General features: G+C 52.0%; 1 protein-coding gene across 6 annotated transcripts; it reads left to right on the forward strand.

Annotated features, from left to right (window-relative positions):
• Positions 1 to 49,986: 49,986 nt before the first annotated feature.
• Positions 49,987 to 109,184, forward strand: MAPK10 (mitogen-activated protein kinase 10). Of its 6 annotated transcripts, XM_054392390.1 has the most exons (15): positions 49,987 to 50,052; positions 56,442 to 56,611; positions 66,469 to 66,598; positions 70,574 to 70,632; positions 73,414 to 73,552; positions 75,416 to 75,581; positions 81,551 to 81,622; positions 94,307 to 94,489; positions 98,454 to 98,578; positions 99,033 to 99,042; positions 100,384 to 100,424; positions 101,662 to 101,664; positions 102,688 to 102,751; positions 103,868 to 103,945; positions 109,042 to 109,184. In XM_054392390.1, the coding sequence occupies exons 1-15, from the start codon at positions 49,987 to 49,989 to the stop codon at positions 109,182 to 109,184; spliced, it is 1,449 nt and encodes a 482-aa protein (XP_054248365.1). The 6 variants fall into 6 exon arrangements, with proteins under 6 accessions (XP_054248365.1, XP_054248364.1, XP_054248366.1 ...); XM_054392389.1 differs by lacking the exons at positions 99,033 to 99,042; positions 100,384 to 100,424; positions 101,662 to 101,664 and having other exon boundaries at positions 49,987 to 50,056; positions 56,374 to 56,611; XM_054392391.1 differs by lacking the exons at positions 99,033 to 99,042; positions 100,384 to 100,424; positions 101,662 to 101,664.
• The last annotated feature ends 30,132 nt before the right edge of the window (positions 109,185 to 139,316 follow it).

Consider the following 139,316-nt stretch of genomic DNA (forward strand, 5'->3'; position numbering starts at 1 on the left):
GCTGAGCCATGGCCCTCAGCACCACAGCTCTGCCTCCCTGAAACACCTCCAGGGAGCCTCTTCCAATCCCCTCCCTGCCCCTGCTGCCCATGCTCCTGGGGCTCAGCCTAGCACAGGGTTGGTTTCTGGGCTGCTAACTCACATTGCTGGCTCCTGTTGAGCTTCTCATCCCCCAGCACCCTCAATCACCACAGAATTAACCAGGTTGGAAAAGACCTTTGAGATCATCAAGTCCAACCTAGCACCCAACACCACCTAATCAACTAAGCCATGGCACTGAGTGCCTCATCCAGGCTGGTTTTGAACACTTCCAGTGATGGTGACTCCACCACCTCCCTGGGCAGCACATCCCAAGGGCAATCTCTCTATCTGGGAAGAATTTCTTCCTCACATCCAGCCTAAACCTCCCTGGCAGAGCTTGAGACTGTGTCCTCTGCTTCTGTCACTGCTTGCCTGGGAGCAGAGCCCAAGCCCCACCTGGCTACAACCTCCCTGCAGGTAGTTGTAGAGAGCAATGAGGTCTGCCCTGAGCCTCCTCTTCTCCAGGCTGAACACCCCCAGCTCCCTCAGCCTCTCCTCACAGGGCTGTGCCCCAGACCCCTCCCCAGCCTTGTGCCCCAGACCCCTCCCCAGCCTTGTTGCCCTTCTCTGGACACCTTCCAGCATCTCAACCTCTCTCTTGAATTGAGGAGGCCAGAACTGGACACAGCACTCCAGGTGTGGCCTGAGCAGTGCTGAGCACAGGGCAGGATGAGTTCCCTGCTCCTGCTGGCCACACTGTTCCTGATGCAGGCCAGGATGCCATTGGCCTTCTTGTCCCCCTGGGCACACTGCTGGCTCCTGTTCAGCTGCTGCCAACCAGCCCCCCCAGGTCCCTCTCTGCCTGGCTGCTCTCCAGCTACTCATCCCCCAGTCTGTAGCCCTGCCTGGGGTTGCCTCTCCTGTTGTGTGCTGCAGCAGAGTAATTAAACTTCCTAACACTTCTTTGCTACCTTTTTCTTCCAGCATCTCCTAGAGCAAGTTTCCCAAATGGGAAAATTAATAACTTAAAGTTGAAAACTAATAAGTAAGTAGAAAATGAATAACTTAAGTTGTTCAATGAATCTGCAAAGCTTCTGTCTTAGGCTTTCTGAAGCATGAGGAGGAAAGGCTCTTGCTAAGAGTACCACTGAAAGCTCTTTAGGCACTGCTTGATCCAGCAGTTAAAAGTAATGGTGCAGAATTTCTTGGGAAGGATTCAACTTGCTGTAAAGAGCAAATATTTTGCAGGTATGGAATCCCTGGAGGGATGGAGGAGAGGCAGAGTAAGGAGACACAGAAGCAGCAGCTACACTGCTTTGCATGTTTTGACAGCCCAGTCTAAAGACTGAGCTGCCTCCAGCTGCTCTGCACTTAAACCCTTCCTGGTAGAGTGGCAACTCCTAATTAATTTCCTTTCTGCTTCTGAATTCCCTCTGGAGTCTGCCCATTGAAGAGGAGAGTGTCTGCAGATCCTCTGTGCCCCCAGCAAATCCACAAGGAAGTGAGGGGGAGGGAAAAGGGCTCTGGCAGCACAGAAATGAACAGGTTCCTGTGTTGTGGGCATGCAAAGTGAGAGAAAGCAGATGGGGGAGATGAGGAGATCAAGGAAGGGAACAGAGCTGAAACTGCCATGAATAGGTGGTGGTGATTTGTCCTCATTTACAGAGTCATTGACTCACAGAATGGGTTGGAAGAGACACCTCTAAGATCATCCAGTCCAACCTTCAACCCAGCACCACCCTGCCAGCTAAACCACCTCCCAAAGTCCGCAGGTTTCTGGAACACCTCCAGCCGTGGGGACTCCACCACCTCCCTGGGCAGCCTCTGCCAATCCCTGACCACTCTGACAGCAAAGAATTTTTTCCTCCTCTCCATCCCAACTCTCCCCTGGCACAATTTCAGGCCATTGCCTCTCCTTCTATCACCTGATCCTAGGCAGAAGAGCCCAACCCCCAGCTCACTCCAACCTCCTCTTAGGCAGTCATGGAACATTCTTTCTGACAGCTTCTCTCTCCACAAAGGTTGCTACCATTAGTGTTGCTGTTGTGGCTCTCTCTGGGCCAGCACCTGGAGCTAGGTCACCTCTTCCACAGACCAGTTCCCTTTTTACCCTCAGTCCTTTGTGTATCCATGTGGAGGTCCCTAGCAGAGGCCTTGCTGCATGTCCAGGAGCCCCAGCAGGTTCTCTGTGAATTACCAATCACTTGCTCTGGGAAGCTGCTAATGGCCCCCAGACTGTCATTTAGCATCCCTACAGCAGGAAATAAAATTACACACAGCAGATGTTCTCCTGATATAAATTGCCATAGCTCTAAGTGGTTCAGGAAGCAGTGAGAGAACCTTAGGAGCTGCTGCTTAGGAGCTGTCCTGATGTCTGTGTTTACAGAGAGCATTGGTGCTCTCCTTGTGCTGGAAGCCCAGAATCAATCAGGTTGGAAGAGACCTCTCCCAAGGTCATCAAGTCCAAGGAATGCTCCTCAGCAATTCAACAACTTTCTGCACCGTGCCAATGACATCAGAGAGTGCAAACAACTTCTGAGGCCAGAAAATAATGCATTTGATGCAAAGAAATTCCTCCCTTCCCCCCTCAAGGGATCCCACATGCCGTAAGACAAGCCGGCGGGGAAGACGACCGGCCTGGATGAGCAAGCAGCTCCTGAAGGATTTAAGGGAAAAAAGAGGGTTTATCGCCTTTGGAAAGGGGGGAGGCAACTAGTGATATGTTTAAGGATGTTGTTAGATCATGTAGAAGAAAAATTAGAGAGGCAAAAGCACAGTTAGAAATTAAACTGGCCGCTTCTGTGAAGGACAACAAAAAGCATTTTTATAAATATATTAATGCTAAAAAGAGGGGCAAGAGGAGCCTCCACTCTTTATTGGACGTGGAGGGTAACATTGTGACTAAGGATGAGGAGAAGGCTGAGATTCTAAATACCTTCTTTGCCTCCATTTTCAACAGTAAGGCAGGAGGACTTCAGGATAACTGGCCTCCTGAGCTGGTTGATGGGGTCAAGGAGCAGTGTTGTACTCCTGAAATCCATGTGGAATTAGTTCGAGACTTGTTGAGTCACTTGGATATTCACAAGTCCATGGGACCTGATGGGATTCATCCTAGGGTGCTGAAAGAGCTGGCAGATGAGCTGGCCAAGCCTCTCTCCATCATTTTCCACCAGTCCTGGCTCACTGGAGAGGTCCCAGAAGACTGGAAACTGGCCAATGTGACACCCATCCACAAGAAGGGACGCACAGAAGAACCTGGGAACTACAGGCCTGTCAGCCTGACCTCAGTGCCAGGGAAAATCATGGAGCAGATTGTCTTGGGGGCAATCACTGTGCACCTGAAGGATAGCCAAGGGATCAGGCCCAGCCAACATGGATTTAGGAGGGGCAGGTCCTGATCTCCTTCTATGATCAGGTGACCAGCCTGGTGGATGTGGGGCAGGCTGTGGATGTAGTCTACCTGGACTTCAGCAAGGCCTTTGACACTGTCCCCCACAGCAAACTCTTGGCCAAACTGGCAGCCTGTGGCTTGGACAGCAGCACTCTGTGCTGGGTTAGGAACTGGCTGGAGGGCCGAGCCCAGAGAGTGGTGGTGAATGGTGCCACATCCAGCTGGCAGCCTGTCACTAGTGGTGTCCCCCAGGGATCAGTGCTGGGCCCCATCCTGTTCAATATCTTTATTGATGATCTGGATGAGGGGACTGAGTCCATCATCAGTAAATTTGCAGATGACACCAAGCTGGGAGCAGGTGTTGATCTGTTAGAAGGTAGAAGGGCTCTGCAGAGGGACCTTGAGAGGCTGGACAGATGGGCAGAGTCCAACAGGATGGCATTCAACAAATCCAAGTGCCAGGTGCTGCACTTTGGCCACAACAACCCCATGCAGAGCTACAGGCTGGGGTCAGAGTGGCTGGAGAGCAGCCAGGTGGAAAGGGACCTGGGGGTACTGGTTGACAGCAGCTGAACATGAGCCAGCAGTGTGCCCAGGTGGCCAAGAGAGCCAATGGCATCCTGGCCTGCATCAGGCACAGTGTGGCCAGCAGGAGCAGGGAGGTCATTGTACCCCTGTACACAGCACTGGTTAGGCCACACCTTGAGTACTGTGTCCAGTTCTGGGCCCCTCAGTTTAGGAAAGATGTTGAATTGCTGGAGCATGTCCAGAGAAGGGCAACGAGGCTGGTGAGAGGCCTTGAGCACAAGCCCTATGAGGAGAGGCTGAGGGAGCTGGGACTGTTTAGCCTGGAGAAGAGGAGACTCAGGGCAGACCTCATTGCTGTCTACAACTACCTGAAGGGAGGTTGTGGCCAGGAGGGGTTTGGTCTCTTCTCCCAGGCAACCAGCACCAGAACAAGAGGACACAGTCTCAAGCTGCGCCAGGGGAGGTTTAGGCTGGAGGTGAGGAGAAAGTTCTTCACAGAGAGAGTGGTTGGCCATTGGAATGGGCTGCCCAGGGAGGTGGTGGAGTCACCATCCCTGGAGGTGTTCAAGAGGGGACTGGACGTGGCACTTGGTGCCATGGTTTAGATAGGCATGAGGTGTAGGGTGACAGGTTGGACTCGATGATCCTTGAGGTCTCTTCCAGCCTTCTTGATTCTATGATTCTATGATAAGGAGCTTTGAGTGCAGTGCAATTCCAATTCCATTGCTGAATCTCCTTCGATGCAAGGGTGGCAAATCCTTCCTCCCTCTCTGTCTGCTGCTCTCTTCATGTTGAAGAGGCTTGGAAAGATCCACACTCAGCAGGGTTTGCTTGTGATTTTTACAATGCTGTGAGGATTGGGAGGCTCTGCAGAGGGGCTTGGATAGATTGGATCCATGGCCAAGGTTACCAGGAGGAGCTTCAACCAGGCCAAGTGCCAGGCCCTGCCCTTGGGTCACTACAACCCCAAGCAGTGCTGCAGGCTTGGGGCAGTGTGGCTGAAAGCTGCTGGCAGAAAGGGACCTGGGGGTGCTGGTGGCCAAGCAGCTGGAGGGGAGCCAGCAGTGCTCAGGTGGCCAAGAAAGCCAAAGGCATCCTGGCTGGGATCAGCAATGCTGTGTCCAGCAGGAGCAGGGAGGGGACTGTCCCCTGGCACTCAGCTCTGGGGAGGTCACACCTGGAGTGCTGCCTTCAGCTTTGGGCACCTCAATGCCAGAGAGATGTGGAGGTGCTGGAGCCAGGGCAGAGGAGGGCAAGGAAGCTGGGAAGGGTCTGGAGAATAAATCTGATGAAGAGAGACTGAAGGAGCTGGGGATGGATAGTTTAAAACAGAGGAGGTTGAGGGAGACCTCATTGCTGTCTACAACTACTTGAAAGGACCTTGTGGAGAGGTTGGTGCTGGCCTCTGCTCACAGGTCATTAGTGATAGAACAAGAGGGAATGGCCTCAAGCTGTACCAGGATAGGCTTAGCCTGGACATTAGGAAAGGTTTTTTCCCAGGAAGAGTGGTCAGGCACTGGAATGTGCTGCCCAGGGAGGTGGTGGAGTCCCCAAGGCTGGAGGTGTTTGCAGGTGGTTTGGCTGTGGTGCTTGGGGCTATGGTTTAGGGGTGACCCTTGCAGAGCAGGGTCAGTGGTTGGACTTGGGGATCCTGAGGGGCTGTTCCAACCTGAGTGTTTCTGTGATTGGTGTAAAATACTACTGTGAGTACAGGTGCAATTTGGAGCTGCATTATGTTCAGGAGGTGCCTTGGCTTGAGACCACATCAGGTCATGTTGAGCACCAGTGTCTTCTGCACTGTTCAAAGGCCCTCTCTTTATTTCCCACCCTGGACAGTTAACAGTTGGACAAAAGGATGGGGTTTAGATGGATTTGTTTTTTAAGCTTAGAATGGTTTGGGTTGGAAAGGACCTTAAAGATCCTCCAGTCCCAATCCCCTGCCATGAGCAGAACAGGTTGCTCAAGGCCTCATCCAACCTGGCTTTCAACACAGCTTTACAACTTCTCTGGACAACCTGTGCCAGTTCCTCACCACCTTTGTGGGGAAGAATTTCTCCCCAGTGCCTCACCTAAATGCAGCTTCTTCCAGTTTGAAGCCATCACCCTTCCTACTGTCTCACTCTCAAGAATTTCTTCCTCATCTCCACTCTCACTCTCCCCTCTCCCAGCTCAAAGCCATTGTCCCTCATCCTGGCACTCCCAGCTCTTATCAAAAGTCCCTCCCCAGCTCTCCTGGAGCCCTCTTCAGGTACTGGAAGGCTGCTCTGAGGTCTGCCTGGAGCTTTCTCTTCTCCAGGCTGAACAGCTCCAACTCTCCCAGCCTGTCTCCAGAGGGAACGTTCTCCAGCCCTCTGATCATCTTTGTGGCTTTTTCTGGAGCAGGGCAGATTTAGGTTGGACATCAGGAGGAAGTTCTTCACAGTGAGGGTGGTGAGACACTGGAATGGGCTGACCAGAGAGGTGTCTGAGGCTCCATCCCTGGAGACATTCAAGATCAAACTAGATGGAGCCCTGAGCAACCTGATCTGGTTGGAGATGTCCTTTGAGGGTCCCTTCCATCCCAACACATTCGGTGATTCTGTGACTTAGCAGCTAGGCTGGATGAGAGAGGAGGCTGAAGGGAATCACAGAACTGTCAGGGCTGGAAGGGAGCTCAAGGCTCAGCCAGTCCCAACCCCCTGCCATGGGCAGGGACACCTCACACCACAGCAGGTTGCTCACAGCCACATCCAGCCTGGCTGCAAAAACCTCCAGGGATGAGGCTTCCACCACCTCCCTGGGCAACCTCTGCCAGGCTCTCACCACCCTCCTGCCCAACAACTTCTTCCTCACATCCAATCTCAATCTCCCCACTTCTACTTTTGCTCCATCCCCCCACTCCTATCTCTCCTTGACACCCTCCAAAGTCCCTCCCCAGCTTTCTTGGAGCCCCCTTCAGATGCTGCAAGGCCACCAGAAGGTCTCCTTGGAGCCTATTTTGCAGAGCAATCAGCTGCTCTCAGAATTCAACAAAACAAGGTGACTGCAATTAAAATCAGAGGGGGTCTGAGAGTGAACTACCAAGCAGGTCAGGTGGGATCAATTCTCTTAGGAACCAAGACTCTAAATGAAGCCTGGGCAGAAGATGTCTGAAACCACTAAGCTCCAGGGGTAAGATGTTAGAATTCATCTTTATTCAGGGAATAATCACACTGGGTTTCAAACCGAGCACCTTCAACCAACCAACCCCCATCAAAATCAGCTTCCATCACTGGGGGCTGAGCAGCCACTCTCTTAACCTACAGAATTCATCAAAGGTGCTCCTCAGGGAGTGACTGCACTTACTCTGGCTTCCCTTCTAAATGAAGGCTGTTGGCCCCTGCTCTTGTGGCCTTCCAGCATCTGAAGGGGGCTCCAAAAAAGCTGGGGAGGGACTTTGGAGGGTGTGAGGGAGGGATAGGAGTGGGGGGGATGGAGCAAAAGTAGAAGTGGGAAGCTTGAGATTGGATGTGAGGAAGAAGTTGTTGGGCAGGAGGGTGGTGAGAGCCTGGCAGAGGTTGCCCAGGGAGGTGGTGGAAGCCTCATCCCTGGAGGTTTTTGCAGCCAGGCTGGATGTGGCTGTGAGCAACCTGCTGTGGTGTGAGGTGTCCCTGCCCATGGCAGGGGGTTGGGACTGGCTGAGCCTTGAGCTCCCTTCCAGCCCTGACAATTCTATGGCACTCTCATTTATCCCATTCCTTTCATGATCATCTTGCCTGGCTGCTCTGCACCCAAGCTCCCACATGTGCTTTACAAACCTTCCCCCTCCTCTATTCTTTACTGTTTGCTTATCTTGAAGAGGAAGACTTCAGCCTTTCATGGTTAAAGAAACCTTTATGTATCTGCCTGCAGCTTGGCTGCTGCTTTTCTTTTCTTAATCTTCTTTCCTGTGTGTGAATGCAAATAGGAGAAGAAAAGGATGGGTTTGGGTTTTTTTTTTTTTTTTTTGTGTTGTTTTCTCTGTAATCCATCTTTCCTTGGTGTAATTCTGCTTCCCCTGCAGAAATCTCTCAGATTAAAGCAGTCATATCTTGATTCCCCCCTGGAAGCAAAGCTGAACCTGCATTCTACTCTCACCTCAAATGTCTACAGCCCTCTGCCAGGAAGCTGGGGCTGAGCTTCCCTGGCTGTTGTGCCAGTCCTGTATCACCATGCTGGGTCTGAAGCACACAGCTTTATTTAAGGCATGTATTTATTGATCTGTCAGAGGGTGCTGTCAGCCTCTTCTCTCATGTAAGTAATGACAGGTGGTGGGCTCCAGCTGCTCCAGGGCAGGGTTAGGTTGGATATCAGGAAGAATTCCTTCCCTGCAAAGAGTGGTCAGGGATTGGAAGAGGCTGCTCAGGGAGGTGGTGGAGTCACTGTCCCTGGGTGGTCTTCCAAAAAAACCAAGCAGGACACAGAATCAGAGAATTGTTTGAGTTGGAAAAGGCCTCCAAGGTCATCAACTCCAACCAGCAACCCAACCCCACCATGCCCCCAAGTGCCTCCAGGGATGGGGACTCCACCACCTCCCTGGGCAGCCTCTTCCAATCCCTCACCACTCTTGCAGCAAAGAAATTTTTCTTCAGCCTAACCCTCCCCTAGCACAATATCAGGCCATTGCCTCTCCTTCTGTCCCCTTCTTACAAGAGACTTTTGACAAGGTCTCATAGTGATGGAGTGAGAAGGAATGGGTTGAAGCTTGAGGAGGGAAGATTGAGATTGGAGATGAGGAAGAAATTCTTCAGAGTGAGGGTGGGGAGAGACTGGCACAGGTTGCCCAGGGAGGCTGTGGCTGCCCCCTCCCTGGAGGTGCTCAAGGCCAGGCTGGATGAGGCCCTGAGCAAGCTGTGCTGGTGGGAGGTGTCCCTGGCAGGGGGTTTGGGACTAAATGATCTTTAAGCTCCCTTCCAACCCAAGCCATTCCAGGAACCTGTTAAGGTATTATGCAGTCAGTCACTGAGGGGGAAAAGGCAACAACTCCAGCCTGCCTTGCAGGACAGTCTGTGGAACTCAGCAGGATCTCTTAGGACAGATTTTGCCACCCATCACCAGATGAAAATGCTGCAGAACCAGGCAAAGGAGAGCAGTGATCCTGAGAGCACCTCCCTGCCTTTTCTCATGCCCCCTCCCACGATGCAACAACCCTGGCCATGGAATTCTTCTCTCCCTCTTCTTTTGCTGTCCCCTTCCCACAGAGCACAACATCTCTGCTACCACCAGCACAGCAGGAAGCCTTCTTTCCTCCTAGAGCATGTAAGCCAAGGGCAGAAGCAGTCCTTCAAATGTTGTTTAAGCTCCTGCTAGGAGTGCTGCTAGCAGACATGAAGCAGGTCTCAGGGGCAGTGCAGTTATCTGGGTTTATGGGGCAGTGCCTTGGGGATGTGGAGGCCAGAAACACTCTGCTCTCTGAGACAGCATCCCTCAGCTGGGAGAAACCAGCACACAGCCACAGAATCAGCCAGGCTGGAAGAGATCTCCAGCATCATCAAGTCCAACTGATCACCCAACCCTAACTAACCAACCAGGCCATGGCTTAAGTGCCTCATCCAGGCTCTTCTTAAACACCTCCAGGGATGCTGACCCCAGCACCTCCCTGGGCAGCACATTCCAATCTCTCTTTCTGGGAAGAGCTTCTTGCTAAGATCAAGCCTAACCTTCCCCCTGCACAGCTTGAGACTGGAAGGCTGCAAGAAGGTCTCCTCAGAGTCTTCTCTCCAGCCTGCACAACCCCAACTCTCTCAGGCTGTTCTCAGAGCAGAGCAGCTCCAGCCCTCTGCTCATCCTCAGGACACCTTCCAGCATGTCCATAGCCCTCTTGTAATAGAGGCTCCAGCACTGGCCCCAGAGCTGCAGGTGGGGTCTGAGCAGAGTGGAGCAGAGGGAGAGAATCCCCTCCCTGGCCCTGCTGGCCACACTTCTCCTGCTGCAGCCCAGGCTCTGCTTGGCTCTCTGGGCTGCAAGTGCTCCCTGCTGGCTCCTGCTCAGCTTCTCATCCCCCAGCACCCTCAATCATCACAGAATTAGTCTGGTTGGAAAAAGACCTCAGAGATCATCCAGTCCAACCTAGCACCCAGCACCATCTAATCAACTAAGCCATGGCACTGAGTGCCTCATCCAGGATGGTTTTGAACACTTCCAGGGATGGTGACTCCACCACCTCCCTGGGCAGCACATCCCAAGGGCAATCTCACTGTCTGGGAAGAATTTCTTCCTCACCTCCAGCCTAAACCTCCTCTGGCACAGCTTGAGACTGTGTCCTCTGCTTCTGTCACTGCTTGCCTGGGAGCAGAGCCCAACCCCCACCTGGCTACAACCTCCCTGCAGGTAGTTGTAGAGAGCAATGAGGTCTGCCCTGAGCCTCCTCTTCTCCAGGCTGAACACCCCCAGCTCCCTCAGCCTCTCCTCACAGGGCTGTGCCCCAGACCCCTCCCCAGCCTTGTGCCCCAGACCCCTCCCCAGCCTTGTTGCCCTTCTCTGGACACATTGCAGTATCTCACTGTCCTTAAATTGAGGAGGCCAGAACTGGACACAGCACTCCAGGTGTGGCCTGAGCAGTGCTGAGCACAGGGCAGGATGAGTTCCCTGCTCCTGCTGGCCACACTGTTCCTGATGCAGGCCAGGATGCCATTGGCCTTCTTGTCCCCCTGGGCACACTGCTGGCTCCTGTTCAGCTGCTGCCAACCTGCACCCCCAGGTCCCTCTCTGCCTGGCTGCTCTCCACACTTTCTTTTCTTGGGGAGTCAGGAACTTGGAGGTAGGAGGTCATGCCTGCATGGTTAGCTCTCAGCTGAGCTGTGAGTGCCTTCAGAAAGCAGCCAATGCAGCTTTGCACTTGTTCCAGCTAGAGAGAAAGCAGGGCAGGCAGGAGGGGCTGGTGCAAGCATGCCAACAGGAGCATGCCTGAGGCTGGGCCTTGGAAGCTGAGAGGGACTTGTGGTGTGTTGGTACATCTACAGCTGTGAACCACCATCTGGAAATGCTGAAAGCCAGGTTGGGTGAGGCCTTGAGCAAGCTGTGCTGGTGGGAGGTGTCCCTGCCCATGGCAGGGGGGTTGGCACTGGATGAGCTTTGAGCTCCCTTCTAACCCAACCCATCCACCACCTCCCTGGGCAGCCTGTGCCAGTCTCTCCCCACCTCACTGGAAACAATTTCTTCCTCTTCTCCACTCTCACTCTCCCTTCTCCCAGCTCAAAGCCATTGTCCCTCATCCTGTCCCTCCCAGCCCTTGTCCAAAGTCCCTCCCCAGCTCTCTTGGAGCCCCTTCAGGTACTGGAAGGCTGCTCTGAAGTCTCCCTGGAGCCTTCTCTTCTCCAGGCTGAACAGCCACAACTCTCCCAGCCCACAGAGGAGGTTCTCCAGTTCACTCTAAGCCCTTGTCAAAAATGCCTCTGAGGCTCTCAGGCCATCTCCTGGAGGCTGTCAGTGCTGCAGTGCTGCAGGTCTGCCTTGGGATCCATCTGTGCTGAGCTTTGCCAGTGCTGAGCCTTCCCCCACCACAGGCTGACTGGTGAGGTGTTCTGGCACTTCTCAGGGTGGAAGTGGCTGGAAGTCCCTCTGGGAAAGGACTTCAAAGTAGTGATGAAGAATTTCCTCTCTTGTTGCTGCTCCTGCCTCTATTACAACTTTACCTGGGCAGGTCCTTGACATGGAGAGTGTAGAACCTTTGGAGCTCCCCAAGACTCCAGAAGTTTGCTGCTCTCCCATGCAAACAATGACTTTGAAATTCCAAGTCCTCAGCAGCTCTGCTTCCATTGGCTGTGCTCCCTGTTCCCCCTCCACCCCCAGAAGGTTTTGCACTCAGAAAATGGAACTGGCAGCCTGCCACCTAGCACATATTAAAATTGGCACTGTGAGAGCAGCACTTTGCAGAGCTTTCTCCTATCCTTCAGTGCCAGCTGGCAGTGGAGGGGTAGGGGAGAGGAACTGCAAAGGCTCTGGGTTAGTCTTTTCTATTTGTTCTTGCTTGCTGAGTAATAAATGACTCTATCTTCCCTGGCACCTTTCACCCTAAGATCTTGAACTGCTTCAACTCTGCCCCTGGCTGGGAAGGGTTTAATCCAATCAGCCCCTTGCAGGTAGCCAAGGGTCTATTGCAGTGTTTCCATGCATGGCTGAGCTGATACAGACACCCAGGTGGGAATGCCTGGGAATCTGTGGAAGGCAGCTTGCAGCTTCTACCCCCCTCCAACCCCCTCTTCTGTTGGTCATGATTGAAGTGAAGTGGAAAGATAAAGCCTCAGTTGCTTTAGAGCCCAGCTGAGGGGAATGGAGGAGGGTTTAAAACAGTTCCCACTGCTTACAACTGATGGCTCCATGTTCCAGCCACCTTCAGGAGCTGTCTGTCCATCCTCTTGCTGTCTTCATTCTTCAGTCTCTTGGAGCTGTAGGCTGTAAGCATGATTAGGATTCTCTTGCACTTAAAACAGCAGCCAGTGGTATTTTTTTCCTGTGGAAGCCCACAGGATCCCAGGTTCACAGCATGTTAGATGGAAGGATGAAGGGGCAGAGAGGACCCTCAGCCAGGTTGCTGATGGCACCAAACTGGGAGGAGTGGCTGAGACCCCATCAGGGCCATGGCAAGACTGGAGAGCTGGGCAGAGGGGAACCTCATCAAATTCAACAGGGGCAAGAGGAGAGTCCTGCACCTGAGGGACAGGACAGCTGAGGGCTGACCTGCTGGGAAGCAGCTCTGAGCAGGATGCAAGGGGAGGGCTGGTGACAAGTTCACAAAGAGTCAGCAATGTGCCCTTGTGGCCAAGAAGGTCAATGGGACCATGGGGTGCACTAAGAAGAGTGTGGCCAGCAGGTCAAAGGAGGTTCTCCTCTTCCTCTACTCTGCCCCAGTGAGGCTTCACCTGAGGTACTGTGTCCAGTTCTGGGCTCCCCAGTTCAAGAGGGACAGGCAATTGCTGGAGAGAGCTCAAAGGAGGCTACAAAGGTGCTGAGGGGCCTGGAGCAGCTCTGTGAGGAGGAAAGGCTGAGAGCCCTGGGGCTGTTTGGCCTGGAAAAGAGAAGATCTTCTCAATGATGATCAATAACTGAAGGGTGGAGGTCATGAGAAGGAGCCTGGGCTCTCTTCACTGGTGGTCAGTGACAGGAAATTTCACCTGAACTTAAGGAGAAACTTGTTTGGTGTGAGGGTGCTGGAGCCCTGGAGCAGGCTGCCCAGAGAGGTTGTGGAGTCTCCTTCTCTGGAGACTTTCCAAACCCTCCTGGATATGTTCCCGTGTGACATGATCTAGGCACACCTGTGTTAGCAAGGGGGTTCCCAGGCTCACAGGGACCTCTGGAGATCTTCCAGTCCAACCCCTGCCAGAGCAGGACCAGAGAATGCAGCACAGGGCACACAGGAACACATCCAGACAGGGCTGCAAAGGCTCCACAGAAGGTAAAACCTTAATAGGAGTTCCATGGACTGGCAAAATTTCTTTCCAAGGTAACATCTGAAGAGTTGTTTGCTTGGGTTTTTTTTTGTTTGTTTTTTTTTTTTATTTCCCCTTCCTGTCTTCTTCCTCAATCTTTTCATTGCCAATTGAAAACAAAGGTTTTGTTTTAGATGTTTGCTGGGCAGCCACAAACATTAAAGGAGTTGCTTGCATCTGGCAGCAATTTCCAGATGTTGCTGCAGGCAGTAGAAGGGAACTCAGTCAGTTTTCCTTTTATTTTCCGTGCCTTTTGTAGGATAAAAACCCTTGGACTTCACACATCATTGCCATGACAGCTCTGTGCTAATGGGGAGGATTTTCTCATCCAGCAATGCATCCATGCAGCTTGTGAGGTTGCCTTTGAGGTCTCTTAGTTTAAAAAGAAGGACAAAAGTACCTGGATCACAGCATCCAGTTCTGGAGCACCTAGCACAAGAAGGACCTGGAACTGCTGGAGAGGGTCCAGAGATCACAAAGATGATCAGAGGGCTGCAGAACCTCTGCAGTGGGGACAGATTGGGAGAGTTGGGGCTGTTCAGCCTGGAGAAGAGAAGGCTCCAGGGAGACCTCAGAGCATTCTTCCAATACCTGAAGGGGCTCCAGGAGAGCTGAGGAGGGACTTTGGGCAAGGGCTGGGAGTGCCAGGATGAGGGACAATGGCTTTGAGCTGGGAGAGGGGAGAGTGAGAGTGGAGATGAGGAAGAAATTGTTGAGAGTAAGGGTGGTGAGAGCCTGGCACAGGTTGCCCAGGGAGGTGGTGGAAGCCTCATCCCTGGAGGTTTTTGCAGCCAGGCTGGATGTGGCTGTGAGCAACCTGCTGTGGTGTGAGGTGTCCCTGCCCATGGGTTGGGGTTAGAACTGAATGATCTTGAAGGTCCCACCCAACCCATCCTGTGATGTTTCTCCCACAAGAAAAGGGCTGCAGAGATGCAAATTCAGAGCAGTTTAGAACTCACATTTGTAACAGGGCTTAGCAGCTGTGCTTGCAATTTAACTCAGGCAAAGGCAGCACAGGAGGTTTGTGATGACCTTCAAGAAAAGATCAAGTAAATGAATCCATTCCCACAGGATTTTGAGTCTTAGGATTGAAATACAAAGATCCAGTGCTGTTTTCCTCCCTAAAATGGCCTTTTGCTATGGTTTAGAGCCTCTCCTTCTCTCTTGAAGGCAAACCTTTGAATTTCCTGAAGGTCTTGACTCCCATTCCAGTTCTTTTTCCTTTTCCATCAGCTCTCTGTTTTTAAGTAGTTTATTAATCCTTCACTTTTGAGCTTTGTTTTGACTCAATAAGCAGGAGCAGGCACTTTCCCCCTTGTTGAGAACAGGGTGTGATGCTCCAGTCCCTCTTCAGTGAAGGGATTAGCCCAACGCTGAGAATAATCCTTTGCAAGTGGCCTCTGCAGAGTGCTCTCAGTCTAGAGGAATAGTTCCCTAAGCCTCTATCTCCAGGTGACAGCCTTGCCTCCCCCCCTGCCAGCACAGATAGTGCAGCATTAAATTGATGCCTGCAGGGTGCTTTGGCCACAACTTGCACAACTTCTTCTTCTTCTTCTTCAGCTTTCTGGCTTTGCCTAGATACAGATCTCCAGAGCTGCCTGCAGATTTGTCCTGATTGCACACAATCACTGCTGGTAGGGGTTGGAAGGGACCTCTGGAGAGCAAGTCCAACCCCACTCGAGGTTTGCCTGGAGAAGGTCACCCAGGAACACATCCAGGTGGGTTCTGAATGTCCCCAGAGATGGAGACTCCACCACCCCTCTGGGCAGCCTGCCCCAGGGCTCCCTCACCCTTACATTACAGAAGATCCTCCTCATGGAGAAGTCTTAGAGGAGTCTGTCTTAGAGGAGTCTTAGAGGAGTCTTAGGAGTCATTTAGGGGAGTCTTAGAGGAGTCTTAGGAGTCATTTAGGGGAGTCTTAGGGGAGTCTTAGGGGAGTCTTAGAGGAGTCATTTAGAGGAGTCTTAGAGGAGTCTTAGGAGTCATTTAGGGGAGTCTTAGGGGAGTCTTAGGGGAGTCTTAGAGGAATCTTAGGGGAGTCTTAGAGGAGTCTTAGGAGTCATTTAGGGGAGTCTTAGGGGAGTCTTAGAGGAATCTTAGGGGAGTCTTAGAGGAGTCTTAGGAGTCATTTAGGGGAGTCTTAGGGGAGTCTTAGAGGAGTCATTTAGAGGAGTCTTAGAGGAGTCTTAGGAGTCATTTAGGGGAGTCTTAGAGGAGTTTTAGAGGAGTCTTAGGAGTCTTTTAGAGGAATCTTAGAGGAGTCTTAGAGGAGTCTTAGGAGTCATTTAGGGGAGTCTTAGGGGAGTCTTAGGGGAGTCTTAGAGGAGTCATTTAGAGGAGTCTTAGAGGAGTCTTAGGAGTCATTTAGGGGAGTCTTAGGGGAGTCTTAGAGGAGTTTTAGAGGAGTCTTAGAGGAGTCTTAGGAGTCTTTTAGAGGAGTCTTAGAGGAGTCTTAGAGGAGTCATAGAGGAGTCATAGAATGGTCCAGGCTGGAAGGGACCTCCAAAGCTCATCCACTCTGACCTCCCTGCAGTCAGCAGAGACATCCCCAACTAGATCAGGTTGCCCAGGGCCTGATGTTGAGATGGAACTTCTGATGTTCCACTTTGTGCCCTGAGCCCTTGTCCTGTCCCTGGGCACCACTGAACAAAGCCTGGCCCCATCCTCCTGACCCCCAGCCTTGGAGTATTGATCAGCATTGATCAGATCCCCTCAGGCTGCTCTTCTCCAGGCTAAACAGCTCCAACTCTCTCAGCCTTTCCTCAGCAGGGAATGTCTAGATCAGCTACTGTTTTTTCCAGGAGAGATGCTCCGACTGATCCCAGTATCTCTCAAATCTATTTTCACAGGGAGGTAACCAGATTGGGCTCCTTATGCTTCTCTAGCATTGGAAGGATTTTCATGAGGGTTGGGTTGGGTTTTGTGGTGGTGATGGGGTTTTTTTTGTGTGTTGCCTTCCCCCCCCTCCCCCTTGCTGTTTCTATGACATCCTTTGCAACATGGCAGGATGAGCTGAAAGGGAAGCACATTTGCTGAGGCAGGGAGGAGGGGGAAGGGCTGCAAGCACAAGCAGTGTCTAGATAAGTGGAAGAAGAATGCCTGGAGAATGTCATCTCTGTAGTATCTGAGCTGCTAACTTCAATTCTGAAATCCAATTAAGGTGACTTGCAATTGCATTCTCTTCACCTGGTCTGCACCTTTGGGGGATTTACAGAGCGGGAGCTGTTGGCAGGTCAACAGCTGATGGTTCATTCAAAGCACAAGGGGCAAAGGGTGGAAGTTCATAGGATCATAGGTGGTTAGGGGTTGGAAGGGATCTTCAAAGATCAAGTCCAAGCCCCCTGCCAGAGCAGGACCAGAGAATGCAGCACAGAGCACACAGGAACACATCCAGACAGGGCTGCAAAGGCTCCAGAGAAGGAGACTCCACAACCTCTCTGGGCAGCCTGCTCCAGGGCTCTGGCACCCTCCCAGTGCAGAAGTTCCTCCTCCTGCTGAGCTGGAACCTCCTGTGCTGCAGTTTCCATCCCTTGCCCCTTGGCCTAGCCCAGGGCACAGTGAGCAGAGGCTGTCCCTGTCCCTTCCTTCCTGACCCCCAGCCCTCAGCTCTTGAGAGACATTGAGCAGATCCCCTCTCAGCCTTCTCCTCTCCACACTAACCACCCCCAGGGCTCTCAGGCTCTCTTCCCAGGGGAGATGCTCAAGTCCCCAACTCCTCCTCCTGCCTCTCCCTTGGCCTCTCTCCAGCAGGTCTCTGTCTCTCTGGAGCTGGGGAGCCCAGAGCTGGACACAGGATTGCAGCTGTGCTCTCAGCAGGGCAGAGCAGAGGGGGAGCAGAACCTCCCCAGCCCTGCTGCCCACACTCTTCCTGCTGCCCCCCAGGACCCCCTTGGCTCTCTTGGCCACCAGGGCACTTGGCTGGCCCATGCAGAACTTGCTGCCCACCAGCACTCCAAGGGCTTTCTCCATGGAGCTGCTCTCCAGCAGGGCAGCCTCTAACCTGTCCTGCTGCCTGCTGTGATCCCTCCCCAGCTGCAGGACCCTGACCCTGTCCTGATTGACCTTCCTGAGCTTTGCCTTCCCCCAGCTCTCAGCCTGTCCAGCTCTGGTTGGGTGGCAGCACAGCCTGAGGGGTGTCAGCCAATGCCACCCTCCCACCTCCCTGTTTTGCTGTGAGTGAATTTTCTACAAATCAAATCAGAATTCAGCTGTTCTACTCCTTTCTAGCTGGCAGGCAGTGCTTGAGTCCTCAGTCTAGAGTCCTCCTCCTCCTCTCTCTGTAGGCTGCAGTCTTTATGCCTCCCTGCTCCAAGTGAAGCCTTGCTGACCTATTTCTTGAGTCAGGGCTGAGATGAAATGAAACATTCAAAAATGCCTTTTCATTATGGACTTGTTCAGCCTGGAGGAGAGAAGGCTCCAGGGAGACCTTAGAGCAGCCTTCCAGCACCCGAAGGGAGCTGTAGGAGTGCTGGGGAGGGACTTTGGACAAAGGCATGGAGGGACAGGGTGAGGGGCAGTGATTTCCAACTTGGAAGAAGCTCCATTTGGATTAGACATGAGGAAGAAATCCTTTCCCACCAAGGTGGTGAGGCCCTGGGACAGGCTGTCCAGAGATGTTGTGGGGGCTGCAAGCCTGGAAGTGTGGAAAGCCAGGTTGGATAGGACTTTGAGAGCAACCTTGACTGGCTCCATCCGTTTGGGTCCCCAGGTGCTTCCTCCAGACACCCAGTGTCAAAGCTGTGCTTGTTCCACTTGGAGAGCAAAATGGCCACACAGAACCACACAATGGGTTGGGTTGGAAGGGGCCTGAAAGATTACCCAGCTCCAAGCCCCTGCCATGGGCAGGGACACCTCACACTAGAGCAGGTTGCTGAAGGCACTGTCAGCACTTCTGTTCAAACACATTTCCCAACCAGCTCAGTTCTCTGGCAGGCAGGGATGTGCTGAAGGGGTTCTGCTCCTTCATCACTCACAGAGACTTCTGCTCTTGTGCTCTGACTCTTTTCCAGCTTACTCTTTCTGCATTCATACATCACAGAATGGGTTGGGTTGGAAGGAACCTTCAAGATCATCCAGCTCCAACCCCCTGCCATGGGCAGGGACACCTCCCACCAGCACAGCTTGCTCAGGGCCTCATCCAGCCTGGCCTTGAGCATCTCCAGGCAGGAGGCATCCACAACCTTCCTGGGCAACCTGTGCCAGTCCCTCCTCACTCTCACTCTCAACAATTTCTTCCTCATCTCCACTCTCACTCTCCCCTCTCCCAGCTCAAAGCCATTGTCCCTCATCCTGTCCCTCCCAGCCCTTGTCCAAAGTCCCTCCCCAGCTCTCCTGGAGCCCCTTCAGGTACTAGAAGGTTGCTCTAAGGTCTCCCTGGAGCCTTCTCTCCTCCAGGCTGAAGAGCCCCAATTCCCTCAGCCTGTCTCCACAGCAGAGGTTCTCCAGACCATCTTTGTGGTCTCCTCTGGAGCCTCTCCAGCAGCTCCAGGTCCTTCTTGTGCTGGGGGCTCCAGAGCTGCCCCAGCACTGCAGGTTGGGTCTCAGCAGAGCAGAGCAGAGGGGCAGAATCCCCTCCCTGCCCCTGCTGCCCACCCTGCTGGGGCTCAGCCCAGCACAGGGTTGGCTCCTGGGCTGCCAGCTCATGTTGCTGGCTCCTGCTGAGCTGCTCCTCACCCAGCACCCCCAGGTCCCTCTCAGGATTGCACAGCTTCCACTTCCTATGCAAGGCTCCCTTGCTGGCATGGAATTGCCACCTCAGCAGTCCACACAGCAGCCCAGCCCCAACTCTCTCAGCCTGCCTCCATAGGGGAGGATCTCCAGCCCTCTGATCATCCTCATGGCTTGCTCTGGACCCTCTCCAGCGGTTCTACATCCTCAAAGCCATCACCCCTCATCCTCTCACTATCTATAGAGCAGATAACCTTTCCAGACAGGCTGGATACCATCTGTCACAGTCTGATTTCATTGCATGGTTGTAGCAAAGCAGTGTAGAAATGACCCCTGGAGTGAGCTGGAAGCATGCCACAATTCTCCAGGTCAAACTGGAGAGGTGCTGTGCATGGGTGGTTGTTTTCATGGGATGGCAACCAGGATCATCCTCTTCCTTGGGAAGGGGGTGGAGAGGAAGGGTTGATTTCTGTTTGTTTGCCTCCTGACAGGAGTTTAGCTTCAGCCTCTTGCTCTGCTGTGCTGGAATAATTGATAATTGAATCCTTGCTTGCATGCCTTGTGTGGCTCTGCAGGGAAAATTGAGCATGAAATCACTCTCTGTGGCAGAATTATTGACTGCAGGAAATGGCAATTTTTTAGCCTTAGATCAGGCTTGGGCAGGTTTGGTTTTTTTTCTTCCTTCCTCAGCTGGTGGTTTCAAATGAGGATGGAGGTTTGTTTTTTTTCATAGCAAGCATTCAGTTCATGGCACCTTTAGCATTTTCTCTGCTGTTTTATAGCCTCAGGAGAATCAAACACCTGCAATAAATTTATTCAGAATCACATTAGTGCCTTTCATAGGACTAGAGTATCCTTAAGGGTGGGAAAAGCCCTCTCAGGACATCAGGTTCCAACCTGCTACACAGCATGACTGTGACCACCAGACTGTGTCCCTGAGTGCCACATTTTGAACACCTCCAGGGACAGCCTGCAGCACCTCCCTGGGCAGCCTGGTCCAGTGAGGAAATCCTTCCTAATGTCCAACCAAGGGATCTACCTGAGGGAATCCAAGGGAGGGCTACAAGGATGCTGAAGGGAGAGGTTGAGAGCCCTGGGGCTGTTTAGTGTGGAGAGGACAGAGAGTCTGCTCAGCAAGGCTGCTGATGATACCAAACTGAGACACCTGAAGGCTGTGAGGCCATCCAGAGACTTGGACAGACTGAGAGCTGGGCAGAGAGGAACCTCCTGAGGGTCAGCAAGGAGGAGAGCAGAGTCCTGCAGCTGGGCAGGAAGAATAAACTGCAGCAGCACAGCTTGGGAGGGGATCTGCTGGAGAGCAGCCCCAAGGAGAAGGAGCTGGCAGTGCTGGTGGGCAGCAAGTTCTGCAGGGCACAGCAATGTGCCCTGGGGGGCAAGAAGGCCAAGGGGGTCCTGGGGGGCATTCAGCAGAGTGTGGGCAGCAGAGCCAGGGAGGTTCTCCTCCCCCTCTGCTCTGCCCTGCTGAGACCTCCCCTGGAATATTGCATCCAGTGCTGGGCTCCCCAGCTCAGGAGGGATCTACAGGGATCTGCTGGAGAGAGGCCAAGGGAGGGCTGCAAGGATGCTGAAGGGCCTGGAGCACTGCCTGGGGAGGAGAGGCTGAGAGCCCTGGGGGTGGTTAGTGTGGAGAGGAGAAGGCTGAGAGGGATCTGCTCAATGTCTCTCAAGAGCTGAGGGCTGGGGGGCAGGAAGGAAGGGACAGGGACAGCCTCTGCTCACTGTGCCCTGGGCTAGGCCAAGGGGCAAGGGATGGAAACTGCAGCACAGGAGGTTCCAGCTCAGCAGGAGGAGGAACTTCTGCACTGGGAGGGTGCCAGAGCCCTGGAGCAGGCTGCCCAGAGAGGTTGTGGAGTCTCCTGCTCTGGAGCCTTTGCAGCCCTGTCTGGATGTGTTCCTGTGTGCCCTGTGCTGCATTCTCTGGTCCTGCTCTGGCAGGGGCTTGGACTGGAAGATCTCCAGAGGTCCCTTCCAACCCCTCACATCCTGGGAGCCTGGGATCCTGTGACCTTCCTTTCCTGAAGAAAGGAAAACTCTCTCCACTGAGTGTGCCTTACAGCATAAGGCTTCATCTTCATAACCTTAGAAATAACAGCAAAGAAAAATGTTGTGAGCTAGAGGAACATCAACAGGGAGCTTAACTATTTCTGTTCTGTATACATCTGGAGGCTGAGGGGAGGCCTCCTTGCTCCTGTGATCCTCTCACCCTAGCCCTCCCCTGGCACAGCTTGAGGCTCTCTTTGGTCACCTGGGAGAAGTGGCCAACTCCAACCTCCCTTCAGGTAGCTGTAAAGACATAAAAAACCTTTCCTCTCAGCCTCCTCTTCTTCAGGCTAAACACTCCCAGCTCCCTCAGCCCTCTCCCCATGCTCTCCAAAGCCCTCAGCAGCTTCAGTGCCCTGTTGCACTGTGTGTTCATCTTGTTGGGCTTTGGCAGGAGGTGCAGCCCTTGCCTGCAGACAGCTCAGCCAGGGGGAGGTTTTGCAGGCTGGCTCTAGTGGTGTGTGCTGGGAATGTTTGCTTGTGGTGTGCCTTGGAAGAGGTACTAAACCATTGTGACAGTGAAGGTGCAGTTATTGAAGTTAAAGATGAACTGTGGTGAGAAAGAGGCACTGCTGAGACAGAGGAAGAGTGAAGAGGTGATTGGGTACAGCCAGCAGGGCTGCACCAAGGGCAGATCCTGCCTGACAAGCCTGGTGGCCTTCTAGGAACAGGTGACAACATTAATAGATGAGGGGACAGCAGCTGATGTCATTGACCTGGCCCTGAGCACGCCAGTAGAGATGAGACAGGTCCAGCCTTGATCTGCACAGTGGAAATGTTAAGGATAAAGCAGTGGCCAGAAGTGGGGCAGAGGATGCCAGAGGTGCCAAGCCCTGCTGGTTGTCCTTTCAGGCTCCATCCTTTATCTGTCCCTGTGAATCTGTCACTGACCTGGCCCTGAGCAAAGCCTCCCACACTGTCCCACACCACAGCCTGGGCTCCAAGCTGGTGACACGTGGGTTTGATGGGTGGACCACCAGAAGGATAAAGAACTGGCTGGAAGGCTGCACCCAAAGAGTGGCTGTCAATGGTCCATGTCCCAGGGGAGGCCAGGGACAAGTGGAGTCCCTCAGGGATCAGTGCTGGGACCAGGCTTGTTCAGCATCTTTGTTGGTGCCATGGGCAGTGGCATTGAGGCTCCCTCAGCAGGTTTGCTGCTGGCACCAAGCTGTGAGGTGCTGCTGACAGGCTGGAGGGAAGGGATCCATCCAGAGGGACCTGCACAGGCTGCAGAACTGGGCCCAGGACAACCTCAGGAGGTTCAACAAGACCAAGGGCAAGGTCCTGCAGCTGGGGCAGGGACTGGCTGGAGAGCAGCCCTGAGGGACTTTGGAGGGTGTGAGGGAGGGATAGGACTGGGGGGGAATGGAATAAAGCTGGAAGTGGGGAGATTCAGATTGGACATGAGGAAGAAGTTCTTCCCCATGAGAGTGGTGAGAGCCTGGAATGGGTTGTGCAGGGAGGTGGTTGAGGCTCCATCCCTGGAGGTGTTTAAGGCCAGGCTGGATGAGGCTCTGGCCAGCCTGATCTGGTGTGAGGTGTCCCTGCCCATGGCAGGGGGGTTGGAACTGGCTGAGCCTTGTGGTCCCTTCCAACCCTGACTGATTCTATGATTCTAAGAATCTCCTCTTTCTCCAACTTTGAAGTTATCCATGGAGTTCATTCCCTTTGCTGTAGGATTGAGCAGTCTCTGTTTTCCCTCTGACCCCTGCCCAGTGAGGTCTGTGTGCATCCTTCTGCTTGGTGTTTACAGCAGGACTTCCTTTTTCTGATTATGAGCAGTGTAAGGATTTGAACTCTTCTCATCTTCTCTGGGGAGTCCTCACCTGCAGGTCTCTGCCCAGCTCTGGAGCCCTCAGCACAGGAGGGACATAGACCTGATGGAGAGGGTCCAGAGGAGGGACAGGAAAATGCTCAGGGGGTTGGAGCAGCTCTGCTACAAGGACAGGCTGAGGGAGCTGGGGGTGTGCAGCCTGGAGAAGAGAAGGCTGCAGGCAGAGCTCAGAGCAGCCTTGCAGTAGCTGAAGGGGCTCCAAGGAGGCTGCAGAGGGACTGTTGCCAAAGGCCTGCAGGGACAGCCCCAGGGGCAATGGTTTGAAATGAGAGCAGAGCAGATTGAGCTTGGATGTGAGGAACAAGTTCTGCCCCAGGAGGCTGCTGCAACACTGCAAGAGGTTGCCCAGGGAGGTGGTTGGGGAAATATTCCAGGTGAGGCTGGAGAGGGCTCTGGGTGACCTGATCTAGAGGAGTGCAGGGGGTTGGCCTGGATGAGCTTTGGAGGTCCCTTCCCACCCAAAGCATTCTAGGGTTCTGTCATTTCTGTTTCCATCTGCATACAGTGCACTTTGCTCTTCTCTGAGTGCCTGGCTTGTAGCTGCTCAGTGCAGACCAGGCTGGGCTTAGCCTGCAGAAGAGCTTGATTCAGGTAATGAATAGAGCTCTTGGCTTGGAGACCCACTGCTTGCAGGAACTCCTCCTTCCCTCTAGCCCCTGTAAAGCAGGCCGTCAACTTCTGGAGCAAAATATTTCAGTCAAATGCCAGAGCAGTTGTCTGATCCTGGAGTTTGTGTGAGGTACAAGCAGCTGATCGATTGCTGTTCATCAGCCTCTGCCTTAGAGCAGCCTGCCAGGGTTGGAAGGGGGCTACAGGAAAGCTGGCAAGGGACTTTTTGCAGTGTTCCACTCCCTTCATCATCTTTGTGGCTCTGTGCTGGACTCTCTCAAGCAGTTCCCTGAGGTTCTTCTTGAACTGACGGGCCCAGAACTGGACACAATACTCCAGATGTGGCCTCACCAGGGCAGAGTAGAGGGGAAGGAAAACCTCTCTCAACCTGCTAACCACACTGGACCAGTCACAACTGAGAGGCTGTGGAGTTTCCTCTGGAGGGATTCCAAACCCTCCTGGACACTGAATCACAGAACAGATCCAGCTGGAAGAGACCTCCAAGCTCATCCAGTCCAACTCTTGATCCAGCACTGCAGGCTCAGCACTAAACCATGTCCCTAAGCACCAGCTCCACACACTGCTGGAACACCCCCAGGGATGTGACTCCAGCACTGCCCTGGGCAGCCTGTTCCAATGTTTGAGAATCCTCTCTGTGAAGAAATATTTCCTGAGATCCAGCCTGAACCTCCCCTGGTGCAGCTTGGAACCATTTCCTCTGCTCCTGTTGCTCAACATCAAGGAGCAGAGGCTGCCTCCTCCTTGCTCCAACCTCCCTCCAGGGAGCTGCAGAGAGCACTGAGGTCTCCCTCAGCCTCCTCTTCTCCAGCCTGAACACCCCCAGCTCCCTCAGCCCCTCCTCTAGCCCAGGGGCTCCAGGCCCTTCTCTGGACAGGCTCCAGCCCCTCAATGTCCCTCTGGTGTTGAGGTGGCCAGAGCTGAACACAGGACTCAAGGTATGGTCTCACCAGCTCTGAGGACACAGTCCTGTGGGTCCTGCCCTAGCTGAGCCTGCTGTGGCAGAGGGGTTGGACTGGATGACCTTGTGGTGGGTTGAAAATCCCCCCCCCCAGCATAGCCTAAAACTACCCCAGATCTCCTTCCAACCCTGAGCTTCTGTGATCCATTGAGTGCTGAGTCTACTTCTTGTGGAGAGTGATTCCTTGAGCTGCTTTCATTCTGGTTTTTCATTGAAGAGTTTCAGCAAGCGAGGAAGTGGAAATGTAGATGGAGGAGAACCCCAGCTTGACAGAGTTTGGGGGTTAGCAGTGATCTCTTTTGGTTTTGTATGACTACAATCTCTTCTGACTACAGTCTCAGGTGACAGAAGGAGCAGAATTGGCCTGAAATTGTGCCAGGGGGAGGCTGGAGAGGAGGAAAAATCTTTTTGCTGCAAGAGTGGTGAAGGATTGGAAGAGGCTGCCCAGGGAGGTGGTGGAGTCCCCATCCCTGGAGGTGTTCCAGAACCCATGGCACTTGGGGCCATGGTTTGATGGCCATAGTAGTCTTAGGTTGATGGTTGGACTCAATGGACCTTAGAGGTCTTTTTCAACTGAAACAATTCTATGCTTCAAGTTGGAAAAGATCTCAAAGATCATCAAGTCCAACCTTCTACAAAACATCTCTGTAACCACTGGGCCATGTCCTGGAGTGCCCATGTCACTGACAAAGATGTTAAACAGCACTGATCCCAGTCCCAACCTCTCCTCTACCTGTCTATGACTGCTGCAGTGCAGCTTTTTGCCAACTTAGCCAAAATCTTTGCTAAGTTTGTCAACCATCAGGCACCCCCAGAAGGAGGCCAATGTGTTGGCTTTATTCAAAGAGGTCATTTTCCTTTGGGCTTTTGTGGAGCCACAGGGACCTGCAGAAGGAGGCTGTAAGCCCCCAAATGAATCAGCTCTCAGGGTGCTCTCCTGGGGTGTTCTGTGGGATCTGGAAGGGATCTCAGCAGGTTTTAATGCTGCTCTCTGCTGCAGGCAGGAGCAGTTCTTCTGCAAACAGGACAGTTAGATGGGAGCACAAAGAATGTCTTGGAGACCTTCAGAGCCTGGATGTCAGTCTCCACTGACAAGAACAAATCCAGGCTGGGTGGAGAATGGGCAGAGAGCAGAGCTCAGGAGAAGGACTTGGGGTCGAGGTCATCCCAAGCCTAAATCCAGGCTGGTGGAGAATGGATAGAGAGCAGCCCTGAGGAGAAGGACTTCAGGTGCTGGGTGAGGAGCAGCTCAGCAGGAGCCAGCAACATGAGCTGGCAGCCCAGGAGCCAACCCTGTGCTGGGCTGAGCCCCAGCAGGGTGGGCAGCAGGGGCAGGGAGGGGATTCTGCCCCTCTGCTCTGCTCAGACCTCACCTGCAGTGCTGGGGCAGCTCTGGAGCCCCCAACACAAGAAGGACCTGGAGCTGCTGGAGAGGCTCCAGAGGAGACCAGAGATCACAAAGATGATCAGAGGGCTGCAGAACCTCTGCTGTGAAGACAGGCTGGGAGAGTTGGGGCTGTTCAACCTGGAGAAGAGAAGGCTCCAGGGAGACCTCAGAGCAGCCTTGCAGTACCTGAAGGGGCTCCAGGAGAGCTGGGGAGGGACTTTGGACAAGGGCTGGGAGTGGCAGGCTGAGGGACAATGGCTTTGAGCTGGAAGAAGCAGGATTCCAATGAGACTTTGAGGCAGAAATTCTTCCCTGTGTCTGTGTTACAGTTCCAGGGGGGGAGCATTTTACTCCCTTTCTGTCCAGCTGCCCTGAGCAGCAGCTCCTGACTCAAACCAAGGACAGGTTGGGATGTGTCAGAAAGGAGGTGTTACAGCACAGGCATTTCACGGTAATACTTCTGGCCAATGCCTATTCCAGCCTAAATCCCTCAGGAGAACAGGTCTTATGGGGAGTGGGTGAGGGAATTGGGGTCCTTTATCCTGGAGAAAAGGAGGCTGAGGGCAGACCTCATTGCTCTCTACCACTCCCTGAAAGGAGGTTGCAGTGAACTGGGGGTTGGTCTCTTCTCCCCAGTAACAAGTCTTAGGACAAAAGAAAACAGCCTCCTGTCAGGGGAGGTTTTAGACTGGATATTAGAAGAAACTTCTTCACTGGAAGGGTTCTCAAAGCCTGGCCCAGGCTGCCCAGGGAGGTGGTGGAAGCCTCATCCCTGGAGGTGTTTGAAAGAGGCAGAGATGTGGTGCTGAGGGCCGTGGTTTAGCACCAAACTCTCTAGAGTTAGATCATGGTTGGACTTTCTCAACCAAAACAGTTTTGTGTCTACATAATTCTGTGATTCCTGGAAGTCTGCTTCAGGGTAGAAGTCTTAACCAGAGAGTCTTCACTGTCTGATGTCAGAAGAGTGGAGGCAGCCTGCAGTTTGACAGAGGTAGGAGAAACAGCTACATAACTTGAGGACCTCAGAAGTCATCCCCTGCTGGGGAGCTTCTGTGAACTCAGGATGCAGCAGCACCTCTGGGAAACAGAACCTCTCCAATGGGGAAAGCTCTCAGCATGGGGGTTTGGGGAGTTCTAGCAGAGGGCACCACATGGTGCCAGTGGGGAGGTCTCTGAAGGTTCCTTGGGCTTCTAGGAGTCTCCATTCTCAGGGCTGCAATCCTGTTTCATACATAACTTGAGGACCTCAGAAGTCATCCCCTGCTGGGGAGCTTCTGTGAGCTCAGGCTGCAGCAGCACCTCTGGGAGACAGAACCTTTCCAACGGGGAAAGTTCTCAGCATGGGGGTTTGGGAGTTCTAGCAGAGGGCACCACATGGTGCCAGTGGGGAGGTCTCTGAAGGTTCCTTGTGGTGCTCCTAGGGGTCTCCATTCTCAGAGCTGCCCTCCTGGCTCATGCCAGCAAGACCTGCAGGGATCGCTGTGCTCTGTAGCTGTGAAGCACACACGTCGCGATTGTGTTTTTTTTTCCATCTTTTCATTCCCTAGCTTGAGCACAAAACTGAAACGAATGTCCAACATCAGGATGGTTGGTTTTTTTTTTTTTTTTTTTTCCGGGGAGGAGGTGGTGGTGGTGCTGGTGCTGTGCATTTCTGCCTTTGTGCCAGCAGCGAAAGGCAAACAAAAGAGCAGCTCCACACCGCTGCCTCCTCTCTGTACCAACCAGCTCCTAGCGCTGCAGATGCGCTCCGCAAGACGCTTCAGCTTCCCCTTCGCAGGCTGCTCGCTCTCCCTCCCTCCCTCCCTCCCTCTCCCTGATCCACCAGGAGACACCACCGCGGCTGTGGCTGCAGATTAGACTTTTTTCCCTCCTCTCCCTCCCCCCTTGCCAGCCCTCTGTGGGCTTTGACGTCATGTGTGCTCCTTTCAGTTGCCATAGCAGCTCCATTCCCCAAAGCTCTCTTGCCTGCTCTCCTCTGGTAGGTTCCACAATGGTACAGCCAGCATCACGCTGCACAATGGTTTCCAGGCACTGAAAGAGAGTGATTCAGCAAGCCACTCTCTTTTTTTTTTTTTTCCCCTCCCCTTTTATTTATTTTTTTTTATTCCCCTCACCCCTCTTTTTATTTCATTATTATCAGACATTTTGCCTCTCCTCTTTTCTGTTCTCTCTCTCTCTCCCCCTTCACCTCCCCCCCAGCCCTCCTCCCTCCAGACTTTTATTTGCTTCTTTCAAAGGAACCCAGTGATTTGCCTTGGATCCAACTGCACATCTTTTGATTAATAATATTATTTTTATTATTATTATTTTTATTTTATTATCATCATCATTATTTAATATATAATTTTTAAATTATTTTTGGTTTTTTGGGATTGCTAATCTGAATCACCTCTCTTTTCCCCTTTGGAATGTGATTTTTTTTTTTTTTTTTAAAGAAGCAACAACAAAAATACCATCCCCTCCTTCTCCTCCTCCTCCCCCCTCCCCCCAAGATCTCACAGTTTGGAGAGGTGGAGGGGGGAAAAGGTTTCTGGACAAGGATTCTTAGCTGGCCAGCACGGAATGGTAGGTGCCTGATGCTGATATTCTCTGACTTGTGCAGGGTGGGGTGGTGGGGAGTGATTGCTTGCTTTAAAAAAACAACAAAAAAAACAAGAAATGGGGCAGGGAGAGAGAGAGAAAGGTGAAGCAAAGCTGCAGCTGTCCCTTTGGTGGCCAGGGCACCGTTCTTTGCCTCTCTGTTGCTGTTTGGGTGGCTTTTAGGTGAGCAGTGGTTGGGAAGAGCAATGTGGAGGCACATCATGATGAGCCAGGAGCATGATGGTGCTTCAGCAGCTGGCTCATGTAAACAGTGGTGTTTTGCTCAGCCTCCTCACCCTTGACACTGCTTGGGGGGGAGCTTTCTGTGTGTGTGTGTGTGTATGGTGGGGGGGAAGGAGGTGGCTTGGTTTGCAGTTCAGCAGCAGGGAGTAGGTGATGGAGGTTGTCTAATCTGTACCAAATGTGGATTTGTTGGCATTTGGGTTTGTGGAAATGAAAAATAGAAGAGTAGGGGGATGGTGACAAGCAGGCCAGAGGACAGGAGGCTTGGCTTTTTGCAAAGCAGCTGAATGCCAAGAAACCAGAAGTGTGTCCTGTGGGGAGCTGAGGATGTTTGGCAAACTGTTGGATGTGTGTGAGTGGGGGGCTGCTTTTTAAGTCTTTTAGGGTAGGGATGGCTCTCTGCATTGCTGCCCAGTGAAAGTCAGCAGAGCTCAGCCCAGAAGGTCTTCCAGGACCACCAAGGGCTTGCAGGACAAGTGTTGACAGCAGGTTGTTTTGCCAAAGAGAATTCCTCTGGGGATGCTGCAGTGGAATCAATGTGCTTTGCAGGAGAAGCCCCTGGCAGAAAGAGCTCTTGCTCCACAGAGAAATGTTTCTGGTTTGGTTTACTGCAGAGGGGCCCTCATTAGAAAGAGCACAACTTGACCCTGGGTAGGGATGTGGCTGGGATAATGAAGTGCTGCAGGGGAGGTTTGGATGAGCAGGAGGTCCTTGCAGTGAGTCCTGGTGGGCATGTTCCACCCCAGCTCTGTGCTGCCTGACTGGAGGCTTGTTTACATGGGGACTCTCTCTGCTGCAGAGCTTCACAGCAGCCTCCATGCAGCCTTCCCTTCCTCTCAGATGCTCCCTGAGACTCCTGCCAGGAGCTTGTCCAAAAGGCTATGTGGAAACCCAGGAGGTGATGGCATAGAACAGGGGATTTGTCAGGGGGAAAATGCCACAGAGTAGAGCATAAAGGAGCAGGAGAAGCCTGAAATCAGCTTTCTGGAGGACACAGGGTTTGGCATACAAGGCCAGCTGCAGAGAAAGAGAAAGGTTAAGGCAGAACAGGAAGGTGGTGGTGCTGCACAGGGCTGTGAGGGCAACACGGAGCTGTCTTCAGTGGCTGTGCCTGGGGGCAAGTGGAATGCAGTAAGGCTCTGGTATTTTAACCCTCTGTCAGAACACTGCTCTCTGCTCAGCAGCCAGAGCAGTGTTTTCTTCTGCTCTGCACTGGCTCTTCCTGCTAGGTGAGGTGGCACAGAAACACCTTTGCAATTGGGCTCAGCTAAAGGACTTTCTCTCCAGAGGACACAGATGTGAATGACAAAGGTGATGTGACTTCAGCCACTGAACAATATTCTTTCTCCCTGCCTCTCAGGGAACTACTCCCCTGTGGATTGCCCTCCTCTGCTGTTTCAAAGCAGGCATCATTTGCAAGGGTCCTGGTGTAATTATGGTTTTGTTGAGGGAGTGTTAGGCTTACAGGGATGTTCTTAAATAGGAGCACAGAATCACAGAATATTAGGGGCTGGAGGGGACCTCAAAAGCTCGTCCAGTCCAGCCCCCCTGCCAGAGCAGGAGCACCTAAAGCAGATCACACAGGAACACAGCCAGGCAGGTTTTGAATATCTCCAGAGAAGGAGATTCCACAACCCCCCTGGGCAGCCTGTTCCAGTGTTCTGTCACCCTCACAGGGAAAAAAAATTCTTCCTCCTGTTTCCATGGAACTTCCTCTGCCTCAGCTTCCACCACTGCCCCTTGTGCTGGCATTGGGCATCACCCAGCAGAGCCTGGCTCCAGCCTCTGGGCACTCCCCCTGCAACATCTTCATAAACATTAATGAGGGCACCCCTTAGTCTTCTCCTCCCCAAGCTAAATACAGCAAAAATCACTTACCATGAACAACAAGTTGCCCTCAGCTGCCTGTCTGCACGTCCCTCTCATTAATGGGAATGTGTGTGCACTGAGGGGGCTTTGTAGGAGCAGACCTTGGGGCTGAGTGTTGTCTTATATCTCTTTTTCCCCTTCTTCTGCTGTCAGTGCTTGGCACATCTGAGCCATTCTTTAGAGGTTTTTGTAGCACTGGATCAATAACTGTAAGGCAGAAGACCTTGCAGTGCTGCTCCACTACCAGCTCTGGCTCCTGAAGGCAAAGGGAGAGCTGTCAGCATTTCCCTGCCATGATATTTACTGGTGAATGACACAAAGCTCACCTGTGCTTTGCAGTCCCTTGCAGAACCCATGCAGTGTAAGCAGCCAGCCCCCTCCCTGCAGGTGCTCAAGACCAGCCTGGATGGGACCTTGAGCAACTTGCTCTAGTGGAAGGTATCCCTGCCCCATGGATGAGCTTTAAGGTCTCTTCCAACCCAAACCATTCTATGAAGGAAGAGCTAAAGCCAAGGCTAAAGAGGGAGGGAGGATTTTTAGCTTGGCTTTTGCAGAGCCACCTCATGGTTTCATTGGGGGGTGAGAGGGTTGAATATGTGTTTAAAGACAGGTCCCCAGTGGTTCTCTCTTAAACTGTTGTTCAATAGTTCTTTGGAGAATTCCTGGGTGATGGGAAGTGTCAGCAGCTTCTTGCCAACCTTTTCCCAACAAAGCAAAGGGTTTGATTTTATTTTCTTTAAGCATTAAGGTGGGGGTCAGGCTCTGCTCCCAGGCAACTTGTGACAGGGCAGGGCCTGAAGCTGCACCAGGGGAGGTTTAGGTTGGCTGTCAGGAAGCACTTCCTCATGGAAAAGGGGAATCAGGCACTGGAATAGAGGAAGGTGGTGGAATTGCTCTTTCTAGAGCATAGAATCACAGAAACATTCAGGTTGGAACCCCTCAGGATCACAGGTCCAACCACGAACCCTTCTCTGCAAGGGTCACCCCTAAACCATAGCCCCAAGCACCACATCCAAACCACCTGCAAACACCTCTAGGCTTGGGGACTCCACCACCTCCCTGAGCAGTCTGCTCCAATGCCTGACCACTCTGGCTGTGAAAAAAAATTGTTTCCTACTGCCCAGTCTAAACCTGCCTGGTGCAGCTTGGGGCCATTCCCTCTTGTGGTGTCACTAATGACCTGGGAGAAGAGACCAACACCAACCTCTCCACAAGGTCCTTGCAGGTAGAGAACAATGAGGTCTCCCCTCAGCTTCCTCTTCCTCAGACTAACCATCCCCAGCTCCTTCAGTTGCTCTTCATCAGATTTATTCTCCAGGCCCTTCACAGCTTCCTTGCCCTCCTCTGCCCTGCCTCCAGCACCAGGTGTTTAAGGAGAGATGTGGCACTCAGTGCCATGCTCTGGTCCATGTTGGTGGTGTTGGGTCATAGGCTGGACTTGATGATCTCAGAGGTCCCTTCTAGCCTCAATGAATCTTCTGTGATAAGCAAAGCATTTCATGCCCATCCCACTGGTTACATTTGGAGCTTCTAGCTAGAAATGAGGACCCCAAAGTGACTGCAGCATGGCCACAGCTGTGCTAGAAATGAGGACCCCAAAGTGACTGCAGCATGACCACAGCTCCTGCTCTGTTATGTCATCAGGAGAAAGGGAGAGAGAATTCACTAAGCCCCCAGTGCCTTGCTAGGTTTGTCAACCATCAGGCACCCCCAGAAGGAGGCCAATGTGTTGGCTTTATTCAAAGAGGTCATTTTCCTCTGGGCTTTTGTGGAGCCACAGGGACCTGCAGAAGGAGGCTGTAAGCCCCCAAATGAATCAGCTCTCAGGGTGCTCTCCTGGGGTGTTCTGTGGGATCTGGAAGGGATCTCAGCAGGTTTTAATGCTGCTCTCTGCTGCAGGCAGGAGCAGTTCTTCTGCAAACAGGACAGTTAGATGGGAGCACAAAGAATGTCTTGGAGACCTTCAGAGCCTGGATGTCAGTCTCCACTGACAAGAACAAATCCAGGCTGGGTGGAGAATGGGCAGAGAGCAGAGCTCAGGAGAAGGACTTGGGGTCGAGGTCATCCCAAGCCTAAATCCAGGCTGGTGGAGAATGGATAGAGAGCAGCCCTGAGGAGAAGGGCTTCAGGTGCTGGGTGAGGAGCAGCTCAGCAGGAGCCAGCAACATGAGCTGGCAGCCCAGGAGCCAACCCTGTGCTGGGCTGAGCCCCAGCAGGGTGGGCAGCAGGGGCAGGGAGGGGATTCTGCCCCTCTGCTCTGCTCAGACCTCACCTGCAGTGCTGGGGCAGCTCTGGAGCCCCCAACACAAGAAGGACCTGGAGCTGCTGGAGAGGCTCCAGAGGAGACCACAAAGATGATCAGAGGGCTGCAGAACCTCTGCTGTGAAGACAGGCTGGGAGAGTTGGGGCTGTTCAACCTGGAGAAGAGAAGGCTCCAGGCAGACCTCAGAGGAGCCTTGCAGTACCTGAAGGAGCTTCAGGAGAGCTGGGGAGGGACTTTGGACAAGGGCTGGGAGTGGCAGGCTGAGGGACAATGGCTTTGAGCTGGAAGAAGCAGGATTCCAATGAGACTTTGAGGTAGAAACTTTTCCCTGTGACTGTGTTACAGTTGCAGGTCACACAGCACTGTGCTTTGCTCTGGCCATGGAATCAGAGAACTGTTAGAGTTGGAAGGTACCTCAGGGCTCAGCAATGGGCAGGGACACCTCACACCACAGCAGGTTGCTCACAGCCACATCCAGCCTGGCTGCAAAAACCTCCAGGGATGAGGCTTCCACCACCTCCCTGGGCAACCTCTGCCAGGCTCTCACCACCCTCCTGCCCAACAACTTCTTCCTCACATCCAATCTCAAGCTCCCCACTTCTACTTTTGCTCCATCCCCCCCACTCCTATCCCTCCCTCACCCCCTCCAAAATCCCTCCCCAGCTTTCTTGGAGCCCCCTTCAGATGCTGCAAGGCCACCGAAGGTCTCCTGGCAGCCTTCTCTTCTCATAATAAACCAGTAAAATCTGGAGGTCCAGAGGAACTTTCCAGTCAAGTCAAGAGCTGCTTCATCAAGATGCTACACTAAGAGATCAGCTAAGCCAAGGAATTAGAACCTGCTCTTTGAAGTGGGATTTCAGGGAGTCTGAGGATGTGCAACTCTTGTCCCAGTTGGGTGAGGTCTAGCAGGGCCCTCTCTAGCTGAGTGGTTCTCTTCTGAAACAGCTTTGTGGTCTTCTGTTCTTAGTAGAACATTTGAGTTCTCTTCTGAGCTGTTTGAAAACCTCTTGTGAAACAGTGGTAAGGAAACATCACCCAAACATTCCCAGGCTCACAGGATGTTAGGGGTGGAAGGGACCTCTGGAGATCTTCCAGTCCAAGCCCCTGCCAGAGCAGGACCAGAGAATGCAGCACAGGGCACACAGGAACACATCCAGACAGGGCTGCAAAGGCTCCAGAGAAGGAGACTCCACAACCTCTCTGTGCAGCCTGCTCCAGGGCTCTGGCACCCTCCCAGTGCAGAAGTTCCTCCTCCTGCTGAGCTGGAACCTCCTGTGCTGCAGTTTCTATCCATTCCCCTTGTCCTGTTCCAGGGCACAGTGAGCAGAGGCTGTCCCTGTCCCTTCCTTCCTGCCCCCCAGCCCTCAGCTCTTGAGAGACATTGAGCAGATCCCTCTCAGCCTTCTCCTCTCCACACTAACCTCCCCCAGGGCTCTCAGCCTCTTTTCATAGGGGAGATGCTCAAGTCCCCACATTATTCATGTGACTCTCCCTTGGACTCTCTCCAGTGCCATCTGCTGCAGTTCCATAGGATCACAGAATGGGTTGGGTTGGAAGGGACCTTAAAGCTCATCCAGCTCCAACCCTCTGACATGGGCAGGGACATCTCCTACCAGCACAGCTTGCTCAGGGCCTCATCCAGCCTGGCCCTCAACACCTCCAGGGAGGGGGCAGCCACAACCTTCCTGGGCAACCTTGGGCATCTGATCCTGAGCCTTAGAGTCTGCCTGACTTTTTGTTTTGGGAAATGACCACACCACTTTTCCCCCATTCAAGCAACACTTCCTTCTGCATTATTTTCTTTCTCTAACCTTCCTGGTTTTCTGCATGGAAGAAGGAAACTTAATGCAACCAATACTGCTTGTAACTGAATGCATTATGGTGTTACAGTGAGACCCCACCTGGAGTACTGCATCCAGTTCTGGAGCCTCTGTTGCAGGAAGGATCTGGAGGGGCTGGAAGGTGTCCAGAGAAGGGCCCTGAGGATGAGCAGAGGGCTGGAGCTGCTCTGCTCTGAGGACAGCCTGAGAGAGTTGGGGTTGTGCAGGCTGCAGAGGAGAAGGCTCCCAGGAGACCTTCTGGTGGCCTTGCAGCATCTGAAGGGGGCTCCAAGAAAGCTGGGGAGGGACTTTGGAGGGGGTGAGGGAGGGATAGGAGTGGGGGGATGGAGCAAAAGTAGAAGTGGGGAGCTTGAGATTGGATGTGAGGAAGAAGTTGTTGGGCAGGAGGGTGGTGAGAGCCTGGCAGAGGTTGCCCAGGGAGGTGGTGGAAGCCTCATCCCTGGAGGTTTTTGCAGCCAGGCTGGATGTGGCTGTGAGCAACCTGCTGTGGTGTGAGGTGTCCCTGCCCATGGCAGGGGGTTGGAACTGGCTGAGCCTTGACCTCCCTTCCAGCCCTGACAATTCTGTGATTCTCAGGAGCAAATCTTTGCTGTGTGATGTACAAAACCTGACATTCCAGGTTCATTTGGCTTCCTGACCTTTTTTTCTGTCTGTCATAGCTGGAAAATAACCTCCAGATATTTCTTTCTCTATTTTTGTGTGTGTGTGTCTAGGGCTAGTGCTAGAAACCTGGACCAGCAGCAGGGGCCAGACTCAGCTCTCAGCCATGGCAACCCTTGCATGAAGTTGATGCCTTGGAACCATTTCCTATAGATGAGACACAAGCACACACTGTGGTGAGTCAACAACGTGCTCCTCTGGCCTCTCACACTCCTCTGCAAGTGCAAGAGTCCTTAAAGCCAATCTGGATGCTGAGTGTTTTTTATTGCAGAGCTTTGGGTTGGGTTTTATTTGGTTTCTGTTTGTTGGTTTGGTTTGGGGGATTTGTTTGGGTTGGCTTTTGACTTTTTGTTGCTGTTTGGCTTTTGACTTTGTTGTTGTTTGGCTTTTGACTTTTTTGTTGCTGTTTGGCTTTTGACTTTGTTGTTGTTGTTTGGCTTTTGACTTTTTTGTTGCTGTTTGGCTTTTGACTTTTTTGTTGCTGTTTGGCTTTTGACTTTTTTGTTGCTGTTTGGCTTTTGACTTTTTGTTGCTGTTTGGCTTTTGACTTTTTTGTTGTTGTTTGGCTTTTGACTTTGTTGTTGCTGTTTGGCTTTTGACTTTTTTCTTTGGTGTGTTTGGTTTGGTTTTGGGGTTGGTTGCTTTGCCAGGTTTTGTTTTTTTGGATTTGTTTTTTTTGGGGGGGGTGGTGTTTTGTTTGCTCCTTTCTTTGGGGGTTGGTTTGCTTAGTGTTGGTTCTTTTTGTTCTCCTATTGCCTGGTCTGCTTTTTTCTCTCTTTCTCTCTTTCCCTTTCTCTTTCTGTCTCTCTTTCTCTGTCTCTCTCTTTCCCTCTGTGGCTGTTAGCTGTCTGTTAAGGCTTGTGGTTCATTTCAATGCATATTTCTTACCTAATAAATCATTTTGATCCTGGTAATTATCTTTAAGATGGCTTTGGGAGACGAGAAATTGGTTTTAGATGTCTTGGAATCCTGTAACTCTGGAAGACAAACAATTTTCCCTGCTCTGGGTGCAGCTCAGCACGCAGCTGCCTGACTTTTTCTGGCTCATGTTCCTGAAGTCCAACTTTGTGAGGCAGAAATATTCTCTTTCTGTTAACAACTCTGTTTCCTAATCTAACATTTCCTGCCCAGCTGCTGGTTCATGACCTCTTTTTGAAGTGCTCAGTGTCAAGAACAAGCTCTGGCTGCCCTGCACACCTTGGGGTTTTTGTTTGGTTTGTGGTTTGGGTTCGGTTTGTTTAATGTGGTGTCAAGTGAGGGGATTAGTCCTCCACTAGAGGAAAAAAAAAGGCTTCTTGTGTGAGCTGACTCTAACTGCAGGGCTGTGAGGATAAAATAGCATCCTGGTAAAGAGTTCTGATTTGCAGCAGATGAGCAAAGTCATTGCTAAAGGTTATGTACAGACAGCAGATTGCGGAGTAATTTCTCCTCTCTGTAGCTTGGTGGTTCCTGTCTCAAGCTCCTTCATCTAGATCAGTGCAGCTCAGAGAATCACAGAACCATTCAGGTGAGACCACAGAACCATTCAGGTGAGACCACAGAACCATTCAGGTGAGAGCACAGAACCATTCAGGTGAGGTCACAGAATCATTCAGGTGAGACCACAGAACCATTCAGGTGAGGTCCCAGAACCATTCAGGTGAGGTCACAGAATCATTCAGGTGAGACCACAGAACCATTCAGGTGAGGTCCCAGAACCATTCAGGTGAGGTCACAGAATCATTCAGGTGAGACCACAGAACCATTCAGGTGAGACCACAGTACCATTCAGGTGAGGTCACAGAATCATTCAGGTGAGGTCACAGAACCATTCAGGGAGGTCACAGAATCATTCAGGTGTGGTTACAGAATCAGTACCTGAAGGGCCTCCAGGAGAGCTGGGGAGGGACTTGGATGAGAGGGACCCCCAGCTACACCTGCATGTTTTTGGGCTAAAGCTGCTGAGCTTTCCAACTCTTACTGCGTCCCAGTATTAGGAACCACGAGTGAAATGAAAGGCCTAAATGTGAAACAGAGCTCTCATTATTAGGTACCAGACAGCTATAATCCCATCTGTGGAGATCTACAGCCAGCAGCTGGGCCATGTGAAACACTCCCTGCCTCCACGCAGAAGCCCTCTCATGATTATTCATGATGAGTTTTGAAGAGAGCACTGCCCTGTAGTGCTGAGTGTCTTCAGACTCCCTCCCACTGCACAGCATCTCAAGCAGCCCTGACTAGAGCCATCCTGACACCTCCCTGATTCATCCTCACCCATGTGTGGCAGCTATTATTAACACTTAGCTGGTCAGGGCTGCCTCTTTCCTGCCCTCTGAGCCTGTTTGTTGGTGCAGTGCCTGAGTGAAGCTGTCATGTGTGACAGACTGGCAGGCAGGGCACCAGAGCCCATTGCCACTTGGGCATTTGTTTGCTGCATCCGGGCAAAGAGCAGCTCCAAAGGTGGTGGTGGTGGTGGTTTGCAAGCACTGGTAGTTATTTCTCTTGGTAGAATCACAGAACTGTCAGGGCTGGAAGGGAGCTCAAGGCTCAGCCAGTCCCAACCCCCTGCCATGGGCAGGGACACCTCACACCACAGCAGGTTGCTCACAGCCACATCCAGCCTGGCTGCAAAAACCTCCAGGGATGAGGCTTCCACCACCTCCCTGGGCAACCTCTGCCAGGCTCTCACCACCCTCCTGCCCAACAACTTCTTCCTCACAGCCAATCTCAATCTCCCCACTTCTACTTTTGCTCTATCCCCCCCAGTCTAATCACTCCCTGACATCCTAAGTCAGTCCCAGTCTCCCCTCTCCCAGCTCAAAGCCATTCTCCCTCATCCTCTCCCTCCCAGCCCTTCTCCAAAGTCCCTCCCCAGCTCTCCTGGAGCCCCTTCAGGTACTGCGAGGCTGCTCTGAGGTCTGCCTGGAGCCTTCTCTTTATCCAGCCTGAACAGCCCCAACTGTCCCAGCCTGTCCCCCATAGGGGAGGTTCTGCAGCCCTCTGATCATCTTCATAGCCTTCATTGGATCCTTTCCACCAGCTCCAGGTCCTTCTTGTGCTGGGGGCCCCAGAGCTGGAGGCAGTGCTGGAGGTGGGGTCTGAGCAGAGCAGAGCAGAGGGCAGAATGAGAGCTCTTTGTGCTCTGGACCCACTCCATCAGTTCCCTGTCTTTGTGCTGGGGGGCCCAGAACTGGATTCAGTGCTGCAGGTGGACTCTCAGGAGAGCAGAGTAGAGTCTTGTCACTCCCTGACACCCTGAAAAGTCCCTCCCCAGCTTTCTTGTAGCCCCCTTCAGATCCTGGAAGGCCATAACAGGCACTTGGTGTCTACTGAGATGGGAACATGGCTATAATCCCATCTGTGGAGATCTACAGAGAACTAATGCCAAGGTTTGTGCAATGTTAATTGGCATTGCTAGAAGCTCATTTGGTGAGGAAAAGGTCATTGCAGGAGGGCAGAAATCTGCAGCTTTGCTTAGCCTGAGGCTGTGGCACCACACACAGACCAGACCTAGCCCAAAGCCCAATGCAGCTGCAGCAGAACTAGAAGTGGGTTGGAGCAAAACTAGAAGTAGGTAAAGTCAGATGGGATGTCAGGAAGAAGTGGTCTTGTGGCCTTCCAGGAGCTGAAGGGGGCTACAAGAAAGCTGGGGAGGGACTTTTCAGGGTGTCAGGGACTGATAGGACTGGGGGGGAATGGAGCAAAACTTAGAAGTGGGGAGATTGAGATTGGATGTGAGGAAGAAGTTGTTCCCCAGGAGGGCGGCTCCAGGGAGACCTCAGAGCATCCTTCCAGTACCTGAAGGGGCTCCAGGAGAGCTGGGGAGGGACTTTGGACAAGGGCTGGGAGGGACAGGATGAGGGACAATGGCTTTGAGCTGGGAGAGGGGAGATTGAGATTGACTTAGGATGTGGTAGGACTGGGGGGAATGTAGAAGTGGGGAGCTTGAGATTGGATGTGAGGAAGAAGCTGTTGGGCAGGAGGGTGGTGAGAGCCTGGCAGAGGTTGCCCAGGGAGGTGGTGGAAGCCTCATCCCTGGAGGTTTTTGCAGCCAGGCTGGATGTGGCTGTGAGCAACCTGCTGTGGTGTGAGGTGTCCCTGCCCATGGCAGGGGGTTGGAACTGGCTGAGCCTTGAGATCCTTTCCAGTCCTGCCAATTCTATGTGTAGGTCCTCTTGACCACAGAAGGTGACTTGGCTCTCCTCTCAGGAGTATTTCTCTCTCTGGTCCTCCTGCTAAGCTATTGTCATTTAGCAGATGCTGCAGGGGTCAAAATAGGTGTCATGAAAAGCAGTGTGGCCAGAGCTGGAGAGAGAGGATCCTGCCCCTCTGCTCTGCCCCAGGGAGGCCTCACCTGCAGTGCTGTGTCCACCTCTGGGGCCCCCAATATAAGAGAGACCTAGACCTGATGGAGAGGGTCCAGAGGAGGACACAAATATGCTCAGAGGGCTGGAGAAGCTGTGCTGTGGGGCCAGGCTGGGAGAGTTGTGGCTGTTGAGCCTGGGGAAGAGAAGGCTCCAGGCAGAGCTCAGAGCTGCAGTTCAATATCTGCAGGGCAGCTGCAGGCAGGCTGGGGAGGGACTGTTCAGGAGGGGCTGTGGGGATAGGAGCAGGGGCAAGGGTTTGGAAGTGGAGCAGGGCAGGGGTAGGTTGGACATCAGGAGGAAGTTGTGCACAGGGAGGCTGGGGAGAGACTGGAACAGTCTGTGGTGGAAGGCCCATCCCTGGTCACATTCAAGGTCAAACTGGCTGTGGCTGTGGGCAGCCTGCTGTCATTGGAGGTGTCCCTGCTGGCTGCAGGGGGCTTGGACAAGAAGTCCTTTGAAGGTCCCTTCCAACCCAATGCAATCTGTGAATCCTCTGGCATGTTCTGGAACTGGCTCTTCTGGAACACTCCCTAAAATTTCAGGCTTAAAAAGTGTCTTTGAGCTTCCTGGTTGGATCCAGGTGTCCCTGACCTTTGCCTTCTTTCATGGCAAACTGAATGTTACCTGCACAGACCTCAACCTCTTCTGCTTGGGCCTTTGCCATCTCCAGCTTGAGTTTCCTCCTGCTCTCCTCATGCCAGCAGCTCTAATGCAAATGCTGACAGCACCCTTCAGGTTTTTCTGTGCTCATTAGCAGAAACACTTTGTCAGCTGATTTGATTGCCAAAAATAAGTAGATGGAAAACACTTTTTTTTTTTCTTCCCCCCTTCCCCACTTTCTTCCCCTTCAAAGGGATGTGGTGCAGGCAGCTGATTATCTGAGGTCATTTGTCAGCATCTCTAGGGATTACTAAGTATGTTTTCAGGAATTGGGCTGTGCTGAATGTCTGGAATGAGGGCTGAGGGATGCTGTCTTGGAGTAGCTTTGATGTCTGACACTGAGGTGGATCCTCTTCTTGCTGCTTTCTGGTCGGGGTGTAGATTGGGGTTGTTTGCTTCAGCTCTGAGTCCTTCCTTTTACCAGCTCTGTGTGTGTACAGCTCCTTGCAGATGTCACAGAATCACAGAATGAACCTGAGGCTGGAAAAGGCCTCAGAGATCATCCAGTCCAACCTAGCACCCAACACCACCTAATCAACTAAGCCATGGCACTGAGTGCCTCATCCAGGATGGTTTTGAACACCTCCAGGGATGGTGACTCCACCACCTCCCTGGGCAGCACATCCCAAGGGCCAATCTCTCTATCTGGGAAGAATTTCTTCCTCACATCCAGCCTAAACCTCCCCTGCACAGCTTGAGACTGTGTCCTCTTGTTCTGGTGCTGCTTGCCTGGGAGCAGAGCCCAACCCCCACCTGGCTACAACCTCCCTGCAGGTAGTTGTAGAGAGCAATGAGGTCTGCCCTGAGCCTCCTCTTCTCCAGGCTGAACACCCCCAGCTCCCTCAGCCTCTCCTCACAGGGCTGTGCCCCAGACCCCTCCCCAGCCTTGTGCCCCAGACCCCTCCCCAGCCTTGTTGCCCTTCTCTGGACACCTTCCAGCATCTCAACCTCTCTCTTGAACTGAGGAGCCCAGAACTGGACACAGCACTCCAGGTGTGGCCTGAGCAGTGCTGAGCACAGGGCAGGTTGAGTTCCCTGCTCCTGCTGGCCACACTGTTCCTGATGCAGGCCAGGATGCCATTGGCCTTCTTGTCCCCCTGGGCACACTGCTGGCTCCTGTTCAGCTTCTGTCTCTTCTTTGCAGCCCTGTCTGGATGTGTTCCTGTGTGCCCTGTGCTGTATTCTCTGGTCCTGCTCTGGCAGGGGCTTGGACTGGAAGATCTCCAGAGGTCCCTTCCAACCCCTAACATCCTGTGAGCCCTTGATCCTGTGACCTTTCTTTCCTGAAGAAAGGAAATCTCTCTGCACTAGTGTGCCTTACAGCATCAGGCTTCCTCTTCATAGCCTTAGAAATAACAGCAAAGAAAACTGTTGTGAGCTAGAGGAACACCAGCAGGGAACTTAACTATTTCTGTATTGTATACCTCTGGAGGCTGAGGGGAGACCTCATTGCTCTCTACAGCCCCCTGAGAGGAAGCTACTGGGGGCTGGGATCTTTTCCCTCCTATCAGGTGATAGAATGAGAAGAAATGGCCTGAAATTGTGCCAGGGGAGGGTTAGGTTGGAGCTGAGTGAAAAATTTCTTAGCTGCCAGAGTGGTCAGGGACTGGCAGAGGCTGCCCAGGGAGGTGGTGGAGTCCCCATGGCTGGAGGAGTTCCAGCAAGCTGTGGCCATGGCACTTGGGGCCATGGTTTGGTGGCCATGGTGGGGTTGGGTTGCTGGTTGGACTGGAGGATCTTGGAGGTCTGTGGAACTGAATGAATCTATGATTCTCTGTGGGAAGAAAAGACCCAATTTCCATTTTAGTCTGAGTGTAACTGCAGTCACCTTCCAGATACAGTTGGCCTCGATGACCACAGAATTGTCAGGGTGGGAAGGGACCTCAGAGATCATCCAGTTCCAACCCTCTGCTGTGGGCAGGGACACCTCCCACTTAGAGCAGAGATCTCAGAGGTCTTTTCCAACCAAACCAATTCTATGATAGGAGGAAGGAAAAGGGAATTGAATGACAATTTCCTTTTCCTGTGCATTTTAAACCTGGGAAGAGGCTTCTGCTTTTACTCTGGCAGCTGGCTTCCACACTGCAGGATGTCAGTGTGCTTTATTAATAGACTGTGTTGAGAAATGATCTCTTTCTTGAAAGTATTGGCCCAAGATTGCATTTTAATGTCAGAATAAGCATGGCTTGATTTAGTCAGCTATAAATACCCTGCATTGCTCTCGTGCAGAACGTGCATAAATCACAGTTCAAACAGGAGACAATCACCAGCAATCAGTCACAAGAAGGAAAAAGGCAAAAAAAAGGAGAGATTTCCATGGCAACAGTTGCTAAATTAACCACTGCAGCAGTTCCCTTCTCCCTGTTTTGGTCCAGAAGCCTCCCTGATTTTAGCTCAGCTAACATGTACCTGACTGAGGAGCAACAGAATAATCATAGCTAGGAAATAATGACCTTGAGGAGAGGACAGAGAGTCTGCTCAGCAAGGCTGCTGATGATACCAAACTGAGACACCTGAAGGCTGTGAGGCCATCCAGAGACTTGGACAGACTGAGAGCTGGGCAGAGAGGAACCTCCTGAGGGTCAGCAAGGAGGAGAGCAGAGTCCTGCAGCTGGGCAGGAAGAATGAACTGCAGCAGGACAGGGTGGGAGGGGATCTGCTGGAGAGCAGCCCCAAGGAGAAGGAGCTGGCAGTGCTGGTGGGCAGCAAGTTCTGCAGGGCACAGCAATGTGCCCTAGGGGGCAAGAAGGCCAAGGGGGTCCTGGGGGGCATTCAGCAGAGTGTGGGCAGCAGAGCCAGGGAGGTTCTCCTCCCCCTCTGCTCTGCCCTGCTCAGACCTCCCCTGGAATATTGCATCCAGTGCTGGGCTCCCCAGGTCAGGAGGGATCTACAGGGATCTGCTGGAGAGAGGCCAAGGGAGAGCTACAAGGATGCTGAAAGAGGAGAGGCTGAGAGCCCTGGAGCTGTTTAGTGTGGAGAGAAGACTGAGAGGAATCTGATCAATAGCTGAGGGCTGGGGATCAAGAGGGAGGGGACAGGGACAGGCTGTGCGCAGTTGCACCCTGGGATAGGACAAGGGGCAGTGGATAGAACCTACTGGCTGCAGAGCCAAAACTGACTGTCCAAAGTCCCTCCCCAGCTCTCCTGGAGCCCCTTCAGGTATTGGAAGGTTGCTCTGAGGTCTCCCTGCAGCCTTCTCTTCTCCAGACTGAACAGTCCCAACTCTCCCAACCTGTCCCCACAGGGGAGGTTCTCCAGCCTCTGATCATCTTGGTGGCCTCCTCTGGAGCCTCTCCAGCAGCTCCAGGTCCTTCTTGTGCTGGGGCCCCAGAGCTGGAGGCAGTGCTGCAGGTGGGGTCTGAGCAGAGCAGAGCAGAGGGGCAGAATCCCCTCCCTGTGCTGCTGCTCTCCCTGCTCTGGATGCAGCTCAGCACACAGCTGGCTCTGGGCTGCCAGGGACCATTGCTGGCTCCTGGGCACTTTGTCACCACCTGACACCCCCAAGGCCTTCTCCTCAAGGCTGCTCTCCAGCCACTCCTCACCCAGCCTGGATTTGTGCTTGGGATTGCATTGACCCAGGTGCAGGACCTTGTTGAATTTCACAAAATTGCCTTGGCCTCATCTCTGCTACAAGGACAGACTGAGGGAGCTGGGGTTGTTCATCCTGGTGAAGAGAAGGTTCTGAGGAGACCTCAGAGCAGCCTGCCAGTAGCTGAAGGGGCTCCAAGAAGGCTGCAGAGGGACTGTTGCCAAAGGCCTGCAGGGACAGCCCCAGGGGCAATGGTTTGAAATGAGAGCAGAGCAGATTGAGCTTGGATGTGAGGAACAAGGTGGTGGAACACTGCAGCAGGTTGCCAGGGAGCCAGTAGAGGTCCCATCCCTGGAGATATTCAAAGTCAGGCTCGAGAAGGCTCCAAACAACCTGATCTAGTAGAGGATGTCCCTGCTGACTGCAGGGGGGTTGGGCTGGATGAGCTTTGGAGCTCCCTTCCAAGCCAAACCATTCTATGATGCTATGATTAACAGCTGATGCTCAGGACATCATCCCCAAGCTTCCCTGCAGCACTATCACAGGCAGGTGACTCCATGCTGGGGACTGTTCCTTTACCTCTTCTTCTCCTTGATTTTTGCCAGAGGGGGGAATCATTTGCTCCAGCAGCACTCCCTCTGCTCTGAGCACATCAGTGCTGCAGTGGTCTGCTCCTCATAACCCAGGCTGGCAACTGTGCCAAACATCCTGGCAGCACTTCAGAAGGCAGGAGTTGTGCAGGGGGAAGGTGATGCATTGTGAAAGCTGTCAGGTTGTATTGTGCTGATGGAGGAGCCAACTGGAATTACTGAGGGAGAGCTCTCTTCAATCACCCTAGCCTGGGAGTTCTGAACTGAAAAGCTTTCATTTTTCCTTTTTTTTTTTTTTTATCACTGACAATACTTCTGTAGATCATTGTAAACAGAACATACTTCAACTGCTCTGAATACTGCCCCTCAAGTATTTGGTACATTGGGATCTTTCTCTAAACATGCCAGTGAGGTGAGGGTTATCATGGAATCAGGAAATTGTCAGGGTTGGAAAGGATCTCAGCCAGTCCCAACCCCCTGCCATGGGCAGGGACACCTCACACCACAGCAGGTTGCTCACAGCCACATCCAGCCTGGCTGCAAAAACCTCCAGGGATGAGGCTTCCACCACCTCCCTGGACAACCTCTGCCAGGCTCTCACCACCCTCCTGCCCAACAACTTCTTCCTCACATCCAATCTCAAGCTCCCCACTTCTACTTTTGCTCCATTCCTCCCAGTCCTATCATTCCCTAACACCCTCCAAAGTTCCTCCCCAGCTTTCTTGGAGCCCCCTTCAGATCCTGGAAGGCCACCAGAAGGTCTCCTGGGAGCCTTCTCTGCTGGTAAATCCTGGGGACTTGTGGTGGTCACATTCCTCTTCTCCTTTTTTATTTCTTTTCTCCCCTTCCAGCTCAAAGCAGGCTTCTTGCAAATGCAGTTTCCATCCTGTCAGCAGTGGCAGCTGCTCTGTGCTCTGCTGACTCTGCATGTCTTTGAGAAGTTGTGCTTCAGAGAGGCTCTTCCCTCCCCACTCGTGGAAGGGCTCCTGCTGTGGAGCTGCTGCAGCATGTGAGCCATTCTATTTTTATCTTCAGGGGAATGCAGCCAGGACAGGGCACTGAGAGATGGTGGAAGTGGGAAGGTCTTGCAGTGGCTGCTTTAATTCACCTTCCTAATTGAGAAGTGGAGCTGTCCAGCTTGCTTGGAGCTTCTGAAACACCCAGTTGATGAGTGCTGGTACACTGAATTTCATCTCTACAACATCTCTCTGAACACACAGGCTGATAACTGCAGTCCTGCTTGCCAGCAGGAGAAAGATTTTCACTTCAGAGAATCACAGAAGCACTCAGGTTGGAACAGCCCCTCAGGATCCCCAAGTCCAACCATTGACCCTGCTCTACAAGGGTCACCCCTAAACCATAGCCCCAAGCACCACAGCCAAACCACCTGCAAACATCTCCCGGGGGGCATTCAGCAGAGTGTGGGCAGCAGAGCCAGGGAGGTTCTCCTCCCCCTCTGCTCTGCCCTGCTCAGACCTCCCCTGGAATATTGCATCCAGTGCTGGGCTCCCCAGCTCAGGAGGGATCTACAGGGATCTGCTGGAGAGAGGCCAAGGGAGGGCTGCAAGGATGCTGAAGGGCCTGGAGCACTGCCTGGGGAGGAGAGGCTGAGAGCCCTGGGGGTGGTTAGTGTGGAGAGGAGAAGGCTGAGAGGGATCTGCTCAATGTCTCTCAAGAGCTGAGGGCTGGGGGGCAGGAAGGAAGGGACAGGGACAGCCTCTGCTCACTGTGCCCTGGGCTAGGCCAAGGGGCAAGGGATGGAAACTGCAGCACAGGAGGTTCCAGCTCAGCAAGAGGAGGAACTTCTGCACTGGGAGGGTGCCAGAGCCCTGGAGCAGGCTGCCCAGAGAGGTTGTGGAGTCTCCTTCTCTGGAGCCTTTGCAGCCCTGTCTGGATGTGTTCCTGTGTGCCCTGTGCTGCATTCTCTGGTCCTGCTCTGGCAGGGGCTTGGACTGGAAGATCTCCAGAGGTCCCTTCCAACTCCTAACATCCTGTGAGCCTCTGCTCCTATGATAAAGAGAAGTGGTCCCAACACTGTGCCCTGAGGAACACCACTTGTGACTGGCCACCAGCTGGATTTACATGTCCAAATCACCCTAGCAAACTGCCCTTCAAAGAGCAGCCCTTCAGCCTTACCAATTTCTCTAGAAGCTAATTTATTCCCCCTCTTCCCTCCCATCTCATTTAGAGCACTGCAACCAGAGAGCATTTCCAGGAGCAGCTTCCATGAGACCCACTGCTTGGCAAAGAAGCTTTGAGAGCTGAGAAAGAGGCTAAATAGGAAGGGAAATGTGCAAGTGGATTAATAATAGATAAAGAGAGTTGCTTCTGCTGAGCAAGTGCTTCTCTGTTGTGTCTCTGCTCTCCTTTTAATTACTCTGGCAGCAACTGGGGAAATCAATGGTGTGAGCAGGGTGATTAATAAGGTTGCATCCCAGCAGAAGCAGATCACCTTCCACTGGGATGGGAAGTGATGGGATGTAAAAAAATAAATTTAAAAAAAAATAAAAAATCACCAGAATCCTGCAAGCAGCTCTGAAGCTGAAGAGCTGGAAGAGTAATTGGCCATTGGGATGTGCTGGAGTCACCATCCCTGGAGGTGTTCAAAACAAGCTTGGATGTGGCCCTTGGAGCCATGGTTTAGTTGTCAGGAGGTGTTAGGTAATAGGTTGGGCTTGATGATCAATGAGGTCTTTTCCAACCTGGGTGTTGATGAAGGAGGCTCTTTGTCAGCAGCTTCTTGCTTTATAGCTGCTTGATGTCATGACACAACCATCTCAGCATCAGGCCACTCCTTCATTTGCTTTCCACCAGCCCTCCTTCAGTGCCTGTGGTGATGTGGAATCAGCTGGCACCAGGGGAGGTAGTTCTGTGGTGTGAATGTTTTCTGCCTGAGGAAGTCAGCAGTTGCAGCCACATGTGTTTACTTACACTGAAGGAGGGAATGCACAGGAATTCTGTCTTGCCTTGAACATCTCCAAGGAAGAGGTCTCAGCAGGTTGCCCAGGGAGGTGGTTGAAGCTCCTTCCCTGGAGTTATTCCAGGTGAGGCTCAACGAGGCCCTGGGCAGCCTGATCTAGCTGAAGATGTCTCTGCTGGCTGCAGGGGGGGTTGGACTGGATGAGCTTTGGAGCTCCCTTCCAACCCAGACCATTCTGTGACTCTGTGATTCTAGGATTCTGTGATTCTAGGATTCTGTGATTCTGTGATTGATTCTGTGGTTCTATGATTGTAGGATTTAGGATTCCATGATTCTGTGATTCTAGGATTCTGTGACTCTAGGATTTAGGATTCCATGATTCTGTGATTCTAGGATTCTATGGTTTTGTGATTCTCTGATTCTAGGATTCTGTGAATGATTCTGTGATTCTGTGATTCTAGGATTTAGGATTCCATGATTCTGTGATTCCATGATTCTGTGATTCTAGGATTCTGTGATTCTAGGATTCTGTGAATGATTCTGTGGTTCTAGGATTATAGGATTTAGGATTCCATGATTCTGTGATTCTAGGATTCTGTGAATGATTCTGTGGTTCTAGGATTATAGGATTTAGGATTCCATGATTCTGTGATTCTAGGATTCTATGGTTTTGTGATTCTCTGATTCTAGGATTCTGTGAATGATTCTGTGGTTCTATTATTCTAGGATTTAGGATTCCATGATCCTGTGATTCTAAGATTCTATGGTTTTGTGAATCTCTGATTCTAGGATTCTGTGAATGATTCTGTGGTTCTATTATTCTAGGATTTAGGATTACATGATTCTGTGATTCTAAGATTCTAGAATTCCATGATTCTGTGATTCTATGACTCTAGGATTCCATGATTCTGTGATTCTGTGATTCTAGGATTCCATGATTCTGTGATTCTAGGATTTAGGCTTCCATGATTCTGTGATTCTAGGATTCTGTGACTCTGTGATTCTAGGATTTAGGCTTCCATGATTCTGTGATACTAGGATTTAGGCTTACATGATTCTGTGATTCTATGATTCTAGGTGTCTAGGATTCTATGATTCTGTGATTCTAGGATTCTAGGATTTAGGATTCCATGTTTCTGTGATTCTAGGATTCTGTGATTCTAGGATTTAGGATTCCATGATTCTGTGATTCTAGGACTCTGTGATTCTAGGATTCCGTGAATGATTCTGTGGTTCTTTGATTCTAGGACTTAGGATTCCATGATTCTGTGATTCTAGGATTCTAGGACTCTAGTACTCTAGGATTCTAGGATTCTGTGATTCTGTGAATGGTTCTGTGGTTCTATGATTATAGGATTTAGGATTCCATGACTCTGTGATTCTAGGATTCTATGGTTCTGTGATTCTAGGATTCTAGGACTCCATGGTTCTGTGATTCTAGGATTTAGGCTTCCATGATTCTGTGATTCTATGACTCTAGGATTCCATGATTCTGTGATTCTAGGATTTAGGCTTCCATGATTCTGTGATTCTAGGATTCTGTAATTCTAGGATTCTAGGATTCTGTGAATGATTCTGTGGTTCTATGATTCCAGAACATAGGATTCCATGATTCTGTAACTCAATGATTCTATGATTCTGTGATTATATGGATCTATTATTCTAGGATTCTGTAATTCCTTGATTCTAAGATTTAGAATTTCACAATTCTGTGAATCAATAATTCTAGGATTCTGTGATTCTATGGTCCCATTATTCTCTGATTCTGTGATTCTCTGATTCTCTAATTCTGTGATTCTATGATTCCATTATTCTCCGATTCTGTGATTCTGTGATTCTCTGGTTCCATTATTCTCTGATTCTGTGATTCTATGATTCTATGATTCCATAATTCTCTGATTCTGTGATTCTCAGATTCTCTAATTCTGTGATTCTATGATTCCATAATTCTCTGATTCTGTGATTCTATGGTTCCATTATTCTCTGATTCTGTGATTCTCAGATTCTAGGATTCTGTGATTCTATGGTTCCGTTCTTGGATTCTCAGATTCTCTGATTCTGTAATTCTCTGATTCTCTGGTTCTATTCTACCTGCTAAAATGTGCACTACACAAACCATGAGCTCAAGTCTGTTCTGCCCTGGGTCCCTCAGACCTCTGTGCTGCAGTGTGGTGCTCACTAGAAGTTAGTTGGAGCAGATGATCTCTGAGGTCCCCTCCAACTTGAACCACTCTATGCTTTCTCCTATGATCCAGGGTTTGTCCTCCTGTATTAAGCATTGCTGAGGCCACACCTTGAGTGCTGGGGTCAGTTTTGGGGCCCTCACTCCAGGAAAGACATTGAGAGGCTGGAGCAGGTCCAGGGAAGGGCAAGAAAGGTGGGGAAGGGTCTTGGAGAACAGGGCTGGGGAGGAGCAGCTGAGGGAATCGTTCAGCCCGGAGAAGAGGAGGAGGAGGGGAGACCTCATTGCTCTCTGCAGCTCCCTGAAAGGAGGTTGGAGTGAGGTGGGGGTCAGCCCAAGCTGACCTTCTGTGCTTGAGTTTGGGTTGATAACCCAAATCAATTCTTTGCTTGCAGGTATTTATGAGCCGCCATTTCTTCTATTATTGTGGTGAACCTACCCTGGATGTGAAGATTGCCTTTTGTCAGGTGTGTGTTCCTTACAGGTAAAACAAGGTACAGTATGCATTTGTACTTCATTTCTGTAGCCCCATCCCATAGTAGGACAAAGAGCAGGAGCAGAAATTCAGCAGCCTCTCCCACGAGCAAATTGTGATAAGCTGGCAGCAAATAGAACAAACCAGGAGGCAGCACCACAAAAATGCCTTTTCTAAGTGCTTTGGAGTTCAGTTTCTGGTTTGTTCTTAATGGTTTTCATTTTGCTTAATTAAAATGCCAGTTAATCTGCTGAGATTATTATCTTCTTTTTTAAGGAAATATATTGGCTTAGTTTGCAATCAGAAATAGAATCACAGAATGGTTTAGAATTGGAAGGGATCTTAAAGGTCATCCAGTGCCACCCCCCTGCCATGTGCAGGGACACCTCCCACCAGCACAGCTTGCTCAGGGCCTCATCCAGCCTGGCCTTCAACACCTCCAGGCAGGAGGCAGCCACAGCCTCCCTGGGCAACCTGTGCCAGTCTCTCCCCACCCTCACTTGAAACAATTTCCTCCTCATCTCCACTCTCACTCTCCCCTCTCCCAGCTCAAAGCCATTGTCCCTCAGCCTGGCACTCCCAGCCCTTGGCAGAAGTCCCTCCCCAGCTCTCCTGGAGCCCCTTCAGGTACTGCAAGGCTGCTCTGAGGTCTCCCTGGAGCCTTCTCTTCTCCAGGCTGAACAGCCCCAACTCTCCCAGCCTGGCCCCACAGGAGAAGTTCTGCAGCCCTGTGATCATCTTAGTGGTCTCCTCTGGAGCCTCTCCAGCAGCTCCAGGTCCTTCTTGTGCTGGGGGCCCCAGAGCTGGAGGCAGTGCTGCAGGTGGGGTCTGAGCAGAGCAGAGCAGAGGGCAGAATCCCCTCCCTGTGCTGCTGCTCTCCCTGCTCTGGATGCAGCTCAGCACACAGCTGGCTCTGGGCTGCCAGGGACCATTGCTGGCTCCTGGGCAGTTTCTCACCACCTGACACCCCCAAGGCCTTCTCCTGCAGGCTGCTCTGCAGCCACTCCTCACCCAGCCTGGATTTGTGCCTGACTCAGGTGCAGGACCTTGCACTTGGCCTTGTTGAGCTCCATGAGGTCTCCTTGGGCTCAGCTCTGCAGCCTGCCCAAGTCCATGTGCATAACATTTTGCGCAGTCAGTCTTGCTGCCCTGCTTGCAAGTACAAGTAGGAACCTTCTCAGTATTTCAGTGTAATTCCTGTTTCCTGGGAAGTCCAAAGCAGTTCAAATAAAGTGTCCTGGCACTACATGGTACAAAGAGCAGCTGGCAATCCCCTTTTGGGTGTCCTGTGCTCTTAACGCCCTGCTCCTACCCTCCCTTCACTGCTGGTGATGAGCAGAGTCTCCTTTTCATGTCCTAGTGGTTCGGCTAACTTGCAGTGATCCCATTTCCCTTCCCTCATCTCCATTGCTCCTTCCAATGTTATGCTGCTTTTTCACATCTGGGGCCTCAGACCAAGGTGCTCAATGCACATGAAAGTGTTCCAACTCTTCTCCCTTCTGCTGTGAGCTGGGGGCAGCTGCTGCCATCACTTTCCTCTGTTGTGGACTCAGTTCCACTCTTTGCCACTTGGCTATCTCTGGAGCTGTGTTCCTGTGAGGTGTCTGCAAACTTGTTCTTGGGTGACAGGTTGGACTTGGATGATCCTCGAGGTCTTTTCCAACCTTATTGATTCTCTGATTCTCAAACATCTGCCATAGCTTTCTCACCTGCTCTTACATCTTTCTCCCCTGGATTTTTCCCTACCTTTTCCATGTGGATCACTGATTAAGTGCCAGTCTGTAAAGAAACCTCACTCCCAAGGAATCTTTTGTCTTAAATGTTTCTTGATCAGTCTCCTCACCCTTACCTTCTTTGCCTTGATGACCAGGGCTTGATGCTACCTGGCAGTGTTGGATTCTTCAGGCATCAGTTGTTTAGCTGTGCAGACTCTCACATGTGGAATCACAGAATCATTTTGGTTGGAAAAGACCTTGAAGAACACTGAGTCCACCCATTCTCTGACTCTGCCAAGGCTGGGGCTGAGCCATGGCCCCCAGCACCACAGCTCTGCCTCTTGGAAACACCTCCAGGGATGGGCATTCAACCATCTCCCTGGGCAGCCTCTGCCAGGCTTTGAGAACCCTTTCAGTCAAGAAGCTTCCTCTAATATCCAACCTAAACCTCTCCTGTGGCAACTTGAGGTCATTTCCTCTCATCCTTGTTATTAGGGAGAAGAGCCCAACCCCCACCTTGCTCCAACCTCCTCTCAGGGAGCTGGAGAGAGCAATGATGTCTCCCCTCAGATTAAACACCCCCAGCTCCCTCAGCTGCTCCTCCCCAGCCCTCTTCTCCACACCCTTCCCCACCTTTCTTGCCCTTCTCAGGCCCTGCTCCAGCTCTTCAATGTCTTTCCTGTAGTGAGGGACCCCAAAACTGAATTCCAGAGAGGGCACAGCCACAGCCTCCCTGGGCAACTTGTGCCAGTGTCTCCCCACCCTCACTCTCAAGAATTCCTTCCTCATCTCCAGTTTAAATCTCCCCAGATCATCCAGTCCAACCAGCAACCCAACCCCACCATGGTCACTAAACCATGGCCCCAAGTGCCATGGCCACAGGTTTCTTGAACACCTCCAGGGATGGGGACTCCACTACCCCCCAGGGCAGCCTCTCCCAATCCCTGACCACTCTTGCAGCAAAGAATTTTTTCCTCCTCTCCAGCCTCAAGCCATTACCTCTTCTTCTACCATCTGATTCTGGAGAGAATAGCCCAGCTCCCACTTGGCTGCAGCCTCCTCCCAGGGAGCTGCAGAGAGCAATGAGGTCTCCCTGAGCTCAGCCTCCTCTTCTCCACACCAAACACCCCCAGCTCCCTCAGCTGCTCCTCCCCAGCCCTCTTCTCCACACCCTTCCCCACCTTTCTTGCCCTTCCCTGGCCCTGCTCCAGCTCCTCAATGTTTTTCCTGGGGTGAGGCACCCCAAAACTGAACTCAGTATTTGAAGCGCAGCCTCCCCAGTGCTGAGTCCAGGGGCACAATCCCTTCCCCACCCCTTCTACCTCAGATTTATTCAGGAATCATGGAACCATAGACTCAGTCTGGGCTGGAAGGGACCACAAGGATCATCTAGTTCCAACCCCCCCTGCCATGAGCAGGAACACCTCACACTAGAACGCCCCTCAGTGATCCACAGAACCTCTTCCATTTGCAGGGAACCTTGGAAACTCTGCTCAAAGCCAGGGTGGCTGCTTGCATGGTTTGCAAAGCCTGCCTTGGGTTGTATTTACACATTGAAGCAGTAGCTACACAACTGGAACCACTCTCAAGCAATTAGAAGTAGTCAAAACTCAGTGAGCATGGGGAAGGCAGGTGCAGAATAGGTAAATTATGCCTTGCTCTGTGGGGTTTTTTGTTGTTGTTGTTGGTTGGTTGGTTTTTTTTTTTTTTGGTAGAGACCAGAGGAAAAGAAATAAAGGGCAGCCCTGCTGCTCCCTCTGTAATCAGAACTAGGTGAGAGGCAGTTCTGGAGCTGCTGGGCGGGGAGGGGGGGTTGGTGGTCTTTCAGATAGGGAAGGTTAAAGAGAAGCTGTGTGCTTGAACAAAACCCAGCAGAAAATCCCAACCAACACTTAAAGAATCATAGAATGGTTCAGGCTGGAAGGGAGCTCCAAAGCTCATCCAGAATCAGAGAATCACAGAATCAGAGAATGGTTCAGGCTGGAAGGCAGCTCCAAAGCTCCTCCAGGCCAACCCCCTGCACTCAGCAGGGACATCCTCCACTAGATCAGGTTGCCCACAGCCCTCTCCAGCCTCACCTGGAAGATCTCCAGCCATGGAGCCTCAACCACCTCCCTGGGCAACCTCTTGCAGTGTTGCAGCAGCCTCATAGTGAAGAACTTCTTCCTGATACCTAATCTCAATCTGCTCTGCTCTGGTTTGAAGCCATTGCCCCTGGTCCTGTCACTGTGCTCTATACAAATCTCTTTGTCCAGCTCAAAACATCTTCCCTTTTGCCTCCTGCTTCTCTGTGGGCACTGTGCCAACTGCAGGCTAGGACTCAGCCTTTTAGTCTTCCTTCTAATTCTTTTCCTTGCCAATATCTTCATATTCGGAGCAACTCAGCTTGTTCCAGGAGCTTTGAGGGGTAACCTCCTTAAAAGCTGATGTGCTCCTGTGGGTAGTTCTGTGTGCAGAGAGGGAAAGGCTGCTCACACTGAGGGGAAGCTCAGCTGGTGCCTGCTAAGAGACATGGTGACAGCTCTCATTCTCTTGGAAATGCAAAGGAGAGCAGTTTAGCTCAAGCTGCCAGGAGCAGAGTCTGTATTTATAGCTCCTGAGGTGTGTGGCATCCTGAGCTGCAAGCAGCTGTGGTCATGGAGGCTCAGGAGTGACAGAAGGAATGGTGCTCAGAAGCAGAATTCAGCCAGGGGAATGTAATAAATACAGTTCTTTTATGGGGGAGAAAGCACAGATCCAGGCTAGGTGAGGAGAGGCTGCAGAGCAGCCTGCAGGAGAAGGCCTTGGGGGTGTCAGGTGGTGAGAAACTGCCCAGGAGCCAGCAATGGTCCCTGGCAGCCCAGAGCCAGCTGTGTGCTGAGCTGCATCCAGAGCAGGGAGAGCAGCAGCACAGGGAGGGGATTCTGCCCTCTGCTCTGCTCTGCTCTGCTCTGACCCCACCTGCAGCACTGCCTCCAGCTCTGGGGCCCCCGCACAAGAAGGACCTGGAGCTGCTGGAGAGGCTCCAGAGGAGGCCACAGAGATGATCAGAGGGCTGCAGAACCTCCCCTGTAGGGACAGGTTGAGAGAGTTGGGGCTGTTGAGCCTGGAGAAGAGAAGGCTCCAGGGAGACCTCAGAGCAGCCTTCCAGTACCTGAAGGGGCTCCAGGAGAGCTGGGGAGGGACTTTGGACAAGGGCTGGGAGTGCCAGGATGAGGGACAATGGCTTTGAGCTGGGAGAGGGGAGAGTGAGAGTGGAGATGAGGAAGGAATTGTTTCAAGTGAGGGTGGGGAGAGACTGGCACAGGTTGCCCAGGGAGGCTGTGGCTGCCTCCTGCCTGGAGGTGTTCAGGGCCAGGCTGGATGAGGCCCTGAGCAAGCTGTGCTGGTGGGAGGTGTCCCTGCCCATGGCAGGGGGTTGGAACTGGATGAGCTTTGAGGTCCCTTCCAAGCCAAAGTGTGTCAGTGTCCATCAATCTTTCCCTTTCTGCATTTGAAACAGAACAAGCAAGCCCTGCCCTGTGCCAGACCAATGAGTCAGTGTAATGCTTCTGATTCCTCTTTTGAAATGAGATTTCTTTTTTTCCCATGTGAATGAACAGCTCTGTTTATTAAAATAGTTACAAGTGTCTCAAGGAGGTGGTCAGCATTAAGCCAAGCTGTGCAGGGACAATGAGATAATGCCCTGTTTATTTCACAACTCAGATGGAGATGTCCTCAAGGTCTTTAAAGAGCAAGTTTTGGTGCCCACCTGAGTAGACTTATTTGGTCTGTCTGACCCCTGATGAAAAGCCAAAGTCCTGTGTCTCTCATCCCTCTTCTACACTGAGGGAAGTCCTCTCATGTTAAAATAAGAGAGAGCTGTTGGGCCACAAAACTGATCAGGGGGTTGGAGCAGCTCTGCCATGGGGACAGACTGAGGGAGCTGGGGGTGTTCAGCCTGCAGAAGAGAAGGCTCCAGGGAGACCTCAGAGCAGCCTGCCAGTACCTGAAGGGGGCTGCACAAAGGATGGAGAGAGACTGTTTGCAAAGCCCTGCAGGGACAGGACCAGGGGCAATGGCTTCAAACTAGAGAAGAGCAGATTGAGATTTGATGTGAGGAACAGGTTCTTTACTATGAGTCTGCTGGAACACTGCAAGAGGTTGGTCAGGGAGGTGGTTGACGCTCCATCCCTGGACATCTTCCAGGTGAGGCTGGACAGAGCTCTGGGCAACCTGATCTAGTGGAGGATGTCACTGCTGAGTACAGAAGGGTTGGACTGGATGAGCTTTGGAGCTCCCTTCCAACCCAGACCATTCTCTGATTCTATTGCAACAGAAATGAGGGCAGAATCAGCATGAGCCCCACACACCAGTAGCCCAAAGCAGGAGCCCCAGCACGCAGAGAGCAGAGGAGGAACTGTGCCACAAAGAGCAGCTGGAGAGCTCAGCAGCTTGCTTTAATCAGTGGCTTTTTGTGGTTGACTTCCTGGGTGAAGGAGGGTTTGGTACACAGCCTTTGAGAGCATCTCTGGGAATTTGTGTAGAGCTGTGCTGCTGCTGAGCCCAAAATAACAAAAATTCATGATGGGAAACCAGGCTGTTTGGCTGTTTTATCACTCTTCTGCTGTTTCCACCAGCTTTCCTTTCTGTATTTCTAACTCTCCCTCCCTACCCCCTTCCCTCTTCCCCTTCTTCTGCACCACAGGGATTTGGGAAACAAGTGGATGTGTCATACCTTGCCAAACATTACAACATGAGCAAAAGCAAAGTGGACAACCAGTTCTACAGTGTGGAAGTAGGTGACTCGACCTTCACAGTCCTCAAACGCTACCAGAACTTGAAACCTATTGGCTCTGGGGCTCAGGGAATTGTTTGGTAAGTCTCAGCCTTTTCTCTGGTGCTTGGGAAGAGGGTTAGCCCTTATTTTGGGGCACTTTGGTGTGGTTTAAGCTTTTCCCAAAAGCCCAAATGGAACAGATTTAAATTGCCTTCACTCTCCCTTTGTTTCCCCCCATCCCCCACCCCAGGAGGAAATTAGGTAGGAAGAGAGGTAAAGAAAAAAATCATGAAAGAAAGAGTCTGGAATCGAGTTGGACGTGAAAAGTTAAGTTTAATAAAATATAAAAGGCATTGGAGTAGAAGGGAAGTTACATTGGAGTAAAAGAAATCATGAAAGAAAGAGTGGAATTGAGTTGGAAGTGAAAAGTTAAGTTGAACAAAATATAAAAGGTATTGGAGTAAAAGGGAAGTTACATTGGAGTAAAAAAAATGAGAGTCTGGAATTGAGTTGGAAGTTAAAAGTTAAGTTTAATAAAATATAAAAGGCATTGGAGTAAAAGGGAAGTTAGATTGGAGTAAAAAAAAATCATGAAAGAGTCTGGAATTGAGTTGGAAGTGAAAAGTTAAGTTTAATAAAATATAAAAGGTTTTGGAGTAAAAGGGAAATTATATTGGAGTAAAAAAAATCCTGAAATGAAGAGTCTGGAATTGAGTTGGAAGTGAAAAGTTAAGTTGAACAAAATATAAAAGGCATTAGAGTAGAAGGGAAGTTACAAAGTTAGAAGGGGAAAAAAAGGTAAATAAAAATATATACAAACCCAGGCAGGCAACAGACATCCCCAGGGATGGGTGTTGGGCCCCATCCTGTTCTATTTCTTTTTTGATGATCTGGACCAGGGGATTGAGTCCATCATCAGTGAGTTTGCAGATGGCACCAAGCTGGGAGCAGTTGTTGATCTGTTAGAGGGTAGGAGGCTCTGCAGAGGGACCTTGCCAGGCTGGACAGATGGGCAGAGTCCAAGGGCATGAGGTTTAGCACAGCTAAGTGCCAGGCTCTGCACTTTGGCCACACCAACCCCAGGCAGTGCTCCAGGCTGGGGACAGAGTGGCTGAGAGCAGCCAGGCAGAGAGGGACCTGGGGGTGCAGGTTGGCAGCAGCTGAACAGGAGCCAGCAGTGTGCCCAGGGGGACAAGAAGGCCAATGGCATCCTGGCCTGCATCAGGAACAGTGTGGCCAGCAGGAGCAGGGAACTCATCCTGCCCTGTGCTCAGCACTGCTCAGGCCACACCTGGAGTGCTGTGTCCAGTTCTGGGCTCCTCAGGTTAAGAAAGATGCTGAGATGCTGGAAGGTGTCCAGAGAAGGGCAACAAGGCTGGGGAGGGGTCTGGGGCACAGCACTGTGAGGAGAGGCTGAGGGAGCTGGGGGTGTTCAGCCTGGAGAAGAGGAGGCTCAGGGCAGACCTCATTGCTCTCTACAACTACCTGCAGGGAGGTTGTAGCCAGGTGGGGGTTGGGCTCTGCTCCCAGGCAAGCAGTGACAGAAGCAGAGGACACAGTCTCAAGCTGTGCCAGGGTTTAGGCTGGAGGTGAGGATGAAGTTCTTCCCAGACAGAGAGATTGCCCTTGGGATGTGCTGCCCAGGGAGGTGGTGGAGTCATCATCCCTGGAGGTGTTCAAGAAGAGCCTGGATGAGGCACCCAGTGCCATGGTCTGGTTGATTAGTTAGGATTAGGTGGTAGGTTGGACTTGATGGGCTTGGAGGTCTCTTCCAACATGGTCGATTCTGTGATTCTGTGGTCCTGAGGCAGAAGGATCCTAGAGGTTCACTGATAGATTCTGTTGCTGGTGGGAGTGATAGCACTGGAGCTGGCTTCTCCATGCTGCCAAAGGGAACTAGCAAGAGAGCAGGAGGAAGATCTGATCCTCACTGACAAGTGTGAGCACTGTTTCCAGGGACAGTGCAAATCCTAACCCAAGCAAGCCCTGCAATTGCAGTCTTTGTGCAGTAAAAGGCACAGAGAACATTACAGAGAGTTGTCACATCCCATAGTCTCCTGGAGTGCTTGGAGTGGAAGCCTCTGGAACTGAGGTAGCTGCTGATGTTTGCTTCTTTAAAGAGACCTTGCAGGGATGTGAAGAATGCAAACAGAAGGCACAAGTGCAGCACCTTTAGGAAATAATAGAGAATTCAAAACTCTTCTGTTCAGAGGTTGTGACATCCTGGTTGGCTTTTGCCTCTGCATTTTTAGAGATGGCTGGGGCTGAGCCATGGCCCTCAGCACCACACCTCTGCCTCTTGGAAACACCTTCAGGGCTGGGCATTCAACCACCTCCCTGGACAGCCTGGGCCAGGCTTTGAGAATCTTTTCAAGGAAGATGTTTCTTCTAAAATCCGACCTAACCCTTCCTTGGCACAACTTCAGGTCTATCACCTGAGACTAGGGAGAAGCCTCACTGCAGGCTCCTCTCAAGGAGAGTTGGGGCTGTTCAGCCTGGAGAAGAGAAGGCTCCAGGGAGACCTCAGAGCAGCCTTCCAGGACCTGAAGGGGCTCCAGGAGAGCTGGGGAGGGACTTTGGACAAGGGCTGGGAGTGCCAGGCTGAGGGACAATGGCTTTGAGCTGGGAGAGGGGAGAGTGAGAGTGGAGATGAGGAAGAAATTGTTTCAAGTGAGGGTGGGGAGAGACTGGCACAGGTTGCCCAGGGAGGCTGTGGCTGTCCCCTCCCTGGAGGTGTTGAGGGCCAGGCTGGATGAGGCCCTGAGCAAGCTGTGCTGGTGGGAGGTGTCCCTGCCCATGGCAGAGGGATTGGAGCTGGATGAGCTTTGAGATCCCTTCCAACCCAAACCATTCTATGATTTTTCCCAGTTTCATTTGGCATCTGGATCACCAGCACATGAACTTGAAGGTCCTGAGACAATGCCAGTGGGAAGAGCAAAGGTTGAGTTTCTCTGAGCTGCAGACTCTTGAGTGAAGCTGGTCAGGTGTGGCTTCCTCAAGGTGATGCTGTGAGAATTTGGGTAGTAATGCTCAGAGAATTTGGGTAGTAATGCTCAGAGACAGCCTGGTTGGAGAAGGGGTGGGAGGAGGAGGCAATGTCTAGCAGTGCTCCTGCTGATGACTCAGGTTGGATGTGGAGGAAGCTGCTGTAGGGTGCCAGAGAGCAGCTGCCACATGTCTGAAAGGGGAGAGAAGTTAATTGTCTTTAAGAAGAAGCAGCTCTGTTTCATGGCTGCTTTGCAACTTACCACTCCTTCTACCTGCTACTAATATCTTCATTATAACTGGGAAAGAAGCAAGAATCAGAGAATCAGGGAATCAGAGAATCAGACAAGCATAGAATCATAAAATCAGGGAATCAGAAAATCAGAGAATCAGGGAATCAGAGAATCAGGGAATCAGAGAATCAGGGAATCAGAGAATCAGAGAATCAGGGAATCAGAGAATCGGAATCATAGAATCAGAGAATCAGGGAATCAGAGAATCAGAGAATCACAGAATCAGGGAATCAGAGAATCGGAATCATAGAATCAGAGAATCAGGGACTCAGGGAATCAGAGAATCGCAGAATCAGAGAATCAGAATCACAGAATCAGAGACTCAAGGAATCAGAGAGTCAGGTAATCAGAGAGTCAGGGAATCGGACTCAGGGAATCAGGGAATCAGAGAGTCAGGTAATCAGAGAGTCAGGGAATCGGACTCAGGGAATCAGGGAATCAGACAATCAGACAATCATAGAATCTCAGAATCGGAGAATCAGGGACTCAGGGAATCAGAGACTCAGGGAATCAGAGAATCCCAGAATCCTAGAATCAGAGAATCACAGAATGGTCTGGGTTGGAAGGGAGCTCCAAAGCTCATCCAGGCCAACCCCCTGCACTCAGCAGGGACATCCTCCACTAGATCAGGTTGCCCACAGCCCTCTCCAGCCTCACCTGGAATATCTCCAGGGGGACTCAACCACCTCCCTGGGCAACCTGTTGCAGTGTTCCAGCAGCTTCATAGTGAAGAACTTCTTCCTGACATCTAGTCTAAATCTGCCTTTCTCCAACTTAAAGCCATTTCCTCTTGTCCTGTCCCTGCAGGCCCTTGCAAACAGACTTCTCACATCCTTCTTGGAGACCCTTCAGCTGCTGGAAGGCTGCTCTAAGGTCTGCCTGGAGCCTTCTCTTCTCCAGGCTGAACACCCTCAGCTCCCTCAGCCTGTCCTTGTAGCAGAGCTGCTCCAACCCCCTGAGCATCCCCTGAGAGGGGATTTAATAACATTTATAAATGTTTATAAATCTCTGAGGGCTGGAGGTCAAGAGGGAGGGGACAGGCTCTGCTCAGTTGCACCCTGGGCTAGGCCAAGGGGCAAGGGATGGAAACTGCAGCACAGGAGGTTCCAGCTCAGCAGGAGGAGGAACTTCTGCACTGGGAGGGTGCCAGAGCCCTGGAGCAGGCTGCCCAGAGAGGTTGTGGAGTCTCCTTCTCTGGAGCCTTTGCAGCCCTGTCTGGATGTGTTCCTGTGTGCCCTGTGCTGCATTCTCTGGTCCTGCTCTGGCAGGGGCTTGGACTGGAAGATCTCCAGAGGTTCCTTCCAATCTCTAACACCCTGTGAGCCTGTGAATAGTGGTAAAAGCCACAGGAGAGAGCAGCTGCAACCTTTTAGGGATAACCTTTTCACCCTGACCATTTCTCCCCCCCCCCTTCCATGATTACACCATTGACTTTGCTGCCAAGATGTTCTCTAGGGCTGGGATGAATTTTGCTTTTTAAATCACTTGAGAAATGCAGCAGGAAGGGTTGTGAAAGGATGTTTCTTCCTCTGCCAGCTGACAGCTTCTGTTCTGTTTGTCAGGCAGGCCAGCAGGGCTGTTAACTGCTCACTGTGAGGCAGCTATGCAAGAGAGTAGCTCTTTTCTATTTCAGGTTGGAGATCCAAAAATATCAGATCTGCCACCTGGCTGAGGGGTTGGATGTGCTGAGTGCTCAGCTTCTGCCAGGTGCACAGACTCTGCTTGCTGTCTGTGTTTCCTGAGTCTTGGGTTTGCTTCCTGGATGAAGGACAGGGACTTACTGGAGAGGGGACAGCCAAGGGCTGTAAAGATGCTTGAGGGTACTGCAACATCTCTGGTGAGGAAAGGCTATCACAGAATGAGCCAGGCTGGAAGAGACCTCCAAGATTATCCAGTCCAACCAATCATCCAACCCTAACTGATCAACCAGACCATGGCACTGAGTGCCTCATCCAGGCTCTTCTTAAACACCTCCAGGGATGCTGACCCCACCCCCTCCCTGGGCAGCACATCCCAAGGGCAATCTCTCTGTCTGGGAAGATCTTCTTGCTAAGACCAAGCCTAAACCTCCCCCTGCACAGCTTGAGACTGTGTCCTCTTGTTCTGGTGCTGCTTGCCTGGGAGCAGAGCCCAACCCCCACCTGGCTACAACCTCCCTGCAGGTAGTTGTAGAGAGCAATGAGGTCTGCCCTGAGCCTCCTCTTCTCCAGGCTGAACACCCCCAGCTCCCTCAGCCTCTCCTCACAGGGCTGTGCCCCAGACCCCCACTGTGCCCAGACCCCTCCCCACCCTTGTGCCCCAGACCCCTCCCCAGCTTTGTTGCCCTTCTCTGGACACCTTCCAGCATCTCAACATCTCCTGAACTGAGGAGCCCAGAACTGGACACAGCACTCCTCTCCAACCTAACCCTTCCCTGGCACAATTTCAGGCCATTTCCTCTCCTCCTCCCTGGGCAACCTGTGCCAGTCTTTAACCACCATCCTGGGGAAGAACTTCTTCCTAACATCCAATTTTTCCTCCTCTCCAACCTAACCCTCCCCTGGTACAGCTTGAAGCCATTCCCTCTGGTCTTTTCAGTTGTCACTAGGGAGCAGAGCCCAAGCCCCACCTGGTTCCAGCATCATCTCAGGGAGCTGTAGAGAGCAATGAGGTCTCCCCTCAGCCTCCTCTTGTTGAACCTCATACAGTTGAGCCCAGCCCATCCAACCACCCTGTACAGATCCCCTTGCACAGCCTTCCTACCCTCAAACAGGTCCAATCTGGATCTTCCAGTCCAACCATCCTCTAACTGTGCCAAGGCTGGGGCTAAACCATGGCCCTCAGCACCACCTTGCCTCTCTGAAACACCCCCAGGGCCAAGGATTCCAGCACCTCCCTGGGCAGCCTGTGCTAGTTGCTGCTGTTTGTAACAATTCATAGTTGCAGCAAGAGGTAAGAAGAATGTTTGGTGTCCCTTGGCAGTGAAAAAGCTCTCTAAATATAGAAGCCTGGATGCTGAGCTGGCTGACAGTCTCCATTGCACAGCCTGCCCTGGGATGCAGGTGGTGGCTGGGAACTTCCTTTCCTCTTTTGGGCTTCCACTGTGTCCTCCAAGAGCTAATGAAAGTACTTTAATGGAGTAGTGGCTTGGGAGAGGCTAAGCATCTAGAAAAGGATGTGTGGGCCCCATCCAAAGGAACCTGAGATCAAAGACTAGCAGAGATTGCTCTTTGTTGAAGTATTTAGAATCACAGAACTGTCAGGTTTGGAAGGGAGCTCAAGGCTCAGCCAGTCCCAACCCCCTGCCATGGGCAGGGACACCTCACACCACAGCAGGTTGCTCACAGCCACATCCAGCCTGGCTGCAAAAACCTCCAGGGATGAGGGTTTGGTTTGGGGTCTTTTTGTGTTGGAAAAGCTCTCTGAGATCAGCCAGTCCAACCTTCAACCCAACCCCACCATGGCCACCAAACCATGGCCCCAGGTGCCATGGCCACAGGGTTCTGGAACACCTCCAGGGATGGGGACTCCACCACCTCCCTGGGCAGCCTCTGCCAATCCCTGACCACTCTTGCAGCTAAGAAATTTTTCCTCCTCTCCAACCTAACCCTCCCCTGGCACAATTTCAGGCCATTTCCTCTCCTCCTCCCTGGGGAACCTGTGCCAGTCTCTCATCACCCTCCTGGCCAAGAACTTCTTCCTAAAATCCAATCTCAATCTCCCCACTTCTACTTTTGCTCCATCCCCTCCCCAGTCCTATCACTCCCTGACACCCTAAAAAGTCCCTCCCCAGCTTTCTTGGAGCCCCCTTCAGATCGTGGAAGGCCACAAAAGACACTTGGTGTCTACTGAGATAGAACCTTGGACATGAAACCAGGATGGTTTACTTTGCCTTTTGAGATAGGTATAAAAAAAAAGGATGCCTGACCCTTCAGGTGTGTGGTGATAGAGCATTGCTCTCATTCTGCCCTCTGCTCTGCTGTGCTCAGACCCCACCTGCAGCACTGCCTCCAGTTCTAGGGTCCCCAGCACAAGAAGGACCTGGAGCTGGTGGAAAGCATCCAATGGAGGCTATGAAGATGATCAGAGGGCTGCAGAACCTCCCCTGTGGGGACAGGCTGGGAGAGTTGGGGCTGTTCAGCCTGGAGAAGAGAAGGCTGCAGGGAGACCTCAGAGCAGCCTTGCAGTACCTGAAGGGGCTCCAGGAGAGCTGGGGAGGGACTTTGGACAAGGGCTGGGAGGGACAGGCTGAGGGACAATGGCTTTGAGCTGGGAGAGGGGAGATTGAGAGTGGAGAGGAGGAAGAGATTGTTTCAAGTGAGGGTGGGGAGAGACTGGCACAGGTTGCCCAGGGAGGCTGTGGCTGCCTCCTGCCTGGAGGTGTTGAGGGCCAGGCTGGATGAGGCCCTGAGCAAGCTGTGCTGGTGGGAGGTGTCCCTGCCCATGGCAGGGGGTTGGAACTGGATGAGCTTTAAGTTCCCTTCCAACCCAGCCCGTTCTATCAATCTATGAATCATTACAAGCCTGACCTGGGACACAAGGTTAGTGGTGAATGATGATCTGGGTTGGTGTAAATCAGCCTAGACTGAGTTTCATCTATTTCCCTTTCTCTCTCTTTCCCTTTTCCCTGCTGAAGTCAGCAAAGCTGTAATTGCACACAGCTCTTTGTAGCCAGGAAGTTGCCTTTGCAGCTGGCTGAAATTCATCATCCTTGCTCCATAGCTTTGTTCCAAATGATTTACAGTTCAAAGGAGGCAAATTTTTTTTGACACTAACTGCCAGAGGTGGCCATCAAGAGAATTGATAGGCAAAGACTTTTATTTCCTGCGTTTTGGGGTCTGTTCAGCTGTCAGCTGTGGTTGTAAACCTGGAAGATTGCTCTGAGCTCATGTTGCAGTCAAGTTATCATTTTAGCACAAGCCCAGGGGTGAATGATAGCCTCTGGTACTAAAAGATGTAGAAATTGAAACCCAAATCCTCAGCTGATCAAGAGGTGCTGTGGGAGAGTTAGCAGAGAAAGAAGTAGAAGAGTTTGGGATGCAAATGGTCCAGGCTCTTACTGGAGGTCTTGGAGTTGACTTGCAGGCTCAGCCTTTTCACTGAATCATAGAATGAACCTGAGCTTGGAAGAGACCTCAGAGATCAGCAAGTCCCTTGTGGCATTGAGTGCACCCTCAGCAGGTTTGCTGCTGGCACCAAGCTGTGAGGTGCTGCTGACAGGCTGGAGGGAAGGGATCCATCCAGAGGGACATGCACAGGCTGCAGAGCTGGGACCAAGACAACCTCAGGAGGTTCAACAAGACCAAGGGCAAGGTCCTGCAGCTGGGGCAGGGCAATCCCAAGCACAAATCCAGGCTGGGAGGGACTGGCTGGAGAGCAGCCCTGAGGAGAGGGACTTGGGGGTGCTGGGGGATAAGAAGCTGAGCAGGAGCCAGCAGTGAGCACTTGCAGCCCAGAGAGCCAAGCAGAGCCTGGGCTGCAGCAAGAGAAGTGTGGCCAGCAGGGCCAGGGAGGGGATTCTCCCCCTCTGCTCCACTCTGCTCAGACCCCACCTGCAGCTCTGGGGCCAGGTCTGGAGCCTCTGTTGCAGGAAGGCTCTGGAGGGGCTGGAAGGTGTCCAGAGAAGGGCCCTGAGGATGAGCAGAGGGCTGGAGCTGCTCTGCTCTGAGGACAGCCTGAGAGAGTTGGGGTTGTGCAGGCTGGAGAGGAGAAGGCTGCCAGGAGACCTTCTGGTGGCCTTGCAGCATCTGAAGGGGGCTCCAAGAAAGCTGGGGAGGGACTTTGGAGGGTGTGAGGGAGTGATAGGAGTGGAGGGGATGGAGCAAAAGTAGAAGTGGGGAGCTTGAGATTGGATGTGAGGAAGAAGTTGTTGGGCAGGAGGGTGGTGAGAGCCTGGCAGAGGCTGCCCAGGGAGGTGGTGGAAGCCTCATCCCTGGAGGTTTTTGCAGCCAGGCTGGATGTGGCTGTGAGCAACCTGCTGTGGTGTGAGGTGTCCCTGCCCATGGCAGGGGGTTGGGACTGGCTGAGCCTTGAGCTCCCTTCCAGCCCTGACAGTTCTGTGATTTTATGATCCTGAGTTGGATTAGAAGGGCTGTGGGGAGTAGGTTGCGAGGTTCTACTCCTCCTCTACTCTGCCCTGGTGAGGTCACATCTGCAATCTTGTGTCCAGTTCTGGGCCCCTCAGTTCAGGAAGGACGTCAGGGAACTGCTTGAAAGAGTCCAGCAGAGAGCTCCAGAGCTGCTGCAGGCAGTGGAACATCTCTGAGGGAGCTGGGGCTTGGAGCTGGGAGCAGAGCAGCCTGAGGGCTGCCCTCATTGCTGGGTATAAAGATGTGCAGGGCTGGAGCCAGGCTCTGCTCAGGGATGGCCAAGGACAGCACAAGGGGCACTGGGGGCAAGCTGGAGCAGTGGAGGTGCCAGGGGAACAGAAGGGAAAACTTTGTCCCTGGGAGGGTGCAGAGCCCTGGAGCAGGCTGCCAGAGAGGTTGTGGAGTCTCCTGCTCTGGAGATGTTCAAATCCCACCTGGATGTGTTCCTGTGGGACCTGCCCTGGGTGCCCCTGCTCTGGCAGGGGGTTGTGCTGGATGACCTCCAAAGGTCCCTTCCCACCCCTAACCTCCTGTGATTCTGTGCATGTGCCCTGAGAAATGCAGGATCCCCTCTCAGCTGCCTGCCCTCTGTGTGTGTGATTGCTGCAGTGCTGCCTATGATGCTGTCCTGGACAGAAATGTGGCCATCAAGAAGCTCAGCAGACCATTCCAGAACCAAACCCACGCCAAGAGAGCTTACAGGGAGCTGGTCCTGATGAAGTGTGTGAACCACAAAAACGTAAGTGGGGAGCTTGGGAGGTAGATGGGCTTGGGAGAAGGAGAATTGGTTTGTTGGGAGCTTTATTTTAGGCTGGAAGGATTGAAAAGGGAGTTGTACTCCAAGGCTACAGTCCTGCTGGTGCTGTATGTCACAGGAGAGAGGAGGAAACTTCATTGTGGGAATTACACTCCAAGGATACAATCCCTCTGGTGCTCTATGTCCAAGGGAGGGAGGGGGAAAATTCATTGTGGTTGGTTAAAGGCTGTGCCAAGGAGGGAGATGCCATAGGGATAGGGGAGAGGGCAGGATGTGTGGTTGGTTAAAGGCTGTGCCAAGGAGGGGAGATGCCACAGGGGCAGGGGAGGGAGCAGGATCCATTCTTGCTAACTCCTTACCCAGAAGTGCAAGGGTGTTGGGCTCCTGGCTCCATCCCCCTCATCCCTGGGATGTGTGGCTCCAAAGCTGTGTGTCTCCCGTTGGAATGCCCATGCACAAGTGTCACTTCTTGTCCTGGACTTCACCTGCAGGCTGCCTTGCAGAGGTTGCACAAGAGGAGAGGTCATCATGGGGAAGGTTTGCTACAAAACTGCTGAAGGAAATGCAGAACCTAACCCCACTTTTCCCATTTTGTATAGAAGTCCTTTTCCAGCCCTGAGGAGAAGGACTTGGGGGTGCTGGGGGGGAGAAGCTGGCCAGGAGCAGGCAGTGTGAGACTGCAGCCCAGAAGGCCAAGGGCAGCCTGGGCTGCATCCAAAGCAGTGTGGCCAGAGCTGGAGAGAGAGGATCCTGCCCCTCTGCTCTGCTCTGGGGAGACCTCACCTGCAGGGCTGGGGCCAGAGCTGGAGCCCTCAGCACAGGAGGGACCTGGACCTGATGGAGAGGCTCCAGAGGAGGACACAAAAATGCTCAGAGGGCTGGAGAAGCTCTGCCATGGGGACAGGCTGAGGGAGCTGGGGGTGTGCAGCCTGGAGAAGAGAAGGCTGCAGGCAGAGCTCAGAGCAGCCTTGCAGTAGCTGAAGGGGCTCCAAGAAGGCTGCAGAGGGACTGTTTGCAAGAACACTGCACAACCCCAACTCTCTCAGTCTGTCCCCACAGCAGAGCAGCTCCAGCCCTCTGCTCATCCTCAGGGCCCTTCTCTGGACACCTTCCAGCCCTTCCAGATCCTTCCTGGAAGAGGGGGCTCCAGAAGATGATGGTTAGAAGGAATGCCACAACGTGCTGAGGCTTCAGAGCCCCTGCCTTCCACATCAGCTTCCACACAACTATGTGGAAATCAGCTTTGAAGTCAATTTACTAACAGGGAAGCAAAGGATCCTTTATTCCAGGTCCCATCCAATGCCACAAAAGTTCTTGGCAGATCCTATTTTGCATGTTCTGAGGCAGCATAAATCTAGGAAGGCTTCACTTGAACAAAGGGCATTTTGAGTCATCTTTGGCACTTTCCCTTTGCAAGGAGGTCTTGAAAAGCTGATTAACTTCCCCCAGTACAATGGACACTTCTGATAACAAAGAGAGAGGGTAGAGAATGGATTGAATTCAGCTTCCCAACAAAGTCACTGAGTTCAGCTGCAGAAGGTAGGGTGGGATGAAAAGCTAGTAAATGGTACAGGAGGGAAGAAAGCACCCAATGGAGTCTCATAATCTCCATGAAATAGAAAATTGATCTCCTTGCCCATGAATTTAGCTTTCCTGCAGCCCCTCAGTCCCTGTCAGTGCCACCCTGTCCCCTTTCCTTTTCAATTAGGAGGGAATTTTTCACTTTGCTGCATGTTTGTTCTTGCTTCAGGCCCTGCAATGAGTTTTTCTCCCTACTGCAAAGCATAAATGAGCTTGGAAAATGTGATGAGAGCTGAGAGGTGACACTGGTTCTCCGTAGAATCAGTCAGGGTTGGAAGGGACCACAAGGATCATCCAGTTCCAACCCCTGCCATGGGCAGGGACACCTCACACTAGATCAGGCTGGCCAGAGCCTCATCCAGCCTGGCTGCAAACACCTCCAGGGATGGGGCCTCAGCCACCTCCCTGGGCAACCCATTCCAGGCTCTCACCACCCTCCTGCCCAACAACTTCTTCCTCACATCCAATCTCAAGCTCCCCACTTCTACTTTTGCTCCATCCCCTCCACTCCTATCCCTCCCTCACACCCTCCAAAGTCCCTCCCCAGCTTTCTTGGAGCCCCCTTCAGATGCTGCAAGGCCACCAGAAGGTCTCCTGGAGCCTTCTCCTCTCCAGCCTGCACAACCCCAACTCTCTCAGGCTGTCCTCAGAGCAGAGCAGCTCCAGCCCTCTGCTCATCCTCAGGGCCCTTCTCTGGACACCTTCCAGCCCCTCCAGAGCCTTCCTGCAACAGAGGCTCCAGACCTGGCCCCAGAGCTGCAGGTGGGGTCTGAGCAGAGTGGAGCAGAGGGGGAGAATCCCCTCCCTGGCCCTGCTGGCCACACTTCTCTTGCTGCAGCCCAGGCTCTGCTTGGCTCTCTGGGCTGCAAGTGCTCCCTGCTGGCTCCTGCTCAGCTTCTCATCCCCCAGCACCCCCAAGTCCCTCTCCTCAGGGCTGCTCTCCAGCCAGTCCCTCCCAGCCTGGATTTGTGCTTGGCATTGCCCTGCCCCAGATGCAGGACCTTGCCCTTGGTCTTGTTGAACCTCCTGAGGTTGTCCTGGGCCCAGCTCTGCAGCCTGTGCAGGTCCCTCTGGATGGATCCCTTCCCTCCAGCCTGTCAGCAGCACCTCACAGCTTGGTGCCAGCAGCAAACCTGCTGAGGGAGCCTCAATGCCACTGCCCATGGCACCAACAAAGATGCTGAACAAGCCTGGTCCCAGCACTGATCCCTGAGGGACTCCACTTGTCCCTGGCCTCCCCTGGGACATGGACCATTGACAGCCACTCTTTGGGTGCAGCCTTCCAGCCAGTTCTTTATCCTTCTGGTGGTCCACCCATCAAACCCATGTGTCACCAGCTTGGAGCCCAGGCTGTGGTGTGGGACAGTGTGGGAGGCTTTGCTCAGGGCCAGGTCAGTGACAGATTCACAGGGACAGATAAAGGATGGAGCCTGAAAGGACAACCAGCAGGGCTTGGCACCTCTGGCATCCTCTGCCCCACTTCTGGCCACTGCTTTATCCTTAACATTTCCACTGTGCAGATCAAGGCTGGACCTGTCTCATCTCTACTGGCTTGGGTGGAAACCACCTTCAGTCAGAGCAATGCATGGAGGGCTTTGGGAATGCAGAGAGGAGGAGGTAGTTCTCCCTGTAGGTGGGAGGATGATGCATTCTGCCTTCATCCTTTTAATGGGCTGGAAAGAGCAGAGGGCAGCAGGGACTGTATGCATTTTAACTACCCCATTTCTCATGCTGCCTGGCTCAGAGCATTCATCTGGCTGTGCTGATGGGTGCAAAGGGTGGAGGGGATTGTAAAGGCAACCTGTGTGGAGGCAAGGATCAGTCAGAATATGAGGAGCAAGCAGGGACTGAGTGTGTTAGCCTAGAGAGCTGGTGGAGGTTGTTGTCTTCATGGTGGCTCTGCTCATAAGGGGCACTGGATATAAACTGCAGCACAGGAGGTTCCAGCTCAGCAGGAGGAGGAAGTTCTGCACTGGGAGGGTGCCAGAGCCCTGGAGCAGGCTGCCCAGAGAGGTTGTGGAGTCTCCTTCTCTGGAGCCTTTGCAGCCCTGTCTGGATGTGTTCCTGTGTGCCCTGTGCTGCATTCTCTGGTCCTGCTCTGGCAGGGGCTTGGACTGGAAGATCTCCAGAGGTCCCTTCCAACCCCTAACACCCTGTGAGCCTGGGATTTCAAGTGCACCTCGAAGAAATCCTAAGAGATCTGTGCCATTTGATTTTTGAATGGTGACAACTTTTTACTGCCCTACCCCAGTGAGAAGTGTTAATAGCAACTGAACAGTGAAGAAGCAGAGTTTATGCTTTAACACACTTCTAGCTGGGCTCAACTCCTTGTGTTTATCACTTCTCTTCCTCCTTTTGTCTCCCTTTGCTTTTCAGATTATCAGTTTATTAAATGTCTTCACGCCACAGAAATCTCTGGAGGAGTTCCAGGATGTGTAAGTAAACCCAGGCATTAATTCAGCTAAAGCTTTACAGACCTGTGGGGCACCACAGAGTGCCTTTGAACAGAGAAGCTCCACCAAATGCAAAGGTTGTAAGCCCCTCATTTAAAATCATCTGCACTGCTCTGCATCCTCATAGTGGAAGCACTTTGGGCTCTCTCTCACTTGGGCCCTCACAAAGGGCCAAGTCCAGGTCTTTTCCAGCATGTCAGAGTGTGCAAAGCTTGGTGGTGGTCCTCCTGCAGAGGGGTGGTGTGTTTGGATTACCTTTGTGTGCAGAGGGAGGGGTGAAACAGTCAAGAGTCTGCTTCCCTGTTCTTAGCTTGCCTGGGAGGTGATGGTGGTTATGTGACTCCCCCCCTGGCATGTGTGAGGCACTTCACTTGGGGCTGAAATCTTGTCCCACTTCATTCTGAAAGAGTTTCCCACTTGTGTCTGAAAGAATTTCCCACTTTGGTCTGAAAAAAAATCCCACTTTGGTCTGGAATAATTTCCCACTTTGGTCTGAAATAATTCCCCACTTCATTCTGAAATAATTTCCCACTTGGTCCTGGAATAATTTACCTCTTAATTCTGAAATAGTTTCCCACTTTGTCCTGGCATAAGTTCCCACTTTGTCCTGGAATAAGTTCCCACTTCATTCTGAAATAATTTCCCTCTTAGTTCTGAAATACTGTCCCACTTTGGCTCCTCCTTCTTTGGCATGTTTTCAGTGTCATGATGCCCATACACCCATGGAGGGCACACTCCCTGCCATGCGGAATGCAGCACTGCCCTAGTTTGAGCTTCCAGGGCAAAACCCCACTGGAGACAATGCATATTACCCCTGCTCCCACTCCTTCTTCCCCCACAGGGAAAAGATAGGCAGGAGAAGGTAGAAGGAGTCAATAAAATAAGACTTGCACAGAACTGGAGGTTAGCAAAAGTAGTGTTAACAAAAGCACAAGGGAGGGGATTCTCCCCCTCTGCTCCACTCTGCTCAGACTCCACCTGCAGCCCTGGGGCCAGTTCTGGAGCCTCTGTTGCAGGAAGGATGTGCAGGGGCTGGAAGGTGTCCAGAGAAGGGCCCTGAGGATGAGCAGAGGGCTGGAGCTGCTCTGCTCTGAGGACAGCCTGAGAGAGTTGGGGTTGTGCAGGCTGGAGAGGAGAAGGCTCCCAGGAGACCTTCTGGTGGCCTTGCAGCATCTGAAGGGGGCTCCAAGAAAGCTGGGGAGGGACTTTGGAGGGGGTGAGGGAGTGATAGGAGTGGGGGGGATGGAGCAAAAGTAGAAGTGGGGAGCTTGAGATTGGATGTGAGGAAGAAGTTGTTGGGCAGGAGGGTGGTGAGAGCCTGGCAGAGGTTGCCCAGGGAGGTGGTGGAAGCCTCATCCCTGGAGGTTTTTGCAGCCAGGCTGGATGTGGCTGTGAGCAACCTGCTGTGGTGTGAGGTGTCCCTGCCCATGGCAGGGGGTTGGGACTGGCTGAGCCTTGAGCTCCCTTCCAGCCCTGACAATTCTCTGATTCTATGATTAAGGGAAAAGGAATATGTATACAAAACCTGATTTACTGGATGGAAGTGGATTAGGCCCTACTGCATAGCAAAGCAGCTCCCAGCCAGCAAGATCCTCCCCAGCAGCCAGCAAAGAGAAAGCAAGAGGCAGAGAGAGCTCCCCAGAAGTCCTGCCTCTTAAATAGAGGGCATGCAGGAAAGGGAAGGGAATGACACTGGGGAGAAATAACAACAGCACCAGGACAGGTTAGAGGCTGCCCTGCTGGAGAGCAGCTCCACAGAGAAAGACCTTGGAGTGCTGGTGGGCAGCAAGTTCTGCATGGGCCAACAAAGTGCTCTGGTGGCCAAGAGAGCCAATGGGGTCCTGGGGTGCAGCAAGAAAGGTGTCCAGCAGGGCTAGGGAAGTTCTTCTACCTCTCTACTCTGCCCTGCTGAGAGCACAGCTGCAATCCTTTGTCCAGCTCTGGGCTCCTCAGTTCAAGAGAGACAGAGACCTGCTGGAGAGAATCCAAGGGAGAGCCATGAGGAGGAGTTGGGGACTTGAGCATCTCCCCTGGGAAGAGAGACTGAGAGCCCTGGGGCTGTTTAGTGTGGAGAAGAGAAGGCTGAGATAGGCTCAATGTCTATCAATAGCTGAGGGGTGGGGGGCAAGGGGAGGGGGCCAGGCTCTGCTGGGTGGTTCCCAGTGATAAGCCAAGGAACAGTGGGTTCAAACTTGACCATGTAAGGTTTCAACTCAACATGAGGAGAAACTTCTCCTCATGAGGAGTGAGGGTGACAGAGCCCTACAGCAGGCTGCCCAGGGGGATTGTGGAGTCTTCTTCTCTGGAGCCTTTCCAACCTCACCTGGATGCATTCCTGTGCAGACTCCCCTAAGTGACCCTGCTCTGCAGGGGGGTTGGACCTGATGATCTCTGGAGGACCCTTCCAACCTCTGATCTATTGTGAGACTGTGATAATCCAGTGCCACCCCAAGGTCCAGCAGTTAACCCTCAACCTACAACACTCCTCCCCTCATTCCATTCCATTTCCTGCTGCAGAAAGGGGCAGCAGTGCCCCTGCTTTGCTAGACCCCTGGGGGGGTTGGTGTCTCTGCAGTGAGATGGTGCAGTGAGCAGCAACCACCCCAACCATGCCCTTGTGAGCAGGCTCAGCCTTCAAGCTGTGTTACTCCCAGCCCTCAGGAGTGAAAAGTGACTTTTGAAGCACTGCTACTTGCTTGAGATGGTGCTGTGGGTCCTCCCCCAGCACAGGCAGTAACCTCATGGCTTTGCTTTCTCACTCAGTTACCTGGTGATGGAGCTGATGGATGCCAACCTGTGCCAGGTCATTCAGATGGAGCTAGACCACGAGCGAATGTCTTACCTGCTGTACCAGATGCTCTGTGGGATCAAGCACCTCCACTCTGCAGGAATCATTCACAGGGTAAGGAGGTCTTAAAACTTCTGCCAGAAGTGTTGTCATCTCTGGAATGGGTAGGAAAAAAAAGTCATTTCTCCTGAAAATGCAGGAGAAGGGGGATGACAGTGGAACAGGTTGGTACAAGCAAGCTGGGGAGGGACTTGTTAGGATGTCAGGGGGTGATAGGGCTGGGAGGGGGATGGAGCAAAAGTAGAAGTGGGGAGATAGGTTGGACTGGATGATCTTGGAGGTCTCCTCCAACCTGGTTGATTCTATGATTCTAAGATTCTATGATTCAGATTGGATGTGAGGAAGAAGTTGTTGGGCAGGAGGGTGGTGAGAGCCTGGCAGAGGTTGCCCAGGGAGGTGGTGGAAGCCTCATCCCTGGAGGTTTTTGCAGCCAGGCTGGATGTGGCTGTGAGCAACCTGCTGTGGTGTGTGGAGTCTCCATCTCTGGAGATATTCAAACCCCACCTGGAAGTGTTCCTGTGTGACCTGCTCTAGGTGACCCTGCTCTGGCAGAGGGGGTTGGACTGGATGAGCTTTCCAGGTCCCTTCCAGCCTCTATCATTCTGTGAACTGAACAGGTTGCCCAGGGAGGCTGTGGCTGCCCTGGAGATGCTCAAGGCCAGGTTGGATGAGGCTTGGAGCAAGCTGTGCTGGTGGCAGGTGTCCTTGCCCATGGCAGGGGATTTGGAACTGGATGAGCTTTGAGGTCCTTTCCAACCCTGACCACTGCTGACATTCATGTGGTGGAATTGATGCTGCAGTGGGGGCCAAGCATTGCTTGCTCAGGATGCTCAGAGGTCAGAGGGATGTGGAATTGGTGTTTAGATGGTTTGTGTGTACTGAATGAAAGCCAGGCCTGCAAAGTCTGTGCTGGATGCATTCTCTTGTGCTGTGTACAGAGAGGATGCTGCACCCAGCTGGGAATGCCAGAGGCTGCACTGGGCGGGGCTGGTGGCAGCTGAGGGAAGGGTTCTTGTGGCTGCCAGCAGAAGGCAGATCTTGAGTGGCCTGGCAATAACCTGAGTTAGCTTCTTTACTGAAATATGTGTTCATTAAGTGGGTATTTCCAGCTGAAACAACAGGCAGCAGGACAGGTTAGAGGCTGCCCTGCTGGAGAGCAGCTCCATGGAGAAAGCCCTTGGAGTGCTGGTGGGCAGCAAGTTCTGCATGGGACAGCAAAGTGCCCTGGTGGCCAAGAGAGCCAAGGGGATCCTGGGGGGCAGCAAGAAAGGTGTCCAGCAGGGCTAGGGAAGTTCTTCTACCTCTCTGCTCTGCCCTGCTGAGAGCACAGCTGCAATCCTGTGTCCAGCTCTGGGCTCCCCAGTTCCAGAGAGACAGAGACCTGCTGGAGAGAATCCAAGGGAGAGGCAGGAGGAGGAGTTGGGGACTTGAGCATCTCCCCTGGGAAGAGAGACTGAGAGCCCTGGGGGTGGTTAGTGTGGAGAGGAGAAGACTGAGAGGGATCTGATCAATGTCTATCAATAGCTGAGGGGTGGGGGGCAAGGGGAGGGGGCCAGGCTCTGCTGGGTGGTGCACAGGAATAAGCCAAGGAACAATGGGTTCAAAGTTCACCATAGAAGATTTCAGCTCAACATGAGGAGAAACTTCTTTACAGTGAGGGTGACAGAGCACTGGAGCAGGCTGCCCAGGGGGGTTGTGGAGTCTCCTTCTCTGGAGCCTTTCCAACCCCACCTGGATGCATTCCTGTGCAGACTCCCCTAAGTGACCCTGCTCTGGCAGGGGGCTTGGACCTGATGATCTCTGGAGGTCCCTTCCAACCTCTGATCTACTGTGAGACTGTGCTGCTGTGATCACAGCAGTGCCTGGCTGGCTGAAGGACAGCCAGATGTCTATTCACTCTTTTCCTTTGCCTTGCAGGACCTCAAACCAAGTAATATCGTGGTAAAATCTGACTGCACATTGAAGATCCTGGATTTTGGGCTGGCCAGGACTGCAGGCACCAGCTTCATGATGACTCCCTACGTGGTGACACGTTACTACAGGGCACCAGAGGTCATCTTGGGAATGGGCTACAAGGAGAACGGTAGGGCTGGGATTTCCTGGCAGGCACAGCCTGGCCTGAGGTGTAAGGGCTGCCTCTGGGCATGAGGGGCACTAGGAGGAGAGCAGCTGCTGGTGGGAGGTGGCATCTTGGGGGTGTAAAAGGCAGGTCCTTCAGAGCAGCTCCTCACTGCTGTGCCCTTGCAGCTGCAGAATGTCTTTGGGACGCCCTGCTGGGGAATTGATCAGCAGTGAGAAACTTCTTCTTGGGTTGGGATGAGTTTAAACTCATCTGAAATGCAACTCACTCCTTTGTGGTCAGTGGAGTGGGAAACAGTCTTGGGACCACTGGAATTGCTGAATGAGTGATGGCTTCTAAACCAGAGTCTGGGGCTCTGAGTTGTTTGAGGGATGAAGAAGAGGTCCCAGCTGCAGTGGGGAATCCTAACTCTTCCAGAATTCCACCATTGCCAGAGCCAGAGCTGAATTTCAGGAATGGTTTCTGCCTTTATGACAGCTTTAACCCAAGTCCCATATTTTGATGACAGGTGTCAGGTGCAGGCAAAATCCAGGGATAAATTCCGCAGTTTGAGCCTTCTTTGTTTTTCCTGGAAAGTAGATTTGGAGAAGAGAGGCAAAAGCAGAAGCTAAACAGCCATGAAGCCTAATTTGTGTGTAATGCCCCTTGGTGTAAATAGGATTTTACTCTGAACAGGCTTGAGGGATCTGGATACCTCTTGGTCCCTGGAAAGGCTGTGAAAAGCAGGCAGGAGGTGCTCCCTGTAGAAGCGTTCACAGTCTGCAAGGGATTCAGGGAAAAGCTTTCTAAGTGGTTCTCATTTTGTAACAAACCTGAGAATTACATCTGAGGGGCAGGTAGAACATGCAGGAAGGAAGGGAAGGATGCAGCCTAGAGTGGAGAGCAATCCACTGTGGCTTGGATTCTGTTGTCTCTTGTCTGGCAAGGAGAGGGAGGTTGTGGCTGCCCCCTCCCTGGTGGTGTTCCAGGCCAGTTTGGATGAGGCCTTAAGCAAGCTGGGCTGGTGGGAGGTGTCCCTGCCCATGGCAGGGGGTTTGGAATTGGATGATCTTGAAGGTCCCTTCCAACCCAACCCATTCTCTGAATCTGTGAGACTTTTTGGTGGCAAATACATCAAAAGTAGGAACTCACTAAAAATTCCCCTGCCTGGTTGGCATTGAAGAGTTTAGCTTAACCTGCATGAGAACCTTCACATTCTGCAAAGGTTTGGGGGAGCTGATTCCATGACTTAAGCAAGAACAGAGCCATGCCCCTTCCAAAGTTCTCAAAGCTCAGCCTTGATTATTTGCCACGGTTAGGAATTTACAGCACACACTTTCATAGGCAAGCCTAAAAAAAGGAGAGAATTGTTGAGCAGAGGCAATGTATGCAGGAAGAAAAGAAGAATCTTCCTTATTTTATAACTGATCTTTTGGATAAGTGCCATCAGGGATCTGAGCTAAGCTCAGCAGGCTTTGGATACCTCCTTAGGCAATAGCCACAGTTCCAGCTACTGGGAAATGAAGTCCTTTGCCTTTCCTTCCTTCTTTCCTTCCTTCTTTCCTTCCTTCCTTCCTTCCTTCCTTCCTTCCTTCTTTCTTTCCTTCCTTCTTTCCTTCCTTCTTTCCTTCCTTCTTTCCTTCCTTCTTTCCTTCCTTCTTTCCTTCCTTCTTTCCCTCCTTCCTTCTTTCCCTCCTTCCTTCTTTCCCTCCTTCCTTCTTTCCTTCCTTCCTTCCTTCCTTCCTTCCTTCCTTCCTTCTTTCCTTCCTTCCTTCCTTCTTTCCTTCCTTCCTTCCTTCTTTCCTTCCTTCCTTCCTTCTTTCCTTCCTTCCTTCCTTCTTTCCTTCCTTCCTTCCTTCTTTCCTTCCTTCCTTCCTTCTTTCCTTCCTTCCTTCCTTCTTTCCTTCCTTCCTTCTTTCCTTCCTTCTTTCCTTCATTCCTTCCTTCCTTCCTTCCTTCCTTCCTTCCTTCCTTCCGAATTCCTTCCTTCCGAATTCCTTCCTTCTGAATTCCTTCCTCCCTCCCTTCCTCCCTCGCCCCTCTCCCGATGTTTCAGTAGATGATTTCCCACTCTTGCTGTTCTCACCCTTGAAAAGTCAGAGAAAGGAGCTTTGCATTTCCCCTGGTTAAAATGGCCCCACCAGAAAGTTAGACACAGTTTTGCCCTCCAGTCCAGAGCTGGAAGGTGCTGAGAAGGTTTCCCACCTCCAAAGCTCCTGGTCAAATGCCCACAGAGATTTCCTTTGACTTCCCTGGGCAAGGAATATGATTCACAATGAAGGATTTCAAACCACCCCCCCAAAAAACAGAGAGAATGACTGAGGAGCTGCTCTGCTTTGGAGGCTCTGCTCTAGCTCCCAAGGAAGCCAACAGAAAGGGTTGTTCTTTGCTTCCCTCCTCCACATCACTGAAGCTCCCCTGCTCTTTTTTTCCCCCCTCCTCCTCCTTCTTACTCTCTATAAGGACTGTTCACTGCTTTCCTTTTCTTTCTGCACTTGGTTGGCTAAAGATGCATAATTATCACTGGTTTGCTGCACTTCTCTGGAAGGTCCCCAAACTGTCACCAGGAAGAAAACTCTGCCACTGCCTCAGGCATGCTTTTGCTGTCCCATGCCCCTGATACCTCTCCCCCATCCTTTTCCCAAACGGAGCATTGCCTTTTCTTTGGGTTTCCCAAGAAATGAGTTGTTTGTTTCTTTCTTCACTTTGTTTTGGATTGCTTCTGGAGGGCAAAAAGGGGGAAGAAAAAGAGAAGAAAGGAGTTGTTTGTTTCTTTGTTTTGGATTGTTTCTGGAGGGCAAAAAGGGGGAAGAAAAAGGGAAGAAATTAGTTTGGTTTTTTGCTTTGTTTTGGATTGCTTCTGGAGGACCAAAAGGGGGAAGAAAAAGAGAAGAAATTAGTTTCTTTCTTTGCTTGATTTTGGAATGCTTTTGGAGGAGAAAGAGGGGGAAGAAAAAGAGAAGAAATTAGTTGTTTGTTTCTTTCTTTGCTTTGTTTTGTTTTGGAATGCTTCTGGAGGGCAAAAAGGGGGAAGAAAAAGAGAAGAAACTGGTTGTGTAGGTCCAAACATGACCACAAAAGCCTGGCAGGGTCTTTAAAAGCATTTGAAAAAGAGGTTTTTTTCCCCCTGTCACATGAAGTAGAGGAACTTTCCTTTCTGCTCTTACTGTGCCATTAGCTTTCTTTTGGTTTTTTAACACTTAAAGGGCAAAATGAAATATCCAAACCCAACCAAGTCACAATGAAATAACCAAACCCACCCAAGTCAAAAGGAAATAACCAAATCCAACCAAGTCACAATTAAATAACCAAACCCACCCAAGTCAAAAGGAAATAACCAAACCTAACCAAGTCACAATGAAATAACCAAACCCAACCAAGTAAAAATGAAGTAACCAAACCCATCCAAGTCACAATGAAATAACCAAATCTAACCAAGTCACAATGAAATAACCAAACCCACCCAAGTAAAAATGAAGTAATCAAACCCACCCAAGTAAAAATGAAGTAACCAAACCCATCCAAGTCACAATGAAATAACCAAACCCACCCAAGTAAAAATGAAGTAACCAAACCCATCCAAGTCACAATGAAATAACCAAATCTAACCAAGTCACAATGAAATAACCAAACCCACCCAAGTCAAAAGGAAATAACCAAACCCAACCAAGTAAAAATGAAGTAACCAAACCCATCCAAGCCAAAATGAAACAATCAAACCCACCCAAGTCACAATGAAATAACCAAACCCACCCAAGCCAAAATGAAATCAACCAAATCCACTCAAGTCACAATGAAATAAATCAAATCCACCCAAGTCACAATGAAATAGCCAAACCCATCCAAGCAAAAATGAAATAAACCAAATCCACTCAAGGCACAAAAAAATAACCAAACTCACCCAAATCAAAATGACCAAACCCATCCAAGCCAAAATGAAACAATCAAACCCACCCAAGTCACAATGAAATAACCAAACCCATCCAAGCAAAAATGAAATAAACCAAACCCACTCAAGGCACAATGCAATAACCAAACTCACCCAAATCAAAATGACCAAACCCACCCAAGGCACAATGCAATAACCAAACTCACCCAAATCAAAATGACCAACCCCACCCAAGGCACAATGCAATAACCAAACTCACCCAAATCAAAATGACCAACCCCATCCAAGGCACAATGCAATAACCAAACTCACCCAAATCAAAATAACCAAACCCACCCAAGGCACAATGAAATAACCAACCCCACCCAAGTCAAGCAGCTAACCTAACTATGCATATTGCTCCTCAAAGCTGAAGGCAGGATCAGGAAGGCAAGAGATGCTCTTAGGCTTTGTTAGTGCTTGCCCTGCCAGAGGTTTGGGTTAGCTTCTCTTTGGAGTACCCCCACAGTACAAAGCAGACTCCCCCCAGGTTACACTCTGGTTATTTCCTGGGGGTAGGTACAGACACATACAGACAGCTACCTATGGACAAGAGGTAGGCACAGGTCCTGAAGCAGGAGTTTTAAGCAAGCCTTAAGCGTGGAATTTATCCCTAAAGGCCTTTCCCCTCTCCCTGTGAGCAGTTCCACTTGGAACCTCTGGTGTGTTGCTGCAGAGAAAGACTCAGTCCTGCAGGGCAAAGCCTGGCTGTAAGCAGGATTCACTCCAGAGGAGCATGGTCTGGCTTTGGGGTTGGTTTGCTGTTGGGTTTTTTTTTGGGGGAGAAGGGGGCTGGGGGTGGTTTGCTTTTTGAAATAAGGAAGTTTTCTTTATTAAATAGGGAGGGTTTTTTTCTTTTTGAAATAGAGAGGTTTTCTTTATTAAATAGGGAGGTTTTCTTTACTAAATAGGGAGGTTTTCTTTACTAAATAGGGAGGTTTTCTTTATTAAGTAGGGAGGTTTTTTTTCTTTTTGAAATAAGGAGGTTTTCTTTTTGAAATAGGGAGGTTTTTTCTTTTTGAAATAGGGAGGTTTTCTTTTTGAAATAAGGAAGTTTTCTTTTTGAAATAAGGAGGTTTTTTTTTTTTTTTGAAATAGGGAAGTTTTCTTTTTTAAATAAGGAGGTTTTATTCTTTTTGAAATAAGGAGGTTTTATTCTTTTTGAAATAAGGAGGTTTTCTCTTTGAATAAGGAGATTTTCTTTATTAAATAGGGAGGTTTTTTTTCTTCTTGAAATAAGGAGGTTTTCTTTTTGAAATGAGGAGGTTTTTCTCACTATAAACTCAGTGTATACCATGGGTCTGTGCAGGTAGGACTCCAGCTTTACATGCTAGCTGTGGGCTTTTCCCCCAAAATATTGATTTTATTCCCCTCCTTTTTTTTTTTTTTTTTAACCAACACTGCTACTAACTAGCATGGAGCTGACTGGCACAGCTTCTACTTCTTGATTGAGCTGACTTTTGGTGAGCCATGGGGAGAAAAAAAACCCAAAACAACCAAACCAACAACAACCACCAGCCAACAAAACCATAAACCAAAGCATACTGTTCGTTCTTTCTTTTTCTTTCTCCTTTTCTTTCTTTCTCCTTTTCTTTCTTTCTCCTTTCCCTTCTTTCTCCTTTTCCGTCTCTCTCCTCTCTTCCTTCTTTCTCCTCTCTTCCTTCTTTCTCCTCTCTTCCTTCTTTCTCCTCTCTTCCGTCTTTCTCCTCTCTTCCGTCTTTCTCCTCTCTTCCGTCTTTCTCCTCTCTTCCGTCTTTCTCCTCTCTCCTCCTTTCTCCCTGTCTTTAACTAGCATGGAGCTGACTGGCACACCTTCTACTTCTTTACTTGATTGAGCTGACTCCTGGTGAGCCACAGGGAGAAAAAAAAATCAAACCACCCAATCCAACAACAACCACCAGCCAACCAAACCATAAACCAAAGTGTACTGTTCTGATCAACCTGCTCTTTTCCCCCTCTTCCCTCCTTTAGGAGTGAAGTGTCCTAGTTAACTTTGCCTTTTTTGTTGTTGTTGTTTTTTCCCCCCTCCCTTTCCTTCTTCACTTCCCTGTCTCTGCTGTTCTAGTGGACATATGGTCCGTGGGATGCATTATGGGAGAAATGGTTCGCCACAAAATACTCTTTCCAGGAAGGGACTGTATCCTTCTGCCATTTGCTGCACCTTCACCTATTAGTTGTCCCTCTCCTCTCCACCTCCCCTACCCCAAGCCCCCTCCCCTCAAACCCTTTTTTTGGTTGGTTTTCTTTTGCCACATCATGCCTACACCAGGAGTGGGGAAAAAAATAAAAACCAACAAAACAAAACAACAAAACCCCAAACCCAGCTGAATCTCAGAGGTATGAGAACATAGCTTTTTTTTTTTTTTTTTTTTTGTCCAACCACATGTAAGCTGAAAAACAGATGGGCAGAATTCTTTCAGAGAACTGGAACAGGCTGCCCAGGGTTGGTGGTGGGGAGGGTTGTGGAGTCTCCCTCTCTGGAGATATTCAAAACCCACCTGGATGTCTTCCTGTGTGGTCTGCTCTAGGTGGCCCTGCTCTGGCAGGGGGGGTTTGGACTGGATGAGCTTTCCAGGTTCCCTCCAGCCTTTATCATTCTGTGAACTGAACAAGGTTGCCCAGGGAGGCTGTGGCTGCACCCTCCCTGGAGGTGTTCAAAGGCCCTGAGCAAGCTGGGCTGGTGGGAAGTGTCCCTGCCCCGAGGCAGAGGGTTGGAACTGGATGACCTCGAAGGTCCCTTCCAACCTGAGCCATTCTATGAGTCTCCGAACTTCTTTTACAACTTTATAATCATCCCATTTGATGTAGCACCTGAGCAAGGCAGCAAGCAATCATACTGCTTGCCAATTGGGCAGCTGAATAACATTAATCTTCAAAGAAAAAAAAAAAATAAGAGGAGGGGGGAGAAAAAAAAAAGATAAAGGAATCCTAGCTTGGTCCACCTGATCCCTGTAAATCTGTTTTTCTGCTTTGATGTGTTGGCAATAGTGACTCCATAACATTTGTGGTGACCTCATAGCCTTTTGCTTGCTAACGCATCATGTCTTTGGGTTCATCTCAATGCTGTGTGGGCTCAGGACTGAGTCAATACAACATTGGTTTTGTTTTGTGTTTTGTTTCATGGTTTTCTTTTTTTTTTTTTTTCTTTTTTGTCTTTCAAACCTGCTGAAGAATTTGACTCACCCAGTTGAAGGTAACCCTTTCCCTGCTGTGGTTTCCAAAATGGCCTGAACTCAGATTCTCTTGGGTTAAAAATGGATTTGCATGAGGTCTGTGTGGTTAATGGAATTGCCTTTCCCTCCCACATTGCTCTCCTTGTCTTGGGTGAGATTATTTTTTGCCACTTCCAGGGGGGTGAAAGCAATGTTAGAAAATGAAACCAAACGAGGGGGTGGCTTCTGAGACCTTGGTTTGACACCAGGAGAGTCCCCTGGCCAGGGTCAGCAGTCTGTGTGTTGCCCATCAGAATAAAACACAGCACCACAACAACCCCAAGCAGTGCTGCAGGCTTGGGGCAGTGTGGCTGGAAAGCTGCTGGCAGAAAGGGACCTGGGGGTGCTGATGGACAAGCAGCTGAAGGGGAGCCAGCAGTGCCCAGGTGGCCAAGAGAGCCAAAGGCATCCTGGCTGGGATCAGCAATGCTGTGTCCAGCAGGAGCAGGGAGGGGACTGTCCCCTGGCACTCAGCTCTGGGGAGGTCACACCTGGAGTGCTGCCTTCAGCTTTGGGCACCTCCATGCCAGAGAGATGTGGAGGTGCTGGAGCCAGGGCAGAGGAGGGCAAGGAAGCTGTGAAGGGCCTGGAGAATAAATGTGGTGAGGAGAGACTGAAGGAGCTGGGGATGGTTAGGATGGAGTGGAGGAGGCTGAGGGAGACCTCATTGCTGTCTACAACTACCTGAAAGGAGGTTGTGGAGAGGTTGGTGCTGGCCTCTTCTCACAGGTAATTAGTGATAGAATAAGAGGGAATGGCCTCAAGCTGCACCAGGGAAGGTTTAGACTGGACAGTAGGAAAGGTTTTTTCCCAGCAAGAGTGGTCAGGCACTGGAATGTGCTGCCCAGGGAGGTGGAGGAGTCCCCAAGCCTGGAGGTGTTTGCAGGTGGTTTGGATGTGGTGCTTGGAGCTATGGTTTAGGGGTGACCCTTGCAGAGCAGGGTCAGTGGTTGGACTTGGGGATCCTGAGGGGCTGTTCCAACCTGAATGTTTCTGTGATCCTGTGAGCATCAGTTCCCTTGCCCTTCCAGAACCAAAGAGGCACATTCATCCCAGCAGGCTGGCAGAAAGGCACCACAAAGAGCTGGCACCAACAGGCACTGGCAGCTGGTGTGGAGCAAACCCAGCTTTGCCAGACATGCAGTTCTGGAAGTCCTTACTGCTTTTTTGCTGGCTCTGAGCTGATTCCCTTTAGTGTTTGTCAGAGTCAGATCCTGCCTGTCCTCTTTTCAGAGCTCTGGCAGCTTGCTGTAGGAACAGCTCTGCCTGGCAGCCAGGTGAAGATGCAGCAGTGCTTGACTAGGAGTTCCATGGGGAAACTGCAGCTGCCTCCTGAGTGCTGAGGAGGAAACAGCCACAATCCCCTGGCTGCCAGTTGCAGAGGAACATGGACTGGAAAAGTCACCAGATGCAAACCACCACAATGCAGGAAGAGTGGTTGGGTTGGGTGGATGGCTTGGAGATGGCATTCCAGAGGTGCTGAGCTTGCCCTGCAGCATGGGGCAGGCTCCACACCCAACTAACACAATCACCTCAAAGTGCAGGGCAGCCCCCAGCACTCCTGGAATACTCCATCCCCTGAGCACTGGGTTCAGTTTAGGGCCCTTAAGGGCTCCAAGAAGGACACTGAGGAGCTGGAGCAGGTCCAGAGAAGGGTAATGAAGCTGGGGAAGGGTCTGGAGAAGAGGGCTGGGGAGGAGCAGCTGAAGGAGCTGGGGGTGTGCAGTGTGGAGAAGAGGAGGCTGAGGGGAGACCTTCTCACTATCTTCAGCTCCCTGAAAGGGTTCTCAAAGCCTGGCACAGGCTGCCCAGGTCGAGGGAGGTGATTCTCCCCCTCCACTCTGCTCTGGTGAGGCCTCACCTGCAGCTCTGGGTCCAGTTCTGGAGCCTCTCTTCCAGGAAGGATACTTCCTGGAAGGTGATGGAAGGTGTCCAGAGAAGGGCCCTGAGGATGAGCAGAGGGCTGGAGCTGCTCTGCTCTGAGGACAGTCTGAGAGAGTTGGGGTTGTGCAGGCTGGAGAGGAGAAGGCTGCCAGGAGACCTTCTGGTGGCCTTGCAGCATCTGAAGGGGGCTCCAAGAAAGCTGGGGAGGGACTTTGGAGGGTGTGAGGGAGGGATAGGAGTGGGGGGGGATGGAGCAAAAGTAGAAGTGGGGAGCTTGAGATTGGATGTGAGGAAGAAGTTGTTGGGCAGGAGGGTGGTGAGAGCCTGGCAGAGGTTGCCCAGGGAGGTGGTGGAAGCCTCATCCCTGGAGGTGTTTGCAGCCAGGCTGGATGTGGCTGTGAGCAACCTGCTGTGGTGTGAGGTGTCCCTGCCCATGGCAGGGGGTTGGGACTGGCTGAACCTTGAGCTCCCTTCCAACCCTGACAATTCTGTGATTCTATGATCCTATGATTTTCAGTCCATGAAGCAGAGCTTCCCTAAGGGCAGCTCTGAAGAGCCAGCTCAGCAGGATTTTTAGCAAGGGCACTTACAAGTCTCTTCTGCTGGGTGATGCCCAATGCCAGCACAAGGGGCAGTGGTGGAAGCTGAGGCAGAAGAAGTTCCATGGAAGCAGGAGGAATGTTTTTTTCCCTGTGAGGGTGACAGAGCCCTGGAGCAGGCTGCCCAAAGGGGTTATGGAATCTTCTCTCTGGGAGCATTCCAGACCTGCCTGGATGTGTTCCTGTGTGATCTGCTCTAGGTGACCTTGCTCTGGCAGGGGGCTTGGACTGGAGGAGCTTTCCAGGTCCCTCCCAACCCCTAATTCTGCAAATCTGTGATTCAGATTGGATTCCATTTCACACTGTGTTTTGGCAAGGCCCAGGGAGCCTGCCTTAGGCAGGAGGAGAATGCAGGGTCATTGTGAAGTGATGAAGATGAGGAAGGAAAGGAGCTGTGGAGTCTTCAGAGTGACAATCCCTGCTTGTTCCAATCCATCCAGCAAGGTCTGAGCCTTCTGGAGAAACAGCTGAGTTACAAGGGCAGTGCCCATGGAAGGTTAGCTTGGATCCTTTCCATATAGAAACATCTTTGGCTGATTTTACCATTCCTGATCCTTCTGTCCCTTTGCTGAAAGGAATCAGAAGCCTGGACATGCAAGCAAGCTCTCAGCTGGGCAGGAAGGATGTGAGACTGGAGCACAAAGAGGAACAGATGTCTTCCTGAGGTCCTTCCACCCCAACTCTTCCCTCTTCACCATCTCCTCTGGTCACCTTCCCTTTGAACCTCATGAGGTTCAACAAGAGCAAGCGCAGGGTCAGTGCAGGCTGTGGGAGGAGGGGAGAGAAAGCAGGAAAACAGTCCTGAGGAAAAGGACTTTGGGGGTGCTGGTGGGGGAGAAGCTGGACAGGAGCAGGCAGTGTGAGTTTGCAGCACAGAAGGCAAATCACATCCTGGGATCAGCCAGTTCCAACCCCCTGCCATGGGCAGGGACACCTCACACCACAGCAGGTTGCTCACAGCCACCTCCAGCCTGGCTGCAAAAACCTCCAGGGATGAGGCTTCCACCACCTCCCTGGGCAGCCTCTGCCAGGCTCTCACCACCCTCCTGGCCAATAACTTCTTCCTCACATCCAATCTCAATCTCCCCACTTCTACTTTTGCTCCATCCCCCCACTCCTATCCCTCCCTCACCCCCTCCAAAGTCCCTCCCCAGCTTTCTTGGAGCCCCCTTCAGATGCTGCAAGGCCACCAGAAGGTCTCCTGGGAACTTCTCCTCTCCAGCCTGCACAACCCCAACTCTCTCAGGCTGTCCTCAGAGCAGAGCAGCTCCAGCCCTCTGCTCATCCTCAGGGCCCTTCTCTGGACACCTTCCAGCCCCTCCACATCCTTCCTGCAACAGAGGCTCCAGACCTGGCCCCAGAGCTGCAGGTGGGCTCTGAGCAGAGTGGAGCAGAGGGGGAGAATCCCCTCCCTGGCCCTGCTGGCCACACTTCTCTTGCTGCAGCCCAGGCTCTGCTTGGCTCTCTGGGCTGCAAGTGCTCCCTGCTGGCTCCTGCTCAGCTTCTCATCCACCAAAGAACTGAGAAGGATGAACAAACAACTGCTTGCTCTATCTTTCCCTGATATTTTTGCATGCCATTTAGCTGGTGGTGAAAGCAGCAATAATTTGCATCTCTAGGTTTCCTTCTTGCTTCCAAACAAGTTCCCCTCCTCTCTTTGTTTCTTCTTCCCTTCCTTCATTCCTTTCTTGTGCAGTGATGAAGCTTTTGCCTAAGCTGACCAAAGCTACAGGGAGCCTTAGACCCAGTCATGTAAAGATTCTCACAGACAGGGCATTTGCCTTCAAAGTCAACTCCACCTTACACAGTTGCTCAATATGAAAGGATCAGTAAATACAACCAAGCAGCGTGATACTTGCGTTCCCCCCTCCCCTAGTTTCTGGCCCTGAGAGACCAATGTGTGTCTATGACTTATCACAGAGCCAGGAGAGCAGATGTGATGTGGTTTCCTGGTGTTGGGATGGGGAGGAAACACCACCTCAATCCCAAACAGGATCCCAAAGAGGCTGATTTTCACCTGGTGTTGCAGTGTGGTTGGCTTTACCTGCTCCAGCTGAACTGCTTTGCTCCATGTGAGGTGAGCAGCCCTCCCCTTCCCCCTCTGAATTTCGATGCAGAAGGCACAGCCTCACCTGTCCTGGTTGGAAATCACCACTTGCTAGGGTGGGAATCTTGGAAGATTCTTGTGTTATGGACTGCTGGCTTCCTTGAGGCACAGTGCAAGGCAGGCAGCAGGCTCCCAGGCAAGCAAATCAGTTCAACAAACTGGGCTGGAGATGACTTCACAAGGAGGCTGCTGGTGAAAACATGCCTGGATCTCTTGGTCACTGAAGGGGAGAAAGGAAAAGCCATTTGCATCTTCTCCTTGAGTCGCAGCCCGGCGCTCATTTGCATCCCAAAGCCGGAGAGATGCAGGTAGAGACCGCAGAGGAAGGCTTGCAAAAGGCAGGAACGAGTCGGTGACTTTTCACTAGAGAGAGCTGCCAGGGGCCTCGCTTGTGTTTAACAGTGCTGTCTTTCACCCACACGGGGGTGAAGGAAACCTTTGGGGGTCAATTTCCCTCAGCCCTGCTCCGTGTTGCCGCGAAGCTTGCAGGCTCCGAGGAGCGTCTGCAGAGGGCTGCAAGGCTCTGCGCAGCAGCCTGGCCGGAGAGGTCTTCTCCTTGAGCTTCTCGTTCTGTCCGTGTTTCCTTGTTTACCTTCGTGTCATTTTTGTTTTCAGTCGACATGTGGTCAGTAGGGTGCATCATGGGAGAAATGATTAAAGGTGCTGTGTTGTTTCCTGGCACCGATCGTATCCTTCCTAGCAGCCGGCTCGGCTTCGGGAGCTGCTTCAAACCCTGCCCCCTCTGGCCCCTTCTTGCTAGGCTTAGAGCTGTACTGTGCCCAAAGAGCTGGATTGAAGCGTCCCCTGCCAACCAAAATACCAATAACCCGTTCCAGCCTCTCAGTACAAGCCTCAGGTGGAACCCACAGCGACCATAGGGGGGAGGAGATGGCAAGCAGCATCCCCATGCTCCATCAGAACTGCCTGCTGCAGGCAGTGGTGACCACTTGGTTCCAATTCTGTGGGCAGCAATGGCTCTTGATGCATTTGGGGAGGGGGATCTATGTGGTGTGTGTGTTTCAGAACTGGCAGGTTGTTTAAGAGGTGGCATGGTAGGCAACCTGCTTGCCTCAGGATGGATTGCAAGAGGCTCTGCAGCTTAGGAAGAAGTTTTTGCACCTGGTTCAACAAGAGCAAGTGCAGGGTTCTGCACCACAATCCTCAGTGTCAGTGCAGGCTGGGGGAGGAGGGGAGAGAAAGCAGCCCTGAGGAGAAGGACTTGGGGTTGCAGGGGGGAGAAGCTGGCCAGGAGCAGGCAGTGTGAGACTGCAGCACAGAAGGCCAAGGGCAGCCTGGGCTGCATCCAAAGCAGTGTGGCCAGAGCTGGAGAGAGAGGATCCTGCCCCTCTGCTCTGCTCTGGGGAGACCTCACCTGCAGGGCTGGGGCCAGAGCTGGAGCCCTCAGCACAGGAGGGACCTGGACCTGATGGAGAGGGTCCAGAGGAGGCCACAAAAATGCTCAGGGGGTTGGAGCAGCTCTGCTATGGGGACAGGCTGAGGGAGCTGGGGGTGTGCAGCCTGGAGAAGAGAAGGCTGCAGGCAGAGCTCAGAGCAGCCTTGCAGTAGCTGAAGGGGCTCCAAGTAGGCTGCAGAGGGACTGTTGCCAAAGGCCTGCAGGGACAGCCCCAGGGGCAATGGTTTGAAATGAGAGCAGAGCAGATTGAGCTTGGATGTGAGGAAGAAGCTCTTCACCATGAGGGTGGTGGAACATTGGAACAGGTTGCCCAGGGAGGTGGTGGAGGCTCCATGCCTGGAAATATTCCAGGTGAGGTTGGAGAAGACCTGTAGCCAGCTCAGGTCCAGCTGTGTCCTGGCTGACTCCAAACTGCTGATGGCCTGCAGCCCAGGGCTGGCCTGGGATTCTGTCCTAGCCCAAAGTCATGCAGAGTGCTTCAAAACCTGGCTTCTTTCTGACAGCTGCATACCAGTTACAAGGAAATCAGGCAAAGCCTCTTCACCTAACCCATGGTGTGCTGGCTGTGACTGCAATAAGCTCACAGAAACTGGCATTGCCAGCTGCTGGTTTTTCTGGGGTCATTCTGTAATGCAGGTCACCTTTTTCAATTGCCAAGCAGAGCCTGGGCTGCAGCAAGAGAAGTGTGGCCAGCAGGGCCAGGGAGGGGATTCTCCCCCTCTGCTCCACTCTGCTCAGACCCCACCTGCAGCTCTGGGGCCAGGTCTGGAGCCTCTGTTGCAGGAAGGCTCTGGAGGGGCTGGAAGGTGTCCAGAGAAGGGCCCTGAGGATGAGCAGAGGGCTGGAGCTGCTCTGCTCTGAGGACAGCCTGAGAGAGTTGGGGTTGTGCAGGCTGGAGAGGAGAAGGCTGCCAGGAGACCTTCTGGTGGCCTTGCAGCATCTGAAGGGGGCTCCAAGAAAGCTGGGGAGGGACTTTGGAGGGGGTGAGGGAGGGATAGGAGTGGGGGGGATGGAGCAAAAGTAGAAGTGGGGAGACTGAGATTGGATGTGAGGAAGAAGTTGTTGGGCAGGAGGGTGGTGAGAGCCTGGCAGAGGTTGCCCAGGGAGGTGGTGGAAGCCTCATCCCTGGAGGTTTTTGCAGCCAGGCTGGATGTGGCTGTGAGCAACCTGCTGTGGTGTGAGGTGTCCCTGCCCATGGCAGGGGGTTGGGACTGGCTGAGCCTTGAGCTCCCTTCCAACCCTGACAGTTCTGTGATTCTAGGATTCTGTAAGCTTTCACTAATTAATGTGAAGCTCCAGACCTGGACCCAGAGCTCCAGGTGGGATCTGAGCAGAGCGGAGCAGAGGGGGAGAATCCCCTCCCTCAACCTGCTGCCTATGCTTCTCTTGATGCAGCCCAGCACCTGATTTGCTTTCTGGGCTTCAGGTCACAGGCAGTGGGGGCTCAGGATTTTGTGCACAGCCCTTAAAGCTCATTTAGAAGCTACTTCATGATGCACTGCTCACAGGCTGCTCCCCTGGCTGCGTGCACAATCACTGTCCATCCAGTTCTGCCTTTGTAATGTGTACAAAGGATGCTTCTAGAAGCCCCCACGACCAGCCTGGAGTACTCTAAGCAGATACAAGAGTGGTGAGGAGACATCCATGGTGCAGGTGGTCATCACGCAGAGGCAAGATGTCAACCCTGCACTGCAATAAGTGGAGTAAGCACTAAGCACTCCCTTGCTGCTGTGCAAGCAAAGATGCTCAGCAGCTGAAGGAGACAAAGAACTCAAAACTTTCAGCTAAGCAGATCAAAAAATAGCAGTGGAAGATTTGCAGTTCTTCAGCATGAGGGCAGTGAGACTCTGGAAAAGGTTCTCCACCCCTGGAGGTGTTCTGGCTGGAGGGCTTGCAGTTGATGATCTCCAGAGGTCCCTTCCAACCCCTTCCATGCTGTCACTATCAGACATCAAAATCCCAGCTGGCAAATTGCACCTTCCTGGGTAGGAGGCTTTCTCTGACACTTTCAGTTCCCTCATTTCAGTGCTGGTTTGGTGTTTTCAAGTGTGAATCCCAGGGTTGGTTGTGGCTGCCTCCTGCCTGGAGGTGTTCAAGGCCAGGTTGGATGGAGCCTTGAGGAAGCTGGGCTGGTGGGGGAGGGGTCCCTGCCCATGGCAGCAGGTTGGAACTGGGTGAGCTTTAAGGTCCTTTCCAACTCAAACCATTCTATGAATCTATGAATCTGTGCTGCCCAGAGAAGTTGTGGTGGCTGCAAGCCTGGAATTATTCCAAGCCAGGTTGGATGGAGCCTTCAGCAACCTGGTCTTAGCAGTAGGTGTCCCTGCCTATGGTAGGGGGTTGGAACCAGATGATCTATGAGGTCCCTTCCAAGCCAAACCATTCCCTGATTCTGTGCTCAGGATGTAAATTATGGGACTGTGGGAAAAGAAAAACCTGTGTCTGATGTCTCCCAGTGATTGATAGGTGAATGGTTTGGCTTTGGTGCCAGGCAGAGCTGCAAAAGCTGCAGTGCTGCTCTCCTGCAGAAGAAGGTTGGTCAGGAAGAGGAATGTGTTGGGTCTGTCAGCTCCCTTGGCTTGCCTGCTGCCTTGGCACTGGTGACTCAGGAAGCTTCTTCCATCTCTTGAAGTCTTCCACCCGTGGGTGGTAGCCTGCTTGGCTGCTTTCTCCTACTGAGAGCTTCTCCACCACTTCACAAGAAATGTCAGCAGTGGGCATTCTTTCTGCCCTCTCCGTCACTACTGACACTGATTTCCCCCAGGCAGGCCCTGGTCTGGGATCTTGTTTTACACCCATCCAGAGCATCTTGCTGATTCTTCCCTCTCAACATGTCCAGCTCCCAAAAATCTCTCTTCTGGCCTTCCCTAAATACCTGAGAGTTGGTTAACCTGCTCTGTGCAAGCTTCTGACCTCTGCTTTGAAGCAAGTCCTGTATTTGACTCTCCCTACCACAGGGCAGCTTTTTACAGCTGTGTTTTCCTCACTAGCAACACCTTCAGTTCTCTATTCTCTTCTTCTCCACTGCAAAGCATTTCAAACCTCTTTGTTTTCAAGCTCTTCATTGGGGACTTGCCTCTGAAAGAGCTCAGCCAGCCAAGAGTGAAGTGTGTTCCCCTGAAATCAAGTTCCAAAAGTCACAGCACTTCATCTTCTGATCCAACATTGAATGAACTCAGCTGAAGGCTGCTCTTGGGAGTTACCTTCCTTGTGGCTGTCTGCATGGGGGGGTGTGGTTCTACTTCAATCTTTGGTTTAGTTTGAGGAATGGAAGTTACTCAGGAAAAAGGAGAAAGGAAAAAAAAAAGTCTTTACAGCCCCACTGTGACCTCCAGCAACCTTTGGCAGCTGAAATCCAAACCACTCCAAGCACTGTTAGATCCAAACCACTCCAAGCACTGTTAGCTCCAAACCACTCCAAGCACTGTTAGATCCAAACCATTCCAAACACTGTCAGATCCAAACCATCCCAAGCACTGTCAGATCCAAACCATTCCAAACCCTTTTAGATCCAAACCATTCCAAGCATTGTTAGTTCCAAACCATTCCAAACCCTTTTAGATCCAAACCATTCCAAGCACTGTTAGTTCCAAAACATTCCAAACCCTTTTAGATCCAAACCATTCCAAACCCTTTTAGATCCAAACCATTCCAAGCACCGTTTCAGCCCTTCCTGGGGTTGTTCTGCTTCCTTCCAACGCTGTTGGAGAGCAAAGCTGCCAGTTGGAAATGGATTGTTTGGGGGTTTGGAGTTTTTGTTGTTGTTGGAGAGTTCAGGGTGAAGCCAGCCTGAGTCTGTCCTGAATTTTTCAAGGTAGGAGAAGACTTCCCTGAATCAAACCAATTGCCACAGCCCCACAGAGCTCTTTGCTTGGCCTGGCTGCTTCTTCTCTTCATCCTGTTGAGTTGATTTCTCTCCCAGGCTCTGAGGAGCTCTCTTTGGTACCTGGGAAACTCCTCCTCCACTTCTGACTGAGAGGAATGAAGACTTTTTACAGCTCTCTGTGCAGAAATGCTTTCAAGTTTTGTCTTTCAAAGCTTTTTTGTTGTTGTTGTTCCAATATTTTCTCAAGGCAACTGTCTTCCATCACATTTTGTGGCATCATTGTGCCCATGGCTGCATGTCCCCTGCTGGGTTTGGGTTTTTCTGCTGTCCTCAGATTGATTCTCAACACTGAGAGTGAGTTTGGTGTAGAGAGGGCACTGATTTCACAGCCACAGGACAGCTGGAAGAGCTTCAGGACACCTTTAGCAGAGACCCTAGCTGCTGTCTCAAGAAAACGTAGCAAAATAGCTTAAGACAAACTGTCTCAAATAGAATTTGGGTTTAAGCATGAGGGTCTGTCTCTTATTAGTCAGTGACAGGCTAGAAAGTTTAGGAAAGCTTCTTTTGTCTAGAGAAAACTCAGTCCCAATGCATGTTTGTAAAATCAAATTGTCAGTACCAGGCTAGAAAGTTCAGGAAAGCTTCTTTTGTCTAGAGAAAAATCACTCCCAGTGCATGTTTGTAAAATCAAATTGCTTCTGAGGGGTTGCTGGCTGGGTGGGTTTAGCAAAATTAGCACCAGGGTTACCAAGATGATCAGAGGGCTGCAGAACCTCTCCTGTGGGGACAGGCTGGGAGAGTTGGGGCTGTTCAGCCTGGAGAAGAGAAGGCTCCAGGCACACCTTAGAGCAGCCTTGCAGGACCTGAAGGGGCTCCAGGAGAGCTGGGGAGGGACTTTGGACAAGGGCTGGGAGTGACAGGAGGAGGGACAATGGCTTTGAGCTGGGAGAGGGGAGAGTGAGAGTGGAGATGAGGAAGAAATTGTTTCAAGTGAGGGTGGGGAGAGACTGGCACAGGTTGCCCAGGGAGGCTGTGGCTGCCTCCTGCCTGGAGGTGTTCAGGACCAGGCTGGATGAGGCCCTGAGCAAGCTGTGCTGGTGGGAGGTGTCCCTGCACATAGTGGGAGGGTTGGAACTGGATGATCTGTAGGGTCCCTTCCAACCCAACCCATTCTGTGATTCTGTGATTCCATGAGTGTAGCAAACAGCATCCCACTAATGTAAGGACATAGAGCACCTAAGAATATAGAGAAGGCAAGAATACAGAGAATGGTTGCATTGCATGATCTTGAAGGCCCCTTCCAACCCAACCCATTCCATGAATCTATTGGAGAAAGTAAACACAGACGTGCAAAGCAGGCGAGGTGAAGTCCTTTGAGCCAGCTCAACCTCACCCCTCCACAGAGTGAAGAGAGACTGCAGGTGACTCCAGGTGACTGCATTGCTCCTCCCTGCTGCAGCAGTGCAGCCAAGGGGACATGGAGGCAATCACCTGCCTGCAACAAAAAAAACCTGGAATGCAGGTCACTGAATTGCAATTGAAAGACAAAAATGGCAACCCAGAGAGAGGAGCTGTGCATTTTCAGCGCCCTCAACCAAGTGGAGTCGTGAGAGTTTGCCCTTTGCAAGGCTGTAGGACCTGGAGGCACAACGCTGCCCAAAACAGAGCGAGGGTAAAGGTGTTCTGAAGGGAGCTGAACCCTTCTGAGGGCTTCCCAGAGGACACTCCAAGGGAAATGCCAGGCTCTGCCTTTTGTTCGCCTTAACGACCGACGCTCAGATATCGATCAGTGGAACAAAGTGATCGAGCAGCTGGGCACGCCCTGTCCGGAGTTCATGAAGAAGCTGCAGCCCACCGTGAGGAACTACGTGGAGAACAGACCCAAGTACGCCGGCCTCACCTTCCCCAAGCTCTTCCCAGACTCTCTCTTCCCAGCTGACTCAGAACACAATAAACTCAAAGGTAGGTGTGTGGCCAAGGGTCTGTTTAGAGCCAGGCAGATTTGCTCTTTCACCTCTTCCAAAAGGGGAAGGGAAATAAAAAAGCTTCACACAACAGGGCTGGGAGTGGAGATGGGAAGTGTGGTGGGTTGAAAATCATTCCCCTCCCCAACATTAAATTGCCAGCCCAGCTGGAAGCAAATGCAAGATGTATTTACAAGCAAAACTACAATCCTACAATGCAATACAATGAATATGTACAAGAATAGACAATAACATTTACTACTTACAAACAACACAAGAACCACCCCCTGGACAACCTGCTACTAGCTTCCCTGCTCCCCTCCTTACTTCCCTGGACACAAAGGGACAAGAGAAAAAACAGAGAATTGTTTTGGCAGGCTACTCAGCCACAAGAAAGATCACAAAGATCAGCAAAGTCAAGCAGAAGCAAATTAGTGTCTCCCAGAGTGAGGAAGCTGAAAGGAAAACGTTGGAAAATACAAGCCCCACTTCACTGGTAGTCTGTCCAATGGGATTGTTTACAACTGAGCCATTATTTTTCTTTTTACACCCAACAGTGAATTATTCTGGCTGGGTGGGTGGGCAGAGGCCAATGGGATGAAATTTAACAAGGCTAAGTGCAGGGTTCTACACTTTGGCCACACCAACCCCAGGCAGTGCCCCAGGCTGGGGACAGAGTGGCTGAGAGCAGCCAGGCAGAGAGGGACCTGGGGGTGCAGGTTGGCAGCAGCTGAACAGGAGCCAACAGTGTGCCCAGGGGGACAAGAAGGCCAATGGCATCCTGGCCTGCATCAGGAACAGTGTGGCCAGCAGGAGCAGGGAACTCATCCTGCCCTGTGCTCAGCACTGCTCAGGCCACACCTGGAGTGCTGTGTCCAGTTCTGGGCTCCTCAGTTCAAGAGAGAGGTTGAGATGCTGGAAGGTGTCCAGAGAAGGGCAACGAAGCTGGGGAGGGGTCTGGGGCACAAGGGTGGGGAGGGGTCTGGAGTACAAGGCTGGGGAGGAGTCTGGGGCACAAAGCTGGGGAGGGGTCTGGAGCACAGCCCTGTGAGGAGAGGCTGAGGGAGCTGGGGGTGTTCAGCCTGGAGAAGAGGAGGCTCAGGGCAGACCTCATTGCTCTCTACAACTACCTGCAGGGAGGTTGTAGCCAGGTGGGGGTTGGGCTCTGCTCCCAGGCAAGCAGCACCAGAAGGAGGGGACAGAGTCTCAAGCTGTGCCAGGGGAGGCATAGGCTGGGGGTTAGGAGGAAGTTCTTCACAGAGAGAGAGATTTGCCCTTGGGATGTGCCGCCCAGGGAGGTGGTGGAGTCACCATCCCTGGAGATGTTCAAGAGAAGCCTGGATGAGGCACTTGGTGCCATGGTCTGGTTGATTGGACAGGGCTGGGTGCTAGGTTGGACTGGATGAGCTTGAAGGTGTCTTCCAACCTGGTTGATTCTATGATTCACATTCTACCACTTTCTGTTCAAGATCTGGGGAAGATTCTCTAGGCATAGCCTGAAACTACCCCAGGCAGGCTGTTCACAAACTGCAGTGCTGCAGGGGTACAGTGCAAAGCACAGCACAGCACAGAAAATACACCAAAAGCCATAGTCTGGGCTCAACACAGAAGCTCAGCAAGCCAAAGCCTCACACAAACCTCCCTTTAGAACCAAGCCCACAAAACCCAGGCTTCCATGCACCCTCCCTGCCAAGCCTCTCTGTCCTCCATACCAAACCATTGTGATGCAGCAGAAATTCAGCTTGGCAGCTCCAGGCCCTAATTAGGCAGCTGCAGGCCTAATTGGCATCACTGGCAAAGCTTGGGCAGGCCTGGGCATGACTGTCCCAGCCCCCCACACCAAGAGAGATAAGAACCTGGGTGTCCTTCCCAGGAGGAGAGAGGAAGGGAAAAAGGGCAAACCTAATTTTTCAGCCAGTTTTAATAGGGATGCAGGATAGAGGGGAATGGAATACACCTTCCAGTCCAGCTCCTGCCCCTTCTGGCCCCTCTGGAGCTCTGTACTTTGTGGTTTCTTAAAGGCACCCCCAGCCTGCACTGCAGTAAGTGGACTAACCACTAAGCACTCCCTTGCTACTGTGCAAGCAAAGATGCTCAGCAGCTGAAGGAGACAAAGAACTCAAAACTTTCAGCTAAGCAGATCAAAAAATAGCAGTGGAAGATTTGCAGTTCTTCAGCATGAGGGCAGTGAGACTCTGGAAAAGGTTCTCCACCCCTGGAGGTGTTCTGGCTGGAGGGCTTGCAGTTGATGATCTCCAGAGGTCCCTTCCAACCCCTTCCATGCTGTCACTATCAGACATCAAAATCCCAGCTGGCAAATTGCACCTTCCTGGGTAGGAGGCTTTCTCTGACACTTTCAGTTCCCTCATTTCAGTGCTGGTTTGGTGTTTTCAGGTGTGAATCCCAGGGTTGGTTGTGGCTGCCTCCTGCCTGGAGGTGTTCAAGGCCAGGTTGGATGGAGCCTTGAGGAAGCTGGGCTGGTGGGGAGGGGTCCCTGCCCATGGCAGCAGGTTGGAACTGGGTGAGCTTTAAGGTCCTTTCCAACTCAAACCATTCTATGAATCTATGAATCTGTGCTGCCCAGAGAAGTTGTGGTGGCTGCAAGCCTGGAATTATTCCAAGCCAGGTTGGATGGAGCCTTCAGCAACCTGGTCTTAGCAGTAGGTGTCCCTGCCTATGGTAGGGGGTTGGAACCAGATGATCTATGAGGTCCCTTCCAAGCCAAACCATTCCCTGATTCTGTGCTCAGGATGTAAATTATGGGACTGTGGGAAAAGAAAAACCTGTGTCTGATGTCTCCCAGTGATTGATAGGTGAATGGTTTGGCTTTGGTGCCAGGCAGAGCTGCAAAAGCTGCAGTGCTGCTCTCCTGCAGAAGGCCACACGTGCCAAGAGCTGCACTGCAGGGAAGGAGCTTCTCTGTTCTTCCTCTCCCTAGCTGCACTCCCCTTTAAACTCAGGGAGCTGTGGAGATGACCACATGGGTTCTGTAGGCACTTGTGACAACGACTTTTGGAGACTCTGTGTTGTGGTTTAAGCTTTCCCAGAGTCCAAAAGCCCAAATGGAATAGATTTAGGTTGCCTCCCCTCTGCCTTTTTTTTTTTTCTTTTCCTGGTAGGGGTTTAGGTTTTGCTGCCAATTGCAAATGCTGAAACCACTCTGGGTAGTGGCAGGATGAGTTTGTGGTGTTGTTGGGCACAAGGAAATAAATAATCATCTAATGGTGACATAAATACCAGGTGAAACAAATCAATGATGCAACAGAACCCTCACTTGTCCATACAAGGGGTTGCATTTCTGTCCTGGTGGGTGATGTGTGCCACTGCTTTAAGCTTTATTTTGTGGGACAAACCAGACTGAAGCAGTTCCAAGGCACTTCCCAACTATTCTGAGGCTAGAGATTTGGCTTTATCCCTTCTAATGGGGTCCCCTAGGGAGGACCTTGGTGCCTACAACTCATTAGAGCATTGAAAGCTTCCCAGGAGGCTAGGTGAGAAACTTTAAAGCATACAAAAAGGTTGGGATGGTTTGTGGGTGTTGTTTTTTTTTTCTCTGAGCACCTGTAAGTTTCAGGCTTTCATTTAGTGATGCCATGGTTTCAGACTTCATCAGGTGGCCTTTTGTTGTCTGAACCTGGCAGGTACCTGAGGCACATTTTCCTTGGGTGTATTATTGGCAGGGGTCTGCCTGCCACATGCAAGACCTCACTGAAGCTTGCCAGGGGATCTGTGGTGTGCAGCCCTGAGTTTGGCACCTCCTTAATGAGTTTTGCACCTCCCTGATGAATTTGGCACCTCCCTAATGAGTCTGGCCTCACCTGATCACTGAAGAACTCTTGCTGCAGCAGGGCAGAGGTGCACAGGTGGTCCCTACAGGGGTTGGGTCCTCTCCTACCTGCCTGAACTGGCAGGCACTGACTGGTTGGTTCTAATGCTGTGTTTGTTTGGTTTCCTTGTTCTAGCCAGCCAAGCCAGGGACCTTCTATCAAAGATGCTGGTGATTGACCCTGCCAAGAGAATATCAGTAGATGAAGCCTTACAGCACCCCTACATTAATGTCTGGTACGACCCAGCAGAGGTGGAGGCGGTAAGTGAGGTCTGGCTGTGCTTCAGGCTGCTAACTGCAGCTGGGATTCAAGGCTCCTGCTGCTTGGGGACTTGTGGGGACTGGGGTGGGCTTGGGGTTTACCTGCAATGAGATCAGAGGATGTTAGGAGGTTGGAAGGAACCTCTGGAGCTCTTCCAGTCCAAGCCCCTGCCAGAGCAGGACCAGAGAATGCAGCACAGGGCACACAGGAACACATCCAGACAGGGCTGCAAAGGCTCCAGAGAAGGAGACTCCACAACCTCTCTGGGCAGCCTGCTCCAGGGCTCTGGCACCCTCCCAGTGCAGAAGTTCCTCCTCCTGCTGAGCTGGAACCTCCTGTGCTGCAGTTTCCATCCCTTGCCCCTTGGCCTAGCCCAGGGCACAGTGAGCAGAGGCTGTCCCTGTCCCTTCCTTCCTGCCCCCCAGCCCTCAGCTCTTGAGAGACATTGAGCAGATCCCTCTCAGTCCTCTCTGTGTAACATTGTTGGATCAATGGACAAGAGGTTCAGAAGGGACTGTTGGGATAGGACCAGGGGCAATGGTTTGAAACTGGAGCAGAGCAGAGTTAGGTTGGACAGCAGGAGGAAGTTCTGCACAGTGAAGGTGGGGAGAGAATGGAACAGGCTGCCCAGGGAGGTGGTTGAGGCTCCATCCCTGGAGACATTCAAGACCAGATTCACTGTGGCTCTGTGCAGCCTAATCCAGTTGGAGATGTCCCTGGTCAATGCAGAGGGTTTGGACAAACTGACTTTTGAGGAGCTGTGCATAGATGGGGAAGGAAGAAGACTTCATGCATATTTTTCCTCTAGACAACACGAAGAAAGGATTTTGAATCCAGTACCTCACCTGCTTTTACTAGCTCTGCAAGTCAGGCTGACAGAAATTGAATCATAGAATTGTTAGGGCTGGAAGGGAGCTCAAGGCTCAGCCAGTCCCAACCCCCTGCCATGGGCAGGGACACCTCACACCACAGCAGGTTGCTCACAGCCACATCCAGCCTGGCTGCAAAAACCTCCAGGGATGAGGCTTCCACCACCTCCCTGGGCAACCTCTGCCAGGCTCTCACCACCCTCCTGCCCACATCCTCTTCCTCACATCCAATCTGAATCTCCCCACTTCTACTTTTGCTCCATCCCCCCACTCCTATCCCTCCCTCACCCCCTCCCAAGTCCCTCCCCAGCTTTCTTGGAGCCCCCTTCAGATGCTGCAAGGCCACCAGAAGGTCTCCTGGCAGCCTTCTCCTCTCCAGCCTGCACAACCCCAACTCTCTCAGGCTGTCCTCAGAGCAGAGCAGCTCCAGCCCTCTGCTCATCCTCAGGGCCCTTCTCTGGACACCTTCCAGCCCCTCCAGAGCCTTCCTGCAACAGAGGCTCCAGACCTGGCCCCAGAGCTGCAGGTGTGGTCTGAGCAGAGTGGAGCAGAGGGGGAGAATCCCCTCCCTGGCCCTGCTGGCCACACTTCTCTTGCTGCAGCCCAGGCTCTGCTTGGCTCTCTGGGCTGCAAGTGCTCCCTGCTGGTTCCTGCTGAGTTTCTCCTCCCCCAGCACCCCCAAGTCCCTCTCCTCAGGGCTGCTCTCCAGCCAGTCCCTGCCCAGCCTGTATCAGTGTCTTGGATTTTCCTGCCCCAGCTACAGGACCTTGCACTTGGTCTGGTTGAAGCTCTTGAGGTCAGCTTGGGGTCACCTCTGCAGCCTGTCCAGATCCCTCTGGATGTAGACCATGGAGAGCACTGAGGAGGGGGAATCTGGTGTCAGAGCTCAACCTGCAGGTGATGATCTTCCACATCTGAGCATTATGAGTGTGAAGGGAACAGATGGAACAGCCCTGCCCTGCTGAGGAGCAGCCAAGTGAAGCAGCTCCAGCCCCTTTTGAGAGGGCTACGAAAGGTTTATGGTCTGTCACAGGCTGCATGGGGGCAATCAAACTGTTAGGTCTCCTCCTCATGGGCTGGAACAGCAATGGGCAGTGGTAGGAGCTCACTGCTCTTCTTTTCCCCCTCATCTAAAAGCTTGAAATGCTTCTGCTTGGCATGAAATGCTTGGCTGAGGTGTTAAACCCCCTGAGAGAGAGAGGGAGGAAGAGGATCTGTTACCAGTACTTTGCTATTCTCTGGCAGCAAGAGGTTACAGGACCACTGCTGTGACTCTCCCAGAGGCTTCTGCAGCAAGCCAGAGCAGTTGCAAAGCCCTCAGCAGCTCTGCCACGGTCACTGCATCTCTGGTGAGGGACTTGCAGAGAGCTTAAGCTGACCTGTGCAGGCAGAGGGTGAGCTGGCTTTGAGCCTCAGAGGGCATTTTTCCATCTCACACACTGACCAGCTCCTTTCAGAGCAGAATCATGGAATCATGAATTCCTTTTGCTTGGAAAGGACCTTTAGGATGATAGATTCCAACCATTCTCTGTATTCTTACATTCTCTACATTCTGAGATTCTCTACATTCTTTTATTACTGTGATGCTGTTTACTGCAGTCATGGAATCACAGAATGGGTTGGGTTGGAAAGGACCTTCAGGAACACGCAGTGCCAACCCCCTGCCCTGTGCAGGGACACCTCCCACCAGCACAGCTTGCTCAGGGCCTCATCCAGGCTGACCTTCAACACCTCCAGGCAGGAGGCAGCCACAGCCTCCCTGGGCAACCTGTGCCAGTCTCTCCCCACCCTCACTTGAAACAATTTCTTCCTCATCTCCACTCTCACTCTCCCCTCTCCCAGCTCAAAGCCATTGTCCCTCAGCCTGGCACTCCCAGCCCTTGTCCAAAGTCCCTCCCCAGCTCTCCTGGAGCCCCTTCAGCTACTGGGAGGCTGCTCTGAGGTCTCCCTGGAGCCTTCTCTTCTCCAGGCTGAACAGCCCCAACTCTCCCAGCCTGTCCCCACAGGGGAGGTTCTGCAGCCCTCTGATCATCTTCTTGTTGTTATTTGGTGCCATGGGGGTTTGATTTTTTTTTTTATTTCTTTTCTTCTCTAATACAAAAGGTCTGTGTGGGTATGTGGGGGGGCTGTAGCAGTGGCAATTTTTATTACATTCAGTGAATGTTAAATTTGCTGCAAAGATTCTCCCAGAAGGCAAGAAGCTGGGAAACAAGAAGGTAACATTTCAACAGCCAGAAAGAAAAAGTCATTTGCTCCCTCTCTTCCAAGGCCAAAACCAGATTCCACCCGTGGTTAATCCTTACCAACGGATCTGATTCCAAATCCATCGGATCTGGGGAGAAAATGAATCCATTGAACTGCAGGTAGCTGCTGCCACCCATAGGCCTGATCCACACTCTGCTCTCATCCCAGCCTAGGTCCTCACTCTGCTCTCATCCCAGCCTAGGTCCTCACTCTGATCTGATCCCAGCCTAGGTCCTCACTCTGCTCTGATCCCAGCCCAGGTCCTCACTCTGCTCTGATCCCAGCCCAGGTCCTCACTCTGCTCTGATCCCAGCCCAGGTCCTCACTCTGCTCTGCTTCCAGCCTAGGTCCTCACTCTGCTCTGAAATGAGAGCAGAGCAGATTGAGATTGGATGTGAGGAACAAGTTCTGCCCCAGGAGGCTGCTGCAACACTGCAAGAGGTTGCCCAGGGAGGTGGTTGAGGCTCCATGGCTGGAGATCTTCCAGGTGAGGCTGGAGAGGGCTGTGGGCAACCTGATCTAGTGGAGGATGTCCCTGCTGAGTGCAGGGGGTTGGCCTGGATGAGCTCTGGAGCTCCCTTCCAACCCAGGTGATTCTATGGATCTATGATAACTGCTAATTAATCAGGATCAGCATTTGTCTGGTACCATGTAGGTACTTTCTCTCTTGGTGCACGCAAGCTGAGCATGGAGCTTCTGGGCTCAGTATAAGCAGAGCAGCTCTGGGTTCTGTTTCAGCTGCAGCTATGCCTCTGCTTGATGAGGAAGAGGGAGAAGTGGATTGATTTCTTCTGCATAAAGAGCTGATTCCAGAAGTGGAACTATTCCAGTGTGGGTTTGCTTGTACAGGATGGGTAACAGAGAGAGAGAAAAGGATCTCTCTTGACTTCAATAAATGCTCCTAATTCTTTGCAATTAAATAGCTTTCATTTCATTTCAATCAATCAATCCATTTATTTATTTTCTATTAAATAGCTTTCATTTCTCTCCTGCAGCCCCCTCCTCAGATATATGACAAACAGCTGGATGAAAGGGAACACACAATCGAGGAGTGGAAAGGTAACCACCACCTGCTGTGATGTTCAGGGGCAGTTCAGTGGCAAAGCAGCCACCTGGCACCACCCAGTGTGTCTGTGGGACAGTAAAAGAGTTCCTCTGAGGACAAGGGAGATGATCCTTCTCCTCTGCTCCACTCTGCTCAGACCCCACCTGCAGCTCTGGGGCCAGGTCTGGAGCCTCTGTTGCAGGAAGGATCTGGAGGGGCTGGAAGGTGTCCAGAGAAGGGCCCTGAGGATGAGCAGAGGGCTGGAGCTGCTCTGCTCTGAGGACAGCCTGAGAGAGTTGGGGTTGTGCAGGCTGCAGAGGAGAAGGCTGCCAGGAGACCTTCTGGTGGCCTTGCAGCATCTGAAGGGGGCTCCAAGAAAGCTGGGGAGGGACTTTGGAGGGGGTGAGGGAGGGATAGGAGTGGGGGGAATGAAGCAAAACCAGAAGTGGGGAGCTTGAGATTGGATGTGAGGAAGAAGTTGTTGGGCAGGAGGGTGGTGAGAGCCTGGCAGAGGTTGCCCAGGGAGGTGGTGGAAGCCTCATCCCTGGAGGTTTTTGCAGCCAGGCTGGATGTGGCTGTGAGCAACCTGCTGTGGTGTGAGGTGTCCCTGCCCATGGCAGGGGGTTGGGACTGGCTGAGCCTTGAGCTCCCTTCCAGCCCTGACAGCTCTGTGATCCTATGAAGCACTGCACTAGCCCTACCCCCCTGTGCTTTGTCAGGAAAAGCTAAGGGATGTCTGATCACTGCCTACACAGGGCAGTGGTAACAGAGGAGCTGCAGGTGCCAGTACCTGAAACCTCAGGGAGATCCCCTGGAGAGCAGAGGGTGAGCAGCAGGGTGCTGAGGAGGATTTCCCCCCCAGCAAAAAGCTCTGTGTTATGGTGCTGCCCCATCTCTAGGTAGGGCACCATCAACCAACTCATATCCTCTACCTGAACCCTACCTGCTGAATTCAGCTCCACAAGGGGATGGTGGGAGAGGAGGGGAGTGGAAGAGAAGCCTTAGGCAGGGAGAGCTGGCAGAGCTGTGCAGGCAGGGGCAGAGACAGGGAGCTCCAACACTGTGTTGATTCCTCATGCTGTCCTTGAGCACTGCTTGCTGTTGGTAACTGCTGCCTTTCTCTCTTGCAGAACTCATCTACAAGGAAGTAATGAATTCAGAAGAAAAGACTAAAAATGGTGTAGTAAAAGGCCAGCCTTCTCCTTCAGGTACTCAGCCCATGGAATACCTCTGGTGTGGTTCTTTGTACTGGCAAAGAGAGAATGGGAGGAGCTTGAAGCACTTGGGCTTCACTTGAGTCAGGGAGGAGCAGGGGAGAACTTGGAAAACAATCCAGCCCTGCTAATGGCCAAAGAAACTAAGTACTAAGTCTAGTCCACACCTAGGGCTTGACTAAGTCCACATCTAGGGCTGGTCTCACTCCATCTCTAGGGCTGGTCTCAGTCCATCTCTAGGGCTGGTCTCACTCCACCTCTAGGGCTTGTCTCAGTCCATCTCTAGGGCTGGTCTCAGTCCATCTCTAGGGCTGGTCTCACTCCATCTCTAGGGCTGGTCTCAGTCCATCTCTAGGGCTGGTCTCACTCCATCTCTAGGACTGGTCTCACTCCATCTCTAGGGCTGGTCTCAGTCCACCTCTAGGGCTGGTCTCAGTCCACCTCTAGGGCTTGTCTCCATCTCTAGGGCTTGTCTCACTCCATCTCTAGGGCTGGTCTCACTCCATCTCTAGGGCTGGTCTCACTCCATCTTTAGGGCTGGTCTCAGTCCATCTCTAGGGCTGGTCTCAGTCCACCTCTAGGGCTTGTCTCCATCTCTAGGGCTTGTCTCACTCCATCTCTAGGGCTGGTCTCAGTCCATCTCTAGGGCTGGTCTCACTCCATCTCTAGGGCTGGTCTCAGTCCACCTCTAGGGCTGGTCTCCATCTCTAGGGCTTGTCTCACTCCATCTCTAGGGCTGGTCTCACTCCATCTCTAGGGCTGGTCTCACTCCATCTCTAGGGCTTGTCTCACTCCATCTCTAGGGCTGGTCTCAGTCCATCTCTAGGGCTGGTCTCACTCCATCTCTAGGGCTTGTCTCAGTCCATCTCTAGGGCTGGTCTCCATCTCTAGGGCTTGTCTCACTCCATCTCTAGGGCTGGTCTCACTCCATCTTTAGGGCTTGTCTCAGTCCATCTCTAGGGCTGGTCTCAGTCCATCTCTAGGGCTGGTCTCACTCCATCTCTAGGGCTGGTCTCAGTCCATCTCTAGGGCTGGTCTCAGTCCACCTCTAGGGCTGGTCTCACTCCATCTCTAGGGCTTGTCTCACTCCATCTCTAGGGCTGGTCTCAGTCCATCTCTAGGGCTGGTCTCAGTCCATCTCTAGGGCTGGTCTCACTCCACCTCTAGGGCTGGTCTCACTCCATCTCTAGGGCTTGTCTCACTCCATCTCTAGGGCTGGTCTCACTCCATCTCTAGGGCTGGTCTCAGTCCACCTCTAGGGCTGGTCTCAGTCCACCTCTAGGGCTTGTCTCCATCTCTAGGGCTTGTCTCACTCCATCTCTAGGGCTGGTCTCACTCCATCTTTAGGGCTGGTCTCAGTCCATCTCTAGGGCTGGTCTCAGTCCATCTCTAGGGCTGGTCTCAGTCCACCTCTAGGGCTGGTCTCACTCCATCTCTAGGGCTTGTCTCACTCCATCTCTAGGGCTGGTCTCACTCCATCTCTAGGGCTGGTCTCAGTCCATCTCTAGGGCTTGTCTCACTCCATCTCTAGGGCTGGTCTCACTCCATCTCTAGGGCTTGTCTCACTCCATCTCTAGGGCTGGTCTCACTCCATCTCTAGGGCTTGTCTCACTCCATCTCTAGGGCTGGTCTCACTCCATCTCTAGGGCTGGTCTCCATCTCTAGGGCTGGTCTCACTCCATCTCTAGGGCTTGTCTCATCCATCTCTAGGGCTGGTCTCAGTCCATCTCTAGGGCTGGTCTCACTCCATCTCTAGGGCTGGTCTCACTCCATCTCTAGGGCTTGTCTCCATCTCTAGGGCTGGTCTCAGTCCATCTCTAGGGCTTGTCTCACTCCATCTCTAGGGCTGGTCTCACTCCATCTCTAGGGCTTGTCTCCATCTCTAGGGGTGGTCTCAGTCCATCTCTAGGGCTGGTCTCACTCCATCTCTAGGGCTGGTCTCACTCCATCTCTAGGGCTTGTCTCACTCCATCTCTAGGGCTGGTCTCACTCCATCTCTAGGGCTGGTCTCACTCCATCTCTAGGGCTTGTCTCACTCCATCTCTAGGGCTGGTCTCACTCCATCTCTAGGGCTTGTCTCCATCTCTAGGGCTGGTCTCAGTCCATCTCTAGGGCTGGTCTCACTCCATCTCTAGGGCTGGTCTCAGTCCATCTCTAGGGCTGGTCTCACTCCATCTCTAGGGCTGGTCTCAGTCCATCTCTAGGGCTTGTCTCCATCTCTAGGGCTGGTCTCAGTCCATCTCTAGGGCTTGTCTCACTCCATCTCTAGGGCTGGTCTCACTCCATCTCTAGGGCTGGTCTCACTCCATCTCTAGGGCTTGTCTCCATCTCTAGGGCTGGTCTCAGTCCATCTCTAGGGCTGGTCTCACTCCATCTCTAGGGCTAGTCTCACTCCATCTCTAGGGCTGGTCTCACTCCATCTCTAGGGCTGGTCTCACTCCATCTCTAGGGCTGGTCTCACTCCATCTCTAGGGCTTGTCTCACTCCATCTCTAGGGCTGGTCTCAGTCCATCTCTAGGGCTGGTCTCACTCCATCTCTAGGGCTTGTCTCCATCTCTAGGGCTGGTCTCACTCCATCTCTAGGGCTGGTCTCAGTCCATCTCTAGGGCTGTCTCAGTCCATCTCTAGGGCTGGTCTCACTCCATCTCTAGGGCTTGTCTCCATCTCTAGGGCTGGTCTCAGTCCATCTCTAGGGCTTGTCTCCATCTCTAGGGCTGGTCTCAGTCCATCTCTAGGGCTGGTCTCACTCCATCTCTAGGACTGGTCTCACTCCATCTCTAGGGCTGGTCTCACTCCATCTCTAGGGCTTGTCTCACTCCATCTCTAGGGCTGGTCTCACTCCATCTCTAGGGCTAAACTACAGCAGTTGAGCTATCACCTGATGATCCTTCTCCAGCTGGAAAGAAGATTTGGGGAAAGGAGAGGAAAAACCACTGGGGTAAAGTGAAAAGGTCTTTTCTGAAGCAGCACAAGTAACCCCAATGCCATTATAAAGTACACAGAGTCATACTCAGCCCAGCAAAGTGGTCACAGTAAGTCTAAAGGCGGTCCTCAGGAGAAGGAAGAGGGGCAAGGTCAGGAGCAGTGTGAGCAAGAGCAGGAGCCTGGTCCCAGCAAACTCCTCCCTTTATCTATAGTGCCCTGCCCTCACTGCAGGAAAGACTTGGAGGGACTGGAGCAGGTCCAGAGAAGGGCAACCAAGCTGTGGAAGGGTCTGGAGAGCAGGGCTGGGGAGGAGCAGCTGAGGGAGCTAGAGAAGAGGGTGGCTGGGAGTAGATGATCTTTGTGGTGCCTTCCAACCCAAAGCAGTCTATGTCTCTGGGAGATGCCAAGCAGTGCAGCATTTGGTACCCAGAGTTACTAAGGAGGTGATTCCTGTGAGGCAGAGCAAATCCCCCAGATGGACACAAGGCTGCTTCTGGAAATGACAAAAGCTGTGGCTCTCCTTTCAGGTTCCTCCTCTCTCTCCATCTATATCTCTTCACAGCTGAAGTCTTAAAGGCATTTCCATAGGTGATAATTAAATATCAGGGCCTCAGAGGAGTCTGGAGAAGAGAAGGCTCCCAGGAGACCTTCTGGTGGCCTTGCAGCATCTGAAGGGGGCTCCAAGAAAGCTGGGGAGGGACTTTGGAGGGGGTGAGGGAGGGATAGGAGTGGGGGGGATGGAGCAAAAGTAGAAGTGGGGAGCTTGAGATTGGATGTGAGGAAGAAGTTGTTGGGCAGGAGGGTGGTGAGAGCCTGGCAGAGGTTGCCCAGGGAGGTGGTGGAAGCCTCATCCCTGGAGGTTTTTGCAGCCAGGCTGGATGTGGCTGTGAGCAACCTGCTGTGGTGTGAGGTGTCCCTGCCCATGGCAGGGGGTTGGGACTGGCTGAGCCTTGAGCTCCCTTCCAGCCCTGACAGTTCTGTGATTCTGCTCTGTGAGTCCCCTGAGGGAAGAATCCCTGCCCAGCAGCAGGGCAGCTGATGTGTGGCTTCTCAGAGTAGCTGTCAAGAGCATGGCAAGGCCAGGAGCAGATCCCAGGAGCTTGCTTCTCACCTTTGGCTCTTTTGCAACACCCTGCAGTCAGTGACAAGCTTCCTGCCCAACACCACATTCAGAGATGGGACTTTTTCCTTCTCTTTAGAATGCCCTTCCTGTCTTTCCTGCACTTCCCCCTGCCACCCATCCCTGCAGGAGCAAGCAGGCAGGTGCTGAGCACAGCAAAGGAAGCCTTGCCTACAGAGCAGGACAGCTTTGGGCTGGGTTTCTCAGGGTGGCTGCAGAAGGGCTGGCTGTGTGCTGCTGAATTCTTTAATGCTGCTGCCTTTTTGGTTTGGTTTGGTGTGGTTTTGTGAGTCTGGGTGCTTTGGGACTGCAGCAGGAGCAGCAGCAGCTCTCAGGTCTGCGTGTTGTGTGATGGAGAATTGTGCTGATTTACCACAACAATGCATTTTCCAGGGGCTTATGGGCTGGGAGGCTGAGAAGAGGCTCTCCACAGCTCCAGGGAAGGAGGCTGGAGCCAGGTGGGGGTTGGTCACTTCTTCCTAAGAGATTGGAGGAGAGCAAATGGCCTCAAGATGCCCCAGGGGAGGTTTAGGTTGGATATGAGAAGAAACTTCTTCCCTGAAAGGGTTCTCAGAGCCTGGCCCAGGCTGCCCAGGGAGGTGCTTGATTGCTCAGCCCTGGAGCTGTTTGAAAGAGGCAGAGCTGTGGTGCTGAGGACCATGGCTCAGCCCCAGCCTTGGCAGAGCTGTGGTGCTGAGGACCATGGCTCAGCCCCAAAGCCTTGGCAGAGCTGTGGTGCTGAGGACCATGGCTCAGCCCCAGCCTTGGCAGAGCTGAAGAAGGGCTGGAGAAGGGCTGGAGGAGGGCCGGAGGAAGGCCAGAGAAGGGCTGCAGGAGGGCTGGTGAAGGGCTGGAGGAGGGCTGGAGGAAGGCTGGTGAAGGGCTGGAGAATGGCTGGAGGAGGGCTGGAGAATGACTGGAGAATAGCTGGAGGAGGGCTGGCATGGCCGATCCCCGGAGGTCTCTTCCTCGGGGCCGCGGCTCTGCGCCCCCACGTCCTGGGGTTTCAGGTTTAATCACGTCGGTGTTGGTTTCCGTAGCACAGGTGCAGCAGTGACCAGCAGCGAAAGCCTCCCTCCCTCCTCCTCTGTCAACGACATCTCGTCCATGTCCACGGATCAAACCCTGGCGTCCGACACGGACAGCAGCCTGGAAGCTTCTGCAGGACCCCTCGGGTGTTGCAGGTGACTAGCCGCCTGCCTGCGAAACCCAGCGTTCTTCAGAGGGTGATGTGAGTTCGGCAGGGGAAAAGCTTCACAGCTGCTAAGGAAGGTTCTAAAAGGAAGAGAAACAACCCACAAAGATTTCAGCCAGACCAAGCAAGCAAGCAGACAAACAAACAAGCAAGCAGACAAACAAACAAACAAGCAAGCAAACAAACAAGCAAGCAGACAAAACACAAAATCTCTTTTCTCAGCCTGCTTCTCTCCTCCAGAGTTCTGTGATGCAGCTAAGCTCCGATGTATATTTCAATGATAGTTGCTCTGCTTTGGGCTTCTTCCCAGTCATGCTTACTGGGAGGGGAGGGGGGAAAAAAGGGAAAAAAGGGAAAAAAAGAAAAAAGGGACTGAAAAATCCTCTTTTTCTTCTTTTTTTTCCCCCCATCCCCTTCCCATTAAAAAAAAAAAATGGCTGCAAAAGCAGCAACCTGCAACTGTCCTCTCCACAAGGACATGACAAGGTGTGCAGTAGCCTCTCTCCACCATGTGAGCCTGAGTCTGCCTTGCCTGCCCTGTCCTCTGCCCAGGGAGGCAGGTGCAGGCTGGACAGGGATCCTTCTCCATCCCCACACAGCCTCAGGCTGGGCAGCTCTGCTCACTGTGCCCCCCACAGACACTAAATGAGCTCCCTGACCACATTCATGACGTCCCCCAGCAGTCTTTTCCTTTGAGGAGGTTGCGTATCTTGTGTGAGGGCTTTGTGGAAGTGTAAATAACCACAGCAGCCTCCTCTGGCTCCCTCAGGCACTTGAGAGATGTAGCAGCAGCAGCAGCATTTCTGCTGAGGGCTGTGTGTGTCTATATATATTTTGAAATACTTCAGGAGTTTGTCCTGGAGGAGGAAGCCAGGGAGCTTCATAGGACACTGTGTGTTTGTGAGTGGTCAGACTTCTTGGTTCTCACCTGTGGAGCAGATCCACACCAAGCTAAGCCCAGGTTAGAAGGAAGCACAGGTACCCCTGCAAGCTACAGGCAACAAGGCTGAAGGGGTTTCACATTGGATGTTAGGAAGAAGGATCTGAAGGGGGCTCCAAGAAAGCTGGGGAGGGACTTTGGAGGGTGTGAGGGAGGGAGAGGAGTGGGGGGGATGAAGCAAAACCAGAAGTGGGGAGCTTGAGATTGGATGTGAGGAAGAAGTTGTTGGGCAGGAGGGTGGTGAGAGCCTGGCAGAGGTTGCCCAGGGAGGTGGTGGAAGCCTCATCCCTGGAGGTTTTTGCAGCCAGGCTGGATGTGGCTGTGAGCAACCTGCTGTGGTGTGAGGTGTCCCTGCCCATGGCAGGGGGTTGGGACTGGCTGAGCCTTGAGCTCCCTTCTAACCCTGCCAGTTCTGTGGTTCTAAGCCCAGAGAGGTCAGTAAGCAGCTCCTCCTGGCAAGGTGGAGTGAGTGCCCACCCTAGCTCCAACTAGGCTCTCTGGTAGGGGTTAGCTGTGTGCTTGCACAGGGCTGGGTAGTGAGCAGAGCCCAAGGACATGCAGCATTCAGCAAGTTAGTTGTTGGGGTGCTTTGGTTTGGTTTTGCATAGCTCTTCAGCAGGTTCAATGGAGAAAGGACACTTGCAGCCCACTCCCTCTCAGTGTGTACCTGGGGCCTACAGGTTGCTTTCCCTTTAAATCATTCCCTTGCAGGGATCCCCACAGCAGAGAAAGGGAGCAGTCCTTCTCCAGGGGCTTTTGGCTGTCCTTTTGCTGATGACAAAGCCCCTGATTCCCCCGGAAGGTTTAGCAGCTGTGTTTCATGGCAAAGAACCACAGAGGGCATGGGTCTAGAGCTCCTGGCCTCTGAGAGCTGAGGACATCAGTCAGCTGCTGCACTGGGCTGAAGGGTCTCCACCAGGAGCCACTTTGAACAGGTTCTGGAGAATCCAACAGTGACTATCAAATTGTTTAGACCAGGTAACAGCACAGAGGAGTCCCAGTGGGAAGTGACAGCAAGCAGAGAGTGGCAGAACTTCACACAGCGCCTCAGAAATAAGGCAAGGTTTCTCCAGCCCCCCAAAACCCCAACACTTAGCATCTTCCACTCACTCCTTAGCTGAGTTGGAAGCTAACCAAGAGCTGAGTCATCTCTCCTCCCACCCAAGTGTGCCATGTAAACTGAAAGGAGCTAAAGCATCCTCTCATGGGTTTCCAAAGTGTTTCAAACAGCTCCCTTCCTATTTTTAGTTCTCTCATTCTTACATACTCAACATTCTGCTGTTAGGTGGCTCCCAAGCCTGCCATTGTGGGCTAGGAATCAAAACTGAGTAGCAAGTCAGGGGGAAGAGAGCAAAGGGAAAAAAACTTATCTGCAAGGTGGGGAGGAGATTCTCCCCCTCTGCTCAGACCCCACCTGCAGCTCTGGGTCCAGGGCTGGAGCCTCTGTTGCAGGAAGGATCTGGAGGTGCTGGAAGGTGTCCAGAGAAGGGCCCTGAGGATGAGCAGAGGGCTGGAGCTGCTCTGCTCTGAGGACAGCCTGAGAGAGTTGGGGTTGTGCAGGCTGGAGAGGAGAAGGCTGCCAGGAGACCTTCTGGTGGCCTTGCAGCATCTGAAGGGGGCTCCAAGAAAGCTGGGGAGGGACTTTGGAGGGTGTGAGGGAGGGATAGGAGTGGGGGGATGGAGCAAAAGTAGAAGTGGGGAGACTGAGATTGGATGTGAGGAAGAAGTTGTTGGGCAGGAGGGTGGTGAGAGCCTGGCAGAGGTTGCCCAGGGAGGTGGTGGAAGCCTCATCCCTGGAGGTTTTTGCAGCCAGGCTGGATGTGGCTGTGAGCAACCTGCTGTGGTGTGAGGTGTCCCTGCCCATGGCAGGGGGTTGGGACTGGCTGAGCCTTGAGCTCCCTTCCAACCCTGCCAGTTCTGTGATTCTGTGAGTAGGGGAGATAAAAATGGAGCAGCTGGAAAATAACTTCAGACTTGGTAAGCCTGAACTGTCTCAGAATTCCCATAGGAAAGGTTTGGGGGTTTTGTTGTTTGTTTTTGTTTTTTTTTTTCTCCCCAGGTAAATCTTTCTGAGAACAAAATTAGGCTGAGAGCATTCTGAAACCTCAGAGCAGTTAATTGTGAAAGCAATAATTTCCCACTGCTAAGAACCATTTAGCAATATTCCCTCTGAAGCCATCAGCTGTCAAGTCCTTGCTGAGTGCTGGAGGCTCTCTCTTCACAGCCCATGATCACCCAAGTGTGGGAAGGGGACCAGCAATGCTCTGTAGGTCTGAAGGCAATAACACCAAGGGTGACTTCTTAGCAATAATGAAATGGATCACCTCCAAGGCTGAATTCACCCCAGCTGTGTATTCCTCACATTCAGGTCACCTGCATCTGCTTGACATTCCTCAGCCTGCCCCCTCAGGGCTGTCTCCCTGGAACCAACCAAGCCCAAGTGCCTGGCAGAGAAGCTGCAGAGCCCTCCTGCAAAGGGAGGCTGTAGAAATGTGGAGTGGTCACAGGTCATTGGCAGGGACATGGTGGAGATGTGGCACAGGCCACTGGCAGCAGACGGATGCTGGCAGGTCTCCCCTGTCCCACCTCCCCCAGCCCAAACCTGTGCTGCTCTTTGGGCCAGGCTGTAACACAGCCTCCTTTGGCTTCCCCAGTGCCAAGGGGGCAAGCAATGACCAGAGCAGATGGATGACCCCACACCATTCCACAGCTCTATTCCCAGAACCTCCCATCCCTGGAGGTTTTTGCAGCCAGGCTGGATGTGGCTGTGAGCAACCTGCTGTGGTGTGAGGTGTCCCTGCCCATGGCAGGGAGGTTGGAACTGGCTGAGCCTTGAGCTCCCTTCCAACCCTGACAGTTCTGTGATTCTATGATTCCAAGCCCTGATTCCACTAAGCACCAGAGCTTGCACAAACAGCTGCTGGAGAGCAGAGGGATGCAGACCCAGCTCCCAGCAGCCTGTGCTGAAGTGCCTTGATGAATTAGGGCCTGGAAGAGTCACTGCACCTCTTGCTGTCCTCACATTAATTAGTCTCCTTCCTGAGAAGTTCTGCCTGAGGAGACTTGGGGCTGTCCACATTGGACTCTAGAGAAAAAGCCATCAGTGAAGAAAAGCAATAGTTCTTTACAGTGTTGGTCCTTGTGTGCCCAGGCTGGTGTTGAGCATGGAAGGTGTCCAGGGAAGGGCCCTGAGGATGAGCAGAGGGCTGGAGCTGCTCTGCTCTGAGGACAGCCTGAGAGAGTTGGGGTTGTGCAGGCTGGAGAGGAGAAGGCTCCCAGGAGACCTTCTGGTGGCCTTGCAGCATCTGAAGGGGGCTCCAAGAAAGCTGGGGAGGGACTTTGGAGGGGGTGAGGGAGGGATAGGAGTGGGGGGGATGGAGCAAAAGTAGAAGTGGGGAGCTTGAGATTGGATGTGAGGAAGAAGTTGTTGGGCAGGAGGGTGGTGAGAGCCTGGCAGAGGTTGCCCAGGGAGGTGGTGGAAGCCTCATCCCTGGAGGTTTTTGCAGCCAGGCTGGATGTGGCTGTGAGCAACCTGCTGTGGTGTGAGGTGTCCCTGCCCATGGCAGGGGTTGGGACTGGCTGAGCCTTGGGGTCCCTTCCAGCCCTGACAGTTCTGTGATTCTATGGTGCCCTTTGTCTTGCCTCGTGTCAGGCAGGTGGTGCTGGCAGCTGATCCCTCACAAGCCTGCATGGCCTCTTGAGCAAAGGATTGCACTGAGGATGTTCTGTAGCTGTGTTAAGGCAAACAAGGTTTTTTTTTTCCTCAAGATGCTAGAAGTTTGGGGAGCCTTCCCTTCAAATGTCTGCTCCCATGCCCTGTTCAGTCTGACAACCACAAGATGCTTTTCTGATTTTCCTTGCCAGTGACCTTCTCAATCTACCTCTGTTTCAAATGTTACTAAATAGTACTTGAGTAATAATTTTCACCTCCTTCTCTGGGGTTTGCAGCTGAAAGCAGGATTGCCACCACTGCAGAGGAAACTGAGAAGCTGGAGGTCTGTGACAGATGTTCCAAGGTATTCAGGCACTAAAGGGGCAGAGGAAAAGCTGCTCAGAGGGTTGAAGCAGCTCTCCTGTGATGACAGGCTGGAAGAATTAGGACTGTCCAGCCTGGAGGAGAGACCTTAGAGCTGCTTTTCAGTATCTGAAGAGGATCTACAGGAAGCCTGGGCAGGGACTGTTCAGGAGGGGCTGTGGGGATAGGATGAGGAGCAATGGGTTTGAACTGGAGCAGGGCAGAGTTAGGTTGGACATCAGGAGGAAGTTCTGCAGAGTGAAGGTGGGGAGAGAATGGAACAGGCTGCCCAGGGAGGTGGTAGAGGATTACTCAGAGATGTGGTTGAGGCCTTGTCCCTGCAGACATTCAAGGTCAGGTTTGATGTGGCCCTGGGCAGCCTGATCTAGCTGGAGGTGTCCCTGCTGCCTGCAGGAGGGTTGGACAAGATGCCCTTGGAGGGTCCCTTCTGAGCCATTGCAATCTGTGACTCTCTGTGTCTTCATCCAGGTGAAGGACACTTGGGCACCTTAGCAGCTTTGAAAAGAAGCCTAAGAGCCCTGGGGGATCTTCAGTGCCTGGATACCTGAGGAAGTTCTGACCCAAGTGGCTTCCTTAAGTCATGCAGAGAGCCATCAGCAGGATGAGGAAAGCAGCAGAAGCTTCTTAACTCCCAGTGGCTGCTCAGAGCAGTGGCTGCAAAGAATAGCACTGAGAAGGTAAAAAGTTGCTAGAAAAGACTTCTGCTTTCTGGTCAGATGGAGCACCTCTGGATAGTAAACAAAAAGCCCCCCCAGAAAAAGTCCAAATTGCTTTTAACAAACCCTGCCTCCAGTTTCCTTCTCACTAATTACAGCTAACTTCAGCATTTGAAGGGGGCTAACAGGAGAGCTAGAGAGGGGCTTTTTACCAAGGCATGGAGAGACAGGACAAGGGGTGATGGCTTCCAACTGGAAGAAGCTGGACTGAGATGAGAGATGAGGAAGGAATCCTTTCTCATGAGCGTGGTGAGGCACTGGCACAGGCTGCCCAGAGAAGCTGTCCAGGCTCCAAGCCTGGAAGTGTTGAGAGCCAGGTTGGATGGGGCCTTGAGCAAGCTGATGTGGTGTGAGGTGTCCCTGCCCATGGCAGGGGCTTGGAGCTGGATGACTTTGAGCTTCCTTCCAATCCAACCCATTCTAGGATTCTATGCCAATGAGCTTCAATGAGGAGGAGTTTCAATGAGGATTCACTTCCAGCTGATGCAAGATAATGCATGCTTGGAATCCAAAGGTTTCTGTGTCTTCAGATGATGACTTGGTAGCTGGGATAGTATCTTGTGAGTTTGAAAAAACATCCACTGAAATGTAAGAGATCTTGAGAGAGTTTCAGGTGTTTTGAGTTGGTCAGACACTGCTTGATGCCAAATGGAGCTGTGGTTGGTAATCCTCCCACACAATCCAGAGTTAGATGGCACAGGTGGGTTCAGGAAGCTTAGCAAGCTTGCATGAGAGAAAGCAGAGCTTAAACTGGAGGTCAAGGATGGAAATGTGTCCAAAAGACCCAACAAGAGAAACTCTAGAAAGCCTGGGCAGGTAACTGCCCTGAGACACTGGTGGCTTCCCTCCAGAAATCCCCAGCTCAGGAGGGACAGGGATCTGCTGGAGAGAGTCCAAGGGAGGGCTGCAAGGATGCTGAAGGGCCTGGAGAGGAGAGGCTGAGAGCCCTGGGGGTGGTTAGTGTGGAGAGGAGAAGGCTGAGAGGGATCTGCTCAATGTCTCTCAAGAGCTGAGGGCTGGGGGGCAGGAAGGAAGGGACAGGGACAGCCTCTGCTCACTGTGCCCTGGGCTAGGCCAAGGGGCAAGGGATGGAAACTGCAGCACAGGAGGTTCCAGCTCAGCAGGAGGAGGAACTTCTGCACTGGGAGGGTGCCAGAGCCCTGGAGCAGGCTGCCCAGAGAGGTTGTGGAGTCTCCTTCTCTGGAGCCTTTGCAGCCCTGTCTGGATGTGTTCCTGTGTGCCCTGTGCTGCATTCTCTGGTCCTGCTCTGGCAGGGGCTTGGACTGGAAGATCTCCAGAGGTCCCTTCCAACCCCTAACATCCTGTGATCTGTGATCCCAGTTCTTGGATGCTATTAGCCTCCAGAGGTCACACAGGAGGGATGTTGTTGCTGCTGGATCACTCAGTTTCTATCCAAGCACAGAACCACAGGGATTGGTTTCTCTCCTTATCTCCTGCTTTACCTTGAAGCCTTGGGCTAACTCCACTGAAGAAATTGCTGCAGTGCCTTTAGGAGGTTTCTTTCCCAAAGTGCAGCTCTTGATCTGATTGGGGTTGGACTTTCAGAGTCTGGGAGTGAGCACCAGGGAGTTCTTTCCCACTAACATGTTTTCTGATGGAATTTATGCTAACAGTCAGTTTTAGCACTGCCTGAGAGAGTCAGGAGCAGCAAGTGCCACCAAGCTTCTATTAGACAAACAAAACAAAACAACCAGCCCCCAAAACCCCAAACAAAAAAAGAAAGGGAAAATGAGGTTTGAGTGCCTTGCAATTGCTGCCAAATGGAACTGGAATGTTTTAATTCACAACAACTTTTAACCACCAATGAAGTTCCAGATCCAATTCTGGGCTCCCCAGTTCAAGAGAGACAGAGAACTGCTGGAGAGAGTCCAGTGGAGGCTCCAAAGCCTGGAGCAGCTCTATGAGGAGCAAATGCTGAGAGCCCCTGGGGCTGAGAGCCTGCAGAAGAGCAGCCCCAGAGGGGAGCTGAGCAATGCTCAGCAAGAGATAAAGGAACTGTGAGGGGCAAGAGGCTGGGGCCAGGCTCTTGCCAGTGGTGCCCAGGGACAGCACAAGGGGCAGTGGGCACAAAGTGGAACCCAGGAGGTTCTATCTGAAGAGGAGGAGGAATTTCTTTGGTGTGAGGGTGCTGGAGGCCTGTAGCAGGCTGCCCAGAGAGGTTGTGGTGTCTCCTTCTGTGAAGAGCTTCCAACCCCTCCTGGGCATTGTGCTCCTGGGCAAGCTGCTGTGGGTGCCCTGCTGGAGCAGGGGGCTTGGACTGGGTGATCTCCAGAGGTCCCTTCCAAGCCCTCCCCATGCTGGGGCTCTGGGGTTCTGTGGAATGTTAGCTTATTTATACCATCAACCTTGCAGCATTTCAAAGGAGCAGCAAATGATTTGAGTTTCAGCTCTCTCTCTGTGTATTTCTTCCTGCTTCTTGAGATGCTTAAATTCTGGGTGAAGTCAAAGAAGCAAAAACTAAACCAACCAAGCAAAAAAAAGGTTTGTTTTTTTTTTCTTTTGTGCTTCCAGGGAGGGCAATACACAACAAAACCTGCAGGGAAAAGTAAATTAAGACTTTTAATAGCCTGGTAAATAAAAAGCTGCAGGCCTTGTCTTTCATTTTTAGACCCCACTGCTCTCTACAACTCCCTGAAAGGAGGTCTGGAGAAGAGGGCTGGGGAGGAGCAGCTGAGGGAACTCAGGATTGTTAAGTCTGGAGGATAGGAGGCTGAGGGGAGACCTCATTGCTCTCCACAACTCCCTGAAAGGAGGCTGCAGTGAGCTGGGGGTTGGGCTCTGCTCCCTAGCCTCAAGTGATAGAGGAGAGGCAATGGCCTGAAATTGTGCCAGGGGAGGGTTAGGTTGGAGAGGAGGAAAAATTTCTTTGCTGCAAGAGTAGTGAGGGATTGGGAGAGGCTGCCCAGGGAGGTGGTGGAGTCCCCATCCCTGGAGGTGCTCAAGAAATGTGTGGCCATGGCACCTGAGACCATGGTTTAGTGGCCATGGTGGTGCTGGGTTGATGGTTAGATTGGATGACCTCGGAGGCCTTTTCCAACCCAACTGATTCTCTGCTTGCTGCCAGTTCCCAGCATGGATAAAGAGCTTGGCTGTAACTTAGCCACACATCTTCAAGAAGCTGCTGGCTGTGCTTATTTCAATTTCCACCACTTTGCAAAGGACACATTGCAAGCTCAGGGTGATCTTTCTGCCTCCTCCACACACACACACTCCCCACCAAAAAAAAAAAAAAAAAGAAAAGAGAAATCAAATCCTTGTGCAGCAGGCTTCAATGTTCCACAAATCTGCAATGGCTTTGTGAGGAGATGCTTGGGGGAGGTGGAGAGGTGGTGGAAGTCATCCTCAGCAGTGAGCTGGAGGACAGAGCTGTCCAGTGGGACTCTGGCATCTGCTCAGTTGCAGCAGGAACTTGTCAGTGTGGCTCTGATTTGCTTTCCTTTTCCTTTTGGATTTGTTTCTCACATGACCTGTTGACTGCAAGAGGTGAATGGTTCCTGCCCCAATCCCAGTCAGGCTCAGCAACCCTGAGGCAAGTTTGGGTTTTAAAGAGGTTGTTTGGGTTTGGGTTTTTGGTGTGTTTTTTTTTTTTTAATTTGACAAAAGAATGTTGAAAACCTTCAGCTGAGGCTAATGGTGCCTTTTAACCTGGGAGGGGAGAGCTGCAAAGCACAGCTGGGGAGGAAGACACAGTCAGTTGGGGAGCTAAATGCCTGCCTACCACCCTGACCATTGCAGGCAGGGCTAAGTCTGCCTCTGGTCTTCACTGACCATGACCAGGGCCACTCTTGTCTTCTGGACAGCAAGAGATTGCTCATGTAAATAGCTCTAGTGATTATTTTTTGTCCCCCTTCCCTTTCCTCTGTAACTGATCTGTAATAACTGCCCCCTCCATCCTTTCTCTCAAACCTTTTATGACCAGGCCCTTGGATGCCTAACTAAGGTTGATCTCTAGCCTGCTCCTGAGTCAGGCAGATGAGGAGGTGGAGAAGGAGGAGGAGAAGGAGGATGATGTGGTAGTTTTAGGCTATGCCCACCACAGAGGAGGAGGAGGAGAAGGAGGATGATGTGGTAGTTTTAGGCTATGCCCACCACAGAGGAGGAGGAGGAGAAGGAGAAGGATGTGGTAGTTTTAGGCTATGCCCACCACAGAGGAGGAGAAGGAGAAGGATGTGGTAGTTTTAGGCTATGCCCACCACAGAGGAGGAGGAGGAGAAGGAGAAGGAGAAGGAATAGGAGAAGGAGGAGGATGTGGTAGGTTTAGGCTATGCCCACCACAGAGGAGAAGGAGGAGAAGGAAGAAGAGGAGGAGGAGGAGCAGGGTGCTGGAGGTCTCAGTGTACATATCAATCCCTGTATATTTAGTAACTGGAGTTAAGTGGGACTGATGGCCAGTATCCATTAAAGCCACAACAGTTTAAAGCAAAGCTCTCCAGCTCTTGAACAAGCCCAAACCCAACCTGTTCACCTTGCCATGTCCATCCTGTAATAAGAGCTAAGTTGCACCTGCCTGTAGTTCTGCATGACCAGACTTCAAAGTATAACTTACCGAGATCTGTAACGTATCGGTGTCGATAAACGTCGGTGTCAAAAGAAAACAGAGAAAACTGAGGAAAAAAGGAAAAAAAAAAAGGAAAAAAAAGAAAAGAAGAAAAAAAAGAGAAAAAATAAAAAGAAAAAATAAAAAGAAAAAATTAAAAGAAGGGAAAAAAAAAAAACCACAAAACCCCAACTTCACCACTGGAAGAAACTCAACAACAGCACCAGGTCAAGAGTGGAAGCTGAGACACGTCCGATGCTGTTGCGCAGTCAGAGCTGGGAAGAACGAGCAGTGCCAGTCAGGATAAAGTGGACTGCAGGAGTGTCATCTGTTAAGGACCAGCCCAGCCTTGCTGCCATTTTGCTTGGTTCTTCCCTTCCCCTTCTCCTCTGGGCAGCTGCTGTTGCCCTGTGCGTGCTGTGGGGCAGAGCAGGGCCTCAGCCGTCAGCACTCCGCAGGTCGACGTTGCGTCGATGATTTCTGCTTCCTGAGCGGTCAGCCCTGGCTGCGCCCAGCTGGGAATCTCTCTCCTGTTCTCCCACCTGCCCAAAGGAATCCTGCCAGAGCTTCCTCAGGAGGATATTCTTCTCACTGCTGTCTCGACTCCTGTCAGCTGGATGACTTTGCAGAGAGAGCACAAGGCAGGGGTCCGGTCCCGAGCCGGGAGCTGGGTTCCGTGCGCTGCCGGGGGGCTCAAAGTCACGCAGGGACAGGACTCAGCTGCAAGATGGTTATGTGCTCTATGCATGACGCCTCCATGACACCTCTAGGACCTTAGAATGGTACAACTGCTGATCTTCACCCATGTGGACTTGGACCATCACTTTTCTGTTTGTTTTGGGGGTTTGTTTTCTTTGCTTTTCTGGAGGGAAGGTGTAGAGAACCTCAGTCCTCAGCCCACCGAACCGCTCGCTCATCTCCAGAGCAGCTAAGTGGGAGTCAAAGTCAAAGGGGTTGCCTCCTGTGGGGCCATGCACAGGGGAGGGAGGGGTGTGAATTTCATGCTGGTTGAATGTGACCTTGCCAAAAACACAAAAAGGAAAAAAAAAAAAAAGAAAAACTTCCAAGCCTGTATGTTTAGCAGGAGAGACTGTGACTGTTCTCTTAAGGAGTGTTTGTGTTGTTTACTTTCAAACAAGCTTTGCTAATTAAAATAGTGTATTCCAGAGTCCTATTTGCCTGGCATGAAGGGTGTCAGTGGAGAAGAGAGACAAAGCCCTGCTCCTACGCCTCTCCTGCTGCCTTCTTTCCTTTCCTTCATCCCTCACTAGGATCACAGGGGTTGGAAGGGGCCTCTGGAGATCTTCCAGTCCAACCCCACGCAGAGAGAAAGCTGTCAGCATGTGGAAGCTGCCTGGGGGCCTACAAGAAAGGCAGAACTGGATGCAGACTGATCATAAGGGAGTGCTTAGTGCTTACTCCACTTATTGCAGTGCAGGGTTGACATCTTGCCTCTGCGTGATGACCACCTGCACCATGGATGTCTCCTCACCACTCTTGTATCTGCTTAGAGTACTCCAGGCTGGTCCTGGGAGCTTCTAGAGGTATCCCTTGTACACATTACAAAGGCAGAACTGGATGGGCAGTGATTGTGCACGCAGCCAGGGGAGCAGCCTGTGAGCAGTGCATCATGAAGTAGCTTCTAAATGAGCTTTAAGGGCTGTGCACAAAATCCTGAGCCCCCACTGCCTGTGACCTGAAGCCCAGAAAGCAAATCAGGTGTGGGCTGCATCAAGAGAAGCATAGGCAGCAGGTTGAGGGAGGGGATTCTCCCCCTCTGCTCCGCTCTGCTCAGATCCCACCTGGAGCTCTGGGTCCAGGTCTGGAGCCTCTGTTGCAGGAAGGATCTGGAGGGGCTGGAAGGTGTCCAGAGAAGGGCCCTGAGGATGAGCAGAGGGCTGGAGCTGCTCTGCTCTGAGGACAGCCTGAGAGAGTTGGGGTTGTGCAGGCTGCAGAGGAGAAGGCTGCCAGGAGACCTTCTGGTAGCCTTGCAGCATCTGAAGGGGGCTCCAAGAAAGCTGGGGAGGGACTTTGGAGGGGTGTGAGGGAGGGATAGGAGTGGGGGGGATGGAGCAAAAGTAGAAGTGGGGAGACTGAGATTGGATGTGAGGAAGAAGTTGTTGGGCAGGAGGGTGGTGAGAGCCTGGCAGAGGTTGCCCAGGGAGGTGGTGGAAGCCTCATCCCTGGAGGTTTTTGCAGCCAGGCTGGATGTGGCTGTGAGCAACCTGCTGTGGTGTGAGGTGTCCCTGCCCATGGCAGGGGGTTGGGACTGGCTGAGCCTTGAGCTGCCTTCCAGCCCTGACAGTTCTGTGATTCTGATTCCTTCTCTCAGTTCTTGCCCATTCCATTTCCAAGCAAATGAACCCACAACACACAGAGGATATTTGGATGTTGAGATTTATTTTGTGTAGAGAAGAAATGAAAAATCACAAACAGGCTTCCACTGAAACAGTTTGAATGGAGCTAAGGAATGAATAAAAGCAGCTTCTAGGCACAGCAAAGCAAGAAATCCTCACAGCTGTTGCTACTTACATGGCATTAATGAAACTGAATGAAACCCAACAAGGGCAAGGGTAAAGCACCTGGGAAAGACCAAACCCAAGGATCAGTACAGGTTGGAGACTGAGCTGCTGGAAAGCAGTGAAGGGGAAAAGGACCTAGGGATGCTGGTGGATGGGAGGTTGACCATGAGCCAGCAATGTGCTCTGGTGGCCAAGAAGACCAAGGGCAGCCTGGGGTGGATCAGAAGGGCTGTGGTGAGTAAGTTGAGAAAGGGAGCTGTGGGTGTTTAGTGTGGAGAAGAGGAGGCTGAGGGGAGACCTCATTGCTCTCTGCAGCTCCCTGAAAGCAGGTTGGAGTGAAGGCAGTGTTGGCCTCTTCTCCCAAGTAAGTAATGACAGAACAAGAGGAAATGGCCTCCACTTGCCCCAGGGGAGATTTAGGTCAGAGATGAGGAAAAATTTCTTTGCTGCAAGAGTGGTCAGGGATTGGAACAGGCTGCCCAGGGAGGTTGTGGCATCCCCATCCCAGGGGGTGTTCAAGAATCCTGTGGCTGTAGCACTTTGGGACAAGGTCTAGTGGTCATGGAGGTGCTGGGTAGAAGGTTGGACTGGATGCTCTTAGTGGTCTTTTCTGACCATAATGATTCCATCTATCTGTTGCTGAGGGCCTTTTAAACTCCCTGAGGCCAGCTGCCAGCTGCCAGTGCCCAGGCAGGAGGTGTGGCTGCTGTGATCTGCACGGGGGAGTCACTTTCCAGTTTGATGGCAGGGCTGGAGTTTCACTTGCCCTGGGGAACCCTCTGCTGGAGGCTGCTCCCTTTTGGCTCTGCTTCTGTGGGTGTGAAGGAAGCTTAAGAGGCTTCAAGATGCTTCTGCTGCTTAGAAAGCAACACTCCTGCAGGCTCCATTCACTGCCCCCTGGCCAGGACTCCCTTCAAGTACACCCAGCTAAAACCCAAGCTCATCTTGCTTTTCAACTTGCTCTCCCCAACCCTCTGTTGCTGCTACAGCCTGGAGCCTGAATTGCAGATCAGCTGTGCCTCCAAGCAAACATGATACTGCAAGGAGGCAGGGAAGGAGCTGAGCTGGTTAAATGAATTCTCATTTTCTAATGTGTTTGTCTTGGTTTGGAATGGAGGGCTGGGAAGCAGCAAGGGTTGGCTGTCTCCTGATGTTGCTCTCTGATGTTTTGTGGGCATTCCAGGGGCACTTCTGTGTGGGAGAGTAATTAGGGTGCTGGAGAACACAGGCCTCTCTCTGAAGATGTCTGCTTAATGGCCAGACTGGAGCTTTTGTTGAGGCAGTCCCATTATGGGGAGTGGCTGACTCTGGCTGTCTGGCAGATTTTAGCCTTTCATGCATCACAAGCCTGAAACTCACAATGGGAGCAGTTCACATTTCCCTAGGCTAGCTCTGAAATGTGGGCAGTGATTGCCACCTCTGCCTCCCATCTCAGACTGGAGCAGAAGGGGAACTCTCCCTGCTCCTTACAGCCTCATGGAGCAGAAATCAGAGGGCAGCAGCCACTGCAGCTCCTCCCTCCTGCAGAGCAAAGAATGGTTTGCTGCAGGGATGAGCTAAGAAGCTCTGCAATGAACCCTTCCTGCTGCTAATCCCAGGCAGGGTAAATGTGTCTGAGGGTACCACTTCAGCTGTGCTGCTGATTAAGAGGTTGATGGCAAATACTATCAATCACACAATTTGGAATTATCAATCAACTATCAATTACACAATACATCCACTTGGAAGAGGCCTCAAAGATCATCCAAGCCCAAATCTCAGCCCAGCACTGAAGGTTGCTGAACCAGGAGGCTGCTGGAACACTGCAACAGGTCTCCCAGGGAGGTGGTTGAGGCTTCATCCCTGGAGATCTTCAAGGTGAGGCTGGAGAGGGCTGTGGGCAACCTGATCTAGTGGAGGATGTCCCTGCTGAGTGCAGGGGGTTGGACTGTATGAGCTTTGGAGGTCCCTTCCAACCCAAACCCTGAGCAGACAGGCTGGAGGAAAGGGATCCATCCAGAGAGAGCATGACAGGCTGGAGAGGTGAGCAAAAGCCAACCTCGTGAGGTTTAACAAGACCAAGTGTGAGGGCCTGCAGCTGGGTCGAGGCAATGCCAAGCACAAATCCAGGCTGGGCAGGGACTGGCTGGAGAGCAGCCCTGAAGAAAAGGCCTTGGGGGTGCTGGGGGAGGAGAAGCTGAGCAGGAGCCAGCAGGGAGCACTTGCAGCCCAGAGAGCCAAGCAGAGCCTGGGCTGCAGCAAGAGAAGTGTGGCCAGCAGGGCCAGGGAGGGGATTCTGCCCCTCTGCTCCACTCTGCTCAGACCCCACCTGCAGCTCTGGGGCCAGGTCTGGAGCCTCTGTTGCAGGAAGGCTCTGGAGGGGCTGGAAGGTGCCCAGAGAAGGGCCCTGAGGATGAGCAGAGGGCTGGAGCTGCTCTGCTCTGAGGACAGCCTGAGAGAGTTGGGGTTGTGCAGGCTGGAGAGGAGAAGGCTGCCAGGAGACCTTCTGGTGGCCTTGCAGCATCTGAAGGGGGCTCCAAGAAAGCTGGGGAGGGACTTTGGAGGGGGTGAGGGAGGGATAGGAGTGGGGGGATGGAGCAGAGCTGGAAGTGGGGAGATTCAGACTGGATGTGAGGAAGAAGGTCTTCCCCATGAGAGTGGTGAGAGCCTGGAATGGGTTGTCCAGGGAGGTGGTTGAGGCTCCATCCCTGGAGGTGTTTGCAGCCAGGCTGGATGAGGCTCTGGCCAGCCTGATCTAGTGTGAGGTGACCCTGGGCAGCTGGTGGCACACAGGAGGGGCTGCAGTGTTCCTTGGACAAAACATAATTCCACATTTTCAGGAAGTTTTTGTTAATTTTCCCCTCATTTTCCAAGGAATTTGGTATGTGGATGTGTCCAAATCATTCCCCATGGTTCACGGGATGACAACAAGGTTGAGCAGGACTGAGGGGCAGGTGATGGCAGTGCTGAAGTGATTGGATGTGTGATTGGATTTGACCACCATCAATCTTATCAATACTGTTTGGACTCATGGAAGTAAAGGGCCACAAAGAATTCAGGGAATTTGCTTTAACAAATCTTCCTGGGCTGCATCCAGAGCAGGGAGAGCAGCAGCACAGGGAGGGGATTCTGCCCTCTGCTCTGCTCTGCTCAGACCCCACCTGCAGCACTGCCTCCAGCTCTGGGGCCCCCAGCACAAGAAGGACCTGGAGCTGCTGGAGAGGCTCCAGAGGAGACCATGAAGATGATCAGAGGGCTGCAGAACTTCTGCTGTGGGGACAGGCTGGGAGAGTTGTGGCTGTTCAGCCTGGAGAAGAGAAGGCTCCAGGCAGACCTCAGAGCAGCCTTGCAGTACCTGAAGGGGCTCCAGGAGAGCTGGGGAGGGACTTTGGACAAGGGCTGGCAGGGACAGGATGAGGGACAATGGCTTTGAGCTAGAACCTCTGGACCCTTTCCAGCAGTTCCATGTCCTTTTTGTGCTGGAAGCACCAGCTCTGGCCCCAGCCCTGCAGGTGAGGTCTCCCCAGAGCAGAGCAGGGCAGAGGGGCAGGATCCTCTCTCTCCAGCTCTGGCCACACTGCTTTGGATGCAGCCCAGGCTGCCCTTGGCCTTCTGGGCTGCAAGTAAATTTTCAGCCACTTCGTTGGCAGGAAAATGAAAGCTTGACTAGCAGACTGACCTAAGAAACAATTTACTGCCAAAGCTACTTCTGGTTTTTGGTGGTTGTTTTTTGTTTTTTGTTTGTTTTTTTTTTCCCTCTAGTACTTTCTACTACTTTTGAAAGGTATAAAAATATTCCTTATCTTTGAGTGCCTTGATTATTCCCTTTCCAGCCAGAGCACTGAGGAAAAGCTTTCTTTGTCTCCAGACATTAGGAATAAATATATTTTTTTTTTAGACTCAGCTGGATAGAGTGGGAATAGGAAGTCACTGTGGTCTCAAAACAAAAAAAGCTGAAGTGGGTTTCATGTTTTCTCTTGGCCACTTGCTACCTGAGGGGGCAGGTTTGGTCTGCCTTAGGGAAATTTGGTCAGCAGTCTTCCATTCCCAGCACTGGGCTGAAGTTTCACCACCAGCAGGAGATTTCTTCCAAGCAATGAAAAAAAATTAAGTCAGGTTTTATGGAGGGAAATCTGGAAGTCATCCTCTGGAGCCATGAGATGTTTGTGAGATTGTTTACATCTGCTTTTAGCTGAGGTCAGAGCCATTGGCACAGCCACAGTGAAGCTTGTTTGGATAATTAACTTTTTTTTTTAGATGTTTGATTGTTTTTGGAGGTTTTTTCCAGGCTGTCAGGATGGCTTTTATGTTGTCTACAAGGTTGTCAAGGGTCACAGCTGGGCCACTAAAGGAGTGCCAGAAGCTCTGTGTGAACCTCTCTGCTTCCCAAGAAGAGAAAGGAAATAAGGGAGAGAGGCTGCTGGGGTGGGGAAAAAAACCCAAACCTAAAACTACTTTAATGGGGGAAAAAAATAACAATAAAGACAAATAAATACAAACCCAATGTGGAACCCAACCCCTGATGGCAAGGAGTCACCACTGGCACCACTGATGCTGGGGCAGAAGTCCCAGGCTGGACTCAGAAACTGGGGTAAGGAGCTGGATTCTGGAACTGGATTCAGGAATTCATGGATCAGAATCCATGGCAGAACAGAGTCCTCCTCAGACATGAGCCATTAAAGAAGGCAGCAAAGAAGGAAAAGAAAAACAGATTAAAACAACCACTTGGCTCTTTTGATCCCTCAGCTTGCTCCTGAAGATGCCTTCCATGGGCTGCAATCCCTTGTTGGGCAGTTTGGGGTCGCCTGCAGCCCCAGCTGGCACCCAAGGTGGAGCAGTGCCCTTGGTCTGCAGCCCAGCCCTTGGCAGGAGCAATCCCATCGTGTTCTGAGTGCCAACAGCAGCCCCTGGCTGTGCCACCCTGCCCAGGAAGTGCCTCAGTGAGCAGAGCCTGAGCTGGGCAGTGCCAGCACTGAGCAGAACCAGCTTGGCAAATGATGACACTAAGATGTCCATTAAGGAAGCCCTGGTTTGGATTCAAAGTTTTTATTACCTCCCACAGAGTCTGAATGAAAATCTGCCTGGGCCTGCCTGCAGTTAGGAATCTGTGAAGCTGGATTGTAATTATTTATCAGCTTCTGTTCCTAAAGGATGGAGACAGAGAGCTAAGAGATTTGGGATTGTTTAACTCACCTGCAGGTGTTTCTTCAAGTTGGGGCTGGACCTTAGAGCAGCCTTGCAGTGTTTGAAGGCACCTGACAGCACAGGAGGTTCCACCTCAACATGAGCAGGAACTTCTTCAGTGTGAGGGTCACAGATCCCTGGAACCTCCTGGAAAGGGAGGTTGTGGAGTCTCCTTCTCTGGAGACTTTCAAGACCCATCGGGATGTGTTCCTGTGTGACCTGTGCTGGATTCTCTGGCCCTGCTCTGGCAGGGGGGGTTGGACTTGATGGTCTCCAGAGGTCCCTTCACAACCCCTGTGATCCTCTGATCCTATGAAGGGGACTGCAGGAGGGCTGGAGAGGGACTTGTTACAAAGGCCTGGGGTGACAGGATGAGTGATGGCTTTGAGCTGGAAGAAGCTGGATTTGGATCAGCCATGAGGAAGAAATTCTTCCCCATGAGAGTGGTGAGACACTGTCCCAGGTTGCCCAGAGAGAAGCAAGGTAGATCTGCTTTCAGCTCCCAAACTTGTGTTGCCTCCCCGTGGAAGGGCAACCACAGCATTTGACTTGAGTGTGCAGCCACTTAGCCTGCTTGAATAACCCCAGAGCCTGAAGAGCTCTGAACAAAGGTGAGCCATCCACACCTCAGGTTTGTTTACACACACACACACACTGCTCCTCAAGTCTCCTGAAATGAGGAGGTCACAATTTACATACAGAGAAGTCATAAATCAGAGGGCAGCCTTCTCCAGCTGAGCACTTCAGGACCTTCAGAGCTAATGAAGATTCAAATCTCAGCACTGGTGGACTCTCCAGGTAGGTTTGCTGAGCACTGCTGGCAGAAAGAAGTGATAGGAAGAATTTCTTCTCCAGGAGGGTGGTGAGAGCCTGGCAGAGGTTGCCCAGGGAGGTGGTGGAAGCCTCATCCCTGGAGGTTTTTGCAGCCAGGCTGGATGTGGCTGTGAGCAACCTGCTGTGGTGTGAGGTGTCCCTGCCCATGGCAGGGGGGTTGGAAGTGGCTGAGCCTTGAGGTCCCTTCCAACCCTGACAGTTCTATGGTTGTATGATTCTATGTTACAGTCCCACAGCGTCCTCTCTGCTTCTCTTTAGAAGAAGGAAAAATGCCAGTATGAGAGTGGGACTGGTCAACCCTACAGAAAATGCTCTGCTCAAGCTGGGAGAGGATGAATCTGATCTTCTACACCAAGGTGACCTGCTGAGAGGCTGAGGAGAAGCTGTGGGTGTTGTTTACCTGAACTTTAGTAAAGCCTTACCCTCTACCTCCCACAGCATCCTGCTGGAGAAGGGCTGCCCATGGCTTAGCTGGGTGGAGGCTTTGTTTTCCTCTGTGATGGATGAGCACAGAGGGTGCTGGGGAATGGATTTCAATCCAGTTGGTGGCCAGGCACCAGTGGTGTTCCCCAGGGCACAGGGCTGGGGCCAGTTCTCTTTAATGTCTTTTATCAATGACCTGGATGAGGGAATTGAGTGCACCCACAACAGGTTTGCAGATGAAACTAAACTGGGTGGAGCATTTGTCTGCTGGAAGGAAGGAAGGCTCTGCAGAGGCACCTGGCCAGGCTGCAGCCATGGCTGAGCTCAGCTGCAGGAGGCTCAACAAGGCCAAGGGCTGGGTCCTGAGCTTGGGACACAACAACCCCAGGAAGGCTCCAGGCTGGGGGCAGAGTGGCTGGAAAGTGCCCAGCAGGGAAAGGCCTGGGGGTGCTGGGTGGCAGCAGCTGGAGAGGAGCCAGGGGGTGGCCAGGGGGGCAAGAAGGGCAGCAGCAGCCTGGGCTGGAGCAGCAATGGTGTGGGCAGCAGGAGCAGGGCAGGGATTGTCCCCCTGGGCTCAGCACTGGGGAGGCCACAGCTTGAGTGCTGGCTTCAGTTTTGGGGTCCTGAGTGCAAGAAGAACATTGAGGAGCTGGAGCAGGGCCAGAGAAGGGCAAGAAAGGTGGGGAAGGGTGTGGAGAAGAGGGCTGGGGAGGAGCAGCTGAGGGAGCTGGGGGTGTGCAGTGTGAAGAGGCAAAGAGGCTGTAGAGAGCAAAAGATGTCTTGCTGTGTACAACTCCCTGAAAGGAGCTTGTAGCCAGGTGGTGTTGGTCTCTTCTCCCAATTAACAAGTGACAGGATGAGAGAAAATGGCCTCAAGCTGCCCCAGGGGAGGTTTAGGTTGGGCAATAGAAGAAACTTCTTGACTGAATGGGTTTTCAAAGCCTGGCCCAGGCTGCCCAGGGAGGTGGCTGAATGCCCATCCCTGGAGGTGTTTCAGGGAGGCAGAGTTGTGGTGCTGAGGGCCATGGCTCAGCCCCAGCCTTGGCAGAGTCAGAGAATGGTTGGGCTGGATGATCCCAAAAAGGCTTTTCCAACCCAAAGCATTCTATGACTCTAAGGCTGCACACCAGCAGCATACATTAATCTTAAAGACTGCTTTTAAAAGTGCCAATCTATTTCAGCAGAAACTGTCAAGAGCCAAGGTCTTCACATTTTCAGTGATCTTCAGACAAATTAATTTTCCAGAATTCCCATTTTTACTCCTACTACTCCACAGGCTGGAAAAAAAAAAAAAGACAAAAGAAGTGGTTCTGTTCCTCTGATGGTTTCCTATCCAATGCATCCCTACAGCTCCCTAGCAAGGAGAAAGTCATTCAGACTGCAGAAAGGAAAAAATACTTCCAGAGGTTGTTTCCTGCACACAGTGAAGTTTTCTTCCTGAAACCTCTGCCTGCTAAGCCTTGCAGACAAGGCTTGCACTGGGGAGCTGTGAAGGAAATGGTTGACACCAAATAGCTTCCTGTAATAGAAAAGACCTCCCCAGACACAGGCAGCTGAGGCTTGAGGGCTCCTGCAGAAACTGCTAACCCTCAGAGAAGCACAGACTGCACCAGGCTGGAAGGGGCCCTCAAAGGTCATGTTGTCCAACCCCCCTGCAGTCAGCAGGGACATCTCCACCTAGATCAGGCTGCTCAGGGCCCCAGCAGGTTTGACCTTGCATGCCTGCAGGGATGGGGCCTCCACCTCTGCCAGTCTCTCCCACCCTCACTTGAAACAATTCCTTCCTCATCTCCACTCTCACTCTCCCCTCTCCCAGCTCAAAGCCATTGTCCCTCATCCTGTCACTCCCAGCCCTTGTCCAAAGTCCCTCCCCAGCTCTCCTGCAGCCCCTTCAGGTATTGGAAGGTTGCTCTGAGTTCTCCCTGGAGCCTTCTTTTCTCCAGGCTGCACAGCCCCAACGCTCCCAGCCTGTCCCCACAGGGGAGGTTCTGCAGCCTCTGATCATCTCTGTGGCCTCCTCTGGAGCCTCTCCAGCAGATCTTCCTCACCTTAAGCTTCATCCCAAACCTACAGACCAGGTAAGCTGGTGACACACTTGGCTGTAGTGCATCTGGATGCATTTCCCTCAATTTCTTTATTGATTTATTTTCAAGCCAGGATATTAATGGAGGGTGCCAGACACCTTCTCTGAACTTTCACCTTATTTATTTTTTAATTCTATTTTTTTTCCACACATTCATGGAATCATTATGGTCAGAAAAGCCCTACAAGGTCATCAAGTCCAACCTTCTACCCAGCACCTCCATGACCACCAGACCATGTCCCCAGGTGCCATGGCCACAACTTTCTGGAACATCTCCAGGGTTGGGGACTCCACCACTTCCCTGGGCAGCCTCTTCCAATCCCTGACCACTCTTGCAGCCAAGAATTTTTTTCCTCATCTGCAACTTAAACCTCCCTGGATGCAGCTTGAGGCCATCTCCTCTTGTCCTGTTGTTAGATGTTTGGGAGGCCAACACCAGCCTCACTCCAACCTCCTTTCAGGTAGCTGCAGAGAGCAATGAAGTCTCCTCTCCAGGCTTTTCATCCTGCTAGTTACAGGAGAGTTTGCCATCTTCTGCCTCTTGCTGTGAGGCTTTCAAGTGAAGAACATCCATGGGGTTTGAAATTCTAATGACCCCCTCAAGCCCTTCAGGCCCTGGCAGATTGCCAGGGAAGTGGTGTTGAAGGGCAAGCCTCCCAGAATTTCCAGGATGTTGAGAGCAGCCTGCTTCAGTTTTCCCAGCTCCTCCTTGGTTAATCACACAGAAGGATCTTTCCATTCTGTCTCTTGAAGTCACTGCTTTCACTTGACTGCTCTGCAGAGGTCCCTTCCAACCCTCACCAGTCTGTGATTCTCTGATTCTCAGATGATTCCTTGCACCCGTGGTAGCCAAAACCAGGCAGGTCTCACTGAGGCCTCTGTTTTCTCATCACTCAATTGTCATGGCCCAGATTGTGCTGCCCAGACACACAGCAGCCACTTAAAAGAGTAGGCTCTCCCATTCCCAGCCCTACATCCCTCCTGCAAGTCTTGCCCCCAGAGCTGCTGTGGATGTGGCAGACAAGCACTGTGCCTGGAGCACTGCTGCCACACAGGAGTCTGCCTGGCAGCTCCCTCACATGCAGCTCTTACCCCAGTGACACAGCTCTGCCCTCCTGCCCTGGGCTTTGCACCCAGCCTCCCATGCACATCTCCCTCCCCATGCCCCTGGCACACCACCAGCTCAGCCCCAGCAGCTCAGAGCCCAGCTCACTGCTCTGATCTTGGCTCTGCATGTCCAGTTCCTTAGCCACCTACCTCATCCCAGCTCTGGCTTTCAGTCTTTATGAGGGGAGGAAAGCAGGCAGAAGGAGCAGCTGAAGGCTGGATTCCCCTCACCTGCTGAGTCTGTCTGCTGGAAGTACAGCCTCCTAGGACTTGAAGGGTGCCTCCAAGAAGGATGGAGAGAGACTGTTTGCAAAGCCCTGCATGGACAGGATGAGAGGCAATGGCTTCAAACTAGAGCAGAGCAGATTTAGATTGGATTTTAGGAACAGGTTATTTACCAGGAGGCTGCTGGAACACTGCAACAGGTTGCCCAGGGAGGTGGTTGGGGCCCAATCCCTGGAGATCTTCATGGTGAGGCTGGAGAGGGCTGTGGGCAACCTGATCTAGTGGAGGATGTCCCTGCTGAGTGCAGGGGGTTGGCCTGGATGAGCTTTGGAGCTCCCTTCCAGCCCAGCCCATTCTGTGATTGCATGATTCTAAGTCATGGTGGGTTGGCTGCTCTACACCCTCTGTCTTTGCTCACTGGTGATATGGTGCTGTGGGCTGCCATGGTTCACTGGGGAGAGAGGATGTCTGAAGTGCTGGCAGATGCAATGATGCCATCCAAAGGAAGGTGCCAGCACATGCTGCTGCACTGGCCCAGCCTGGAGTGCTGTTTCTCCTGTTAATAGATTCAGCCACCCTTATGTGCTTAACCATGAAATCACAGAGTGGTGAGGGTTGGAAGGGACTACTGGAGACTGAGTCCAAGCCCCTAATCAAAGCAGGATCAGCCAGGGCAGGACACACAGGAATGCATCCAGGTGGGTCTTGATAGTCTCCAGAGAAGGAGACTCCACAACCTCTCTGGGCAGCCTGCTCCAGACCTCCAGCAGCTTCCCACCAAAGAATTTTCTCCTCATGGCGAGACGGAACCTCCTGGGAGGTCCTTGGGGTTGTTCTTAGATTTTCTAAAAGATCCTAAAGAAGCAGCAAAGAGCAATGGCTACCACAAAGATCTCTGGGAAAGAGGAAAGCTTTGCCCAGGGAGTGTCTGGGGTTTCCAACAGCTGCTGAATTTGGAGCCTTCCCCACTTCTGGTGCCCAGACAAGGACCTTGTTTTTAACAAGTGCACAGAGAGTGCTGTCTGCAGGTCCCCAGCCTGATTCACAAATCCCTTTAGAACTGTTAGCCACTTGATGTTCTTTGGCTAAAAGACAATCAGTCTGAGGGGTGGGGGGCAAGAAGAAGGGGCCAGGCTCTTTTCAGTGCTACCCAGTAATAGGACAAGGAATAATGGATGTGAGGTTAGAGCACAGGGAGTTGCACCTCAATGTGAGGAGAAACTACTGTGAGGGTGCTGGAGCCCTGGAGCAGGCTGCCCAGAGGGGTTGTGGAGTCTCCTTTGGAGACTTTTAAAGCCAACCTGGATGTGCTCCTGTGTGACCTGCCCTAGGTTGTCCTGCTTTGGCAGGGGGAGGGGGGCTGGACTGGATGATTTCTGCAGGTCCCTTCCAACCCCTAGCATTCTGTGATTCTATGGTTCCAAGGGACAGGGACAACACTGCCTACAAACATTTGATAAAGCTGAGGGTGAAGTGGGTAATTTTGGTGCTCAACTGCAGTGAAATCCACCTGGGAAGACTTTATTGCAGCCTTCCACTACTTAAAGGAGGGCTATAAGAAAGTTTAGGACAGGCTTCTTGGCAAGGCCTGTTGTGACAGGACGAGGAGTAATGGATTTAAACTGAGAGCTTTAGATTAGATCTAAAGGAAAAATATTTTTTTTTACAGTGAGGGTGGTAAAACATTAGCATGTGGTGGATGCTCCATCCCTGGAAACTTTCAAGGTCTGGTTGGCCTGGGCTCTGAACAGCCTGATCTAGTTATAGATGTCTGTGCTTAGTGCAGGAGGGTTGGACAAGATGACTTTGGGGGGGTCCCTTCCAAGGCATTGCAATCTGTGACTCTCTGTGACTTCATCCAGGACACTTGGGCACCTTAGCAGTTTTGAAAAGAAGCCCTGGGGGATCTTCAGTGCCTGGATACTTGATGGCCTTTAAAGGTCCCTTCTAACCTAAACCATTCTGTGTTTCTGTGGTAGGCTGATGCCAGGGGGGTCTGAAGTGTGCTTCTTGCCCCTGTATCAATCTAGCAGCTGCAGAAAGAGAAGCCTGAAACATTTTTTTTGAGGTGGGGGGTAGAGTTAAATGTGTACCACGTAAACCAGAAAAATAGCAGAGATTTTACTCTCCTAGGCTGAGCTCCTGAGGATAATCTTCAAGAAAAAAAAAAATCTAATTTACAGAAGCTAATTAGCTTTAGATACTTAGAACCAGCCTGGTTGAAGTAGCAGCACATACACAGCAGAGAACAATCTTGCCTAGACAGAACCTACTTGTTCCAACAGGTCCTTTCTGCATTTAACTTGGGAGTCTATCTTAATGAAGGTTTTGTTTGGGAGTGTTTTCAGTCAAGAGTTAAATCAGAGCAGCGGAAGGGAGACATTAAACTGTGGAGGAAGGGCAGGAGAAAAGGAGTTGTTGTTGTTGTTATTGTTGGAGATCTGAAAGGAGATGAAGGGTCATGGAGGCTGAGGACTACACAAAGGCTGCCCCAGACTGCAGCCTGGCTTGGAGAAAAGGCTCTCCCATCAACAGTAGCCAGCTTGTGTGGAGGGACAGACCAACGTCTAGACGAGTTGTGGTGGATGGGGTAGGTGGCAGGGAGCAGAGAGAATGTCTTCCAAAACTGGTCGTGGTTCTCTGGTCTCATAGTTGATGACTCTCAGCTAACCACATTTTAAAGGCCAGGCAGACAACTGGGATTCTGAATTTTCCTTTGTTGCAGCTCTCCCAACACCTAATATCATTGTCTTGATCCTCAGCCATCTCATTGCTCTGCTGCTGCAACACAGCCTAGAGGGGAAGGGATGGAGAAGGACTTGGGGGTGCTGGGTGAGGAGCAGCTCAGCAGGAGCCAGCAGCATGAGCTGGCAGCCCAGAAACTAACCCTGTGCTGGGCTGAGCCCCAGCAGTGTAGGCAGCAGGGGCAGGGAGGGGATTCTGCCCCTCTGCTCTGCTCTGCTGAGACCTCACCTGCAGTGCTGAGGACAACTCTGGAGCACCAAGAGAAGGAAGGACCTGGAACTGTTAGAGCAGATCCAGAGGAAGCCACGAAGAAGATCCAAGAGCTGGAGCAACTCTCCTGTGAGGGCAGGCTGAGAGAGCCTGGAGAAGAGAAGGTTGCAGGCAGCCCTTAGAGCATTCTTCCTGTATTTGAAGAAGGCTACAGGAGAGCTGGGGAGGGACATGGAGTGACAGGATGAGGGGCAGTGGTTTCAAACTGGAAAAAGTTTCTATGAAAATCTCTGAACTCTGCTGCTTGAAGCTTTCAAAGCAGGTTGCTGCTTTGCTGTGGTGAATCTGATGGTACAGAGGGAGAGCAAACTCTTCACACTGCAAAGAAGGAGAAACTTGGGGCATGACCTGATATAGTCAGGATTGCACAGGAAACTTGGTGCAAAAGACTGGAAGTCAAAGCTTTGACTTCCAGTCCCAGACTTTTGCTACAGTAGAGCTGGGAGTCCAAAGGAAGGTTTTTAGCAGTAGTTATCCATCTGTCTTCACTTCACTGCCTGTCAAATATGTCCTGGTGCTGCTTTGAATGCAAACCACTCCCTTTTCTCCCTGCAGCTCTGGAGATTGATAGGTAGGAGACTATCTCCTTTAAATTTCAAAGGGCTGCTTTGTAGAACACTTCCTGCTGGTGGAACCACTGGTTGATGCTTTTAAAGAAAACCTTTGCTCAGCATGTTTACAAATTACAGGGCACTGCACACAGGGAGCATCTCAGGCCACATCTGCAACAGGATTTGGTGTGTACAAGAACAGCCAGACTGGAAGAATGTCCTCAGCTTTGGAGGAACTTCCACTGTTCTGAGGCTGACATGAACTCAATATAGGAAGGACATGGACCTGATGGAACAGGTCCAGAGGAGGGCCATGAAAATACTCAGGGGTTGGAGCACCTCTGCTATGAGGACAGGCTGAGGGAGCTGGGGGTGTTCAGCCTGGAGAGGAGAAGGCTCCAGGGAGACCTAATAGCAGCCTGCCAGTACCTGAAGGGTGCTAAAAGAAGGATGGAGAGAGACTGTTTGCAAAGGCCTGTTTGTGACAGGACCAGGGGCAATGGATTCAAACTAGAGAAAAGCAGATTTAGACTGGATGTGAGGAACAAGTTCTGCACCATGAGCCTGCTGGAACAGTGTAAGAGGTTGCCCAGGGAGGTGGTTGAGGACCCTGGAGATCTTCCAGGTGAGGCTGGAGAGGGCTGTGGGCAACCTGATCTAGTGGAGGATGTCCCTGCTGAGTGGAGGGAGTTGGCCTGGATGAGCTTTGGAGTTCCTTTCTGGCACAAACTATTCTAATAGATAGATTCTAACCAAGCCACCTAAAAATCAAAGAAACTGCATTTCAGTCTCTCTGTCTGGCAGCTGGTGGCTTGAAGAGCTCAAGCATGAAATGTGCCATTTGTCTTTATCACACACTAACAACATCCCAAGCACTCTGCACTCAGGGAATGCATCTTACTGTCTTAGCTACAGTCACTCATCCCCATGACTCCCATGGAGAAGGACCTTGGAGCCCTGGGGGACAGCAAGTTCTCCATGGGAGAGCAATGTGCCCTTCTGTCCAAGAAGGCAAATGGTCTCCTGGCGTGCATTAAGGAGAGTGAGGCCAGCAGGTCAAGGGAGGTTCTCCTCTCTCTCTACTCTGCCCTGGTGAGACCACCTCTGGAGGATTGTGTCCAGGTCTGGGCTCCTCAGTTTAAGAGGGACATGGAAATCCTGGAGAGAGTCAACAGAGGCTATGAGGATGATGAAGGGCCTGGAACATCTGTGTGAGGAGGAAAGGCTGAGAGCACTTAGCCTGGAGAGGAGAAGGCTGAGAGGGATCTGATCAATGTCTGTCAATAGCTTCACACCAAAGAAGTTTCTCCTCATGTTGTCATGGAACTTCTTGGGTTCCAGTTTGTGTCCATTGCCCCTTGTTCTATCCCAGGACACCACTGCAAAGAGCCTGGCCCCTGCTGCTTGCCCCTCAACCCCTCAGATATTTATAAACATTCACAAGATCCCCTCTCAGCCTTCTCCTCTCCAGACCAACCAGCTCCAGGGCTCTCAGCTTTCCTCATGGGAGAGATGCTGAAGTCCCCCAGTCATCCTCATAGCTCTGCACTGGACTCTCTCCAGCTGATCCCTGTCTCTTTCAAACGGGGGAGCCCAAAACTGGACACAATATTGCAGGTGTGGTCTTGCCAGAGTCAGCAGAGTCAGTGATGTAAGACTTCTCTCAAGTCACTGCAATGTTTTCCATCTATTTGCATCCTTGTAAAATGCACAGTAGGTGAAGATGGGAATGATATTTCTCATTGATCCCAAGCTCCAGGTTTCCTTGTTGAAGCTGTTTCATTTAAATCAGAATAATCAAACAGTCTAACAAGGTCATTGTTGAGGCATTCACACACCTTTACAAGGCTGAGGAAAACCCTGTCCCAAACAGATGCTCATTAGCAGAATGAAGAACAAGGAAGTAAATCTTCTTTAGAGCAAAGTGAATTACAATCAGATTTGCAGTCTTTTAAGAGAGGTGACTTTCTGGGGAGGAGACTTCTATGTTCACAGGCACAGGATGGCAACACTCTTTTATTCTGCAGACTGGGCTCTAAATCATCTCTAAGTCATTTTGTTTGCTTGAATTAAGGAGTCTTTGCAAAACAACATATTCTACAAAGAGGGTTTTTTTTTTTCCTTTGCCTTGACTTCCACCACAGTAAAAAAGGCAGAATGCCAAATTCAGGAAGTTCCACCACAAGATGAGGAGAAACTTCTTTGGTGTGAGGGTGCTGGAGCTCTGGAGCAGGCTGCCCAGAGAGGTTGTGGAGTCTCCTTCTCTGGAGGCTTTCAAAGCCAACCTGGATGTGTTCCTTTGTGGCATGCCCTAGGCAGTGAGATTGGACTCAATGATCTGTGGCGGACCCTTCCAACCCCTAATTCTGTGATTCTGTGCCATGGGTTACAACCACTGTAAAATGATCTGAGGCATGGAAGTGGTGTTTTAGGATGAAATCTACTATGACCATAAAAAATGTTCACATTCCAGCACGACACTAACCTGTAGATAGAGGAGGTGAGCACTTGCCATGGAGAATATTCCTCAGGAGTCTCCTACTGGGACCAGTGCTGTTGAACATCATTGTCAGTGCCATGGGCAGTGGGATTAAGGCACCCACACAGCAAGTTTGTGGATGACACCAAGCTGTGTGGTGCTGTTGACACCCTGGAGGGAAGGGATCCATCCAGAGGCACTTGGACAGGCTCAAGAGGTGGGCCCAAGGCAGCCTCATCAAGTCCAACTAGGCCAAGGCAAGGTCCTGCATCTGGGTCGGCACAATCCCAAGCACAGATGGAGGCTGGGTGAGGAATGGCTTGAGAGCAGTCTGGAGGAGAAGGACTTGGGGGTGATGGTAAACCCAACATGAGCTGGAATTGGTTGCTGGCAGCCATCTGTGTCCTGAGCTGTATCAAAAGCAGGGAGAGCAGCAGCACAGGGAGGGGATTCTGCACCTCTGCCCTGCTGAGTCCCCACCTGCAGCACTGCAGCCATTCTGGTGCTCCCAGCACTAGAAAGACCTGGAACTGCTGGAGAGGGTCCAGACAGGGCCATGAAGATGATCAGAGGCTGGAGAACCTCCCCTATGGGCACAGGCTGAGAAAGTTGGGGCTGTTCAGCCTGGAGAAGAGAAGGCTCCAAGGAGACCTCAGAGCAGCCTTCCAGGACCCGAAGGGAGCCTACAAGAAAGCTAGGGAGGGACTTTCAACAAGGGCTAGGGAGTGCCAGGATGAGGGACAATGACTTTGAGCTGGGAGAGTGGAGATTGAGACTGGAGATGAAGAAGAAATTGTTTCACGTGAGGGTGGGGAGAGACTGGCAGAGGTTGCCCAGGGAGGCTGTGGCTGCCTCCTGCCTGGAGGTGTTCCAGGCCAGGCTGGATGAGGCCTTGAGCAAGCTGTGCTGGTGGGAGGTGTCCCTGCCCATGGCAGGGGGTTGGAATTGGATGATCTTGAAGGTCCCTTCCAACCCATGCTATAAATCTAAGACTCTATAAATGCACAGAGAGCAAAATGAGGTCTTGCTGAAGCGTGATACCAATGTATTCAGTTCACCTTCAAATGTAAGTAGATAGTTATCAACTTAAGAAACTTGTATTACAAGGAAAAAATATTTAAATCACATAATGAACAACCTCTCAGATTACTGTAGCCTCTTAAAATGTTAATTAGTTCTACTGCTCATTGTTATTTGTGTTAGGTCTTACACAAACTCACTGACATTATTACTTATGGCAGGCTGACTTTTGAGTCCTTACTACTTGAGGCATCACAAAGGACTTGGGTATTTAGTTATGAAACAGCTGCAGCCAAACCTTTTTTTTTTTGTTTATTCTAAAGCAACTGTTCCCACAAATGTTTGTTTGTTTAAAACAGAGATGCAATTCTTCTAGGCTATCATTCTGAAAAAAAACAGCTCATTTTCACACAGCCTGAATCTGGGGCCACATCTCTGGAGAGACTATTCACA

The sequence above is a fragment of the Indicator indicator genome, chromosome 25 (genome assembly GCF_027791375.1).
Source record: "Indicator indicator isolate 239-I01 chromosome 25, UM_Iind_1.1, whole genome shotgun sequence".
In the NCBI taxonomy this organism is placed as follows: Eukaryota; Metazoa; Chordata; class Aves; order Piciformes; family Indicatoridae; genus Indicator; species Indicator indicator.

Coding starts and splice junctions, on each gene's coding strand:
- MAPK10 (XM_054392389.1), top strand. CDS start 49,987: ATGAGCCGCCATTTCTTCTATTATTGTGGTGAACCTACCCTGGATGTG. Junction 73,553..75,415: donor CTGCAGGAATCATTCACAGG/GTAAGGAGGTCT, acceptor TTTGCCTTGCAG/GACCTCAAACCAAGTAATAT. Junction 81,623..94,306: donor ACTCTTTCCAGGAAGGGACT/GTATCCTTCTGC, acceptor ACCGACGCTCAG/ATATCGATCAGTGGAACAAA.